Below are 144,179 nucleotides of genomic sequence, written 5' to 3'. Positions count from 1 at the left end.
AGGAGAGGCTGAGGGACCTGGGACTTCTTAGTTAGGAGAAAAGAAGACTGAGAGGGAATTTAATAAATGTTTATAAACATCTGAGGGCTGGTCAGAAGGGGACAGGCTCTGCTCACTTGCTCCCTGTGATAGGACAAGGAGCAATTGGTGTAAATTGCAGCAAAAGAGGTTCCACCTCAACACAAGGGGGAACTTCTTTACTGTAAGGGTCCCAGAGCACTGGCACAGGCTCCCCAGAGAGTTTGCGGAGTCTCCTTTTCTGGAGACTTTCAAGGTCTGTCTGGATGTGTTCCTCTGTGATCTGTGTTAGATAGGATTGTCCAGCTCTGGCAGGGGGGTTGGACTCAATCATCTCTTTGGGTCCCTTCCAATCCCTAATATCCTGTGAGCCTGTGACTTCAAAGCTCATCCATTTCCAACCTCTCGCCATAGGCAGGGACACCTCCCACTAGAACAGGTTGCTCAAGGCCTCATCCAACCTGGCCCTGAACATCTCCAAGGAGGGAGCAGCCACAACCTCCTTGGGCAACCTGTGCCAGTGTCTCACCACCCTCACTGGAAAGAACCCTTTCCTAATATCTACTTTGAATCTCCCCTCTACCAGTTCAAACCCATTATCTCTTGCCCTCTCGCTACAAGACCTTGTCAATAGTCTCTCCCCAGCCTTCCTGTAAGTCCCCTTCAGATACTGGAAGGCCATTCCAAGGTCTCCTTGAAGCCTTCTCCTCTCCCAGCTGTGGAGTCCCAACTCTCATAGCCTGTTTTCACAGCAGAGCAGATGCAGCCCTCTGAGCATCCTTGTGGCCTCCCCTGGACTCGCTCCAACAGTTCCATGTCCTTCATGTGCTGGGGGCTCCAGAACTGCACACAGTACTTCAGGTGGTGTCTGATGAGAGCAGAGTAAAGGGGCAGAATCCCCTCCCTTGCCCTGCTGGCCACACTGCTCTTCCTGCAGCCCAGCACACAGTTGCTGTCTGGACTGCACTCACACTGCCAGTTCATGTTGAGCTTTTCATCACCCTAGACCCCCAGACCCTTTCCCTCAAAGCTGCTCTCAGCCATTCACCACCCAGCCTGTATTTGTGCTTGGGATTGCAATCACAAGAAGTAGTTGGATGTCTGAGAACTGGGCACATCCTATTTCTTAGCTTCATACTTATTGGCTGGATCTGGTATTTCCTACCACTAAAAAAACCAGCTCACCATCTACCAATAACTTTTCCTGGAAACTCCCAAGACACAAATGGCTCAATAAAGACAAGAAACTATCTGATTAAAATAAGGGAGTATGCACCCCTTTCCTAGTATGGCATAGCAGTTGGCAAGTGGTAGAGACACAGTTGCCAGCATGAATTCCTTCCAGTAACTTATTGCCTATTGCTAGGCAAGCCATGACCTGTTATTTGAATCATACTACAGATGGCAAATACAAATATCTCCATGGGCAGGTGCCAAAAGCCCCCAGATCACTTTAACATGAGTGTTTTAGAATCCTGAACTCATCAGGCAGGAGAACAGCACCAAGCAGTTCTCGCTTGTTCATGTCACAGAACTGTAATGCACTCTGCTCCATCCAAGTGACTGATGCAGGAAAAAGGAGGAATAGAACTAGAACTGGAGGAGCTGTTGCAGGCTAGAACTAGAACATGCAGCAGGAAGGAAGAGTGAAATTTACAGACCACCAGTTTAGCTAGCTTCTGTAGCCATCATTTCCTCAGTTCTGTATTCAAGATCAAATTAATGAACTTGTGAAACAAAACTAAAGCTCTGTCAGTGGATCAAGCTGAACTATTGCAGTCACAGCTGCAGGACTGATACTGCACTAGACCATCTGTTGAGATCTCTGGCTCAGGCACCAAAACCTCATATTGTTTATCTCTGGGCAGCTCCCAGACACTGTCGTATATTTGTGTTCCATAGATTAACTGTGCACACTGACTCTGCAGATGGTATCTGTTAAATAAGTACCTCAGAATCCAGCCTTAGCCACTGATCAGTAGCACGGGACTGGCAATGTATTTCTTACTGGGGAACGTAACTAACATTGGAGATGCATCTCAGCTGTTGATTTTCAGCTTGCAGTGCTCTAAAGCATTTGTGTATCCACCACAGTGATACGTTTGGGGACTGCAAAATGCCATGTTGTGTTAACAGGCCATGCATATGGAACAGAAAGAGACTAACTGTAATCACATAAGTGCAGCTAACCTTCCATCCCATCAGGAATTTTACTCTTCCTCTACTACCTCTCTGGGACAGCTTTGTGTTAGATGTCTTAGAAAACTGAACATATCTGTTAAAAAGATACCAAATCAAATACCTGGGCCTCTGCTCAGCCCTTATCATACTGCCTTGCTTTAGGTGCTAATAGAGTTGCACTATTTATGATGCTATAATAATGCTGCAAAAATAATAATGGTGGGTGGGGGTTGGTCTCTTCTCCCAGGCAAGCAGCAACAGAACAAGGGGACACAGTCTCAAGTTGTGCTGGGGGAAGTATAAGCTGTATGTTAGGAGGAAGTTCTTCACAGAGAGAGTGATTTGCCATTGGAATGGGCTGCCCAGGGAGGTGGAGTCACTGTCCCTGGTGGTGTTCAAGAAAAGACTGGATGAGGCACTTGGTCAACTAGACCATAGCACAAGATAGGGCTGGGTGATAGGTTGAACTAGATGATCTTGGAGGTCTCTTCCAACCTGGTTGATTCTATGATTCAATCTGTACAAGTCCACTAGGAAATGCAGGATGATATCAAGCAGCTGCACTTTCATTGCTGTAACTTATTCCAGGTAGGATAAAGCTACCATATATAACCATTCTATGTAGTAGCTTCAAAGCCCTGTGAATTACCTCTGCAAATGGCACAGCTTGGGGATGTTGACCTGCTTCTGCACAACTCTAATCTCAAGATGGCTAAGAAAAGCTAGGACATGTACAAATCCAAACAAGCTGAAGTTGCTGCTGTGTGACAGTTACAGATGGAACTGTCATGGAGGGAGGAACACGTGGAGTTGCCAACTCCTGCCCAGGTGCAAAGACCATTAGCCTGTTCTCTGTACATTAAGAAGGAAAGTAGTTTTGATCTAACTACCTAACTAGTTTTAGCTTTCAGCCTTTCTCCACTCTAGAAATCAGTAAGGAATAGAAATATTTTCCAAAATCAATCATATTTCTCCACATAATTGCAGTTCAAAAGCCCTATAATACTTCACAGTTCTCCATACCTTAGCAGGTTCAGCATGTGCTTCTTTCCAGCGCTAGCAAGAGTCACGGGTAACTGTTCCCTCCCCATGCAGATCACGCTGTTTGAAGGCAGGCAAGGCTTTATCAAGGAGTCCCAGTAAGTCCAGTGAAGACCTGCTTCCTACCTGCTGCTAGGTCCAAGAATCAACATGCAGAGCTTTGCACTGGCCACATTGTGCTTCAGGGCACATTGTGAACTACAAGCTTATGGAAGCATCTCTGCATGCTTACGGATAGCTGGACAAGCTGAGTCACCTGGAAACAAGCACATCCATTCCTGCTCAGATTTCAGAAGAGCATGTTCATCACTGTGACAAAACTACCACAGAATCCTCAGCTGTTAACTTGACATAGAGTATGTAGTTCCCCCAGGACATTTGTCATGCAATCCCTATCTCCAGCTTTTGCAGGAGGTAGTTTGTTTGGTTTGTCTTCTTTGTCACTTCCATTTTACTCAGATCATGAGGCCTTGTCACTGTATTCTTAATTCTTCCTTCTGAAGTCCAGCAGATACTGCACTTGCTGAATGCGAAGCACAAAGCAACAGACAAAATTACATTGGTGACCCACAGCTGGCCACTCAGACTTGTCATGTAGACTTTTAGAAAGAGATAAGATCTAGGCCAAGGCTGCTGCAATTGCCAGAAAACAGAATGTTCACTAACAGATGTAGACAGATACAAACTTGGCTACTCAAAACTTTTAACCTCAGTCCCAAAACTTGAAAGTTTCTAAAGCTTTCTTCACCACCTTGAATCGAGGCAATTATTTCACCCAGAGAGCCAGAGGCATTGATTCTTTCTTTGAGATACTCCAGGGCACTTGTTTGCTCACTCTTTTAAAGAATGTAGAATAAGATATATGTTCACTGGTTTGTTCTGCTATCAACACATTTAACAACCTGTCCAGAAGAGCCAAAATGCCTGGGAGAATTGGAAAAGGACACCATAGGCAGGTAAACTACCACCTCTGTTCTTTGAACTGAGCAGCTATATAAAAACAATGGATTGCAGCATAGCTGGGGGCCGGGGGGGGGGGGGGGGGGGTTGGGGAAATGAACACAGTAACAGTGACATAACTTTTTAAAAAACAGAGTCCTTGTGATTGAAAAGCTCAGAAGTAACTCAGGGGAAAAGTTTAGAACAAGTAGGACAAGGGAAGTTATTATTCCCCTGTACTCAGCACTGCTCAGGCCACATCTTGAGTACTGTGTCCAGTTCTGGGCTCCTCAATTCAATAATTGCATTGTAGTTCCAAGATCTTCTCCTAGAAATTTTGGATGACAGAAAAAGGAAAATCTGAGAAAATACATCAGTGAGAAAGTAAAATAGTTCTGACTTTCTCCAGAGCGGAACACTGAATTAGGACAATCAAGCAATGGGAAAAATTAGACACTCAAATGAACTCTCACTCACTGGGCTGTTTTGGCTGTACAACCCAAAGAACTCAGAAAGCAATGCCAAAAAAAAAAAATCAGTGATGAGATTCTCTGGCTAAATACTCTGAACAGCAACACTTTGATACAAAAAATATGGGCAATTTGGCAAATCTGTGTTCTAAAATGGGCCACATGAAGATTCGCTGTATTTTAGTTTTGCCAAACACTGCTGTTGAAGGTTTGAGACTCTTTTGAGAGTTCAAGCTATAAGGAAAAGAAATTCTACCACATTATCCCATGAAGAATAGTTTAAGAATGGGTCACCTTTTATACAGTGTATATGTAAGACAATGTGAATTTTTTGGCTTGCCCTTGCCTACGCACTAACACAGTGCTATGTACTTGCAAGTCCAAGCTTGTATAAACCTATCTGTAAGTACTAAGCCTGCTTTGATCATTACTTCTGCTCCCATCCACTGCATCAGGCCTGTCTTGCAGAAGTAACCTGCAAAAATCTCCTTCCAATCACTAGTAAAAGCAGGGAAGATGGAGAAAATCGAGAATGCTGTTCGAAAAAATGCAGTTCATGCAAGAAATAGAAACGTTTCAAAATGGGAATATGTCACTGCACCTCAGGCTTCATGCTGTATGTGTACATCTGGCACTAGTAATTGGACTGAGAGCCAACTTTGTTGTCTCTGATTTAGCAGTAAATCAAGGTAGAACATGAAATTTCCTTCTGAGTCATTAAGGGCTAGCTATCAGTTTAACAGCATGCCAGATGCTCCCTTTGGCCTGCCATGTGTGAAGGATGAAACACCATGAAAGCAGTTCTTTCCTACAAAGTGTGCTACAGACTAAACAAAGGTTCCAAGAAAACACTTAATGTGATTGCAGAAGAGATCAGATCAGAAGACCTGATTTTCTCAGGCTGTCAGCTATACACCAAACCATGCCGGAAACAGCTCTCTTCTGCCTTACCGGGCATGCCATTCCTTATGTCCTGTTTAATCACTGGGCTTCAAATCACACATACTAAAGCTCAGGTGAGTCACTAACATCAAGAAAAACAAGATGAAGCCTGTCATATTCCATATGCTCCATGCACACAAAACCAGTTGCACTGCTCGAGGACAGTGAAAGCCATGCTGTGTCACAGAAAGAAGCCAACCTCCTCCTTCCCATATTCTCCATTTGCATCTTTTCTTCAATGCAAATTAATGTTAACAGTAATTTCTCATTTTTTCCTCACATAGGCAATGTGCTGCTTATTAGGAAAATCTCACCCCAACTGTGTTTTCTACAAATAGAAGTTCACTTTAGTTTACGCTTGCTAGGACAGTGTTGATATCTCAGGACAGCAGCATATTGCTTCATGTCCTGACAACACTATGCCAGCTATTAAAATAGTAATACTTAAAACTCTTCTACCAAGTATTGTGCTGTACAGTATAATAAAGGCTTTCATAAAGATGAAGTAAGCTTTTCAAGATTAAATTAATTCTAGATGCTTCCACTTCAAACTGCAAAAACTGATTCTGATTGGCCAACTGACCAATGCTGTACATCCACCTAGAAAAACGTCCACTAACTGCTTCATTAGAGTAAATGCTTTCCAATCATCTAATGCTGGGACCCCTTCCTCAAGTGAACTAATCCATGTTAGTTGTGGACAACATTCCACTTGCTCTGAACCTGCTATTTTGTTTGAAATCTTCAAGCAACTACATCTCACAGTATCACACAGTATCTCAGTATCAACAAGGTTGGAAGAGACCTCATAGATCATCAAGTCCAACCCTTTACCACAATTCTCAAGGCTAGACCATGGCACCAAGTGCCACGTCCAATCCTGCCTTGAACAGCTCCAGGGACGGCAACTCCACCACCTCCCCAGGCAGCCCATTCCAGTGTCCAATGACTCTCTCAGGGAAGAACTTTCTCCTCACCTCCAGCCTAAATCTCCCCTGGTGCAGCTTGAGGCTGTGTCCTCTTGTTCTGGTGCTGGCCACCTGAGAGAAGAGAGCAACCTCCTCCTGGCCACAACCACCCCTCAGGTAGTTGTAGACAGCAATAAGGTCTCCCCTGAGCCTCCTCTTCTCCAGGCTAAACAATCCCAGCTCCCTCAGCCTCTCCTCGTAGGGCTGTGCTCAAGGTCTCTCACCAGCCTCGTCGCCCTTCTCTGGACACGCTCAAGCATCTCAGTGTCCTTCCTAAACTGGGGGGCCCAGAACTGAACACAGGACTCAAGGTGTGGTCTAACCAGTGCAGAGTACAGGGGCAGAATGACCTCCCTGCTCCTGCTGGCCACACCATTCCTGATGCAGGCCAGGATGCCACTGGCTCTCTTGGCCACCTGGGCACACTGCTGGCTCATGTTCAGGTGGGTATCAATCAGCACCCCCAGATCCCTCTCTGTCTGGCTGCTCTCCACTTACACAACACCTCAGCACACCTATCTTCTAAGGAAGACAACAATAGCAGAGGAGTCAGTACTGTACATTCATTTTTATGTCAGCAACCACAGCACAGCTTTTTAGAAGGCTTTTTAGTCACCTACCAATTGGTAGTCGCCTACCAATAGTTTAAACCACAAGACCAATTTGCTTCCATTCTAATTCCATACAAAACCTGAGTAATAGGACTTGTACTTCTACTTCCAGGAATCCCAGATTTTGTAGGTAAGAGTGACTTCAGCAATGACTAAGAAAATGAAGACCAAAAAACAACTTAACTTCCTCCACCTTTATATATCACATAAGCATATGTGGTACATCTCAGCTTTGAGATATTACTAGAAGACCATGCCTCTAATTTTCTGCAAGTCAGAGTTAGGCTCAGTAATGTTACAACTGGAGAATGTGCTGCAGGCTTCGTGTGCTGTGAAATGCTTAGATAATTTGGAGACGTGTGGGTCAGAGGAAATCAAAGTTTAATCTGACTAGTGAATATTGGATTATTTCCTGAGCTGAAGTCATAGAATTTGAAGTGCAACAGTGAATTGTGTTAACTTAGATAAAAAATACTTAAGAAATAGAATAACTGTAATCAGCTGAATTCCAGCTTCCCATTGTGTTGTCATTTGCACATTTGCATGCCGCATTACTTGGTAAAGTTAGTTGCAGGATTGCAGTAGTAAAGTCTGCAGTGAATCTCATCCCAGCGTATCTGTGGAGACCAACTGCTGTTTGAAATAAATGTGGGAAAAAGCTGATTTTTCATTCTAAAACATGTAGCTACAATTAGCACCTGCAACCATTCCATGGTTCGTAGAAAACCAGTAACACTTCCAAGCAGAATACGTGCCTCATTTTTGGGAACCTTCCTTAAGGGAGATTGTGTGGAGCTGGTCTTAAAAATTGCCTACAGGTGGCTTGAAAATACCTACTTAGCTCTTCCTGAAGTACTTTGTTCTCTAAACACTGTGGAGCTTGGGAGGTAAAAGCAGGGGGCAGTGAAAAACAGTGAGGGCTTTTCCCTGTTAGTGGACTATGGCTATTGACTCATCATACTTATGCTGTTTTCTCACATGACAAGCCTTGACTATGGAACTTTTCAGCATAAAACATGCTGCTAAAGAGTATGTAAATATTTTATTTGAAGGTGGGGGGATATGCATGTCTCAGTACTTTAAAAAGGACCAGACATCTGCAGTACCATGAAGACATCAGTATTTTGAGGAAAGCAGGACTGAGTAAAACTGGTAGAGGTTTAAACAAAGGTTAGTAGTACTCATGCTTAGAACTTTCTACATGATGTGCAGTTTTCACCAGGTGCCATCTCATCCTCCATTCTTGAGAAATATCAAAAAGTGATTTTGAGCTGAAAGGATTCTTGATGCTGTTTGCAAGATCTGAGCTTGCTTGTAAGCCAACACCTTCCAGATCACCTAAAGAAAATGAGTTGAAGCTGCTCAGCTTCTGAAACACTGAGGTCCTCATCTTCCCAGACACTTGCTATAACTTTTCCAACAGGAAAGGTTACAAGGGCCAAGTGCAAGATCCTACACCTGGGTCAGGCAACCCCAAGCTCAAATACAGGCTGGGCAAGAAAGGGCTCAAGAACAGTGCTGAGGAGGACTTGGAGGTGTCAGCTGATTGAAAACTCAGCATAAGCTGGAAATGGGCACTTAGGGCCCAGAAGGCAGCTGTGAGCTAGGATGCACCAACAGCGTGACAAGCCGGACAAAGAAGATGAGTCTCCCCTTCTACTCTGCTCTCATGTGACCCCGCCTGGAGTACTGCATCCAATTCTGGTGCCCCCAAAGCAAAGACATCAAACTTCTGAAGCAGGTCCAGAGGTGGACACAAAGATGATCAGAAGGCTGGAGTACTTCTATGGGGACAGGCTGAAAGAGCTAGAGCTGTTCAGTCTGGAGAAAAGAAGGTGCTGGGAAGACCTTACAATGGCCTTCTAGCACCTGAAAGGGGCCTACAAGAAAGCTGGGGAGGGACTTTTTACAAGGATTTGTAGTGGTAGGATGTGAGAGAAGGGAACGAAGCTTGAGGAGGGCAGATTAAGACTGGATATGACGAAGAAATTCTTTACAGTGAGTGTGGTGAGACACTGGAACAGGTTGCTCAGGGAGGTTGTGGATGCTGCCTCCCTGGAGGTGTTCAAGACCAAGTAGGATGAAGCCTGAGGCAATTTGGTCTAGTGGAAGGTGTCCCTGCCAATGCCAGGGGCTTGGAACTAGATATTCTTTAAGGTGTCTTCCAACTCCAGTCATTCTATGAAAATCCTTTCATGGGATCTTCAGCTCCCATGCTAAAAGTAAACAGAAATGACTTGATTATGTGAAAAAAACCCCACACTTTCATGACTGGTTGTAAGTAGGCAACTCGCTTTCAGCTAGAAGCCTTTTATAACTGGTTTCACATACACGTAAGCTTGTTTGTCTACTTTATTTCCCAGAGAGCAAGCAGAAACATTTAATATCCAGGATGTCTGAAGAAAGGTGTTCTCTCAGACAGGGCCTCTATGAAACCAGTTTTACCATTCTGTCTTTTCAAAGCTAAATACATAAGGGGTGTTGTCTGATGCTCTTGTTAGGAGAACACAAGAAGAGGAATACATTTACGCGTCTGCAGCACAAAATTCCAGAGTTTGACAGAACCACATTCAAGTACAGATACAATCCTTTGACTGCTCCTCCCCAGTCAGACCAATTTGCCTTATACCATGAGTCAGTTTTAGTTAGAGAGAAAACAAGTAATTGTGAACTCCTCAGTGGGCAAGCTTGGGAAGGAAGAGAACTCAGCAGAAAGGAGCTTCACTGACCAGATGCTTTTACAGTTCTACTTGCATAGTCACTTGCATTGACATTTTGTTTACTGTAAAGTTCATTTATTTCAAAAGAGAAGAACAATATATAGGTTGTTTTTTTAAGTTTCTTCTGTAGAGAGACTAAATCTCAGATTATATGCCCTACTTTTGGCAGCTGACAAAAATCAGATTAGTTGAAGCAGGAAAGAGCCACATGTGAAAACTGAGGTACTTTGGGAAGAATGGAGTTGTAATCAGTAAGAAACAGAGAGGATACAAAATGATAGACACTAGAACAAGCTTTTAAGGAGAGTGATCATGTGAAAAGACAGAGCATATCACAGCTATTCCTCCCTCCTTCCACCTCCACAGTCCTAACAAGTGAAGAGTAATGTTCTCTTCTGACCTTCCTCATTTCAGCTAATCTTTTGTTATATCACATAGAGTAGAACAGTTTCAACGAAAAGGCACAAGAACACTCTTACCACAAATCAGTTCAACACAGGGTTAAGCTATGAGGAGCAAGAATGCTCTTCCACAGAGTGAGAAACATGAGGCTTATCCCTCTAAGGGAGGAATGAACTAAATCTAAGTACTCTGGGTCCTGATTGGGCATTCTAACTAATAAGCTATTGTATAGAAAGTGAAACTCCATCACTTGGTGGGTGTCTCATTGCATGCAAAGCCCAAACCCATACAACTGTTGACAAGATAAAGCACCTGAGGCAAGATGAAGAGAAGAATTTACAAATCCCATTATATACTGAGGAACTGGAGAACCATCAAGCAATTTCAGGTACAGAGTAACTGAGCAGAAGTACCAAGTATTTGTATCTTGGATTCAAGTATTTATTCCTACCTAAGACTTCTGGATATAGCATCTGGCCTCTATATTTCCAGTTCATCAGCTTTTCCCCAAGGGTAACTGTGCCCCCTAAATTGTAATAATGGAACAGCTGCCATCCCTGGAGGTGTTCAAGAAAAGATTGGATGAGGCACTTAGTGCCGTGGTCTAGTTGACTGGACAGGTCTGGGTGATAGGTTGGATTGGATGATCTTGGAGGTCTCTTCCAACCTGTTTGATTCTATTCTATGATTCAACAGCAAACAGAAAGAATGCAAGACAGTCACGTCCCATGGCAGTGAAGGCACACAAATTATACAGAGAGGTGTAAAGACGCTGGAAGCATTATTAACCTTCATAAAATAGGTCTACAGAATACTAGCATCAAGCAGGGCTCCAGGTACAAGGTCTCAGACATTGACTTACCCAAGATCAACTCTGTTTAATACAAGAAAAGCACATGACCACACACACACATACAGTACTCTGAGCTTTTGAGCTCTAGTTACTGCACATACATTGAACACAATTGCAGGAAGGGCTGAACACCTTTAGCTTGCACTATCTTCAGAAAAACCATTAAATAACATTCATATTGTGTATGATATTTAGTGTACTGTCATAGTAAAAAAATCATAATTCAATACATAACATAAGAAGAATGAGTGAATTTGCAATTGTCACTTGTCATTGTCAGAGCTTGGTAGAACGACTATGCCATAAAACCAGCTTTCCACTCAAGGATGTTCCTGAAATTTCTTTAAAGACAGCAAGCTGACACCTGATAAGAATCATGCTGGAACAGATCTTTTTTTCCTGAACATTTTCTTGTGATGTCCAAATACTCATGCTTAAAGAAGCCAGAATTTGTTTTGAACTGGCGGAACACAGAAGATTAATTACAGTTCCTAGCAGATACAAAGAGCCCTTCTGACTACACCATGAATGAAAACATATTCCCACATCAAACAGGAACATTAACTCTGCACCTGGATGTGGAGCTGCCTCTTCTCAGTACTTTCTTCCGTTTCTCTGACAGTTCTTACAGTGCTTCCTTGGCACTCCCGCACAGAGATACAGAAAGCAAGGGGAAACAAAATCTATCAGACATTTGAGGAACAAGTAGTCATCAGTGCTATCACTTTCAGATTTTCTGACCACGAAGGGGGAAAAAATACACACAAAATAGAGTTAACTAAACATCATTCTGTTTGCAAAATCAAACCCTCAGACATTAAGAATCACCAGAATGAAGATTAGTTGTGTGACTGTAAAGCGTTTCCTTATATATTTGAGTAGTCTTTAGTTGCATAAGACAAAGGGGTTTTCACAAGTTTTATGCCCCACTTGACACAGGAATGGACAATTCTCACCTGTTACCTGGCTTTTTCACTGGGGTACAAAGAAAAGGGAATAAGCAGCTGCATCAGACACCAAAACAGCCTTGTGTGCTATGAAGAACTGAGGGTATGCTGATGAAGAGGAGTGCAGCTCATGCTTGCTTGCCAGCAGTCAGCCCTTGCATAGGCTGTGGCTTCCTTTGGGTATCACTATAGATTTTCAGGAGAGAAGTTTCTGCTGTTTAGAGCTCTAGCAAATCACATGAATTAATTTCCTCACTAGTGCAAGCAGTCTTCTGCATGCCTCAGAGGTTAACTGATCCTTCTCTTATCTTCTTATCTACTCTTCCCATATCCTATCTGTCCTCAGCTTGTGGTCATCTGGAGATAATGTTGCTATCCACTCTCTGCCATGTTTGTCCTGATCATCAGACAGCAGCTACACAAACCAAGAGGGATCAGGGGCATGTGAAGTTGCCACGTCAAGAATTAGGGCTGAGCTGGCCACGAAACGAATGACAGATATCCTCTATTAACCCTTCACAGAAGAGGAAGGGAAAGAGAATAAGGGAGAGAGCCTTAAAGACTGGGGGAGATGGGGAGGAACCTAAACCAGTCTTAATGAAACAGTAAAAATAAAAATACAATAATCACAAAATAATGAAATCTATGCCAAATCTATACCAAACTTCCCCAGAGTCCACACTGAACTCAGTGGCAGAGGGGAACTGGATTCAGGATCTCACACCTTGGGATGAAAGGCAGAACAGGTGGAGTACTTCCCGAAACCCAGCCATTGAAGAAGAGAATTCGACCCTTGTGGTCTCTCCACTTTACACTGAATATGACATACATGGAAATGGAATTCCTTGTGGGCCAAGTTTGGGTCACCTGAATTGTCTGCTCCTCCTTGCAAGTGCAACATTTTTACTTACTTAGAACCCTTCCATTTGAAGCACTCCAATGTGGCACACAAGATTTAGCAGTGACTTTGGTCTCTAAAGGAGCAAGTATAAGCAAGAGCACCTCTGCATGTCAACCCTTGGTACTAACTAACCATCAATGTTATCACTGCTAGAAGCAGACACTGTCTGTGAAAACATGTTGTTAGCTGCAGAAAGTGCTATCACTGAGCAGAAACTGATCTGAGAAGTCAAATCACTGAATGGAGAATTGGTTCTGTTCTAGCTCAACCAAGGACAACATGAAAAGGCAGCAACAAGTGGGAAAATGCCTTGAGCTCTGAGATTACATAACCTCTGAATTAAAACTGGGAATAACCACAAATCTCTCTCCCCAGAGAAACTACTACTGTGCATATGTCCCCGTCTCACTGGAACAGAAACCTAGGTCATCTATGGTATGCAGGCTGTCAGCAGTTTGGAATCAGCCAGGAGCTTACACTGGAAGGGGCAAAAGTCAGGGCAGCTGACCTGAGTTGGCATGCAGGTGTATCCCAGACTGTAAGTGTCACCCTTGATAGAAAGGGGGAAGCTTGCTGAAGACAGGCTTTCCTCCTGTTGTTCCTTTTCCCCCTCTCCATTCCTGGAGGGACTTGCTTACCAGTCTGCTTCTGAAGACTGCTTTCCTGTTTGTTGTGACCACTATACATTCCCCAAGCCTGAGTACAGTTTTGTATACTTTATACTGACATTAGTAGCAATGTTAGTTTTGATGTCTGTTTTCATTTCAACCTCTCTTCATTTGAATCTCCCTTCCCAGCAGTGGAGAATTCACTGGGTGAAGAGCAACTGCTATAGCTTAGCCCCAAATACGGGCTAAATATAGCCAACCAAAAAGGAAAAGTAAAGTGAAAGGAACTGTACAAGAGAGAAGATGAAAAGCAAGAAACAATTAGCCTGAACTTAGTTACTATGAGGTGGTCAAAGCTGCTACTTGTCTGAAAAACACTGTATCTCTTGTCTCAGCCTCGGGTGACTTTCTGAACCTTATAACAGTAAACGTAGTTTCAGAACTACAGGGATATGCTACCACAGATGGATCCCAAGTCTTAGAGATGATTTCTTATCAGACCATTATTTTATCACAAGGAAGGGCAAAATGGACTGAGGGAATGAGACAGATAAACTCGCGGAGCCAGGCACTGCGGAGCCCCCTGGCGGAGGAAGGAGACCTAAGAAACAGAGGAGGAGGAGTTTGCTGGGGATATGAAACTGGGAAGGGCAGCTGACACACCTGAAGCTTGTGCTGCCATCCAGCGAGATTTGGACATGCTGGAGAGCCGAGCAAAGGCAAACCTCATGACGTTCAATAAGGGCAAGTCCTGCACCTGGGGAGAAATAATATCAGACCAGTAGGTCCAGGGAAGTTCTCCTCCCCTTGTACTCTGCCCTGGTGAGACCACATCTGAAATACTGTATCCAGTTTTGGGCTCCCCCCTTCAAGAAAGACAGTGATCTACTGAAGAGAGTCCAATGAAGAGCTATGAGGATGCTTAGGGGATTTGAACATGTCTCCTAAGCAGAAAGACTGAGAGAACAGGGACGGTTTAGTCTGGAGAACTTTGGGCTGCCCAGGGAGGTGGTGCAGTCACCATCCCTGCAGGTGTTCAAGAAAAGCCTGGATGAGGCACTTAGTGCCATGGTCTGGTTGACTGGATAGGGCTGGGGGATAGGTTTGACTGAATGATCTTGGTAGTGTCCTCCAAGCTGGTTGATTCTATAATTCTATGAGAAGAGAAGGCTGAGAGGGGAACTTATTAATGTCTGTAAATATCTGAGAGGTGGGTGTCAAGAGGAAGGGGACAGGCTCTTTTCAGAAGCACCTGGTAACAGGACAAGGAACAATGGGTATAAACTAGAACATAGGAAGTTCCACCTCAACATGAGGAGACACTTTTTTTACCATGAGGGTGATGGAGCCATGGAGCTGGCTGCCCAGATAGCTTCTCTGGAGACTTTCAAGGCCAACCTGGACATGTTCCTGTGTGGTCTGTCCTAGGTGCTCCTGCTTTAGCAGGGGAGTTGAACCAAATAATCTCTGGAGGTGTCCCTTCCAACCCCTAGCATTCTGCACTTTAATCTACAACTGCATCAGAAAGCAGCTGCCACTTATTTTTGCTTGTGATCCTACAACAGTTTTTCACCATAGGCTTTTTATCTCTAGACACCAAAGGGGCTCCATACTATTCACAAAGGGAGCACACACACTGCAGAGTTCTCTGTAAACAGCTGCAGATTTCCTCTGTTCTTCCCACCTTAGCCTGCAAAAAGCATGCCAAATCTGCCATGAATGATGCTTAGGAATAAACTGATGGCAATCACATCTTTCTGACACGTTCCTGGATTGTTAAAGGTTAGCCTTTTGGTAATTCAGGAACACAATTAATTGTACTGTGTCTAGCTCAGATTACAGCTGAGGATGGATCTTGTGGGCTACTGGGGTAAAGCACTGCATTGCTTTTATTGTGGGAAGCATTCCCTAAGCCAATGGAGATGGCTGGAAGGGATTGCACCTGGTTAGGAAGGAAATTACAACCATAATTATTAGCATCAAATTAGTTGCTGCCTCATCTTGAGCCAGGCAAGTGCAACACATTCCTTTTACCAGCTGCCCCCTGCTGGAAGAAGGTTCTGCAGAATAGCCACAGGCAGGAAAACCTTGGTTCTGGTGGTGTAGTGAGTGGCACAGGTGGCTTCTATATTTCTCCTTTATTTCACTGGTCAGCCCTGCCTCTCCACCTCCCTGGAGGTCACACTTCATATGATCTTTCCCTCCGGGGAAACACTCAAGAGGTTGGTGGGAATTATGTGTCTGGTGTTTGCTGCTGCAAAGCAGAAGGGGGAAAAACAGTGACACTTTCTGTTGATCTGTCACAGCATGTGCCTCCAGTCTTGGTTCTTCAGCCAGCCTGTGTCAGAGAGCACTGTAAGCCTCCAGGAATGGGAACGGTCTCAGGCTTTTCCAGTGTGGAGCTGTCACCTCAGTGTCCCACAATGGTACCAAAGGTGGTGTGCTCCTGGAGAAATTGCTAGGAATAAGATCTGAACAGGTTTTGATGCCTGAGGCTGCTGTGTAGCATCACAACTCCCATCCTGTATCCTAGTAGTGTTATGCCCTGTACCACCACAAAGCATGAGAGTGTTCTAGGAACTGGTGTCCTGCACCCACTTACACATCTACACCAGAAAGGTATCAAAGTAGCACTGCATCTGCCCCCTGTATGAATGGTGTGGAGCCACTTTGCAGTAAAGACATAAGAAGCCTTTGGTGAAAAATTGTGGATCAGAAGTGAAAAAGTAGGAGAGTGCTCATATAGTACCACACAACTGGACAGGCAGAACTGCATGAAGCCACGAGGTCAGGCAACAAGTGGGGAGTGTGAGAGGGAGGGTCAGATGTGGGCTGCAGTAACCTCTGTGTTCTTGGCCACCCTCCAGTCTCTTCCCACCACACACATTTGTGTGCATGGTGAGTATTCTCACAGTCTTTGAATGCAGGCCAGATAACGAGTTCAAAACTCTTCATTAAAACATAAACTGTTCCTTGACTGCCCCAATCACACACAGACATATCCCTGGGCTAACTGATTGCCCTTCCTGTCCAGACAGAGTTAATAACAGTCTACAAGAGCCAATTCCCCTTGGAAGGAGCCTCTTTGTATTGCACATGTTGGGGATCAGCAGGGACACTCTCTGCACTTGGCCTAATTAGCTTTAATGGAGGGGGAGAGCAAAATCTTAACCCTGTGCTTGGGCCTTCCTCTGAATTTAATACAAACAGTTTCAGACTGACCTGCTGACCTCTCCACCCAAAAGCACTGATGTCTAACAGTCTCTGGATCTTGTAATAGTTCCCTGGGTCCTTTCACATGCCTCTCCCCAAACACATGAATCCTGGTTGGCGGGGGTGTAGGTAGGGCTTTGTTTTCTTTCCCAATGGTTTTACAGGGCTGCTTTTCTTCACACCCTGCATTTGGAGGCACTGGGCATCCCTGGGGTTGTGAGTGTCTTGAGAATTTCAATGAGAGAGATTTATCACAGAGATAAAGCAATAGTCTTTCACATCACAGACTCTGATGATGTTTTTTCAGCAGTAATTTCTCCATGTTTTAAACTGTATTGGAATACTTTTCATAGAAAGTGGATTTCTAGTACATTTTTTTCCTAAGGGATTTTGGTAAACCTCTCTTGAGATTTTAAACACATACAAAGTACATCAGGGAAAAAGCAAACCTGTACCTGTCTTCCAACCTTTCTACATGCCTAAAAGTGGGACAAGAATGTTCATATTTGGTTCTTTTGAGAGCTTTACAACTATATTAAAATGTGAAAAAGGCACTTTGTGGTTTGCCTTATTTCAGTCTTTCATGTTGGAAACGTTTTAAGTAAGCTGACCCCAGGTATTGGCACAACACTTTTAAAACCACACACATAATTCTGTAGCTGTTTGTAAATACCTGTAACATAATTCTGTAACTATCAACAAAATTCCCTGGTACATAAAGACCACAAACATGGCAAGAGTGCTGAGAAAGGAAAGCACATTTTTCACCACACATGCACCAAAGGGCATGACTCAGTTTCCCTTCAGTCTCTGGGAGAACAAAGAAGCCTGGCTTGCAATCGGAGCAATAAAATAGACTCAAGTCCCACACTCACAGCACCACCACAATGAGCCCTTCATTAGCTAGTACTTCCCATCAGACTGTTAAAGGGGACACAGGTTTACCAAGCAGCTAATCCTCCATAATGAAAAGTTCCCAACAAAGCAATCTTTCCAGGGAGTCTGGGCACTTCCACATTACCAAGAAGTGAATAGACAAAGTAGTTCAGGAAATGTGCCAAACTGTAGCTCATGCATTGAAACACAAAGCCCTGCAGTCTTCAGCGAGCCAAAGCAAAAACACAGTACTGTTTTGAGTTGTTTCTTGTCATCATAGATACTTTCTTCTCACTTCCTTTCATGTTATTTCATGAATGGTCTTCTAACTATAAAACATACACACATTTGTCTTTTAAATTTCACTTGCAAATATAAATCAGTCTCTGCACTGCCTTATCCCATTCTCCATATGAGACAGAGATTTCCTTTCTCTGCTGTGGGCCTCCCCTGGACATATGCCACTTTTTTTACTATCAGTCCCTAAGTGACTGTAACACTACTTATTGCTACCCCTTCATTTCCCCAGGAGTTTGGTTTATTTTGGTATTTAACAGGCCAACAATTGGATCTTTTCCTTTTGGGGTCTACTTTAAGAAGGCTTTGTTTAATCAGATGTAATTAAGCATTTTAAGATCTGAGATAAGCATTTTTCCTTTAGAATTGTAAAAGCAATTTATATAATCTGGTGTGGGTAAAGAATGCCAGGATTAGCATGAAAACATGAAATGTAAGGGCTATGGAAACAGCTTTTCTTTTTGAAAGGAGGACACAGTAAAACAAATTCAGGGAGACTGAAGAGCCAGTTCACAAGGACAGCGAAGCTGTAGGTGGGTAGGTTTGAGTCTGGAAGCATAATAAGGTGTGTAGAATCCTTAGCACAAAATGGAGCTCTTGTTCACCACCCTTGCTCACCGTTCTTGCAACTAGTGAAGGAAGCAGGAGGAGGGCATAGCAAGTGTTGTACCTTCTCCCAAAAGAGAGCAACACACTTCAGGATACCAAAAGCACTTCTGGCTATTCCTGGATTATCCATCTACCCCTTTGTTTTTCTTCAGTCCAAGGGAGTATTAAGATACTCTGAACTTCACTGAGAGCACCTGGCCTTAGGTACCAAAGGTCTGTGATCTCAATATGACACACGAGAGGCTTCTTTGCTGAGCATTCATCTAAAACATGGTGCTGGAGGTGCCAGGAATCACAGATACTTTGCCAAAAAAGCTCCAGCTTGTGAGGAAGTCTTCTGTAGCAGTCTATCGACCTCTAGACTGAAACTGACCCATCATCTTGAGGAATACTTCCTAGCATGCCTGTGTGCATACAGGCACTGTCTTGCAGCTTGCTGCACTATCCCCACAGTGAGGATGGCCAGGAGAGTGCTCTATAGCATCCAACCTGCCACCTTGGAGGTGCTCGACCAGAGCACTCTTGTGTTCATGGGAATCTACTATGTCCACCACTAATGGCTAGAGTTGACCTTACCACACTGACAATAAATACAAAGGCATGTCTGTTTCTAGTCTGTCCACCTCTTCCAGAGCCTTATCAACTCAGATGAGATTCACAAACCCAAGTGAAGCACAGAGGAGTACTGAACTCTTTCCTTCTGGCCTCTCTGCAAAGTGCCTGGGACTCATGGGAAAACAGCCAGCACTTTTCAGCCCCATATCCCTCACTTCCACCCATGGGTACAGATCATCAGTTTTCAAATATCTGGGACATCTCTGCCTCTTGACAGAGATATACAAAACTGCACTAGCACTTTGACTAAACTTAATACAGCAGAGTTAAGTAAACCAAGTATCTCATACTGGTTGAAAACAACCCACAGTGCAATCCATCTTTGCCTTAGAAGTCCAAGGCAAATAAGCAAGACTTGGTCTCAATTCTTCTACAAGATTCTCTGTTTAAGAAAGAAGAATGCATATAAATAACTTTGAAGATCTAAAGACTGTGGGCAAATAATGTAAAATAAGCCTTACCATCAGAGCAGTATGATTCCTGCAGCCTTTAAAGCTATGTGAATTTGAACAGTTGCCATTTGGGGCTCCTCTCCTTGTTTATTTGTCACAATAAACTAACTGAACAAAAGACTTTATATCTTTTTCTCTTTGGGACTAAATGAATGGCCAATCCTCATTTGCATTTGGCAGCCTCACACAGACTATTCACTGGTCTTGACAGATATTGCATATAATGGTCTCTTTTTGTTCAGCTCCACTGTCCAAATGTTGAAAAAAGTCTTTGCACATTGTACTCTGTTACTAAAGTTAAAAAGCTGAACTTAAACTTATCTTCTGCACTACACAGTATCTCTACTCTGCTGAACCACAGATCACTCCCCAAGTGGCAGAACTGATGAAGCCTGGTTTTCTGCAGACTTTCATGCCTTAATTTATCCTCCACTCCCCAAATTAGCTTTGTTCCCACCCATACTCCTTACACATTGCCCTTTAAACACGAACGTTGACTGTCTAGATGGTGCTTATCAACAAACACACCATAAGAGCACTAATTTGAGCAACTACTAAACTAACAGTACTCATGTAACTTCCAGGAAGCTGTAATACTTATACATCTCTTATAAATTTGGGTTTAAACTGTCACTAGTCTCAAAAGTTACATGCAGGGAAACAGGCAGCTGTAGATATGCTTTGCCTTATTCCTTTAGGAATTAGTTTAAAAACTCACTAAAAGGTGATTCTTGAGTTCCTCAGGACTGCAAAAAAGCTGCCATTTTAGATGTTATGAATGTTTACTCTGATACAAGGTACAATTGTATTTCCTCATTGCTCATTTTGGGGTAGTTAGGATTCCCAATGACCTTTCCTTGCTTCCCCAAATGAAAGCTATAGACCAGTTTTAATTTCACTTTGAAGTGAGAGTGACACTGACAATCTTCAGTCATTGGGGCAAGAGATAGAATTTGTAGCATCCATGTGCAGTGCAGCCATACTCCTCAGCAGCCTGACCTGCAATGAACCTTGCCACCTAAGTCTAAAACTAGTGAACAAATTTTGGTCTGAAATCATGCTGGGTCAAGGAAAACACTTGATGGGGGCACAAATTCCCCAGAGGCCTGTTCACTTTGCGTCCTGGAAGAAGGCAAGAACTAAGCTCAGGAAACAAGAATTAAAAGACTCCTGAGTTTGTACAGCATTGAGGGGATGAGAGATGTCTCTAAACCATGACTTGGTCCTCACTAAAGGATGGAAAGATGAACAATTTGGCCCTCCATACTGTAGAACAACCTCCAGAGAGTGAGAAAACCACCACCAGAAGCAGCTATCTCCAATGAAGGACATATCTTTATAAGCATCTCTTTATATAGTGCTTAGCACAGGCACAGAGATGTCAACACTAGTGTAAAATGGAGATACTAAAATGCACTTTACCTCCAAGCTGAGCTAGGAAGAGTGAAGCCACATTCACCCTGAACAGAAGTTACTGTTCACATAACCTGCAACATGAAATGTTTCAGAACGACTGAAGAAGGCCAGAGCACCAATACACAAAGGAAGTACCTTGTGCTCTCCTTAGGCTAACTTCTTGTCCACAAGCTCAGAGGTTTACAAGCTAGCATCTATAGGAAGTGATGCTCTGCCCCAGGCAGGAAAAGAAGACGCTGAACAGAAACTGCTACAACAGAAAAACAAGAGGTTACAGCGCTGGAAGCTATCAGGCTGTAAACAGAGGCTTACTGTTAAATACAGCTGTGTTACACTTACTGCTTTGAATGGATGCCAAGGATAACCCTCAGTTTGAGTCAAACTCAGCTGAAAGTCATAGGAACTAACACTGTGGCTTGATTTCAAATTTTGTGATTCGTTCCCAGAACAAAGAAGGACAGGCATTATATAAGTGCTATTTATTTGCAGTAAGTTCCTTGCTCTGTCTCAGAGTTTCTGAATGAACTTAAGCAAAAAATTCACAGTATCCACCCCTCAGCCTCTTTTTCACTACACCATGAAAGATACTGGAATACTCGTGGATGAGGCACTTAGACACCATGGTGATAAATTCTACACACACACACAAAATTCAACACAAAAAAAAAACACTGCAGGCATAGAGGAAAAGATAATTCTGATTCTCTATAAATTATGTGTTCTTCTGAAAGAGTTCCTCCTCCAAGCACTTCTGTCTTTTGTTATTCACCATGAAAATATTTCACATTTGCAAAGTAACAAATACCTTTTTTATCATTTACTTCTTTTTTTATCATTTTACTTCTCCTTCTCCATGGCAGGGGGGTTGGAACTAGATGATCCTTGTGGTCACTTCCTACCCTAACTGATTTTATGATTCTTTGCAAAGGGTATAGTCATCCTCCAAGTACCTCCTTACAATAAAAGTTAACACAAGTTATCAGAAAGCTAATAGTGTATTTATCACACAGCAATGCCATGTTTAAATTGTTTGGCCAATGACAGAAACTCTTTCTCTTGACTGCAGAGCATATATCTGAGAAGTATAATCACTGTATGCAACAATGTCACCTGTCATGTACCAACACATACCACATGTACTCTTTCTACAGCAGCCTATGAAGTACCAAAATGAAAGCAAGTTGTAACTGCAGACAGATGAATCCAGATTCTATCTGTGCTTTCAGAGCTTGTACCAACAGCAAATAGAGAATAACCAACATGACACTTGATCAGTGCAGGAGAAAATACTTGGCACCAGTTCAACATGGAAGGCAAGAGAGATCTGTAGCACCTTCATAATCATGACATAGGTGACAAACACACAAAACAGATTACTTACCACACCTTTTTTACTGGTATTTAGTCAAAGACAAAAAAAAAAAAAGCCCAGAAGACAGTATTTGATGAAGCAGGGTAAAAGCACACCTCTAGCTAATAGAAATACCTTTCATTTCTAATGTGAAATGCTGTCTTTCGCACAAACATTTCTCCACAGTTCACTGCCTGGGGGCAAGCACTACAGAAAATATCTTCTGGGTGGTCATTTTCAAGGTAAGCACAAAGTCTGAAGTGGCTTACCTGCTACAGAAGGCTGCTGGACCTTCCATAGAGTTTTGGATACTGTAGTTTTATTACTTCCAGAGAGTATCAGACCACCCTGGACTTCTGCAGAGCTAACTTTGTGCTCTTCAGGGACATGCTTGCAGAAATCCCATGGGCTAAGGCTCCTGGAAGGTAAAGGAGCCCAAGAGAGTTGGTTAGTTTTTAAACACCACTTCCTCCAAGCCCAAGCTAGGTGTGCTCCCCTGAGAAAAAAAAAAATCAGACAGACATGCTAGGAGACCTACATGGTTGAATAAGGAGCTCCTGAAGGAAATCTCAGGGAAGAAAGAAACTTAAAATTCATGGAAGAGGAGATTGGTCACTTGGGAGAACTATAGAGAAGTAGTCAGGGCTTGCAGGAAGGCAACAAGGAAGGCCAAAGCCCTCTTGGAACTGAAGCTGGCAAAGGAAATAAAACAGAACAAGAAAGGCTTCTTCAAATACATCAGTAGGAAAAGTACTCCAGACCCTGGATGAAGGAGAGGAAGCCAAAAGTCTTCTTGATCTTTCCAAGTTTTATTCTATACTATTGAATTCCTAGAGATATTTCATTTACTACTATGCAAATATGAGAAGCCATGCTCTGCACCTGCCATTTGTGGAGGTCAGTCTTACAGTTATTTTGACTTCATGACCACACTGATATGAGATTTTACAAGTCTTTACACAGTTAATCTGTGTCCTTCTATGTTTGCTGCCAAAATAGAAACACATACCCTTTTTCCTCTAAAAAACATGCTTGAGACAAACTGAGATTTCCCTTATTCAATACAATATATACTCAGAACATCATAATTTATACAAGATTTCTTTTCTATTCCTTTAAATAGCATTGAACAGCTAGAAAGCATAATCTGCATAGTGAAAATCCAGAAGGAAAACCATGAACATACTCTGGTTAAATTTCACTTGCCAAACACATAAGATGGCTTTGGAAGTATTTAGCTTTGGAATTTTTTTCACAGTGTTTCACAAAAAGGTCACTGCTCCTTAACCCACTGGCTGTCACTGCACCCCTGAGGGGACTCTGCTTCCCTGAGAACTTACCATATCCCAACACACAAGTGCTACATACAATGAGAAAAAGAGATAGAGAGGAGACAGATTTGCTGGTCGTAAGTCACAACATACTAACTTACTTGACTCTATGTACTGCAACAGCTAAAACCACATTCAATCCAGTATTGCCCCTTGAGACTGCAAGGATGGAGTAACATCAATATAAGTAGGACAGGAAGAGTTCTGCTTAGCAGAGGAATGGGAACGGTGTACTCTCTGTTAATAATGCCTTTTTAATAGACTGATAGTATTCTCTGCCCGAGGCCTAATATTAGTCCTTAACCTCATCCTTTAGATACATCTCAGGTACGTTAAAGACAGACGAAAGCCAACCTGGATGTAAAGGATGTCTCTTCCAAGCTTACTGTATCTCAGGGATCCTCTCCCTTGAGTAGCAACAGAGTCTTCTGCAGAAAACAGCCACAGCACAAATTACTGCCAGTGGGCTGACAATTGGCACCAGAGAGGATGCACTTCCTGACAAACAGGATGGCATGTGGAGTCCCTCTTCTCCCATGCCAGGGACAGCTGCCTCTCTGTCAGCTGAAGAACTGTCTCCCCATTGTCCACTTTAACTCTTGATTGACACTTTAGCAAACTTTCTCTGGCAGTCAGACAGATAGATCCATTGTATCACACATCTCAGTGGGGAAGACAGGAGCTGAAAGGAAACTCCCTTGGTTAAACAAACCCCAGATAATGCCAGCTTGCCATTTTTTACATCTCTGTCATCATCACTCCAGTATGTACTAACGAGTGAACAAGATCAAATCGCTGGCAATGGTCCCAGAGTTGGCTCTTGAACTAGCCCTTAGAGACACAAGCTAAATCATCAGCACCTGGCAAAACACAGCCCACTATGTGAGCTGAAGCAAGGTACACCAATACAAGGTGCTAACATCTCCTTCCGTCAGCTGTGAATACTGCCGTGCACTACAGCACTCCCACAGCATTAATGCATTCTCTGGCTTTCCATTTCCTACTACCATAGCACTTTGTGCAAAATCAGAAGCAGATGGCAAGTCTGCTCTCCATGCAGCACTAGCTCCTCCATCAGTGTTTAGGGCAGGAGAAGAAACAATGCTCACCTTCACTGAGTTAATAACTTCCACTGTGCTCCGCTCCCATTCAGACAGAAGCATCAGGCATGTGAGTGGAACTGACTGGCAATCTTCTGGGACAATTTTAATTAAAAAATGCTTATTTAGAGCTAAAATGTGGAAGGACTTGGTATTGCTATTCTGCTGGTTCAAAGTTGGTTTTATACATTAAAAAGTAAGCTTAAATTACTTCTGTCCATCAGAATTAAATTTATACCAAGAGACAAAAAGTTACAAATGTTCTACTTGACCCAAACTTTCACTTATCCTCTTAATTCTGCTGGTTTGAAAAAATAAGAAAATTATCATGCTTTTTAATGACAATCTTAAGACCTGGGAAGTTCTCAGAGAATGTGTTGCCTGGAGAGGTGGTGGAGTCATCAACCCTGGATGTGTTCAGAGGTCATTCAGATGTGGTGCTTGGGGATATGGTTTAGAGTAGGGTTCTGGGTTGGACTTGCTGATCATGGGGGTCTTTTCCAACCTGAGTGTTTCTGTGATCTAGCTTGAATTTAGTGATGCCTTAAATCCAAACCACAAAGAGACAAGCAGGATAAAGCTTGAGTGCTGTTGACTCTTAATCCCTTTATCATGAAAAAAAAACCTGGACACTTGATTCTGGCAATGAAGGCAATCCGTAAGGTAGCACTGCCATTGGGAGAGGACACTAACTTGAACTGAGCAGTGTAGTAGAGATAAATATTGTATTCTATGCCAAGTGCCTTTCTTCTACCCATCTGCGTCCCAGATCCAGCTGCCTGCTCCCATCCTTTGAACCCTCAGACCTTGCCTTTTTGCTGTGACTGTTAATGCTGTACTTACAGTTAAAATAATGAAAGCAAACTAACCAAAGCAATTGCTTTAGTAAGTCTTTTTTATCAGCTTATGTATCTGGCAGCTGCTCTACCACTGGTAATAAATGCTGAGTGGTTAGACTTGCATATTTATCTTGCACTATTGATGACTAAATACACACTTAAAAGAAGAATTCACATTTAAAAGGAGAGACTTTGTTATGATTTTTGCCAAACTGACTTAACTGTAATGGGCAGGTTTTGTCCCACATAAACCTCACTGGCCCCTCTTCTTGTGTTAGAAGAATTGAGTGCGTACTGTGTGGGTACACTGTGAGCATGGCAGCCAGCTCATGAGGGCTTGCAAAATGTTTTAACTTCTTGAGCTTCTCGATTCATTTGCTTGTGAATAGCACAGAGTATGACACCATGGCTTTCTGTTTCTGTGAAAGAGGTCAGACAGGTCAGCTACAACTGGTAAAAATGTGAGATTTTTTCCTTAGGTCACAGGAGACCAAAAGAAAGTTGGTATTGCATCTAGTTACTTGCATCACTGTAACTAATGCAACCTGCCTGAATCAAACACTTCAAGTGCCAGTTGCAATAATTAGAAATATCCCAGAAATTAAAAGTAAAAACCTGGTATAAACAAAAAACTGGCAGTGGGAAAATCACTTTATTTCCCAAGGCTGTTTTGACATCTGATGACAAACTGTTGAGATCCTGAAAGGGAACCTCATTTCCATCCCAGTACTTTGTACATTTGAAAGCCTGAGACAGGGGGTGGAGGGGTGGTAAAGGGAAGTGACTGAAAAACAGCACACACAGGGGGAGTAACCTTCCAGAGGTAATCAATGGCTTCCTAATGAGCAGCCAGCTCTACAGAATATTGATTAGCTAGCGCTGGCAAGGCTCTGCTCTGAGGAGGTCAGCACTCATGCCAGCTGCCTTGTGCAAACACAATGGAGACCTCAGCAAAAGGCAAATTGTAAATGGCAGGTTTTATATGAGATGCACCATTCAGGCCACAACACTGGCAAGCACAAAGCATCCCCAGTCCTGCTAACGTTTGTTACTATACTCTATTCTTAAGCACAGTCGCAGGTTTGCCCTAATAAACTTCAAGATTGTCATCTGCAGATACGGATGAAACTATGAGCTGCTGCAGGTTCTTCTTCCCTACAGATCCAACAGATGTGAAATGGGGCACTGCCACAGACATCCACCCTTAGAAGCTTTGTCCAAATCTACACCTCAGTAAAGCAGGGTATGGATATACATTTCAAGGCGATGCTGTATTCTGATACCAACCTAGACCAGCTCTAAGCAGATGACAGGCAGATGAAGCAGCACAGCTCTCTTAGTGCACCACCCCTCCCACACTGTTCTCTGCTCCTACTGTCCCATTCAATAAATACGGTTTCAGGGGATTAGTATATTTCTTTTTTATATAAGTAGTTAGATACTAATTTTACTGCTACATGCATTGGCAAACGTGCACTGAACTTAAACTGCGAAGGAAATTAACTATTAGCGAGTAAAAGTTTATCCTACCTTTTTGGAAGCAGAGAGTTCTTTCTTTTAGGCTTTCCGAGGAAAGAGAAATTGTGACAGCCACGAAAAAGAGATCTGGAAACTGTGCTTTTTGAAAGGAAAAAAAAATACAAAGAAAAGAAAGAAGTTCCAGTTCCTGACTGGTGTAACTCATCTGACTTCAGTGGGACTGTCCCAGGGTAGATTCGTCCCCCTGTCTTTGCCAAAAAGAGAACAACAGGAGCCAGCCAAAGGCATCTGCTTTTGCATTTCCTCAGTGAATCCGGTCATTATACTCTCATGATAGAGAAGCCGTAAACAAAGGCACTTCATGATGTTGCTTTGTGCTATCCATAATTACACTGTATGTACTCCATCGGTATACATGCCTCAGGGCACATTGCAAAAGCTTTTTGTGTATTCACAACTCTTTCTGAGAGGGTGGGTTAAATGAAGAGAGGGAAAAGCAAACAGTTAAAACAGAAAAGGAAATTCTAACAGTTACTTAGAGAGGAGATCGGCACGAGAAGGAGGAGAGAAGGCTTTATACACACACACTGATCAAAAAAAAAGAAGACTGTAGCACGACTCCAGTCCAGCAGTAGCCCACTTAGTTTGTATGCTTTAACACTTTCCCATACCCTTTAAGATTGCAAGCCCTCTAAAACAGTAATCATGTTTAGAAAGTGCTACCACATGGCAGCCTCACTCTGGACGGAGACCTAGAGAACTTTGCCAAACAAAAAATTCCTTTTGGGAGCTCTCTGAGGCTAACTTTATATAAATGGTCCAACTGTGCTCTGACCTCAGAGTGATTTAAGTCAGGTGCAACTCCCTTATTTGGGAGCATCAGAAAATTCTAGGATCGATCACACCATAAATTAGTCCTAAATCCTTAACTGCCTAGCAAACAAGCTTAAAGGGACTGTCACAAAATCACAGAATCATTAAGGCTGGAAAAGACCTTCAAGATCATCAAATCCAACCATTAACCTTATTTTACCAAGTTCACCACTAAGCCATATCCCCAAGCACCACATCTACACAGCTTTTAAACACCAAGTCCTTTCGCTTTTGAGAAGACTTACAGGTTATCTTGCAAGCATTTACTGCTCCCACTAATATTGTCTTGGGTATAATGAAGTCCAGCAAGAATATTACACTTCTGCTGAGAGCTTTGCTTTCCAAGGTCCAGAATCTGCCATCAGAATATGCATAATCCACACCCTATTTAGAAGTATTTGTGTTTGAAAAGAACATGGAAAGTCCTCACTTATCCAACACCCAGATGGGCAGGGGAGGCAGAGGGCTGAAAGCTGAGACTGGTCTGAAAAGAGAAGCACCTGTATGCACATTTCCTTTTCTATATGTCTAAGGAATTCTCCCAACTCATGAACTTCACAGAAACTATGATGTGTAAGATGAGGAAGAAGATCCCCAGCTACAGAAACATTGTAGGCTATGCATAATTCTTTAACTCATAGCATTCAAATCCTTCCATGCCAATAGCCTTTAAGTAACGACAACAGCACATTCTTAAAGATTTTCCAAGGCTAGATGAAAAGTTGCCTTCTATTTTTAAGACCTCTGAAGATTGATCATGGTCCTGCCAGTGGTAGCAATTCCAATTTTAAATTCACAGACCACATTATGTGCCTTTATTTATTAGTCTGGTATATATTATCTATAACCCTTTGCTACTCACCACAAATGATGGTGCTGTTGAACACTCCCAGCAGCAAGTGCCCCACTGTTTCCTTGGATGAGTTCATGATCTCCTCAATGAGGTACTTCCCAGCAAACCAACCTGACTCTTTCTGTGCTGCTTGTGGGACTGAGCTCTGAAACATGGTTCTTCAGGTGGAAATTAACTGGGACAACCTAATGGTTTTCAGATGTGCACTCTTTGACTCATGACACACACAGTGCATCTCACTAAAAGCTCTGCTGCTACAGGTGTGTGCACGGCAGGAAGAAATAGAATCACAAACAAGCAGTTATGGGTTGGAACTGCTCAAGGCATGAGCACCACCAAAATAAGTGTTTAAAAGCCAAAAACAGTTGCAAAATCTTCCCAGCAATTTTTACCTACTATTTTTACCATACAGCTCCAAAAATAGTCTGAAAACTCAAATCTTCCATTAACTTTAGAACGGTCTGGGTTGGACAGGACCTCCAAAGGGCACCAAGCCCAACTCCTTCTGCAGTAAATAGGTGCAACCTCAATTAGATCAGGTTGCCCAGAGCTCAATTGATGCTTTTTAATTTGTGAGTTGGAGATGTTACTCAAATTTCAGTTCTTCTTTCCTGCTAACAAGCAGGCCTTCTGCTCCTCAGTCTGCACTTTGTAATGCAGAGATACCTACAGGCCACTTCCCAAATTGGAGACTTGCTATAAAAACTATACAGCCATATACTCTCTCCCAAAGAGCTGTGTTCTTTCTAGTGGGAGTAAGCAAGTATTCCCTTAAGATGAAGTGATGCAGAGGTGAAGCAGTTTATCGAAGTGCCTACTGGTATCATCAAGCAGAACACAGACCTTCAGAGCCTTCACACACGGTTGTACACATTTCTTAGTCTGAAAGGGATGAAATCTTCTACACTGAAATGCAGAGCTGGTTTGCACACATATAAAACGACAGTGTTGTTGGAATGTACATCAACCCAAAGCAGAGGTTGCTGGAGATGAGGGTTTTCAGAAACATTTGCTGCATGCAGGCTGCTGTTCCCCTGAGGATACATATTAGTGGTGTCCAACACAAGTAAACACTCCACAGCAGATTTCTGAACATAATATAAACAAGCCAGAAGTGTCATTCTCTTAGGGCTGGCATTCTCTTAGGGCTTGGAAGTAAATAGGATGATAAAGCACACATGCTGATGAAAGCAAAGGTGTATACTGAGCCTTGATTTCAGTAAGACTGGAAGCAGAAGAAGATCACATTTAGATTATTTTTATTATGGCTACCATGTGTTTCCATCCTCACCTCTCTAACAGAGGTTGTCAAGCAAGATATGACACTTTCTAAAGTGCACTGATGTGCTGCAACAAACAGCTGCAATTCAACAAACCATTCTCTTAGCAGAGAGGCAAAGCAAGCTTTTCTGGACAGTGTGAAACATTTCACCATTTATGACCACTAAAGGTCCCAAGTGGTCTTGTATGCAGATTTGGGAGCTTTTCACTGCTTAGTACAGCTAAAACACAGGGGGTTAGTTTTTTTCTTGCTGATGTCAGTCCCCTTGCACTCTCTGTCTGCTGGTATTCTGGCTGGTTATTTGTGTGGGATGTGAAATGAAAGCCTGCACTTTTCAGATGAATACTTCTACACTCATGCCATTTTGAATTTTTATTTGGACTAAGCAGCTATTATAATCAGTGAGTTCATCCAAGCTCTAAAATGCTTGTGAGATGATGGACAGTTACAAAGATGAAAGATTAATTGTTTGAAACCTTTCCACTGCAAATTGATTTTTCGCATCAGAGCCTTGAGCAGTCACGTGCCTCCAGGAGCTGGGACTTTAAGGGGGAAAAAAAATCAAATCTGAAAGCTTCAACTGCCCACTTTAAGAAATCTCTTCTGTATTACTTGGTTTTTGTTTTGTTTTGTTTTGATTTGGGGTTTTTTGCTAGTGAATTCAGAGATTGCATTCAAATTCACAGATTGCATTGGGTTGGAAGGAATCCTCAAAGATCATCTTGTCTAGCCCCTTTGTAGTGAGCAGGAGCACCTTGACCTGGATTAGGCTTCCTAGAACCACATCAAATCTGATCTTGAATGTCACCAGGGATGGGGCCTGAACCACTTCCCTGGGCAGCCTCTGTTCCAGTATTTCACCGTTCTGATTGTGAATCATAGAACCAACCAGGTTAGAAGAGACCTCCAAGATCATCCAGCCCAACCTATCATCCAGCCCTGTCCAATTAACTAGACCATGGCACTAAGTGCCCCATCCAGTCTTTTCTTGAATGCCTCCAGGGACAGTGACTCCACCACCTCCCTGGGCAGCCCATTCCAATGCCAATCAACTCTCTCTGGCAACAACTTCCTCCTAATATCCAGCTTAGATCTCCCCTGGCACATCTTGAGACTGTGTCCCCTTGTTCTGTTGCTGGTTGCCCGGCAGAAGAGACCAATCCTAACTGGTTACAGCCTCTCTTCAGGTAGTTGGAGACAGCAATGAGGTCACCCCTGAGCCTCCTCTTCTCCAGGCTGCACACCTCAGCTCTCTCAGCCTCTCCTCATAGGGCTTGTGTTCTTTTCTCCTGAGCACTGATATTAATATTTATTCCACATTCTAGTATATGACACACCTGCTTCTCACCACACCTTAAGCAAGGAAAGACTGCCTACCACACTGTACTAGGGTTGGCCATTTTGCTAATAGGATTATAGCAAATACTACCAAGCTCCTACTTATTCATATGGAAACAACATTAATCCCTTCTACCTGCCCCACCTCATAACTTTCTGTCTGAACACAAAAGGTATCTGTCTGCTTTGGCAACAGAGAAACACTGAAAAATGTTTCCAAATACTAAGAGGGATTTTCCCCCACTATTCTTTTCAATTGGCTCTGCAGGAAAACACAAAGTATAACAAAGACTACGACATTCTCTCTCATGTAATTAATACAGGGCATTTAGAGTGCTTTCTGGGGAATAACATCTAATAAAATTACCAGGAAAAGACAGAGAAAATACAAACTCATATAAATACACAACTGTTTTGGCTGGAAGGGGCTATAGAGCTGCACTTTTTATGCTCTTATTTTTGTTTCTCATACAATGCCATCACAGTGTGTTAATAATCAGTATGTAGGATTTCAGTAACTAACTTTCCAACACAATTTACCAATCAAGTTTTCCAAGTGATGTCTAAAGAATAGGTTCACATCATCTGTGCAATGTAACACTGACCTTGTCTGACTTGTACCAGAAAAAAATATCTGCTGATAGATTGTGGAGAGAAGAACTTGTAGTGGTAAACCTGAACAGCTTTTCCTTAAAATCTGTTTTGAACTTAGGAACTGTGTCTGAGCTCAAAGCTTGCACAAAAATTACGGCACACAATTCCATCTTGATTCTCTATTCACAGAATCATAGAATCAACCCAGTTGGAAGAGACCTCCAAGTTCATCCAGTCCAACCTCACACCCAGCCCTAGCCAGTCAACTAGACCAGGGAACCAAGTGCCTCATCCAGGCTTTTCTTCACAGTATCACCAAGGTTGGAAGAGACCTCACAGATCATCAAGTCCAACCCTTTACCACAGTGCCCAAGGCTAGACCATGGCACCAAGTGCCACATCCAACCTTGCCTTGAACTGCCCCAGGGACGACGACTCCACCACCTCCCCAGGCAGCCCATTCCAGTGTCCAATGACTCTCTCAGGGAAGAACTTTCTCCTCACCTCGAGCCGAAATTTCCCCTGGCGCAGCCTGAGGCTGTGTCCTCTTGTTCTGGAGCTGGCCACCTGAGAGAAGAGAGCAACCTCCTCCTGGCCACAGCCTCCCTTCAGGTAGTTGGAAACAGCAATGAGGTCACCCCTGAGCCTCCTCTTCTCCAGGCTGCACACCCCCAGCTCCCTCAACCTCTCCTCACAGGGCTGTGCTCCAGGCCCCTCACCAGCTTCATTGCCCTTCTCTGGACACACTCCAGTATCTCAACATCTCTCTTGAATTGAGGAGCCCAGAACTGGACACAGTGCTCAAGGTGTGGCCTGACCAGTGCTGAATAACCTTCCTTGTCCTGCAGGCCACACTGTTTCTGATCCAGGCCAGGATGCCATTGGCTCTCCTGGCCATCTGGGCACACTGCTGGGAAAAGATGCTGGGAAAACTGCAATTCCTGATTTTTGGGTTGGAGGAAGGAGAAAGTGCAACTCTTTGGCACATGCTGAATGATTTATATTGCTCTTAAAGAACTGAATCTCTGTCCAGATAGCAAAACCACTCTGAACCAAGTTCAGTGTCAAGTTCAATATTCCCTCCACTGTTTTCCATTCCCATTGCTCTGCCTCTACAGCACTAGGTCCTACCCAGCTATTCCAGTATAAAACAGGATCTTCTAATTTTTCTGGCCTAAATGAATCTCTAAAATTTGGGAATGAACTAAAGGAAAATCAAATCAGAAATATTTCCCCTGAACAAAATTAGCATCACAGAACACCTTATGATGTTCTAGGAGTTAGGAGCATGTCTAATCAGGCTGCTCATTCTAGCAGCTTGAGCCTAAATAAAATACTGGCAAGTTCTACCAAATAAGTGAAAGGAGACTGAGGACTGAGTATCCTGGCTGACACACCTGACACAGCTTAAAACAAGATCAGTATTCCTAGGAGAGGGAATGTTTACAGCTTCCTGAAAAACATCCTTCTTTAGATGTCTCACATTGCATCTTGGCTTTAACTCTGAGGGCTGAAGGCTAACAGAAAGCTTCAGAGGAGTTCCATTAGCAGCCAAATGAAAAGCACTTAACTGAGAAAATACGTATTTCTGCAAGCAGTTGCACCAATATAGTCCTGTTTCCTGTAGTTCTCCAGTGTGGAAGTGGAAACATTTTACAATGTTTCTGTTGTTTAACAAAGGATAAATTCATGCAGGAGCCTTTCCCTTAGGAGGGCCGTGAGATAAATGTATTTCCACTCCCTGATTACCTAGCTTCTGACTCCCTGATGTGAACTGCCTAACTTCTACCTCACTCAAATTTTGCTGAGATTGGTCAGAATGATCAAAGATATTTAGGGAGGAGTTGTTGAACATGGATTAGTATCGTGCATGTTTATTAAGTAACTAAAATAAATCTTGTCATTTCCAACAAATATTTATGTTCAGGTAGCTGTAAGAGAACTATGAAGGGATCAAACCAGTTCCTATTGCAGTATTTCCATTTTTTTATACCGCTGCCACATACCAGGACAGTACAGGCAGGATGATCCACTGCTTAAGGCTGTGCTTCACATTGGATATGAAGCTTCAGCTCCTTCCTCTGCCAAAATCTTTCTGTGGTCATAGTAAGTTATGCTTGGAACAAGCTGGGAAAAAAAGAGAGATAGGAATCTCTGAAGTGTGCACAAAGACAAGAAACTAGATTACAGACCTGCCTCACAATCATTTTGTCTTTTGTATGGTTTTTAGACTCTTAAAGAGTATCAGGTGAGCTGACAGGAAATGCTTAAGGTATAAGAGGAAAATTACAGGCATTTGCCAAAGGCATATGTGTACAGGAGCAAAAAGGTGAATTTGTTCACAGACCTCTATAAAGAAGGGCCTCACAGTCCTTTCTCTGCAATTCTCTAATTTCATAAATGGGGCTTGAAGAGAAGAACTGCCTGAAAGGCATGTGGAACTTTGAGAAAGATTAAGTTTTCCCTCTCATCTGGACAGTTTACAGTGACAACCAAGAACTGAAGTCTGCCCCAAGACAGTAGTGACTGGTTTCCCAAATGGTATGGATGGAAGACTGAGTGGGCTTTGTGGCACTTATGGAAGAACATGTAACTCTATTTCCCCTTTGAGGGTAGCATGGATAAGGAGTCACAGAGATGCCCTGATATTTTCCAAGTCCTAAGAACATGGAGCTCTATCCATAGTCAAGAGCTAGAATAATCCTAGTGTATAGGAGATGTACATAGGCTGTACAAAGGGCACCACTGTAAGACAGCAGCACCATTTCAATGCTGAAGGCTTGCTCTCCCTTCCCAGTAGGACAGGCTTGCTAGGTTATGCCAAGCTGCAGAACCTGAGAAAAAAAACAACACTGTGCTGCTTTTGTTCTTGTGTAGGGGAAGGAGGGAAAAAATTGCACTTTTTTAATGGATTAGGGCTCAGAAGAGGCTTAAGCCATGGAAGAGTGTCAGGAAATAAGAAAACAAGGTCTCAAATCTGAAGAGTCTTTAAGAAGGCTTGGCAAGAAAGAAGCATTAATAAATTAGAGGTTTGATTATCCTCTCAGCTTAGCCAGGGCACTATGAGGTTCTCAGAAAGCTTTCTGAAGAAACGTGTGATGTTGACAGAAGCTGCATTACTTCTCTTCACCCTGCTTTCATACAGCATGACTTGTTCTTCCCAACTCGAAGGACTTACATGCACTGCATAAATATAATGCTATATACAAGCAAAAGCTTATACATTTTAGTAACTCCTCCTGTCATTTAAGAAATAACAACCACACAGAAATAGAGCAACCACAGCACTCTCCAGACATAAACCCCTGAATAAAGTTTTGAATGATTCTGTGTGATTTACAGCTTAGCCCACATGGAGCCCATGTAGATACGTGTGTACCTGGAGACGGAGCTCACTGATCATGAGGTCTGTGTTACACACTGCCAGTTTCTGCTTCCTTGCATGGCTATGACATGACACTTTTCCCCTTGCATCAAGCTGTAGCCTCTTTGTAACACATCAGCCCGAAATATTTTGTTTGTCACTTGCCTAGTTTAAAACAAACCCACATTGATTGTAAAGGATAACCTGTGCAGAAGACCATTGTGTGCATGGCACTCAGTGCTCCTTGCACACATCACAATCAACTCAAGAAAAATCTAAGCGTTGGCAGTGAGACCAAGATATTGAATTTGTCACACACCCTCAGACCAGTTACTAGATGTACACCCACTAGCTCTAGCTCATTCTATAACATGGGTACAGCCCTTAAAACCTACAAATCCAATAGCTGAAAACAGGTCAAACCACAACAAAAGGAATCAAACCAGTCAGAAACTAGACAAAGCACAATCTTCCCCATCCTGGATCAGCACTCTGCAAAACCATCAATTAGTATGTCTTGCACAGCACTGTTCCTCACATGATGGCTCTGAGTTGTTGTCCTAGGACTCTACTCACTCCACACAGCCATATGGATTCCTGCCCCTTTCATTCAACCTCACAAAAGATGCCTGCAGTGAACAAACAGAACAATGACAAGGAAAATTAACATGAAAGAAAGTGTCTATATCAGCCTCTGAATGAAAGGATAGAGCCAACCCACAGCTACAGGCAAAGGCATTACAAATGTGGAATATATATGGAAACGAAGTTCACTAACAATCCAACAGATGAAACTGTTAGTATAGTTCAGTTTACATTTGTGTAGTTTTGCATAGTTATGTTTGCAAAAACCCAGTGGAGTTACTGCCACAAAACTGCTACACATGTAGAGGTGCTTCAAGGAGAGGGCTTATTGCTTCTGAGGCATCACCTGGCCTCACTCCCATGGTGTTCTTCCCCTCATCATCATAACTACATAAACAGTGTGCAGAGACAAGCTGCCTAGTAATTACCAACGTATTGCCTTGCGTTAGTGTTATTATTGCTCCATTATTAGTAGTGTTCTTGCTTCGTTAGTGGCTGCTGCAAGTCTTACCTTTTTGGATCACCTGTTTCTGGTTACACTGTCAATATTCACAATAATCCAAGATGACTGTATGATACTTAGCATCTATTTATCAAATGCTTCAGGAGAGCCATTGATCAGTTTGGACTGATTTGTCTTTTAAGCACATAGGAAGTTAACTAACAATCTCACATATCTGTACTAAAATCTTTTAGCTGTCAGAGCTGCAGTAACAGCCAGCTAACCAGCCAAACAGGTCAGGGTAGAGTTGTACCAAATCCAGCTCCTCATGGAGAACACCACTTCCAGCATTGCTAATTGCTAATATCTTCCCTACCCTCTTGTTTTCCTTCTTCCTCTTCTGCTGATACCCTCAAACATCTGGTTTGTTTTTTTTTTCCCATTCTCCATAAAGCCCTGATCCTTGCAGAGACAACTCAGGAAAGTCTTATTTCATAGCAGTAATGATATTGCCCAATCCTCCAGAAGTATATAATCTAACCTGAAAGTTTAGACTACGGTAGAACAAACTTTAACTAAATTGGCTCTTTGCCTTTCCTTTATTGAACAACCTCCTGCAAATGTGCATACAGCTGCAATATAAATATAACACTGGTTAGCCTTGTCATACAGCACAAGAATACTTCTACAGTTGCCAAGAATGAGAAAGACTCTGTTTATTTAAAGAGCAAGTCCTCATCATCACTACTTCCTTGCTCATTTGAGGGTGGGAGGGGAAGCACAAAAAATATATATATTTGAAAACTTTCTGTTTCTTTGCTCTGCCAATTGTGCTTCCTCAGAACAAACCCAAATTCTGTAAAATACCCAAGACATTATGTTCTTACAGCAGAGGAGGGCTTTCTTAATTCCAGAGACTTGCAGCTGCAGTAATTCCTTGTCTGTGATACTATAGATGCCAACCTTGTGAAGGCTATGGATTTCACAGTATCACAGAATCATCAGGGTTGGAAGAGACCTCATAGATCATCAAGTCCAACCCTTTACCACAGAGCTCAAGGCCAGACCATGGCACCAAGTGCCACGTCCAACCGTGCCTTGAACAGCTCCAGGGACGGCGACTCCACCACCTCCCCGGGCAGCCCATTCCAGTGTCTAATTACTCCTTTCAAAAGGATAAATGAGGTCTTGCAGACAGACAAGAGCCAAGACATTTTGAAATAACAAACAGCCCTTCCATAGGCAAAAAACATGAAGAAAATATATAAGAGACTAACTAAGAAGTTTTTAAGTAAACATTAAGCAGCTCATCTGTCCCTTGTGACAGATGAGTACATTAAGAACAGTTTCAAAGATCTTCTTCCTGCTCTTAGTCACAAAAGAGACAGAAAGGTTGAGGTTCAATTGGGTCAGTGATGAGAACTCAAAGCATCAACAACTAAAATACATAATTTAAATCAATACAATTAACTTTACTTGTAACTTCACTGTGGCCGTTTGAGCTGATTCTCTAGCTCAGACATAGGGAAAGACGAACACTCTAGGGATAGGCCACATAATGGCAACAATAGATAAATTAATATAATTTAATTGGAGCATCAAGAGCTTAATGTCTAGAAGAACAGCTTGTTCTCCCCTTTCTTCTGCTGGCTGCTGCTGCTTGAGCTACACCTGCCTATCTTCCCCGGCTGCTGTTTTGGCTGCTGCTGCTTCGCCGCCGCTTGACCCCTCCCCCATCTCCCTTAAGGTTATTGTATTGTTTTTTTCTTTCCTTCTCTAGTTGTTATTTTTCTTTACACTGTTATACTTATACTATAAGAAAAACAATTTCATCTTTCCCTGACTTTCAAAAACTCTGTGTTGTGGTGAGTTTATTTTCTCCCCGGGGGAGGGATCTGCCCTAAGCCGGGACACTTCATGAAGAAAATTGTGCTTTCCTCAAACTATTTCCACCACCACAGGTAAGATATTCAAGTAAAGAAAAAGATCCCTGTGGTTTGCTGAACAACTAATCAAAAGCTCCACTATCCTGGAACATTGCCTTTTTTAACATATGGAGGATCTAATACCCAAGCATTCTATTATCTTGCACCAGCCTTAAGCATCAGACATGGCAGTTATTCATTAAATGCCCAAGTTTCAATGTTATGCTCTTTACTCACATTAAACACCACCTTGACCTAATCTCAATAATTTTTATAGGACTACCTGTGAGATATGTATTTTATTGCTAAAATGTCTGTATGAGAATATAAAAGGTAAATACAAAGCTATTATACATCCAGATACAGGCTGTGCATAACAAGTGACATATAAAACACAGAACACCTAACACATTTCATTTGTCTGATATAGTTTGCAAGATGTCTGGCTCACCTGGTTCCTCTGATAGGTACAGCTGCCACTACTGCCCTCTCTTTTCATGCTCACACAAATTTGAGAAAGAGAAAAAGCAATAAATTCCCACACCAAACCTTCTCGTTACAGCTTGCTGCAATAATGCAGAATGTAATTTCTATTCCTGCAGGCAATCCAGAGTACAGATGTTGAAGGAAAGCTGGCTATTGCAAAGGAACTGGATAGCATCCCAGCATTCACTCCTCCCAGTCATATCCTTCTACTGCCAACAACACATGCTTGCAATTCCCACATGACGCAGCAGCCCCTACCTCTTTCCACCTGCAGATGGGCAGCACTTTGAGAGCTTCAACTGTCAGCAGGCAGCTACCTCAGCCTTTGTGTAGTGTTCTTCTCTTCACAGGGGTGTAATGGAAAATATCAATTAAGGCGAGATGGCATCCAAAGTTAATATTGTGCATTAATTTTGATATTCAGGACTCTTGCTCCCTGCCCAGTAATTTTTAATAGCAATTAGGTTCTTTGCAATGGTCATGAGAGGATAAAGAGAATCCAGAACACTGAAGAACTAACTAGCAATAATACAAATGTTACATTTAATTGAACTGGAGGAGAGGTTCTTGTGGTCGATGTACTGTTTGCTCACTAGATGGACTCAGGAAGCTCCTTTCTGCTTTAAAACAGAAGGCACTTGCATTCACTTACAGAGTTTTGCTGAAGATTTGCTAAAGAGGCTTGGAGTATTTACTCACAATATACTGTTTCCCGACTGGCAGGGCTAACTACAGTTTCCAGACAGTACTCAAACATTTGCAGGGAGTTCTGTCGCTGTCCTGTCAGCCACTGAGGCTTCTGATCTTCCTAGGCTCTTAAGTGGGGGTGCTGGGAGAGAAGTAAACCACCTCTGACCTGGTCCCAGTTCCTTCTGGACAATCTGTCCCTTCCAGGACTCCTCATCCTGGCAGAAGATTTGCAGACAGGATGTCTTGCAGATGTGCAATCTTAGCACAATGTCACACTGGCTAAGCAAGCCTATCGTGTGGAGGCATTTGAGGCCTATTCCTGGTAAACTCAAAACAGTTTCCAGGCAGAAAAGAGCAAAGTATCAGCAGAGGTAGCTTACACCTTACAGACATAATGCTGCAGAATATGGCAGGATGCAACAGCTCTGAGGCAATGGCAGAATCAATGGCAGCAGCAGCACATTGTCTCTACCTGCTCATCTCTTTTTATCTATGTAGCCCAAGTCTACTGGACCTTTGGACACAGATTAGCCAATCAGAAAGGCAGTTATCCAAGCTTAACCATATTAGGTGAAGTCAGGGCTTGCTTTTACCTTTTAGGGCAAAACAGAAACAAGTGCATGAACATGTGCAGCTACCCTATAAACAAATTTGAACAGACAGGGAGGCACCAGGCCCTTTTGTCTTCCTTCACTTTTGCAGGCAGAGAGCTTTAATGACTAAGTTGTAGAGTGCCTATTTTGGAATTTAAAAGGCAACCTCAGAGCATTAGGGTTCTCTTGAATATGCACACTATGGACTGAAACTACCTAAAGCCTTTAAACAAGTGTAAGTTTTGAATTGCTTTCCAATTGTCATTATCTTTTAGAAAATCTAAAACCCCTTTACTCCTCATAGTAATTTCTTGTTGCCCTAAATGGTGATAATATCACTTCTCTAGTGTACTCTATATACTTACACTATTTGCATATAGCTGACATAAGCAGGTTCCAGATGAGTAATACATGGTCACAAGTTCAATTAATGATCAGTCAGAAGACCCACTAAAATGACAATAAACAGCATCTGAAAGCCTTAGAAACTGTTCAGAATCTGTGTGCTACTCTGAGCCTAGCTAGAATGTTTTGGTGAGAAGAGTTAGATTACAGGCTGTGAAAAGGAAACAGTGGTGATGACTACTGCACTCATAGGCTTGCTGAGATGCATAAGAACAAGAACATAAATACAGATAACAGAGTCACTCTCTGGGCTTTGTGAGCTGCACCTCTCTCTCTAACCTAACCTACCATCTGTGTGACTAATCCATCTGTTTCCTAACCCCCCGGCCGACCCTCAAAACTACCGTAAACATAAGGCAAGATCTAGAGTAAGGTAGAGGGGTGGAAGGTGGAAGGGTGGTTGAGAGCCCCTCCTGGGAACTCAGGTTTCTGGAAGGGGTGTTGTGTTTCTGCATTGCTTTTCAACTTGTATATTTCTGTATATATTGGTATATATTGTAAATATCTGCTTGTCTATTGTGCTAAGCTGTCAATACAAACCTTCATTCCATTTCCAGAGCCACTAAGCCTAGTCTGGGTGATTTTCCAAAGTGGGGAGGGAGGAGGCAACACCCAAACCACCACAATCTGTATAAATACAATCTTCAAATAGGGTATATCCCACCTCAGTCCTCACCATAATCTCCATACTCCTTTTATCTGACTTAGCTCTAGCAACAAAAGGAGCAATCAGACACTCTGAAGCTGGCATCTAGAATGTTTGTAAGAACATTGCACCACCTCTCAGTGCAAGCTATTCCATCACTTGCACAACCAAAGTTTTTTTACTTACCTTTTTTTTTTTTTTTTTTGGTTAAACTGGAAGAACTTTCACTGGTAGCATCACAGAAATATCCAGGTTGGAAAAGAGCCTCAGGATCACCAAGTCCAATCTATAACCCTACTCTACAAGATTCACCTGAAACCATACCCCGAAGCACCACATCCAAATGACCCTTAAACACAACCACCTCCCAGGGCAGCTCATTCTGACCACTCTTCTCCATGAAAAACTTTTTCCTAATGTCTAATCTAAACCTCCCCAGTCTCAGCTTGAGGCCATTCCCCCTTGTTCTGTCCCCAGTTACCTGAGAGAAGAGATCAGCAGCAGCCACTCCACAATGTCCTTTCAGGTAGCTGTAGACAGCAATGAAGTCTCCTCTTTTTCAAAGTAACCATCCCCAGCTCCCTCAGTCACTCCTCATAAGATTTATTCTCCAGGCCCTTCACCAGCTTTGTTGTCCTTCTCTGGACCAGCTCCAGCATCTCCACATCTCTCTTGTATTGTAGAGCCCAAAACTGAACACAGTACTCAAGATGTAGGCCCACCAAAGTCGAGTCCAAGGGGAAAGTCATCTCCCTGCTCCTGCTGGCCACAATGTTTTTAATACAAACCAGGGTGCCACTGGCCTTCTTGGCCTCCTGGGCACACTGCTGGCTCATATTCAGCTGCATGTCTATTACAATCCGCAGATCCCTTTCTGCCAGGCAGCATGGCATATGGTGTAGTATAGGGGAAAGACTGTCCCATTCAGGATGAGACAGCTCAGGGCATGAAAAACAACATCAACACAGGTCGTCTCTTACTGGTGGATGCTTTACAGAGGACTGCCCTTTCCTGTTCACAGTCAGTGAGCAGCCCCAAAGACACAGTGACCACAATCCAAGCTTCAGAATTGTGAGAGTAACACTTTCTCTCTCACTGCCAGAAGGGAGTTTCTTGAATCCTTATTTCAGAGTACTTTATGTTTACTCCCAAGATTTCCTCCATAACCACAGCGGTTAGAAATCCCTTTAAAATGACAGCCCTGGCTCCTCATAAGCTGACTCTAGATAGGGAGGCATTAAAACAGGCAAAGTTGCTTGGGCATATGAGTTTCATTATGAGTGAGGAGCACTGCTCCTCCACACTCCTTCCAGTACTTCTGTGGCTAGGAAGTACTGTCTCATGACTCTCCTGAGATTTGAGGAGCTGTGGTCCTCCAGTCTTGCCATACTCCTACATTCCCTTTCATTAAGGAAACAGGACAGAGCTAGCCTACTGGAAATCTGCTGTCTTCCTTGCCCTTCTCACTGCTTTTGCTAAAAGAATACAGTTTTCCTTTGTTACAGCTGTCTTACTCAAAACTCTGTTGAGCACAACAAATAGCATCTTGGCAATCAGAAATCTTAAAAGGAGTCACAGGATCCTCAGCAGAATTCTTTCACTCTCTGAGAAATCTGTCCAAATAAACCAGGCCATGTAAAATTTCTGATTGGGTTGAATCTGTTGGCAATCCTACATTAGTGCACAGAGATTAATTCAGCATCTAAGAAAACAGAAAAGTCTCCCTGGTTTTGTGGGGTTTTTTTGTGTGTTTTGTTTGTTTTGTTTTTTGTTTGGGGGGGAAGTTGTGTTTTGGGTTTTGGGTTTGATGAGCTGTTTCCATCTAACTAGACTATTTCCCAGCATTCTGCTCTGAGCTTTGCAGCAATTCATACTTATTCACAAATGCACTGCAGTATTAAGAGACATTTCTTGGCTGATTTAGCAATTGCTGGAAAGCCATTTGTTAACACGTCCACTGGGATACAAACAGCAGGCAGACGTCTGCACTAGAGCCAAAGGTGTGACTATGCACACATAAATGCACCCAAGCCACTGCTAGCTAACTCACCAGCGTGCCAAGAGCAGTAAAGCTACAGACTGCAGCTCAGGCTGTGCAAAACCACCACAGAGCTTTGGAATTAAAATGTCAGCCAGGGTGCATGGAGATGTGTCACTGAGATGAGTGAGAGGAAAGCCAGGATAGGCAGATCTCTGCCCATTATGCACTGAGTGATATGCAGCCTCTCTGCATGCTGAAGCAGCATTGTGCCTCTCATTAAGCGAAGAAAGTGGATCACGTGGAAAGTATGAGGCTTTCTCATGAGAGGCCTATACATGAACAGATTCAGAGCTCTGGTTTAGCTAAATGCAGGTGGCAAAAAAAGTCTTTATGTGAACCACACAGACCACGAGCCTCAAAGAGAAGCCAAAGCAGGAAATCTTTGAGAGAAAACTGCTTGGGACTGGGTCAGCAGTGCCCCAAGCACTGGAGTCCATTTTGTTCTCCTATGCGTGGTTCTTGCCCCAGCCAGCTTAGGGAGGTGTGAAAATGAAAACTGGCTGTGTTAAAAGCTGAAAGGCTCCTCTGACCATCAAGGAAGTTCAGCCCAGGTTCCGACCAGCAGCTTGTGGTTTGGCATGAAAGGGACTATCCCAGTTCACAGCAGATGGAAACACCCTGTGCGAGCATTACTCTTCCTTGGGAGACCTCTGGCCACCTGCTTGAGCACTCATCCTAGGTCCTGGCCTACTAGAAGTGCTCTGGGATTTAATGAGGAGGTGTGGCAATAAAGACACATTTTGTTCTCTGTTTTGGGTAGCCTTGAAATCCTTGCTACATAGGAGAGAGGAAAAGCCAGCAGGCTTTCACACGCTGCCCACACTATGCCAAACAGCCTCACGCCATTTTGCCTCAGGCCTGCTCCGCTCCAAGCTGCACCACGCAGCCCTCAAGCCCCAACACTGAGCACACCACCAGGGCCCCGCAGCTCGTTGGCAGGTCCCTGAGGACAGGTGCCCCCACTGATGCATCCAGAGAGCCTTACCCCAGGTCGGCAGTTTGTCCCTCGCGGGGCCTTCCAGAACAATCCTGCTCTGCCGTGCTCGGGGACCTCCTCGCACCTTCCCGGAAGGCTGTGCGCAGTGAAGTGCACTCCCGTAGCAGAGCGCAGGCGCCCACCGCCAGCGCCACCTGCGCCAGGCCGCTCTGGCCTCTGCCCTGAGGAGGGCGCCAGAGCGCGCAGCTCCGCTGCCGGCGCAGGGCTGTCCGCCTCCCTCCAGCGCTGGGCGGGAAAGGCAGCGCAGCGCCCGCAGGCCCTCGGCGTTAAGCTTCAAGCTCTACTCTGTACTCTTACGCAGATCCAACTATTAATTCACTTCTGTTATTTCTTTAGATAGTTCAGACTTCCAAAGCTGAGACAGTTGAAGCTGTGCCTGGAAATGAATGCGTTCTTCCAGGAGCTGACGCACATCACAACAGACAGGAACGAGCTTGTGTTAAACAGACACACGGGGACTGACTCCTCAGAGGGGACAGAACTTCCCTTCCTAAACACGGCCAAACGCAAGCGCTGCAGCAGCACTTGTCAGGCCGGCACAGGAACTTGCACTATCCATAGGCTTACTGTGGTTTATTTTCCTTGTCTGAGGTTGTCTTTCCATGGTTAAAGAGACAGATGAAGCAGTCTGCCCTCTCTAGCACTGTGCGGTGCAACGTGGAAGCTGTTGGAGCGTAGGCAGAGCCCAGTGAGGTGGCACAGGATTCCCACCAGGAGGAGAGGCAATAGGAGTGCCAGCGGAGCTCTGACACCTGGAGGCTTTGCAGACTCTGGGTGTAGAGTTTCCGTAGAGCTCTGCTGTAGCAGCCTCAGGCAGGGGGTCCTTGCTGCAGTATCTGAGGTAGTAGATGTGTTTCCATAGTTGTGTCCCGAATCAAGGCCAGCTCAACTGCAGGGAGGAGTTGATCTGGGTCGTTTCTAAGACACTTTGCTAACAAGTGCAGTTCCTTTGCCATGCCCCACGTTGCTTGCCAAAAAGGAGAGGTTTGATACCTGAAAAATCCCCACATCACCCAACTGTTGGCAGGCTCCTTAAAAAAAACAAGGTTTAGCAAATGATACAAAAAGCTACTGCAGGCAAAGGCCTTCTTGAGCTGTTTGGCCTCTGTGATGCTCCTGCTGTGAGCAAACACTGCAAAGCCCTGTCATCACCCCAGCAAAATAAATGCCATCTCCATTTTACAGCGAGGTCAGCAAAAGACTCATGGTGGTGATCTGCTCTTTCAGAATACTACTTATCAGCATCTGAGTTGATAAGAGAGAAGTCCTTAATTTGCATCCCCTGCTCTGGGCCCCAGGACATGCTTCTGGACAGCCCAGAGGACAAGGTCAGGACACAATACAACAGCTCTGGTAACAGGGATGAGCAACAGCCACATCCAGTGCTGAGAAGTGAGATTTTGGTGTGACAATCTGAATGCCCATAAACTCCAGGCTCTGCCTGTAGTCACTGAGAAATCTGAAAGTATCTGTGAGCATCTTGGCCTTTACAAGAATCCAGAGAGAATTTGGAGAGTAGAGCATTCCAGGACCCCTCTGTCCTGCTTTACCCATGTCCTCTGGCAGAGACTGCCATCTACATTAGTGTGGTTACCCAAAGCTGAAGCCAGGAGGACTTGTAACGTTTGTATTCCTTGTACAGTTTGGTGCAGCAGAGCGTTGCCAGCTGGTGAGCACAAGGTAGAGCAGCACAGGAGTAACCCATTGGTTGAACAAGATGGGGCACAGCAGGGCACTCCCAGGGGCAGTACGTGCTGAAGAGGCCAGGCTAGGGCTAAGCACCCTGTACTGCTGCTCCCTCTGCAGCTGCGGAAGAAGGAGGATGAAGCTGCACCTGCAGAGGCTCTAGAACAGGTGCTGTGGCTCCTGGCACTTGCCTGTTTCACCCCAGATCTGGACAAAGCCCCAGAGGCAGTGACACAGAATAATAGAATCATAGAAGCAACCAGGTTGGAAGAGACCCCCTGGGCTCTGTGCTTCCAGCGAGGACAGAGCAGCTGAGCAGAGAGATTCTTTCTTTCCTTGCTATCTGCCCATGCCAACTGCAGAACATCAAGGAAACTCATTCTGGTAGAAGCTTGCCCATCGTTGCCAAACACTGTTTTGTGTCTTCCTTATTCAGTGCTCTGCCACCTCTAGAAGATAAGAATGAAGAAGCGCCATGGAAAAAAACAAAAGTCAGGTATTGCCCATGACAGGAGTATTTTATCTGGCCGATTTTCCTTAGGTTTCATGTCCTTCAGCACTAAGCCTGTGGGTTTTCAAGACTTTCCCTGCCAGCAGGAGGAACCCGAGATCCCTCTCTGCCTATCAGCAGGAAGGAGAGCTGAAATCCCACGTCTCTGCTCCCTGCTCTCTCTGTACTTACGATGTATTTTTGCCCGCTCAAAAGGTCTATTTATCTTAGGAGAAAATCACTTGAATCCAGGCTGTGACAGAAGGTACCTTCGAAGTGACAGCAGGAAAGAAAAATACTGTGAGCCAGTGGCTTTTCTCTTGCTTCTTCAGAGCCAGAGCATGTTCCCAAAAGCAAGGTGGTTTTGCACCTCTGGCTGGCTAACTCATGGGTCAGTCTTGGAGCTACAGCTCTGAAACACTGCTCAGTGAGACGACAAATACAGAACCCAAGAACTGCTGTGAGAAGGAATCAGGTCTGTTGCTTCAGGTGGGATTACGGAAGCGAGATGTAAATAGACATCCTCCCCCCTTTCAAATCATGGTCTTCTAGGGCCTGTCCTTGCTTATCAGGTGACACTGTCACCTCCGACCATGAAGAGGTGGAAGTTTGTGTTATGGAAAGAGCATGCTATGCCACCAGCTCTCAGGGGAGCCTGGTCCTGTGCTCCAGCACCCTTAAATTTTCTCCTCATATTTAGATGGAACTTTTGTATGTTCAAATTTGTTCCCTGTCCTGCCCCTGGGCACCACTGACACCTACCCTTGAAGTATTTATACCCATTTTGAGATTTCCCCCCTCAAATCTCCCCTTTTCTAGACTAAGAAGATCCACTTCTCTTACTTTCCTCCTAAGAGAGATGTTCTACTCTCCTAATCATCTTTGTAGCCCTGGACATTCAAGACTGCCTTTTGGCCAGGAGTCTTCTCCAGCACAGAAGGATAAAACCTTTAAATCCTTAGTAAGAAGAGAGCAGTTGGACATGCTTGAGTGTGAACTCATGACAAATAAGCTGTGAAGAGAGTAAACCAGCAAACCACTGCATGGAAGGCAAACGGAATGTATGCAGCAACAGCAAGGACAACAGAAGACAAGAGTCACATGCAGCTGTATAAAGTTGATGCTGTGCCATTGGGAAGACACAATACTATCTTTTAAGTCTCTACATTACTTTTAGTATTGTAACAGCTTCCATTTTATTAACTAATGCTCCTTCCACAATGAAGTGGAAGAATTTGCTACACAGCTGTCAACTCTGCTTACCTAATACAAGTTGTTTTGTAGCTGACTTACTTTTGGAAGAGACAAACGTTTTAAGACATCCACGCTGCTGGAGAAGGGGCAGAGAGCTCCTGAGTTAATGTTAACTAGGTCATGAAGTTGCTCCTTCTACAATTTCATGTCTAGCTTTAACTCCCATCACTGTTTTCTCAATGAGATGACAGTTTTTACCCATGAAAGCACACTGCCAAAGATTGCTTCAGGAATCCAAAACTACCTCTCACGAAGTAATTCATGCACAAAGTAAATCCCACTGTGATCTCCACTAACTGTTAGCTTCTTGCTACCTGGTGTTACGGACACGTAGGATCTGTCACAACTCACGATCAGGTGTCCCACAGCTGTCAAAACCAAGAAGGTTTTACTGACACTTTGTCATGGGTTGAGGTGAATCTGCTTCTGAAACTCAGTGCCATGCTGCCATCATGCCAGCCTCAAAATGAAAGTGGTGGCTGGAGCCAAGCATCATGGGTCTTCAGTTCAGGTTGTAACATGAAAGGCTTCCTCTTCCAGTTGCTGCTTCCGATTTCTGGGTTTGGGGTGTTTCTGCTGAGGGTTGCAGTTGGGTGGTGAAAGGTCACTGACTTCTGCATTCTGCTGCACTTTCCTGCAAATAGGCTACTGTAAGTATGCATTCTGGCATCTTACTGAACTCTCTCAACCCACTGCTTTTTACATTACTTCCTCTCCCATCCATGATGGGGGAGAGAGGGGTTGTGAGTAGACTGTTAGCCCAGGACACAACTGGAATGCAAGATGGTCTCACAAAAAAAGCCATCTGATGGCAGTTATGTTACAAAATCCTGGTTTCTATAGCTACATGTCTGAAACTGCTGAGGCTGCAGATGAATCAGCAAGACAAGGAGACTAAGACTGCCATATGCCCTTGGGGACACTGCTGGATTTCTGCAGCGGAACCATGTCTTGTTGCTGAGAAGTGTGGAGAGCATGGTATGCATGAAGGAGGCTTTTTTGTCCTCTGACATGGATAAAAGTAACATCTAGAACTGTAGGCTATTTGCATTAGTTAATTAGCTGAATTTAAATGGCATCGGTGAAGCAATAAGCACTGTTGGTTTAGTGACAAATGATAGTGCAGAGTGAGAGCCACTCATAAAGCATAATCATGGTTCACAGCTGAAGCAGACTTGCCTTTTCCAGGTATCACTTTGATAGTGTTTGATCAACCTTGAGGTATTCTTTTGGTCAGAGGCAAAGCCTAAGGCCAGTTGTTTTGACTGAGGTACAAACTTACTTGTATGTGCTTTTCCAAGTCCTGAAAAAGCTGACCAACCAATGAAATTGTCCCCCCCTTCCAACCTCTTTTATTCTAATGCATCTCAAAGATTCCCCCTCCACCCACCATTCTGTCAACAGCTTTAGCTATGGAAAAGGTATTTTGGCTTGAGGAAGGAATATGCACATTTAAAACAAGGTATTATCCTAGAGGCTCAGGAAGACCTTCATTTCCTGTTAAGAGAGCCCTCTGCAAAGGTACAGGCTTCTCAGATGATGGGAACCAGTATCACACAACTGTAGATAGACTGCTGAAAACAGGCCCAGAAACCACAGATAACAGATCTGTCTCCAACAGTGGTCAGAAAAAAGAAGGCACAAGTGATGCAGTCACTCTGCCCCTGATGACCCACCTTCTCAGCAGAGGGCAGCTGAATATAACACAAAATATAAAGGTATGGTTGAAAGGAAAGAAGAATCCAGGCAGTTCAGTTAAGTAAGCAGTCTGTATGTGAACATCTGATAAAGTTTGGCAATGGGCATGGGGATTTCACACATACTTGGAATTCTTGTACACCATAATTTAGTAATTTATGTCAGATATGACACTACTTAAAAGTTCCCTACACAAATGAAGATTTCTGTGTAAAGCAAACATCTAACACCACCAACACAATAAACTAATAAACCCCAAACCATTGCACAAGTTCAGTAGCAGCCGTCAATGCCTGGGTGATACTTCCTTCCACAAATGATTTTTTGCTCATGTTCATTAAGGACATAAATCTCACCCAAAGTAGTAACTGATGGCAGGTGTTCTCCAAAAATTACCATTAAAAATCAAGAATAATCCTGCATTTTCACAAGTTAAAATTCTTGTACCTACTACCATACCTTCTAAAGATCTATGAAGCAGTTCAATACTAGGACAACTACACGTTCTTCTGAGGGCCACACAGCCCTCAACATCTGCACACACCTATGATTTATTTAAGTGAGCTTCTCCCTTAATCCAAAGTTCTTGAGAAGGAGGAATCTCTGACATCTTTTCCCAACCCTCCACTTGTTCTCAGCTCCTCTCACATACATTTCTGTTTGCAGGAAAACATTGCACTCATGGGAACTGTGACTCTTCAGTTTATTCTTATCATTTCCTATCTTTACCTCTTCAGATAGACTGCTCTTCTAACACACTGAGAATTGCCCTGGTAGGGGAGAAAAGAAAAAAGTGTTACCCAAAAAAACTCACTTTTCAGGCCAACTACATCTATTGTCTGTACTGAAGATACCAGCCAGTACAACAAAAATTATGGCTACAAGGTACTCATTTGCATCCCCTCCTTTTTAAAACAGGCGACCAACAACTGATTTTCCCACTGAAACAGTTATATCATAGCTGTAATATCAAATCTGAAAGCTCCTCAAAATGTCTAGATTCTAGAGGGAGACAACATGGGTGAAAAAAAATATCAGTACACGTTGTTTTAATACAAAATATTAGCTTTTTTTTTTACAAGTCAGTTTCTTTGAAAATATAGAACCTTAAAAAATGAACAAATTTCTATCCACATACTATAAACACTTTTTTTTTTTGTGCTCAGATTGATCAAGTTATCAGAACAATTTAAACACCAGTCCATAGTTTAAATACTGCCTTGAAGTTTTATGAAAACTATGCCGCACTGTGCACTACCTTTATTATATGTACAGTGTGAAGCATCTTCTTTCAGTTCTAATACTGTAGTAGAAACTGTTCTGTTACCAGGTTCTTTGTGCAAGGACTTCACATTCTACTCATGCTCATGACAGATTTGCATTACATTCCAGTGGCACTGGTATGAGCAACCACATGTAATATTCTGTGAATGTTCACTGGAAGAATGTCCATTACATATTCTGGAAGTACAAATTCTTCTGCTGGATAAAAGAAAGCTTGTTAGTTGAGGGGAAATACTAGCCTAATTAGCCAGAATGTAACAATTTCTAAGCACTGAAATGAATTTTGATTTCTCAAAGTTGAATAAAAATAATTAACTATCACATTTCCATAGAGATGAACATCTCAGGAAGATTTGTAATTGCCTGTTTTTTGAACCCATAGAAAGGAAAAAAAATTCCCTCTGAGATGGAGGCCTTAAAAGGTCTTGTTTTAGTAGTAAATCATCCACAAGTTGCAGGCTGTTAGCCAAGTAGATATAGGATGATTTACTTGCATTACAGTAATTTACACAATTGAACTTTATGCATACAGTACAAAACTATGAACAAAAAGGTGAAGCAAAGGTTTTTTATTTATATTCAGGTAAAAACATTAACCTGATGAAGTAAATTATTGCAGATTTGAGAAATCAGCACATGAAACAGTTGGACAGAGCATTGCTTACAGGTGCTTTATCTGTGTCAAAAGACAAAGGCTGAACTGTTTTTTTTGTTCAAAGCTAGCACTAAGGGCAGGGAGGGAGGAAGAGAAAAAACTACAAAAGTAACCAGGAACTGTTTACTTAAACAGGGAATGAAACAACTAATTTGTCTTTTAAAAAACTTTACATTGATTCAAAATGCTCTGGCCTTACCACAATACACAATGGCCAGCCCAAGCTGTTGGACTTCAACTACATCAAAGAAAGAATTCTTCCTAGCCTCCAGCGAGAGGCTTTTTGCTGCCTGAATCACTGTGTAAACAGCTCTAGAGCATCGACTGGTAAAGACTGTCGCAATTATATCCTACCACTACAGTAAAACTATGCTATAAGAAAGGTTCTACCTAGTTACAAAGGCTGAATTATATTGACAATATATATTTTATTTCAGTAAAATTTAAATTATCTTAATCAGAGAAAGAGGCATGGAGCAGTTAAATGCCCACGCTAACCAAAACATAACATTTGTTGAATGTTGCACACAAAAAGAACCAAGTGAATTGCACATCAGACAATACATGAGGATGGGTAAAATTAGAGGCAGGTGAGCGTACACAGAACTAGTCTACTAAACTAGGTTTGTCAAATACATGGTGTATTTTAATTTCTGTACTTATGTACAAAAGTTGTCTTTGGAGGAAAAACTTCAGACTTAGCTAGATGGATACACACAGCCCGGTATTAAACTGCACAGCGACATTTATTGTTCCAGCCTGGAAAAAACATCCCTTTTTAAATTTCACACAGCAAAGCAAGTTAAAAACTTCACTCATCAAATAAATGATAATTTAAACAAGAACTTGCTAAAGAAACCTTGTCACAACAACTTTTAGGGCCTGATCACTTTAAGTCCATAAGGGCCTTTAATGAATATCAACCAAGTGTCTTTGTTTATAATCTGCAAGCCGTTTTTCTACAACAAGAAGGCGTAACACGTTTCCTTGACTCAGGTGATATATTTAGAAAAGAATCATGAGTTTCTCTTTTGCTGTAACAGGCAGACATTGCATTTTTCATTGTGATCAGGAAAGATGGAATGACTGCTGCCCTTCTCTTGCAGCTATCAAGAGTTTTTCACGCATTATCTCAATAGTTGAATAGTCCGGCAATTTGAGATAGTTCACACAAGTCATGACTGAGGGTAAGAAATCATCTGGGTTCTCTGTAGACTCGAATGTCTTGCGTACAATTGTCAAGGGAGGATTCAAACTTCGGAAGCCTATCAGCGAGGAAAAAGGAACATACATAGTGAGGTTGTTCTCTTGAGAACCTGGTTAACACCTTAGACTCTATCTGTGACAGATACATGCCTCTCAACTACCCCATCTTCATTAACAAGCCTTAAGAATATGACTTCATAAGACCATGTAGCGAGCCTGCTTTTCAATTCTGTGATCTCTAATAGGTTATATACAATGTTAGTACTTTTTTTAAAAGAGTTTGTTGGTTTCATACTAAAACTCTCAAAAGTTTCCCAACTAGTATATTATTTTCGTTCCTACAAAGCAGTTTTACAATCCTAATCCTCACTCCTCTCTGTGCCATCTCTCCCCAAAAGAGCTCTAAAATACTTTAAAACAAAACCCACACAACTCTTTCCCCCAGACCCTAAAGAACCTCTGTGGTGGAACAGATGCGTCCTTAAGTTTTCACGTGCAAAACATTCAGCTGATAATACAGTGAAATATGTATTCTATAATTGTCCCTAGCAAAGGCAGCAAATTCTTCAGTTTTCCTCACTGCTTCTCATCTAAATTCTGAAATTCAAAAGGGGGAGAAATTAAAGTTTATTACCGCACTATTATTGTCTACTTCCTAGAAAAAAGGTTATTGTTTCCAGATAGCAACGCATCATTTTGTTTTGTCATAACTTAATACTGCATTTCTAAGGTAGAGGTGCATTAAGTTTTCAATTCTGCTTAAAATCTGAAGCATTTTTTGCCCTCTGTCAGGTTATCTGGTAGCAGAAATGAAGCCTGTAGGGAGCAGATGGAATTGTCAATTGGCACAACACCAAAGTTGGAGAATTCTACATGAAGTCTACCCAGCCACTTCTAAACCCAGAACTGTCAAACAAGAATGTTACTTCTAAAATACAGAGTGAAGTAACTTTTGCACCACACTGAAAGAACTTCTGAAATGCATTAATAACAACAATCTCAGACGTAGCACTACATAACAAAACCTACCTCCTACAGGCAGTCTGGGGCTACCCGTCACAAACTGAAGAAACAGTCTTTGCTGCTCACTATCGAAGCTACTGAGGATCTCAAACAGATACTTCACTGCTCGACTAAGGGGGGGGAAAGTAAAGGTTATCAGCATTTTATTCAGAGTTGAAATAAGTGCACCAGATTTATAATCAGTATAGCATAAGTATTTTCAAACAACTATAAATCCAGTTCCTTTACCCAGAATAGTAGTATCAAAATATGTATACATTGCTACTATTGCTGTGTTTTTAACAGCCCACCACCACATTACCTGTCATGTGTATAACCGTGATCTGGCCTGCAACACTCCATTAAAGTCTTTGCATCCCAAGTGTCTGTTTTACTGCCACACAAGAGCTGCTCCAACTATAAAGGCAAAAAAGAAAGAAGTAAGTTTTCCCCTTCAGCACATGAGGCAGAACAAGTATTGTCTACGCTAAACAGCTTCTGCTTTCCAGAATGCCTTACTGCAGAACCACCTCAGCCACTCCAAGCAATCCCCCCACAGACTTTGCAACAGCTTCATCCTAGCGTCAGCCTCAACTGTTGAATCTGCCTTTACATACATCCAGCATCTCGTCTGGATTATATCTATATCTTCATAAGCAATTTACACTGGAGAATCTTTTAACTTTTTGGAAAACTCACCAAACCTAAGGGAACAGGAAAAATAGTGTTTACATTTGGTTTTCTGAAGCCTGAGCTCTTCTTTGAAAGAAAAAAAAAGTCATTAGACAGAGATGGATCTGCCAAATAGCAGTTTTGTACGTGAATTATTTTTCTTGTTCTTTCTATGCACCTAGGCAAGCAGAGATGACAGGCTACAGCCAAAACATGAAAAGCTTCACAGGGTGCATGAGGAGCTGTGAAGCCTCAGCCTCAATAAAATCAGGTCTGACAGCTGACAGAAGAATTTTACAAGTTCTTCAGGATAGTTTACAAATGGTTTGTTAAAAGGTTGAAATGTCTGGAGAGCTATCAGCAACAGAACATGAGATTACATGTATATGCCATCGATACACATATTCTATCTCATGCTACTCCTAGGCTTCATTTTGCTCAACCATGTTAGCAGATGAGCAACAAAGCAGTGTCCACATTTTAAAGTTTCCATGCAGAAGCAAGTATCAAGCCAAGCCAAACAAGACAAAATGACAGTATCACATATACCATAAAGTTTCACAGGAAAATGGTAAGAGTGCATGGTGAGAACAAAGCAAAACTATCTTTATTCTTTACCCTTTCATCTGAATCTCCCCTTACTGTTTACAGCTTTTGTCAAAGAGCATCCAGGTAGCATCCATATCTATATCTACATGAACATCTTAGAGGTGTTCAAGGACAGGCTGGATGAGGCTTGGAACAAGCTGGTTTAGTGGAAGGTGTCCCTGCCCATGGTGGGGTAGAGGATTGGAACTAGATGAAACTTTCCAACCCAAACCATTCTATGAATATATAAATCTATAGGTACTAAGAGAAACTGCAACACAAGAAATGGAAGTATCCACACCAGTACAGATAACCTACGTACCTAAATTTAAGTACTTCTCAAAAAGATATATATTTTTGATTTTAACAAAAATGGTGCTATTAATAAGAGCATCAAATAACCAAACATAGAAATCTTAACTGTGCAGTTCGATGGACACCAAGTTTTACAAACTTGCACCAGAAATGTAATCACACTCTCACAAATGCAGCATCCAGTGCATATCTAGGCTCAGATTCTCCACAAATAAGGTTACAAAAGCATCACGACAAACTCATTTACCAACCTCCTCAGGATAAAAGTATTGAAGATGACTGAGGGGAAACACAGATTCAAATCCATCTCTGAATGAGTCAAACTGCCTGGCAACACCTTCGTTCAGTGCCCAGAAAATAACCAACTGCAAGAAAGAAAGAAAAAAGCCATGTGAACAGAAAGCAGCACAGAATGATCACTACTGTACAAGAGACTACAGCTGGCAGAAGTAACCTCTACAAAAAACTAGCTATACACTTACTGTAGTTATGCACAGTTAACTGACTAGGAGAGATGCTTTACAGCACTGATTTTAAAAGCCCATCCTACTGCATGTAAACATAATGCTGCTGCAATACAATAGACTTAAAATTAACTGGGTTGGGGTTTTTTTTCGTTTGATTTGGAATCTTTCATTGTTCCTGGTGTTTTTTTTTTCCTTGACAGCTTTCTCCTGTGGTTTGGTCAATGAATATTAGCAAAAGTAGTCTCAAGTTCAACCAACCACAGATTTTTAGGACACCCTATACAGAAACCATACAGAATTTGAACTACTTGTTTGCCCTCCCCTTTTTTTTGTTAAATAAAACAAGGTCAAATACATGGAATTGATAGTATATGGTTAAAATAAACTCATTCACAAAATACTTTAAAACAAATCCTCACTTCATGTTACTGAGGACTTGGTCGAGAATCATAAGGCAAAAGATAGTAGCTGGGGCTTTTTTGTGTGCAGTTCCTGTGGGGTTTTAAGTTTGTTTTTTCTCAATCTTTATGTGTAGCTTTTTCTTTCTTTGTTTCATGTTGCAGGTTTTTTTGGGAAGGGGAGAGAGTTGTTTTAGTTTCAGGGTTCTTTTTGTCTTTTATTATTGCTCTTTTTGTGTGGTTTTGTTGGTTTGCTTAATCTGCAGTTTTCACCTTCTGAAATGGATAGCACATACTGAAACAATAATCACTGCTGGGGGAGGAAACAGACATGACACAAATGACCAAATTTCTAACACATCTCCTGCAGCCAGTGTTTCTCCACTACATTAAGAAATAGGTCATACATGGCAGGCTGCCAAGTTCAGCTTCTTTTGTCAGATGGTTACACTTCTCTTAAACACCCTCACATCTAACAGGAAACAAAGGCTGGTTATAAAAGATGTGCTCTCAACACAGTTATTGTATTTTTTCATGTGTTACAAGTTCTGACCTGGAATGCTGGGATAAACTTGAAAGACATTTAAAGATGCATCACAAAGATGCTCAGAGGGCTGGAGCACCTCCTATATGGGGACAGGTTGTCAAGAGTTGGGGGGGGTCATCCTGGAGAAGAGAAGGCTCTGGGGAAATTTTAAAGAAGGCTTCCAGTACTTGAAGCTGGGGAAGGACTTTTTACAAGGCCTTTGTAGTGACAGGATGAGGGGGAATGAATTGAAGCTGGAAGAGTCTTGATGGATTAAGACTGAATATTAGGAAGAAATTCTTTACTGTGAGGGCAGTGAGACACTGCAACAGGTTGCCCAGTGATGTTGTGGAACATACTCCCCAGAGATGTTCAAGACCAGGTTGGACAAGGCCTTGAGCAACCATGTCTAGCAGAAGGGCTCTCTGCTCGTGATCGAGGAGCTAGAACTAGATAACTTTAAAGGTCATTTCCAGCCCAAACCATTCTATGAACTGAATCACTATCTCACTGATACTGCTGGAATCTTGAGGCAAGTATTTAACCCTTTCCCAATAATTGATGAGTATCTGTTCCAGAAAGCTACTGGAAAGCCTATTAGCATCCTATAGTCTTCCTATAAGAGTCAAACAGTGAACTTCAGCTAAGATACATACCCTTACACTTTCACACAACAGGCTGTAAAACTAAAAAGGAAATTACAGCATCAGAGCTGCTTAGAAATGTGACTCCAAAAATTCACTATTATTACAGCAGCTCCAAGTCCACTGAAGTGAGGAGAGCAGGTGCTAAACCACTATCACAAACAAATTATCACCCCCAGGTCTGGGAATTTAAGAGTCCAAAAGTCCACAGCTCAAATTACTCCATCTACACCTTTTATCAAAAAACAAACAACCCCAAAACAACAGACCACCAACAACACAGAAACAATGAAACAAGCAGAACAAAGAACAAGCCAATCAACCAAACAAAACCCCAAACCCACCAAAACCCACACCAACTCCCAAAAAACAAACCAAAAAGCACCCACAGAGCACTTCTGATGAGTTCATAATGTATAAACCAAACTTTTTTGTACTATGAAAAACCTCCTGTTGGGTGTGCTGACTAGGATTCAAATAGTTTCTGGAGCAATAAACTGGTACAGAAGAGAAGCAATCAGTGGGAAAATTATTGCTGTGCACCAGTTCACAAGAATGAAGCAAAATATATACGGAAGCAAACTACTTGGGAAGCAGATGAGGAAGAATAAAGACATTTTTAGTCCTAACTTTGCTTTTACATACTCTGAGGTACTCCTCTAAGTTGTGGATGGTAACTGGTGTATCTTTCCCCCCTTTTTTCAGTTCTATATTAGGAAAACCAGGAAGTGTGAAGTCCAGCCCTAAATCTTCCACTGAACAGCCATTCATAGTCAGAGCCTCCAATGCATACTGTAGACTTTCTTTGGTCTAAAAAAATTGGAAATAAGAACAATTCATTCATGTTAACTTATCCAATAGTTAAGCCTTCTAAAGCAGTTTTGACACAGCAAACATGTCCATAAGAATATTGCTATTAATACTATTACCACAGTCCTTGCTTTCCTTCTATGTTTTTCATACATAACAGTAAACCAAGACAAACCAAATGAACTTTCTTAATAGATAAACCTGAAGGACACTAACAATACACTACTTTTTTCTAGCAATTTTGGAATTACTTCTTGCATATTCAGAAAATACTACTGCAAGACAAAGAGATGTAAAATAGTCTTAAGGCTCTTAGGCTATATTTTTTTTTCCTTAGAATACTTAATGGCATTCATATTTGCATGCATACTGACATTTTTCAGCTCTCATCCACCAGGTTTCAGGTTTTTCAAACTCTTGTTGGAAAATTAAAAGCCGTGATCAAGGAGAGAGAGTGAGACAGTGAGGTGAAGAGGAACAAAGGTCCACAAGCTTGCAATAACTTGGCTAGTAACAAAGCAGATGTATTAAGAGTATAAATTAGGTTATTGCCACCTACCATTTATTAACATTGGATGCTAGAAAGCATGCATGCCAAAGACCCCTTAACACTACTCTGCAACAGTGAATGGTACTAAGTTCAGTGAAGAGCAGACAGCCATGAAAAATTCAGACTCTCCTGTATCTACAAAAGAATCTGTGCTCACATAGGAAGCCAGTTCACACCAGTTCTGCATACAGCTCATCAGTGCCCACTAAAGGCACTTCCATGAAAACCTGAATTGACAAAAACAATTAGGAAGAAAGCCAAGTCTTTTGAACGTTCAGAAATCAAGGTTGAATTTCTTTTTCCTCTCATATTAAGCCTGGTTAAGTGTTTTTGAAGAGAACCTAAAGGAGCGTCTAGTTCAAGCCAGCATCTGGCAGCTTTAGCCACTTCTAGCCTACATTTCAATTGCATAAAAGAACCCATTTCTAATATTGTAGTCTACATTACAGAAAGAGCATGTTATAATTACTAGCCATTGATTTAGTAACAGAATTCTAATAAAAGGAATAGTTTTTGAAGTCATCATCACTATAAGGCATTATCAGACACTCTCAATCACAGGTACTTCACAAAATCCAACCGTGTGAAGATGCACTCTTCCATTCTTAGGGTTACTTTCCCACCTGTGTTTTGTCCTGTTCAAGTCTTTTCTTTTGTCTTACAATATCCTCAAGGTGATATATTGATTTGGCTACTACTGGATCAATACTGAACAAGTCATGGGATGTCAGGGAAGTTTCCTGTCTTAGCATCCATTTATAAAAAGGAAGTCCAAGAGGGAGGTCCACCTGGAAATCAAAAATATTGAGCGTTAACTGTCTTTCAAAAGGATATTCCTTTGCTATTTTATCTCTTGATTGCATCTAAATACTATTTACAAATTTATAGTTCTGGCACAAAGTACTGTGTGTGTCCGTTTTCACTTGAGACATTTACAGTCAAGAATACATAACTCTACCTAGTACATATACATTACAATAAGCAGTAATCTAGCAGCTAGAATCATAGGTCCAAACTGATCTTGAAGACTGGAAAGAGACTGCAATACATGGCAGGCAATTGCCTTTTCTTCTTTCACTGTGGTCTCAACAGCCACTATAAAGGTCTTCAATGTACAGTGTCTTTCTCCCACAAAAAATTCTGTTGCTTCCTTCTCTCCCATCCTCACCCAAATGCTAAAGATGAAAACCATTCCATGCAACTCTTAACACTATTTTTAACCCAAATAGCCAGAAGCTGAGTTTTCATGTAACCCTTCAGAATCACATTTTCCACTTTATTCTCACCAGCCTAAAATCCATGATTGCCTTGGCCATTAGTTTCCCCAGAAAGCGGAACTTCATTTTCACTTTTGCAATGTGAGCTGGCTTGGCTGTTCTACCAAAAGGAAGTGCAAAAAGGCCTTGGAGGTTATGGATGTACTTGGTACCTTCCTGGCTTCCTGTTGAGGAAAAGGAAAACACAAAAACAGAAGTCAAAACCTCATGTTTGACACACTCACTACTAGTTTCATTACACACCCAAGTCTATACAAGGTTGAAAGCAGCTATCAGAGAACCATAACCTAAAGCTTCTTACAACACTGGCAAAACCCACAAAGATAACTGCACACTAAGGCATAGTATCTGCACACAGACTAAAGTACTCTCGCAATCAAAGCCATTCACATAGTTCAAGTCAGCTCAGAATCGACTCACCAGTATATCAATATTGACACTAGAGGTAATAAAACATTTACCTTTTGGATTGGCTAAAGTCACTTCTTCCCCTCTCCAAAGGCCTAAGTCTGCTCTCTGTAGTTCCTGAGATACAAGTGCATAGAACTCTAGCGTGGGGCCTAGGCCTGTGCCAACCTTCAGTGGGGAGTGGAAAGGAAGTGAGATAGATAAATGAGTCCATTAGGTCAGATGGAGAATCAAAATCTTTACTTAGTCTTAGAAATACAGTATATTATTGGCTACAAAGACACTGCAAAAACCATCTACAGAATCTAAATGCAACATTTACATGACAGACAGCTTGGAAAGACCACACAGTAGAGGGAATAACGGTGGGATAAAAAAAGTATTAACTACCTAATGATATTATAGAGGAAATACACAAAGCTGTTTGGAGTTACAAAAGAAATTGTGCTCTGGAAAATAAGACTCACGAAGTTTAGTAGACAAAGTTACTTCCAGCAACTAAAAATCACAACCAAGTGGCTTAGGGATAATTAATGGACAGAATTTTGTGGCACCAGTAATGGGAAGGTTCAAGAGTCTGACAAGTCACTAAGAAATTCATAGCTTTCTTGTATTAATCTTCAGTTAAAAAAGGGTTACATTAGACTGCATTGATGTTACTTACTTCATTCTCATACTGGATTTCCAACATGGCTCTTGAACTGCCTAGATCCTGCATCACAGATTCTGCCTGTTTCAACAGCTCATCTCTGTTCACAGTGCGCTACACATTAGAGAAGTTTTAAGTAGTGAAATTATGTCTGTAAGTCCCAGCTCCCCAAGGCAGTTACAACAGGAAAAAAAATAATCAGTTAAGCAAGTTCTTCCACCCCATGCTACTAGTTCCACAGTTCAGTAACTTCTAAGCTTATACTTTGATAAAGCAAATCTTACTTCTACGTGAAAGCCAACTAGCAGTAAAGTGTTAAGATATAAAATGAAAAACCAATGCTTTACTATCTATACTTATACTATCAGTGTAACTAACATACACTACACTCTTGCCAAGAATACAACAGCAGGACTATAACACAGCAAGGAAGTGTTGTCATGGGATGTTACATACCTTAAACTAGTAGCAGGAGAGGAAAACACAGAACAAAGATACCAAAATCCAGCAACTTAAAAGGAATACTCTTATACCCTGCCCCTGAGGATTCTCTAGCATGGAAAGTTGCAGGTTTCAAAGAACAGAACAAATCAAACATCCAACCAAAAAACCAAACCAGACCAAAGAAACAACACACTGTAAAAGCCTACAACAGCACTGGGATTGCTATATTCTAGTTGGAACTAAATTATCCCGTTTCTTTTCTTTTTCCCCAGAGGTATTCAAGACCCTACAACAGGCTTACATTGTACAGCAAAACCCAATTAAAATAACAGCTCTCCAGGCTCAAGTCAGACACTTAAAAAACAGTTGCATATTAGTTTTATCATGTGAAAGGATGTTTAATACTCTCCTAGAACACAAGGATCATGGCTTTGTTCACTCAGGTAACAGTAATTCTTCTGGAATTCTATGTGGAGAAAACTAGCAGTTTACAAGCTAACATAGTGAAATATCACTAACAGAGCTAGAATTTCAAGTTCATTCTTGGAGTATAGTTTCAGAAGTTACATAGAGACTCCAGAAATCAAGCAGGATGTGAGAAAGCAGTGCAGCATAACCTAGACCCTTCTGCCACCTACTGACTGACACCTAGAAGACATTGGGCTTCCTACTTGAGGGTTCTTAAATGAATAAAAAGAAACCTCCCCTTCATGGGTACAAATCAGTCTTGCCAACAAGAATGTTCTTAAAGACAATATAAAAATTAAGGGATAATTCATTCCATTTTTAACAAGATATACCTACTTTTTTCCTGTCCAGTCGTGGTGCCACTCTGCTATCCTGAGAATCTGACTGATTGATTTCTGGATTAGTATCCAGTAGTCTTTGCATGGCTCGATCACGATCAAAAGCAGTTACATAAAACAGCATTTGACGGGTATCAAACGGAAAGAAAAATGGGCTGTAAAGAGCATTGCATTAGTTAGCTGGGTTCCAACACTCCCCTTCTAGTTACTATGCTTATGAGCAAGAGTCTGGAATTTAATATATGAAGGAAGTATAAAAAAGAATTCCAGAAACTTCTAACATTTCCAGAAAAATAACTGGTTTAAACTATGCAACAGAGGTGTAAACATTATTCCAAGTGTCACTGTGCAAATAGCAAGACTTCTGTGACTACCTTTTACTCTCCCCCAGCATTTCCAAATGCCTTCTAACACATGATGCACCTTAGCTTCCTATCCAAGCAATAGAACAGCTATACAGCAGGTCATTCATACCATGTTTTGCCAAGTTCTGTCAGCCAAGTTGGTATATTTCCTGTCATAATCACCAAAGGATCCTGAAGCTGCCTGTTTGCTTTTGCTGTCAGTTTACTGTTGATAAATTCTGAGGTTGGAATTATCTCCTTGCAGATTGCATTCTGTGTGTTAAATAAAAACAATATACTTCTAGTTAAAGAAATATCAAGTCTTTGTTAAGGAGGTTTTTCTGTGCTTCCAATCACCATAAGAAGAAAAATCCCCAAACTTTCAATACTACTTTGGTCATACAGACTAGCCATAAAGAATACCAAGCACATTATTAACATTCATTTTCTTTTCAGGACTAATATTTCTATTTGAACTTAAAAGGAAGATGATAGTATTCATGTTACTCTGAATGAGGAGTTGACAGTGGAAGAAGGCTACTTTAAAGGACAGAGTTGCCTGTATCAAGTATGAGAATTAAATAGAAGACTACTCACATCATACAAGTAATACCAGTATCGACTGATAGCATGTAAAACTCTCAAAAGAAGAATAACATCTAATGAGGGATCTTCAAATGTTATGTTTTCAGGTGGAGTAGAGATGAGGTAAACTTCTAGAGGATTTAATACCGAAGGGCATACACCATCTAGGGGTGGAAAAAAGTTACTAATTAGAAGTCATCCCAAAATTAGGAGCCTAGGTAGTATTAAGTCACAGCACTTACCTGTAACAGCTAAGACAATTCAGTAAGTAACATAGTTTTAATACACACCTTAATGTACATTTACTTTTCTTACACAATACTTGCTTTAAAAGAAACACTGTGGTGTCTTCAAACACTCTTCCTCTCCATCCTTTCAAAGATTTCACACATCTAACATATTAGCAAGGAAATACACTCACCATGCCACAACTCATCATGCTTTTTAGAATTTCTAGGAGATGTTTTCGTGGGAGCAGTTTGTGCTCTTCCTCTTTTACCACCAACACAGTCCTTATTACCATCTTCATCCTCTCTCACAGGTTTGTACCTATAGAAGTAAAAGTTAAAGACACATTTGTGAAATATTAACTTACATAGAAACAAAAGTATTTAACAGGATGGTCAGTTTTGGTTACCAGCATGACAGTTAAAAGTGAAAAGACAAGAACAATGCAGTTGGATAAGATCCAGCCTTTGAAACTAGGCTCTCAGAACCAAAATGTCATATAAGGGAGAAAAAATGGCAATGCTCTGGTTCCACGAATTGGAAAAGAAGCAGAAGGTATATAAACAACAAATATGAAGTGGTTTGAGGGTTTTTTTGTATGATGGGTTGCTTTTAAGTAATACTTTTTAGCATTAAAAAGAGACACTGCTGAACGTTAAAATGTTTGGTATAACCACAGATCAATACCACTCCTTGCAAAGTATGGTCAAAGGATACATATACCTGCACAGCAACTGTGGAAGTCAGTATGAAGCAGACTATCATTTGCAGGCTGCAGATACATTGTCTACTGCTTGTGGTTAGTTACTTAACAGTAAGAATGATTTCCTCTCCTTTTAGCATCAAATATTTAAGATTCTCTGGGTTTTGTTCATTAGCTTTACCCATGAGCTAGAAAGAATGTCAGTAGCTAACAATGAATTCTTCCTAAGATTGAAATACCTCAAGCAGATTTGGCAATGCAAAGCTTCTTTATGCTTACAGATCTAGGAAACTGGAAATGTTGTCCCCTGTTTTCTCTAGCCAACTTACCAAATGGTGTGTGTTTTTGTCCAAATCCCAGCTCTTCCTAGCGGGTTGCTTTCGTCGTCTGTAGATTCTCTCTCCTCCTCAGCTTGCAAACTGTACTGCCTGACTGCTTGATACACAGTCATATTGTATGGCAGCAAGTGATCTCCAATGTAAAATTGCAGTCTGTGTCTCACATTCCCTGAATTTAAGAATTGAGCAGCCTGAACAACAACAAAAACACACCACCACAGAAGTTAGGAAGCGTTGCTAGCTCTTCTTTCCCCATCCTTAACCCCTGAGCAAAAGCTTACCAAGGATTCATCTATTTCTTCATCTGACCCGTCATCATCACTATCTTCATCATCTTCTCTAACCCTTCCATAGCCTGAGGCAAGAGGAAAGTAAGAGATCCTCCTTTGTTTTCACACAAAATATAGCAATGCATTTGTACCAACCTTCACAACTCCTTTGTTTAAAATAGTAATAAAACAGTTCAGACAATTGTCAAGTATCAAACAAATTTAAGCATCAAAAATGCCAAGTTACAGCCAATCTGACAGTCAACCAGATTATGTATCTGTTAGTGTTTAAACTGTTTGCAGGAGAAATATTTGTCCCAGAAAAGAAAGGCTTTCCTCAGTGCTAGTCTCCTTCCCTGTCAACAAGTTAATTTCTGGGTATCTCTCATTTGTCTTCAGTACAAACCTGACATGTGATTGCATAATATCTATACATACCTCTCACTACAAGGTATCTTTCAATGGCTTGTACCAAAGCCAAAGGATCAATCTTGACAGGACCACCTTTCCACTGCTTCACATTAGCACAGTCTGGATGTCTTTGCAGCTGGCATTTCAATTGATGGGTATTGAAGAATTTTAAAGCTTGGGATCCTCTGTTAAGAGAAAAACTCAAAATAATTTGTGAAAAAAAGTTGCTACACAAAGAATCTAATATATGGTTGTAATTAAAGAAAAAAAAAAGGCATTAAAGCAGGCCCATACATGCATCTGCAAGTTCATGTCTTCAAAGTATCATTTTTCCAAAAATAAGGTATTAAGGAGATGGAAAACTTTGCTCTGCAAGAACACCAGAATCCAAGTTGGATTTTCAATAAATTAAGAGCAAATCTGCTCTAAGGTCTAATTACAGTATGGCCTATACTGACCATCTCTGAAGTTGAGTAGCAAGTTGATGCCATGTGATATTTAGAGCTATGCTTACCTGCAGTACAATAAGGATCACAATTGAGGGTGGAAAACCCAAGTGTCCATTCACTTACTTTTTTAATGAGGATGTGAACAGACAACCTGAAAGCTGTTCTGTTATTTTTTCCCAGGCATGCTTCACATACATGCTCCATCTCACTATACAATCCAGTTTTATACACAAACTTCTTATATTATAGCATTGAATCGATCAGGGTTGGAAGGGACCACAAAGATTATCTAGTTCTAACCTCCCTGCCATGGACACGGACACCCTACCCTAGATCAGCCTGGCCAGAGCCTCATCGAGTCTGGCCTTAAACACCTCCAGCCATGGGGCCTCAACCACCTCCCTGGGTAACCCATTCCTGGCTCTCACCACTCTCATGCTCAACCACCTCCTCCTCATGTCCAATCTGAATCTCCCCACCGCCAGCTTTGCTCTATTCCCCCTAGTCCTGTCACTACCTGAGAGCCTAAAAAGTCCCTCCTCAGCTTTTTTGTAGCCCTCTCAGATACTGGAAAGCCACAAGGTGGTCACCTCAGAGCCTCCTCTTCTCCAGGTCTCTATTAACCTGCCTCAATTTCCAGTGAAAGACTACCAAATATTAACGCCTCGAAATCCTCACTGGCACAATCCACAGTAAGATTAGCAGTCAAACAATACTGCAGTAGTCTGATTTCTCATCCTTAATTTTCCTATTAAAAAAAAAGAGTAATTTTGCTTCCACAATTAGCAGCTTTCAAACTTCTGTAGTTCTCAGTTTTTACAGAGAGCACATACTAGGAAGCACTGGAAGATTACAGAGTATATGCTATTTGCAAAAGCCAGTATCTAGACAATTAACTCCTTCAAGTATTAGGAATCTGCATGTTGCATTCATTGCCATGGATTTTAACAGTTCCACAAAAAAAAAAGTACTGCAGTCCAACATGAATTAGATTAATGCCATAGCATGAGGCTCTAATACTATAATGGATGTTCTAATACTATAATGGATGTTGTGTCACAATTAGCAACAAAAGTCCACACCACTTCACTGAGAGACAGAAGACTTTTGGCATTTCAAACTTAAAAGAACAGTTTTCAGAAACTCATTTTCAATGCCCCTCTCCTCTTCATGCCTATCTAGTCACAAGAGTATGTCTATAATCAAGCTGGGCTTTTGGTGGGCACCACAAAACACTTTCAAAAGATATCTAGATATGCAACTTATACTGGAACAGATTTGCTAAGTGCTATGCACTGGAAAATGTTGATTTATTAAAATACAAAAAAAATGTAGAAATAGATCTTCAGTCACTCAGATTTGTTACTGAAAAATAAGACAGATTACATTTGCAATCCAACTTATGACAAAAGCTAGGTGAACAGTTATTTTGGACTATGCTGATAGCCAACAGCTCTCAATCCACTACTAAAGAACAGAATTCATGTGAATAACAAAGTTAAGCAGACTAATACAAACTCTCAGCAGTTTAATTACTTCACTACAAAAATATCAGTGTCTCAGCAGTAAGCACATTATTTCTTGCCAGCATTTACATGAGGACAAGGATCACAGCAGTTTTTAGAGCTCAAACTTCAGAGATTGCATTTAAAATGACACATCCAACCTCAGTCTAAGTGACAGACATTTCAAAATGGTAATCAAGTATTTGGTTAAATCATAGAATCAACCAAGTTGGAAGAGACTTCCAAGATCATCCAGTCCAACCTAGCACCCAGCCCTAGCCAACCAACCAGACCATGGCACTAAGTGCCTCAGCCAGGCTTTTCTTGAACACCTCCAGGCACAGTGACTCCACCACCTCCCCTGGGCAGCCCATTCCAATGCCAATCACTCTCTCTGACAACAACTTCCTCCTAACATCCAGCCTAGACCTTCCCTGGCACAACTTGAGACTGTGTCCCCTTGTTCTATTGCTGGGAGAAAAGACCAACCCCCACCTGGCTACAACCTCCCTTCAGGTAGTTATAGACAGCAGTGAGGTCACCCCTGAGCCTCCTCTTCTCCAGGCTAAACAACCCCAGCTCCCTCAGCCTCTCCTCATAGGGTTTGTGTTCCAGGCCTCTCACCAACTTTGTCACCCTTCTCTAGGCACGTTCCAGCACCTCAACATCTCTCTTGAATTGAGGAGCCCAAATGGTTGTACTTATCTGGATATTGTTAAACTGTAATTGCTTTTGTCTTCAGTAGGGTCAAAAGTTTCCACTACCTCTTGGAACCTTTAGCAGTGAAAAAAAGTTTTGAAAAAAAAACAAGTTCCAAATCAATCTGTTACCTGAGCATTAATCCTTACCTGCTCCCTGTTCCATTTCCACTAGGAAAGTCATGCACTTTGACAGGAAACTGTTCCATCTGACTGAGGCAATTGTTCATTTTATGGACTAATGCCAACAAAGGTGCGTTTTCTAATGGCTCTAATCTTCCAAGTGGTTCTTCTCCAGGAAGCTGAAATACATTCCAGTTGTTTAGTTATGTGTCCAAATTAATCTATTTTATACAATTTATACCACAAGTTGTTGTTTCTCTGTTTAAGTAAAACATCCCCAAACCAAACCTTAAAACTTAAAAAAGAGGCACTGAAAGAAAAAGAAATTAAGAATCACTGCTCTTAACATAACAGCAGCATTTAGAATAACCAGCTGAATAATGACACACAAGTCTATGAAAGGCTTGTCTCTCCTGGTTTCAACTTAACAGCCCAGATTTTAAGCATTCCCTCCTTAAACATGAGCAGTAAGCTTCATGAAAGATTGTGCTAGTAGGTTTTGGTGAGAGAAAGTAGATAATTTAGCTGTCAAAAGGAAAACAATTGTGAGGTCAACTTCTCTCACAGTCTCGCTGAGAAGTATGGGAACAAGAAGGGTAAACATTAGATAACATTCTCCATTTTGCTCTCACTCTGCTTTTGGCTTCAGACTCAGCTACATCTCCTTAACCTCACTGCCACTAACCTTGCTCCTTAACCTCTTGGCTGCACCTCTTTTCCTTCTCAGGATTGGGGTAAGGTTGAGAGGGGCAGGGGGAGGTGCAGGGGTGGTTGAGAGCCCCTCCTGGGGACTCAGGTTTCTGGGAGGGGAGTTGTGCTTCTGTATTGTTTTTACCTTGTATATTTCTGTATTTAACTGTATATATTGAACATATTTGCTTGTATATTGTGCTAGCTGTAAATAAATAGCTCCATTTATATTCCCAGAGCCCCTCTGAGTTAGCTGAGTGTTTATAAAAAGGTGGGGGGGCAGGATAGAAGCCAAACCACCACAAAGATGCTATTATCTACTGTCCTCTCTTCCACTTTTAATTTCTTCCTTTAAGAACAGGACAATCAAGCTTCTTGCAGTATTTGAGACTAAAGAGCAAGTGATAAGATTACTACCCAAACTCTTTCCACATAAATTTAAGTCAGGAATAACTTCTAAGTTGTTGAAGACTCAAACAATTGAGTTTGAACTTTTTCTTTCCACTGTTATGTGGAATTTCCCACAATTAAAAAATCCTGTAAAGAATTCATGACCTGTAATGATACAAAATGAAGCTAAAGGTGCAGTGTTATACCTCTTAGGCATAAACCCAACATTCCCTCCATAGTTGAGGTCACTGCTGAACCTCTTCATTAAATACAATCTGAGTGATAGAAAACCAAGAATGACAAAACAATAAAGAAGAAAACTTACTGGAGAAGAAAAAAATACATGAAGAAATCTCTTCAATCTGATATCCCTGCTTACAGCATCTTTCTCACTTTTAGATGTCAAGTAAAGTAGCAGTTGTTTAACAAACCCACTATGCTGGATTTCAAATGACGAGACGTCAGACTCCGAGACAATGCTACGGATTTCTACAAGGCACTCTGTTCCACCATCCACCTGAAATACAGGAAGGCAGTATTGTACTGTGCAGGTATTAAGGGATTAAAGAAATACTCTACTCCCTCCTACAGCCCTAAAAGTAATATCAACCCAGAAATTGTGGAGTGTCTAGTAACGTGATACAAGCAATGACAGAGCAAATAACGTGAGCATATCCTAAGCACCTTCTCTACTCGAGGGGATGCATTACAGACAATTCCTACATCCTTCTCTGCTGGAAGAGAAATACAAAGTCACGTTTCTGTTTTATGCAATATAAAGATGAACTCCAAACAGAGCATTTAGAATGTAACAATATACCAAACCACCACACAAGAGCCCCCCACTCAACTCAGACTGGTATGTATTTTATGCAGCTTCTGTGGGAAAGAGATACGAAAGTTTCACGGTTTAATGTCCTGCGCTTAGATTTAAGCGCAGGACAACACTTAGTTCTCTAGCTACTTTGAACATTTACAAGTTTAAACAATCTATGAAAGAATCACAACTGCTTAAGAAGCCAGTCTCAAGTTCTCAAGATGCTGTAAATTTGGCCCATTCTGTATTTCTTATCTTTCAGCAAAATGTTATTCCCTTCTTGTTCTCCCACACCAAAGGTAATTACAAACTGTGTTCTTCTGTAAGTATAAAGTCAACCCTTAACAATTAACTATAGAATTCTTCCATTTTAAATGAAATGCTATGTTAGTGATATGTTGCTAGGAATAAAGCACACCCTTGTTACTAGTCCTTTATCATCAGTTGGGTCACTTCTACATAAATTCTTCAAAACCCCAACCCAAACAACACACCAAGCGAAGCAGTCCTAGTTCAGAAACACTGTATCATCATTTTGAGATACCAAAAACTGTGCTTTAGATATTGACCACGGTGTCTGAAAAAGTTAAGCTTTTCTCTAGCTGCCTTTTAAACACTTCTAGTGCTTTCAATCCCACCTGAGTCCCAAGAAAGTTTATTATTTCAAACCTGGAGGTTGAGTTGTTCAGTTGCAGTGCAAAGTCTCTGTAATACATTTAGTGCTGGATTGCTTCCATCCATGTTTTCAGAACTAAAATAACGTTCTACAAATTTATGAGCTTGCTCCTTAATCCAGCCCTTAATTTTTTCTCTGGAAAGAAGCACACAAGACATTTGGTCACATTTAACATTCACATGTTCCGATATTACAAGTAAACACAGCCAGATCATTTTCCCCTTTATTTAATAGCACCAACAAAACCCCTTCCCCTCTTACTCCAACACTGTAAAGGTCTATTCTCTACAGATTATTTCCTGCATTCTTCTTCCTAATTCTCCAATTTCCTCAACTATGCTACTTTATGAAGAGGTTATTTTCTCTACCTTAATTTCTTGATTCTTCTTTTAGAGTTACATTAACAGCTGTGTGCTAGTTTGAAGCAAGCTAGAATGTTTTGGTAAAAGAACTAGATAGTGGGTAGTGAAATGAAAACAATTGTGTCTCCTTCTCTCACAGTCACGCTGAGAATTCTGGGAAGAAGAAGGAAACATTCTCCATTTTGTCTTTCATTCTGCCTTTGCCTTCAGACCTAGTCACATCTCATTAACCTTGCTCCTACTAACCTTGCTCCCTAACCTCTTGGCTGCACCTCTTTTCTTCCTGAGAACTGGGGTAAGGTTGAGAGGGCAAGGGGAGGTGTTGAGGTGGTTTGAGAGCCCCTCCTGGGGACTCAGGTTTCTGGGAGGGGAGTTGTGCTTCTGTATTATTTATCCTTTGTATACTTCTGTATATAACTGTATATACTGTAAATAGCTGCTTGTATATCTGCTGCTGTACAATAAATAGCTTCATTTATATTCCCAGAGGCCGTCTGAGTTAGCTGGGGCAATTCCAAAAGTGTGTGGGGGGGGGGGGGGCGGGTAAGAGCCCAAACCATCACAAGCTGTTAAGCTCGAACTTCTTTGATAGGTGCTACTAAATCACATGATGGCTTACCCTAAGAAAGCAGCTGCACCTCCACATCATCACCATATTACAAGGAGTTTGTGTGTGTACATGTACCTGTTATTGGAAATGGTATCCTTGGAGGCAGCCCTTGCAAGACCACTTACTCCTGCAGTTCGTGCTGGTTCAATGTTATTACTGTTGGACTGTGTGCTTAATCTTCCCCACGTTTTAGGATTTAAACTCGCCAAGAAAGAAGATTTAGGAGACTGAGTAGCTGTAGGGCTTTTAGCTGGTGGAAAGCAAATCACAAAATTAAGAGAATCGACAGGTTTATTTCAGCTAGCGCTTCTGACAGCTTCTAAGCTTATTTTTAACAGGAGATAAGAGTGTCATACTTTAAGAATTATTTACCTTGATTGTCTACTTTGTCATCATCTCTTGGAGGAGAGTATTTTGGTCTCCTTGGCCCTCGTTTTGGCAGTCTTTTTCTCTTTAGAACATCACTCAGTCGTCTGTCCAAATTCAAAAGTGACATGTTTCCATTCACCACATTCATACACATACCTGCATACCCACCCCTCAGTTTAAGATGCATCTACCAGCTGTTTCCTCAAGAATTCAAAAAAGGTTTCATCCCATAATAAGGTGGGTACAAGGGAAGAGTCTGGGGAGAAGAGGCCTTAACTCTCTTAATTGGAAGGACAAAGTGACTCCTCCACCCACAAAGAAGGGGCTTTGCTTGCTGTCATCTTTCTACAATAGGCAGCCAAATAGAGTCAGCAGTGCCACTAAATAAAGGTTTCTCTTAATTTCTATTTATGTAGCCATCTGGTTAGACATTTAATACACTTAAAACAGAAACACATCCTCCCCCCAAACCAAATCCTTACTAAATATCAAAAGGCACTGAATATTTGACCTGCCGCCCCCATTAAAGCATAGAAAACACTTCTTCAGTAATTCATGGAACTTCTACTCAACATACCCCACACTTTCCAAGTTCACATTTCAATTTTGGTTAAAATTAATTTCCTTACTAGGCCAACACATTAAAACACATCAGTCTAAAATAAAGGCAAACTGCCTAAACACTAAACTTATTTCTACAGGTGTTTTTAATTTTACAAGGGTTCAAAATAGTTGCATGCAAACATAATACCTTGACTTTTTTGCTCTAGTCCTCATCAGAAAGGAACTATGCACCACAGCTATCATTTCTCCCAATCACTGCCCTCAACAGTTCCATGAGACTACAGCTGCTGCTTCTGACATTCTCTAGCGTCCCTCCCAAACAGCAGATTGTTTCATACCATTACATCATAACTATCAAGTCAGTAGTCTTTTCTTTTTGGTAACACTTAATGTAAAACTACCCAGTGACAGCTCCACCACCACCCTCCAGTTAGTTGCCCTTAGAGGGAAGTACCACAGGAAAATACAGATGATGCTGTAGCAGTCTGGATCAGGGAAGATTTTAGAAAATAATCACCACCAAAACAAGCTAAAACGCACCAAAAAACCCCCAAACCCCACAACACGAAAACCACACACACCAAACCCAAATCAAACAAACCTACCACCCCTACAGATTGGCTTTCTCACCACAAAATACAGGTCCACCTACCCCTGAGGGCTGAGGTCCAAAGAATCCTCCCTGCTGTGCTGCAAGCTAGGAGAACCCAAATCGGCCGCCGCGTTACTGGCAGCAGTGGCTGTGCCAGTACTTATAGTTGTAGTGGTACCCAGCATTCCTGATCCATTAGTGCATACTTTCGGTGGGCTTGTCAGCAAAGCCTCCGACTCTGCTAAGTTCTTCACTTGGTGCATCACCCCTTTGCAAAAAAAGAAGCCTTTGGTTGTGGGAGATTTTTGGTGGGGGACAATGCAGGGACAAAGACTTGAAACAGTACAAGTGTGTAATTTGAACCTCTGCCTTGATTATGGCAGCACTGCCTCAGCCCACTCATCTACACTGAGTTTTAAAAAGAGTTCAACCTTTCATCAAGGAAAGAATTAACCTACATCGTTGTTTGCTTGGGTTTACAATTAATAAAAGACAACAGCACTAACAGTACCTAAAAGAAAATCTCCAAATCCCCAGAGGCTTAGAAGACTTACTGCCAAGTTTCATCAGTTTTGCCCAGTAAGACCACTCATGCGAGTTCAACAAGCTATCTTCAACCTAAACTTAAGGTCACTAACATCTAGTAAGTCTGTGCAAACTCGTTTCAGCTTCCAAATAAACAAACCTGACTCCTCCAGACTGTGTCAGCTCTTCCCTAGACATATGAGGATAGCTTGCATGGAATAGCCTTTAATATTCAAAAGCAACATTAACTTTTTATAACTTGGGGGAAGAAATCAAGCAAGGGGTAGAGGATATGCTTTTAAAATACTAAATATGAAGGTGTGCTGGTTTGAGGCTAATTAGAATATTTTAATGAGAAAAATTATGTTATAGGCTGTGAAAACAGAACAATGGTGATGCCTATTCTACTCACAGGTTTTTATACATCTCAGCAAACAAGAACACAAATATATATAAGTTAGTGTCTTCTCCCTGGTTTCTGTCATAATAGCTGCTTCTAGCTGCATCTGTGTAACCCAAACAGTCGTTCTGCTTCTAACTCCCCTGTCGATCATTCTAACTCACCTTGCACATAAGGCAGACTCTGGGATAAGAGAGGGGGGTGAAAAGAAGGTGGAAGGGTGGTTGGGAGCCCCTCCTGGGGACTCAGGTTTCTGGGAGGGCTGTTGTGTTTCTGTATTACTTTTAACTTGTATATCATAAATATCTGCTTGTATATCATGCTAAGCTGTGAATATAAAGCCTCATTCCTTAACTTCCAGCTGGCTGAGTCTAGTCTGGGTGCATTCATTGGGGGGAGGAGGAGGGACAGAGGGGTAGGTAACTCCCAAAATCACTACAGAAGGTTAAGAGGAAAAAAAATAGTATGACTTACCTTCTCTTCTGAAGTAAACACTAAAAATGTCAGGCAACTTTTGCATTAAAATCTCTGCCATTTGCAGGGCTCCAACTACTATCTTGAGGTCTTGACTCGACAGCATGGAAGCAATATGACTGAAACAGAATTTATTAGAATTAGGTTTATCTTTTCATTTTTTGTATTCAAAAACAAGCCAATTTATCTTGCATACCTAAGTACTGGAAACAGAAAGCAAACATATTTGGGTGCTTTTGTAAAATCTGTAAGTACAAGGACTAGAAAGACAACCTCTTCTCATTTAAGTGGCTTTTAACAAGTCTTAAATACTTAAGAGAATCTTCTTCCACATCACCATGTTCTTCAAAGGATACTGCCTTTGAAAATGAAGTCAGTTTATATTGTAATTGCATCCTTTTATCCAGATCCCAACTTTATGGTACAACAAGCGGAAGAGGTTTCACTAATAGAACTTAGCAGCTGAAGGTCATGCAAGTGTTATTGTTCATATTGTAGTATGTCAAAAGTAATCTTGCCCTCAGAAAAGTTTACAGGCAAGTTTTAGAAGTAATGAAAGCAGTTAAGTGGCAATATAAACAAATAAATTGTCTAATAAGGCTATCTAGAATTGGCACTTACTGCAAAAATATTCCTGAGGAGTTGACAGCCTCAGCTTTTGATAAATAAATTACTGAGAATTGAGAAGTACAACTTTCCCCTGAAAGAGGTGACTCAAAGTCCAAGTTCTAATCTCAGAATTAGGTTGATTCACAAGTGTTAATGAACCCACCTTGAAACAGCATGGTTTTTCAGTACATCCTTCAGAAGCTCAGCATCAGCAAAATAAATTATCCTAAGAATTGCTCTAAGGCACTTGTGTCTAACTGCAGGTCCAGCTGAAGAACTATATACTTCATAAAGAACACCAAACAATGTTTTGATAAAGGATTTTGCCAATTCTGGGTCCTCTTTCATTAGTTGTGCTCGAGCATCATCCTTCTTCAACTCTGAATGTCCACCTGTGAGAACATGTGCAGTAAGTCACTACATAGTACTCTGCAGATCTACTCTGTTGATTACTTGTGTTAAAGCTGAATTCATTTAGCTCTTGAATTGAAAGATACAATCTAAGAAGTAGAAATCAAACTGATGGCAGTAGTGTAGGCACAGATTCTCCTGAGGTATTCAGAGCTCTTTTCTTCACTTTTCTTATATAGTATATTTTATATATATCTTATATAGTGGACTTGATGATCTTAAAGGTCTTTTTCAACCTTTGTGATTCTGTGATTCTAAGTACTGTAGAATAGTTAAGTAGTCCTCACCCACTCTTCATTAAATAAAGAGCTGTATGAATGAAACTGTTCCAGAAAATTCCAAGCCAGGAATGTCCCAAACTCCCTCATAATTTAAAGCATTTTCTGTTCCCATGAAAAGAGGTCACATCTTTAAAAGAATACATTTCAGCAGTTTGAGTTCTGTGGTAAAACTGTCTTCATTCAGAGAAATCAGAATAGGCAGATGTTCCACAGAAAGCAAAAGGAATATATTAGCTAGAACTGTTGCATAACCCAAAATCGGTTTGGGCTAAGTGACCTTTAAAAGGTACCTTCCAACTCAGAACATCAGGCAGAGCTGGAGACAGCAGGTACTCACTAGTGTTTGTATTGGCTAAAGGGTTTGGTTTTCGCTGAATGGCACGTGCTGTTCCAGTATCCTCATTGATTTGCTGCATAGAGTTAAAATCAATAGTATAGACACGCCCAAGCGTAGACAGGCTGATCTCATCCTCACCAACCTGATGAGCTGCCTAGAAACACCAAAGAGCCTAAAGTTAAAAAGTTCCCTAACAAACAGGAAAATACATGAAAGGTGAGAAAAGGGGCAACAGTAGGGAAACCAAACAAGTGACCGAAATAGAATAGTGATTAAGCAGTTCACCCACGAGTGACACCAAAGTAGTGCAGTAATACAGAAGGAGGGTTGAGAAAACTCATGTGTTTTGCTCAGAAAGGGTAAGACTGTGTGCTAGTTTGAAGCTAGCTAGAATGTTTTGGTGAGAAGGACTAGATCACAGGCTGTGAAATCAAAACGAGAGTGATGTCTACTGCACTCATAGGCTTGCTGAGATATATAAAAATATAAGTCAAAACATAGATAAGACATTCGGCACCACTCTCACTTGGGCTGCATCTCTCTAACCTCATCCTCCATTTTGGACTAATCCACTTTGCTTCCTAACCCCCTGGCCAAACCTCCATTCTTCCTTGGGACTGGGGTAAGGTTGAGAGGGGTAGGGGGAAGGTGAAGGGGTGGTTGGGAGCCCCTCCTAGGGACTAAGGTTTCTGGGAGGGGGAGTTGTGTTTCTGTATTATGTTTTTACCTTGTATATTTCTGTTTATAACTGTATATACTGTAAATATCTGCCTGCATATTGTGCCAGCTGTAAATATAAGCTTCATTCATATTTCCAGAGCCATCTGAGTCTAGTCTGGGCAGGGAACACCCAAACCATCAGAGACTGGTATCTTCAAAGCCATAAAGCACTCAAGTCCCTGCATGACCACATACATTAAAAAAATTCACAAAGATGTGCTATTCTTACCTCTATTATTCGACTATCAATCCTGTTATAGGGATGCCAAAGACCCCTGTCATCTCGCCATTGCCATATTGCACCATCTGTATTTTGTGCATTTCCTTTCTTCAGCATAGTATCAACAGCAAAGATTCCTTCTTTTGGCAGGCAAGGCATCAGTTCACTGTAAAGGACAGAAAAAACAGTATTTTACCACAACTATACTATATAGAATCAACCAGGTTGGAAGAGACCTCCAAGATCATCCAGGCCAACCAAGTACCCAGCCCTAGCCAATCCACTAGACCATGGCACTAAGTGCCCCATCCAGTCTTTTCTCGAAGACCTCCAGGGACAGTGACTCCACTATCTCCCTGGGCATCCCATTCCAATGCCAATCATTCTCTGGCAAGAACTTCCTCCTAACATCCAGCCTACACCTCTCCCAGCACAACTTGAGACTGTGTCCCTTTGCTCTGTTGCTGATTGCCTGGCAGAAGAGACCAACCCTCACCTGGCTACAGCCTCCCTTCAAGCCCCACCTACACTGAAAACCATATGCCTTCATTCTACAGATCCAAAAGTTTGGAATGCATAACTTACCAGATAAGCGAAGTAAGCTCATAAAGCTCTTGAGGACTTCGTGGAACAAGGTCAATTTGTTCCTGACAACTCCCATTTGAGGCTCCACAAAGGAGGAAGTGAAGTGTTTCTGCGATGTCTATAAAAAAAATCATGAAACTGCCTCTATCAGAGTATGAACTCCATTTTTTCTTGGACACTATACAAGAAGATAGTTGCCCAAAGCAAAAAGACAGTAGACAGTAAGACAAAAGCTTTGTGGGTTTCTTGTAATTTTGAGGTTTTCACCTTTAGGGATACCTAGAGCAGAAACATCACTCTATACATGGCACAGAAGAACACAAGGGAGTATATAGGGTACTTGAAATGACAAGTCAAAGTCAGTGAGATAAGATGATGTACAAAAACTAAGACGGCCGCACAGAAATCGCATTTCTTACTATTTTCTCTTAGGAAACCACATTTACCCCACCTGGTAAACATTACAAAAGAACTACTCAACTTGTGTTGGAATGAGAGCAACTTGGGCCACTAATACATACTCCAAACTAGGCAAGTGGAAAAATTCAGAAAACGAAAACCAACCAAACAACCACCAAAGGAGAGGAAAAAACCCACACTAAACTTTGCATCTCACGGGAAGCAGGAAAAAAAACAAACAAACCCCACAGTATTTATAATCAAGGGCACAGAATCTCACACAGAATGTAGGCATTAAGTTCCCCAGAACATGAAAAAAGTAAGAACTCACTTTGCTTCATTAGCTGGACTGCAAGAGTAGGGCAGTTGGAGCACATTAAGGAAAACATGCGCACCACCATGATGAACATTCCTGAGCTCAGGATAGGAGGCGTCACTACCAAAAGTTGCTGGATATTTGTTAACAAGTCCTTGGAAGCAACCTGCTGGAGCAAGTTCTTCAGGAGGGAACAACAAAATTGTAAACATTAGGCTGAATTCAAAAAGTAAGCTCACTGGAGAAACTGAAGGAGGACATAAAAATCCAGCCCCTCATTTCCCATAGCCTTACCTCCTCGTGCTGGAAGTTGTCTACTAGCCGTGCAAAACAGAGACAAGTGCTTTCAACAGACTTCTTGTCCTATTATAAGAGAAGTTAGGTATTTGTAAGCTAAAATACCTTAATTCAAACATCAGATTACCCTGTCATTTTGAGATTTTAGTAAAATATCTCCAGAAAAGGACAGTCAAATCACATTTTACAGAATATTACAGCTCCAAATTTTAAGTGCATAGATACAGTCTAAACTGACCTCCTGATATGGCTGTGCTCCTGCATATTTCCCTGGGAAACACCTCACACTTGCAACACAAATACCTTTATGGACTTTTAAAGATGAATAAATGGATCTATAATATTCCTTTTGGGTTCTACAAGGAGGAAAAAAAAAGGCAAGAGAGCTACAAAGCCAAAGGAAGAGGAGATATAGATAATAAGTAGGAGTGAATGCTGTTGTTCTACAAACTTCATTAAATCTGTGGTTTGTTTGCTTGGGTTATGATTTTGTTTGTTTGTTTGTTGGGGTTTTTTGTTGTTGTTTGTGGTTTTGTTTTTAATATTATACAGTGCAGTCAAGACAGAAAACTGCAAACACAACAACACAGTAATGACTGCTCCAAAATCAGCTCTATTTAAAACTTCTTTGAAACACTTAAAGTTCATCTAAATACAGTAAAACTGTCACAGTGGTTGAACAATAAAAGAGGTTGATCAGAGAGGTTAAGTGTTCATCCTTGGAGACACTGAAGAAAACCCAACTCAGCAACAACAACAAAAATAAAAGAGTCACCCCCCACCAAACAAACACATAAACTACCTCCAAAAAACCAAACCCACCCACACCAAAGAGATATAAACACACAAGACACCATCAGTCACCACACCAAAGAACACAAGCAACAATGAATCAGCTGGACATGGCCTGGGACAATTTGCTCCACCTGACCTTGCCTAAGCTGTGGGTTAGGACTAGACAGTTAAGAGAACAGGTCAGAAGAGACCTCTCAAAACCTAACTCATTTTTTTTGGCTTCAAAAATTCAACATTTCTTAAAATCTTACTTTAGTGGGCTTCTATTCAGAGAGCAGAAGTCAACATTTGTCCCTGCTACTGCTGAGAATTGCGCTTCCCATTTCAAAAGCACCATCTAAGGCTGACATCTGACTTCAGCGAAGCTGCCTCAGACTCAAGTAGTCTCTCAGCAAGGTAACATTGGCAAAATGAAGAATAGCACAAGAATATACAAAAAACATTACCTGGTAACTTCCACTTAGTTGTGTTTGTTAAAGAACATTTTTTCCCCTCTTTTTAACAGGTTGCCCAGTGAGGTCATTAATTGCCCCTCCCTGGAGATCTTCAATGTGAGGTTGGATGAGGCCCTGAGGGATCTGGTCTAGTGGAAGGTGTCTGGGCCCATGGCAGGGGGTTTAGAACTAGATGCCCTTTAAGGTCCCTTTCAACCAGAATCCATCTATGGATTTCCCAACCAAGCAGTAAGTCAAGCCTGGAGCAGAGGAAAATGAGTGGGAGACCTTATTGCTCTATACAGCTACCTGAAAGGAGATTGGAGTGAGGTGGATTTTGGTGTCTACTCCCTAGTAAGAAGTGATAGGACAAGAGGAAACAGCCTCCAGTTGCACAAGGGGAGGTTCGTATTGGACATTAGAAGAAAATTCCCCCTGAGAAGGGTTCTCAGACTAGAATAGGCTGCCCAGGGAAGTGGTGGAATCCCCAGCCCTGGCTATGTGCAAAAGACATAGATGTGATGCTAAGGGTCATGGCTTAGCAGAGTTAAATAACAGTTAGACCTTGTGATCTTAAAAAAGGTCTTTTCCAGCCAAAATGATTCCACAATTTTGAAAAAGAAGAGCATTATGAATCCTCACAGAACATTTACAAAAGACAAAACCTGAAAGCAGAAAAACGTGAAGGCAATTATCACATTGCAAAGGCAAAAACTACACAGTAAAGAACTAAGTATCTGCAGGTGTATTTATACTTCTTTCATGCCAAAAGTAAAAACTCCTCATTTTATCACAAGCTTCTTACCTGATGAGTTAACCTTTGCGTAAGCAGTGGCAAAGAGTCTGCCACAAAGTGAAACTCATCAGGTGTTATACTCTGGCAGCAGTTGGCCGCAATAGCTAGTGCATTCCTCTGTGCATTTATACTGAAGAACTCCAGATACAGCAAACAGTCTGCCAATCCACCCTGTAATAAAACAAACAAGTATTTTCACACTCAATCTTAATAAAAATCACAAACCTGTTCTCTTGTTTTCACCTTCATAAAAGATGATGAAGATGCAACACCAGCAGACTTTAAAACGCCTTTTCTTTTTGTCTCCACTTACCGCTTGCAGAATGGCTTTACTATGCCTGCGTGATAACATCTCCAGGGCTGTAAGCGCCTGCTCTGCCACATCAATGCACTGAATAACTTGCAGCTACAAGGAAACAAGAAAGCTCGCAGATCAATTTCTAAACCACTTTGTGAAAATAATTATCTTCATTAACACTTGAACTGTATTAGGACATAGGCCAGTACAGCAGCACTGTTAGCTGAAATCAAGCTAGATCAGCTACAGAGCTACTCCAGTTTGTCCAAATACACAGTAGCTTTGCAACACCAGTCAGAGATCACAGTCTCAGTGGATCAGACTGCTTTTCAGTAAGAGTGTGAAGAGGTATAAATCTGTTTTTCAAAGCTTCTCATGCATTTTATATTATCTAGTAAGCAACGAAAGGAAGTCTATCTTCATGGCATATCTTCAAGTTAAAACTCCCTCAGATTAGTTTAACAGTGTTTTGATTCCATTTTACCTTTTCCAAGAAGACAGGAATTGCATCTACCACTACAGCAGACGATCTGGGAAGTGCTTCCATCATATATGTTAAAGCCCGACATGCATGGTTCATCTATAAGACCAAATATCTATTTATTTAAAGCTCAGATGATACATTTGTACTGTTTAAGAGGGTTTTTTTAAATACAAAAAAATCACTTACAATGTCAAAGTTGTGCTCCATCTGCAACAGTGTTATCTGTTTTAAGAAAAGCTTTGTTAGTTCAGTAAAAATATCTAGGTACCAGCACTAAAGAAGACACAGATCAGTATCCTAAGTCTGACTGAGAACTCTGAATTTTGGTGGAAGTTTCTGAAGACCTATCTCTGAGCTATTCAAGATTTAATAAAACATGCCCTCAAAGCCAAATAATGAGATTAATAGATACACATATGCACACATGTAATTAAGAATCTATAATTTATATAAAGAATATTTAATTTAAGCAAGCTATTGAGTAAAATTATATCCTGCAATAGAAATATGAGATTTAATCTTTACCAAAGCTGGTACAACACTCTTGACTGGAAATCCTCCTAATGTTTCTTCATTCCCCATAACCAACAGCTGGCACATCTCTATCACTGCCTGTAGTTGCTGACTTTCATCAGTGGCTTGGAGGCCTTGTAACAGCTGTTGGGCTTTAGAACCTAGATAACCAGGAAAGAAAAAAAAAGATTAGGAAAGAAGTTATTAGAAAACCTAAGTGTTCAAGGGAACTGTTATGCTAGATTTCTGCCAGAGTGGAAGACCAGAGATAGCTTGTTTTCCTCTGCAACTGTAGCTTCACTTCCTTTCCCTGTCATAAAAAGGGGAGGATAGAAAAGGGAGACAAAAATCTCACTCGTGGATGTCTTTCCAGTGCACACTGATCAGCACAGGGAATCCACCACACTGCTCTTCATAGCCTTCTTGCCAACCTACAGCAGGTGCCAAAGCCCACACCATTCTGTCTATATAAAGCAAAGGACTTTTCAACACACCCCAGATAGTAGAGCACATGCAGTTCATCCTCTTGGCAGGCAGTGTAACAGGCTGCCTTTGGCTCTCATGGGAAGCCAAACTTGGACTAGAAGGTACCCATCATGTTCAGCTGCATAATGCAGATGTGGTGAAACAAAACTAAGGACCCATGTTCTCACTGACACTGTCTGAAGGAACTTTTTTGTCTGAAATCTAAACCAACTTTAGATAGTAAACATACCTTAGAACTGACATCTAATAGTTTTAAAGCTAGCTCAAACATTTTTTAATGCTAGCAAAAACCCAAAGGAGAGGTCTTCTGTTAAGCAGCCCATCATGCAAAAGAAAAAGGAAGGGGTAAAAAGGCAAGAACCCTCCCTTCCCCATCTAGAAGGGAACATTATGATACCCCATAAAAAGAAAAGAAAATAGAACTACAGCAAATTTCTCTTCCTTACAGGAAGACAAGGAAATTAATATTGTTGACCAGTGGTCTTGCACTACCATGACCTCCAACATATAAAATAATGTATTAAACTATGACACTAATACAAATAGTAGAATTTACTAGTGGCTGAATTCTACTAGTCTGGAAGTGGAAAGAATTAAGTCAAATTAGACAAACTTTGCTTACTAGCTCCACTTCCAATTGTCCTGTGGAAGAGCTGCGACATCCGAGGACCAAGAGGACCAAACAGGTGAGGAGGAAGACCCCTAGCCTCTAATAGAGCTAAAAGCAAACAGAGGATAACAGCCATTGTCAAAGCTTCTACACATATTTTTAAAAGCTTAAATTCCATGATGCTATAATTTAAGACTACTAGAATTTTGATACTTTGAGAAGAGTTAGGATTAGATGACTGCAGCTACCTCAGTTTCAAAAAAACCACAAAACAAAACAAAACCAGCACCAAAAAAAAATTGCATCACTACCAAAACACCCAAAACATTGCCCTACGGGAACAAATTACTCACTTTTGTACTCATTAGAGCATTAAAATCCTTGAAAAAGTCACCCAGAGCTTCCAGAGTTGTATTTCACAGAAGAAATCTGGTCTACTAAGTTGTTTTAAGTACAGCTCCACAGTAGCAAATATATCAGACTGTAATTTCAAATCTGAATTCAAACTAAATAAAATAGGTTAAGCTTAACATTTACAGGAGCTGAATGGCACTGCCAAGCCAAAAAAAAAAAAGGACACTGAAAACAGGCTCAGAGCTTAATTTGCTGATATGTTTGATGTTAAGATTTTTTTAGGCTTTGTTTTAAACACTTGTCATTAGTGTTACTTAAGCAAGACTAAGTGATTGATTTTTATGACAGGACTCATGACTACTGCTGATCGATACAATGATGACTAATAGTAAAGCAATTTGGCTCAATGTTCCTAAGGCTTACAGGGAGCACAAGTATGCAAGTGAACTGGTAGTGATATGGCATTCATTCCCACATGAAAGATCCACATTTACCTAAACCTGTCATTTGCAGGGAAGACCCTGATCTCAGAACTGCTTGCAGTACAGTGGCAAAAATCATTAAAACAGTTGCAGAAGATGCAAACTGAGTTTATACCTGACTGGACACTCAGAGACCTGAATCCTTTAGCCCAAGCACAAAAGCAAGCATTCAAATTGTACAATCAAAACTTAGAGCACCATATCAATGACAAGCACAGGAAAAAACAAACACGTTACCCAGAAGCAGGCAGAGTAACAGTAGAACTAACCTGGCCTGCCAACTGAAAACCTTCTTGCAAAGACATTTTCCTACTTGTACTTACATACTTAACAGGACCAAGTTCTCATTTCTCTCCCCTCTCCTGAAAAATCTTCTGTAGCCTTTATTACATACCATGTAAACTAGCATGGACACTGTGTCACCCCCTCCAGACAATGCATCTTTAGTGAAGGAAGGCTTTTAACTCCATACTTCAGAACTAAGCAAAGCAACACACTCTCACAGAGAAACAAAATACAGCCTTCTCACTATGTATAATGCAGAATTTGGGTAGGGAAGGCTGTTTATATGTTGGAAACAAATAAAAAAGGTACATCAACAGCTTTCATACCTTGTAGTCTTCCCATCTCAGAGTCATCTGACTCACTTTCTCCAGAAGTTGTCATACCTACAGCCCCAGCAACGGAACTAGAAGCTAAAGAAATAAAGAGAGAGGTTAACAGAAGTTGCAATGCTTTTAAAGCCACAAAATTCCTATCAATTCCTCTGTCAAGGAAAGTGTCCACACTATGAGAAGAGTGCTCTAGATTTAACATTGCAACCATCATACTTTTAAACACAGTATCACAGTATCATCAGGGTTGGAAGAGACCTCACAGATCATCAAGTCCAACCCTTTACCACAGAGCTCAAGGCTAGACCATGGCACCAAGTGCCACGTCCAATCCTGCCTTGAACAGCTCCAGGGACGGCGACTCCACCACCTCCCCAGGCAGCCCATTCCAGTGTCCAGACTACTCTCCAAAAAGCAGACAGACCAGTCTACTCTCCAAAAGCTAAGCAGAGAGGCTAAACTAAGACGAGAAAAAGATACCTGAAAAAAAACTCAGATCAGGAATTTACCTTTCAGACAGATTTACCTACATCCTTAGTAAATTTATACTTTACTTTGAGTATTCTGCTGCACTTAGGTTCTGTTAATTTTGACTTTCCTGGCGACATAACTAGCTTTAAGCAGAAAATGTTTAAGACAGCACAACTGACAGAAAATTCCTTTGAACTCACTCCTAATTGAGATAAGGTTGCCTTAAAAAAAGTCATCTTTTAATAGGGCCTTGCAACTAAGTGTTTAAGTTGATTACAAATTTCTCCAGTACAGACAGTGTGCAAGTTCAGAAAACACATAGAACTATGAGTAGGTACAGAAGAGCTTTTACATAGTAAATGCATGTCTTGTGTATTCTGAGCAATTTGGTGTGTATACTAAAAATGCCCCGGTTGGAATTTCTTCTTACTTTACCTGCAGCTCCTTGGGGAGTCTCATCTGTACGTGCAGCTGAGGAGTTAACTCCATCCTGGTTGTTGTCAGGATCAGCCATCTTCTCCTGTCGGCGAGCTTCAGCTGCTCCTCTTTTGCCCAGGCCAGAGCCTCGCCGACTAACAATTCAAAAAACAAAGTGTCTTAAGCTCATAAAAGGTGAATTTATAAATGTGAGACTACTCAAAACCACATCACATTTAGGTAGATCACTACCACAAAGTTGCACAAGCTAACAGATCCCTGCAAGAATAGATCTTCACAATTATCTGCTCTTCTTTACCCTCCTTATGCTGAACCATGGCAGTGATTTGTTTATACTGACGCATTACAGCTAGGTTCTTACATTAAATCCTTCAAGACAAGCCAGTCTACTAAAAGATAGTAATCAAAATGAGGAAGATGTGACTGTTAGTTACAAATCAGATACATGTTTAAGAAGTTTGATGACAGAGTATCTTCAAATTATGCTCCAAACTACTGAAAGCATGAAAGACTCCGATGTTCAGCTTCATCTTCAATGCTGAAACAAGTCTGAGTGTACAAGCCTTTTAAAATTTGCCTTTTAAAATACTGTCAGCACCACTATAAAGATATATATATGCCTATGAAGTAAACAGCCAAATTCAAATGCACACTTGATAAGGGAATCAGATTTCAGAAGCTTTTCTTTATGGCATGAAAGAGTGAAAATAAGTTGTGCTAGAACTGCTAAATGCAGTTTTGGTATAAGAACCTAAAGCTCATTAAGGCTTAAGTCTGGCTTCAGAAGAAGTGCAAAATTTTTTTGCATCACAAGACATATTTACTCTTCCCTCTCATTTAATCTAGCAGCTGATTGCAGTTACTAATCCAGAATACTTCTCTCCTTCATCAGAAAGCACACCATACTTTGATATTTGTAGTATTGCTCAGATGCAGCTAGTGACCAGCTGAGCCAGCTCCACAACTTACAATACTAAAACAGACTCCTCTGTGGTTCCATGAACTCTTAGTTTTTCAAAATAATATTATAACAGATAGCAGTTTAGCATTGTCTCTGTGTTTAGTATCTTTTTAAACAGCATTCCCCCTAAGAAAGGGATTACTTAAACTTGTGATATCGTCTTTAGATGTTCTTTTACCTCCTCTGTAGCTGAAGGACTTCAATCTGAGGTCTGATAAGTTACAAATTCTTCATAACAACGCTTAGTGACCCAGGAGGCCTGAAAAGTTACAGCTACTTCTACAATAGCAAACTAATAGTCAAGGCCAGTTTTCATAAATGAAAATGATATTAACATGAATCCACTGCAGTAATCACCTTTCATTATCTTAAGTCTCACCTGGTGCTAGCACAGGAGCCCGTGGTCTTTTGCCGTGTGCTCCGCCGCAAACTGGGGAGCTCAGCAGGAGGTGATTCACTGCGTTTCTTTGTTGATTTTCTTAGACCTATGCAAAGAGTCAAGCACAAATCAGTCTTGAAGATACACAGCAGCTCTACAAAGAAATGAAAGCTGTGTACAGGAAACTTCCATCTAAACCAGCTTATACACAGAGATTAAAATAATCCCATGTCAACTTTTCATTACCTGCTGTACCAGTAACAGAAAGGTAGAGATATTTACTTTTCCTCGTTATTTTAAGTAACAAAAAACTCTAAGCTGTCACCTAGGTATCTTTGCCTAACCCATAAACTATAGTTTTAGAAGAGCTTCCTCATCTCTCATGCTAAATAGATATATTATGGGATACAGATTCATTATTTCCACATGTTCGTGTTCAAGACATTTTGAAGAGAGAAAAAGAAATTATCTTAACAGGCAGGGCAGTGGTGACTTCCACCACCTCAGTAAATCTGAGCAGCATAAATTTAACCTTCTTCACTTGTTGAATCATTCATTCTTAGTCAATTTTATTCAAACTAGCACAGCTTAGGTAAAATCAAAACCAAGCAAGCACTGCCAGTGTCACGTGTATCATTTAAGTTCCTATTTGAATTTCATCCCTTCAATCTCTTTCACTGTCATTAAGGTCTTCCTTGCAGCAAATAACCAAGTACATCCTCACAACTTTGGAAAAGGAGTTCAAGTTTTCAATTCAGAAGTACTTGTACTGTTGAAAACTAGCCCAATTGATATTCATATGCTCTAGGTTATGAAGCTATTGTTCTGATGACAGATCCCACTGAGGAACCAGGTACACTGTGTGTCTTGTCTTCTCAAGACATTGTGTATGTCTCTCAAACACACACAAGAACTCAAGCAATACAACATTCCCAGATGATGATCAAGTTTACTATCCCAGGCTGAACAATGTCATAAGAGCTTCCAAACCTGAAGGCTGGTAATCAAAGGGATGAAAATTCAGAATACTTATCAGGCCCAGATTTACACTTCCATCCCCTCTGCCTCTACAATAAATACAGAACTCCTTAACATTCAACTCAGACATACTCTTACTAGAGGAAATGTAAATAACCCTGAGAAGATGAGAAAGTTTGATTACTACTCCCTCTTCTGGCAACAAAGCAGAAATAAAACACACTTCAGTGTGCTACAATGTTGAGCACAGTACCTACTAACTGGCACCTAACTCCTTAATGCCAAAACATCCCAGGCACTAAGAGATTAAATGATAACTATGCAGCTTCTGACTCTGTATTTAACAAAAAGGCAAAAAATTATCTGAAAAGCTACTGTGGATCTGGATGCATAGTCTGCTCTTTCACACACTATATTGACCCAGAAACAGTGCTGCACACACTTAAGTTCCACGTAGGTGAAGGCTAACCTGATATTTGTGTATTTACCATACACTTTGCTTACTAACTCGAGAAATTTAGCAATCTTAAGAAAAGAACTATGTTATTTAACAGCCACCAAGCACTGAACTGAAGCAGGCCAGCCATTTCAGTTTCCAGGTGATCTACACAGGTAGAACAAAATTATTTGCATTTTTTCAAATATTTAAAAAACCCACATTTTTTACTACATTTGTTTTCCAACAAAAAATATCTAAGTTGAATTTGCTAGAACTGAAACACACAATGACCTTCATTTTATTTGCATGCATTAAGTTACGGGGCATGGGGAGGGAGGTGGAGGAGTGTGTTACACAGGTACAAGACAAAAACAGTTTAAATCAGAGATGGCAAGACCCCATGGCGTAGCTATCTAAGCTTCTCAAGTACTACAAGTGCATAGATAAATTCCCCTCATAGCTGGTTATACCCTTTACAGGAGAAAATGCATGCTTTAACTAAGACAAGTGTATTAATCCACAGATAAAACTTGTTTACCACTCTGAATTCATATTACATATACAGAAAAGTAGGCCACTCAGTACAGTGAGTCAGTCATCAGCAAGTTTGCAGATGACACTAAGCTGGGGGCAGATGTGACTGAGTTGGGAAGGCAGAAGGGCTCTGCAGCGGGACCTTGACCGCCTGGACAGATGGGCAGAGGCCAATGGGATGGGGTTCAATAGCTCCAAGTGCAGGGTGCTGCACTTTGGCCACAACAACTCCATGCAGAGATACAGGCTGGGGTCAGAGTGGCTGGAGAGCAGCCAGACAGAGAGGGATCTGGGGGCGCTGATTGATACCCACCTGAACATGAGCCAGCAGTGTGCCCAGGTGACCAAGAGAGCCAGTGGCATCCTGGCCTGCATCAAGAATGGTGTGGCCAGCAGGAGCAGGGAGGTCATTCTGCCCCTGTACTCTGCACTGGTTAGACCACACCTCGAGGACTGTGTTCAGTTCTGGGCCCCCCAGTTTAGGAGGGACATTGAGATGCTTGAGTATGTCCAGAGAAGGGTGACGAGGCTGGGGAGAGGCCTTGAGCACAGCCCTACGAGGAGAGGCTGAGGGTGCTGGGATTGGTTAGCCTGGAGAAGAGGAGGCTCAGGGGTGACCTTATTGCTGTCTACAACTCCCTGAAGGGTGGTTGTGGCCAGGGGGAGGTTGCTCTCTTCTCTCAGGTGGCCAGTGCCAGAACAAGAGGACACAGCCTCAGGCTGCGCCAGGGGAGATTTAGGCTGGAGGTGAGGAGAAAGTTCTTCACTGAGAGAGTCATTGGACACTGGAATGGGCTGCCCGGAGAGGTGGTGGAGTCGCCGTCCCTGGAGCTGTTCAAGGCAAGATTGAATGTGGCACTTGGTGCCATGGTCTGGCCTTGATCTCTGTAGTAAAGGGTTGGACTTGATCTGTGAGGTCTCTTCCAACCTTGGTGATACGCTTTCACTTTACATTTAGAAGAATAAATTCATCACCTTGTTACAGTAGTAATCATTGGAAAAATAAAGAATTGAAATGTATTTGTGTATGCCAGCACACCACTTTCTATTTCAAGCAGGTAGATCTAAACACTAAGTAACTTGCTAACTGCTGAGCAAAAAGCTATCAATGAACCATGACTGTTAAGTGAAAACTGACTTGCATCAAAAGATTTCTGCTAAGAGCATAGGTTGCAGGAAACAGCAGGACTATCTTGATAGCTTATAGTTGTTTTAACAGTATAGTATACTCACCACAGATCTCACTGTCCCCAAACTAATCCCAAGGTACACAAAATACATACCTTATACACACTTCCTTGTTCTGTTAGCATTCTGTCAGTTTGGTGAGCTGCACTTAGTAAACATGGGTCAGATGAGCACTAACACCATGAAACAGTAAGGTAATGAGGCTGTGAAACAGGTTGTCCTTTACAACAAGGGGTATTAAATTAACTGAGCTATCACTTTAATACTCTCATACTGAGGTAGTTCAGTCTAAAGAATGCAGAGTCACCTGGGTAGTGCTCCAGAGAGGAGCTGCAGAACACATCACAGCCTAAGCACCCAGGAAAGTTTAGCTCATTTTCTCCTGCCACTCAGCAAGAATGCTCTACCTGTCAAATCTTTTTGCATGTTCCTCTTTTACTAAGTCTTTACTTATCTCTGATTCATCTACCAGGGCACATATGAGCTTCTACCTCTCTATATTAATTTCAAAGGCTAAAAAAGAAGCAAAGAAAGACTTCTCAGAGCTTGATCCCCTCCCACTATTCAGTGTTACTCTCTGCTCTTAAAGTTCACTCTTTAAGAAGGCTTCTTAAGTCTATCTTATCACCTCCACCTTCTGCAAATTCTTTGAGCCCTCTTAGTATCTTAAACTCAGGACTGCTAATTTGTACAGCATAGGACTGAACCTTCTTCCTTTCACTCTCACCAACATGACAAACTGCCAGCATGAGTTCCCAACAGCATTACTTCTGTATCAGGAAGAGCTACAGGAAGCTAACAGCACAATCAGCATTCCACAAGATGGGATTAGAGTTGTCCTGGGATGAAGAAACAGACCAGTCATACTGCCACAGACACTCAGTAAGGGCTTGCAGAGTAACTGGTTTGATGCTCATCTTGAGAAGTGATTTACCCAGCACTATTTCTGTAATACACAGATCTATCACAAAGAGCTCTCTCTCAAATAGCTAGTAAAAGTTACTACCAGAGATGAACTTTCAATAAACCAGAAGAAAATTTGGTTTTAGCAGTTCAGATTCAGTTCATAAACTTCAGAATTTAAGCAAAGGCACAGGTTTTCTTGCAGCAAACATATATGCTCATACCCTGACATCATCCTATTTACATGCCAAATACTCATGTTAATGACTCAGAAGGACAATAGACCCAAACAGGCTAAACTTGAAACAGCAGACTACCAGAAATCAAGAAGAAAAAGAAGCCCCACAAACAAACAAGAGAGAACATGCACACTTAAATTTGAAGACTAGTCAACATTTCTTTTGAAAGGCACCTTTTATTGCGTGAAAGTAAAGCTAGGGATGTAGCTGTCTGGTATTCACTTAAGTGTCTTAGCCATGTCAAAACAAAGCTAGTCAAACTTGCCCTTCATTTGCAGTACAGAAAGATAATCAGCAGAGTATTATTTGCTAGGAGTGGAAGTTTAGACTGCAAGCTCAGATCTTGTGTTGAGCTGCTTTCTGCCTCACACAATAAATATATGGTTAAAATAGCTGTGGTGGGGAAGGCAAGACAACCTTGTGTCATTCTAATGCTCCCCTCCCTCAGTACCAACACAGACACTTCCAGCTCTTGATTACAACCCCACACAGCCTATCACAGTTAAATCTAGGACTCCCAAAGATTTAGACAGCACTGTCACCCAGAATCCCAAATAAACTGAAGCCAGAGCTGTTTCCAGATTCTTTGCTTCCTTGCCTCTCAAAATTGTAAGTTAGGACACTGCTCTAGCTCTCTGTTCACCTTCTGTGGCTCTCCAGTGTATCCCAATAATCACTCCAGTCTCCCAAGTCTTAAAAGTAAGAGACAGAGGCTTTTCACCCAGGGACAGATAGCTATTCTATTTACCCTGTTGTTGGCATTGTTGCAGCCATCACAGCCAGCTTCTTCCTACTTAAGTGCCATACAAGACAACACACAAAAGACAGTAGAAATCTCCACTAATAATGGAGGCATAACTAAGCTTGCTTTTTACATTGTTACATAATCAGTGAGAGGACCTCATCTGCAACATTTAAAAAGCCCCTAAAAATATATAGGGCCTGAAAAGGTTGTGAAAACAGTCAACACCACATTTACTTCCCCAGCCCTCAAAAAAAATACAGCTCCAAAAATAGGTGAAAGAAAACTTAAGTCTAGCCTGGTTTTACTCTTCAAACATTCTCCTGCTATTATTCTGTGTGCTAGTTTGAAGCTAGCTATAATGTTTTGGTGAGAAGAACTAGATTACAGGCTGTGAAAGGGAAACAACAGTGATGTCTACTTCACTCATAGGCTTGCTGAGATGGGTAAGAACAAGAATCCAAACACAGAAAAGAGAGTTGCTCTGTCTGGGCTGCAGTTTAACCTAACCTGCCGTCTCTCTGATTAATCCACCTGCTTCCTAGCCCCTTGGCAACCCTCCATTCGTCCTTGGGCACAAGGCAATGTCTGGGGTAAGGTAGAGAGGGGTGGGAGAAGGTAGAAGGGTGGTTGAGAGCCCCTCCTGGGGACTCAGGTTTCTGGGAGGGCTGTTGTGTTTCTGTATTACCTTTTAACTTGTATATTTCTGTATATAACTGTATATACTGTAACTGCCTGCTTGTCTGCTGTGCTAAGCTGTAAATATAAAGCTTCATTCAATTTTCAGAGCTGCCTGAGTCTAGTCTGGGTGATTTCCAAAGCGGAGAGGGGAGGGCAGGTAACACCCAAACCATCACATTCTGTGATGTCACTGCTCAGTTACACAAGCCTGTGCAGCCTACTTTGGCTTCAATTAGCACCTCTTAACCACCCAGTAAGGAGTGGACAAGAACCCTCAGGGTATTCCCCTCCAACATGTCAAAAGCATCTCCAATGATCACAATCACATCTCTCCTCATTCTACTGAGAAAGCCAGCTCAGCTCTTACAGTTTTTCCTTCAAAAATAACAACTATCGCTCCTTCTTGTACCCCACAACTATCGCTCCTTCTTGTACCCCACAACTATCGCTCCTTCTTGTACCCCACAACTATCGCTCCTTCTTGTACCCCACAACTATCGCTCCTTCTTGTACCCCACAACTATCGCTCCTTCTTGTGCCCCACAACTATCGCTCCTTCTTGTGCCCCACAACTATCGCTCCTTCTTGTGCCCCACAACTATCGCTCCTTCTTGTGCCCCACAACTATCGCTCCTTCTTGTGCACCACAACTATCGCTCCTTCTTGTGCCCCACAACTATCGCTCCTTCTTGTGCCCCACAACTATCGCTCCTTCTTGTGCCCCACAACTATCGCTCCTTCTTGTGCCCCACAACTATCGCTCCTTCTTGTGCCCCACAACTATCGCTCCTTCTTGTACCCCACAACTATCGCTCCTTCTTGTACCCCACAACTATCGCTCCTTCTTGTACCCCACAACTAATTTACCCTCCCACCTTCTTCCAGTGCCATTATTTCTGAAGCTTTGCAGCTCCTTACAGAGTTATGTTTACATGCTTGATATTTATCTCACATCAGTTCTGAGGCCTATTTCAAACTTGTAACATCTATTTTGTATTACAACCCCATACAAGCCTACTGAGTGTTAGCTTTCTCTTTCTACACAAGATTACTATGACTTCTATTGAATGTTTCCAGGCTATGGTGTGGACATTATCATTTAATCTAGATCACCATTTACTTACAGCTTTAGAAAGCATTAGGAATGTCAGTATTTGTGTGGAAAATTGCCTGCTTTTGAACCCTGATCTTTGAAGGCTACTAGTGTGCTACAGAAAATGTTTCCATTCTTCCTTAAAAAAACTACACTGAAGGTTTCTTTAATGTTTTCTTGACACTTCTCAGCATTACCCAAAATATTTATTTTCTTAAAATACTCCAAATTTGTCACATTATTTTCACGTTAGTGAAATTGTGTAACAGACAAATTTTGTCTTTGTTCTTCTTATAAAGGGCTAAGCTACCAAGCTACTATTGATTACAATATCATTTCAATGTCTTGTCCAAGAACTCTAATGCTCTATTTGAAAGGCTGAGACTATTTGAAAGTAATCAGAGTTTAACACTTCAGTGTTGAGCTCTTGTCTTAGTGATACTATACAATAACCACTTACTGTCATCTACAGTAAAAGAAAGAGGCATTAGATATTTAGACTTCTGGAACCACCCATTAGCACTTGCTACTTCCAAACTTGGATGTCATCCAGGAAAAGCAAGTGTAACTTCTGTTAAGTGCAGAAACATCTCTCATCATGCTTTGTGCCTCTCGCCAGTGACTTTCTATATATACATACCTGTCGTCCATACACCTTGGTTTTGTGACATAGTTCATTTAAGTTTTTCTTCTTCCAAAAGATTACTTTCAGGTCATGGAACTGATAAAGCTAGCCAAGCTGGCTTTCTCAGTACATTCTTTGTGCAGACAGTTTAGGCTCACATTCTCAATGCTGCTTTTCAAGCTATTCAACACATCCCTTATTGTGGTGTTCCATTCTTCCTTTTATCATTCCTTACAGTTTTGTGAGCTCATACATGTTATCCTTTGCCTCCACATTCCCATTGTTCATGGGGAGAAGGAATATTCTTTCTCCTTCTTATTACTTTTCTTCATTGCTAAAAAGCTGCCAGTATTGAGGATAGACTTACCTAAAAACCTATGTCCAGTCCCATTTCTACTAGATTCCTATCAGCTTCCCCTTTACTCCAACTAGTGCAAATTCAGTTTTTATTCTGGAAGCCATCAACCATTAAGTTCTGAACCATGCAGCAGGTAGGTAACACTGCTATAAAGAACAAAACGTCTTCCTGCTTCCCCACTGCCACTCTTTGACAATTCAAAAACATGCCTGTTAAGTCAACCAAATCTATTTTGTTTATGAAAGGTAAGAAATTCCCTTTTGTCTTGTTTATTTCACACATCTCCTGCATTAGTATTAGCTACAGACATGTCCTCATTGGGACAGGCTACTTATGATCATGTCTAGGTAAAGCAACAACACGAAACAAGCTTAGAAATCAGAATTTCTGAAGTCAAGTTTTACAGAATACATGCTATAAGCAAATCATACAGCACAGAAAATCAGCATAGGGCTTTTCAAAGTATTTTGTTCAAGGCAACAACACTACAAGTGCATCTGCACACTAGAAAGCAAGTGCTCTGTTTGGAGACAGACTACCTTTCTTAGCAATCATGTTCAAAGAACATCTTAGCTACTAAGTATATGAGGTTTGAAAGATTATTGCTCTTGAAGTAACATGAGGGTAAAAAATTTACAAGTGAACACATGATTTCTTCAAGTTATCTACTTGTTTTCCAGCATTTGTAATTCCTGTTTCAGAACAGAAAGATTAAAGAAAAATCTTGCAGGAAGAATATCATCAGGATAATTTCATAGCACATATGTCCCCATCACAACATCCAACTATTTCTCACACTTTATTTTTCAAATTGGATTGCAAGACAGAGAAGCAACTTAAACTTTCAGAACACTCACTGCATTTGCTATAGCTGTAGGTAATTTCCACCAAAGCTTTACTTAAAAGCTCAGGAGAACACACTTGAATTAAATTCTCTAAGTAGAACCCAAAGACCCCAAAAACAATAGAAGTATTTGTTTAGAAGCCCAAAAGTGTTTCTATTTCCACAAAAGAACAACTTACTTGCTAGCTTAGCCTGTAATCCTGAAGGTCCAGGTTTTGATGTCTCCGACTTCGAGGAGCCTGGTAGAGACAGTTTTGTTTTAGGGAGACTGACTTTCGGGCTGAATCGAGCAGCCCAGTCAAACTTTGAAGAGCCACCTGATTTGCTTGTTTCTTTGTCCCTGCTACTCCTCCTTGGGCTGGGGCTGGATGCAGAACGGGAACGTCTAGCCTTATTCTGGTCCTTTCCCTGTTTCACTCTGGCACCCTGAGGAACAGCAGAAGAAGCAGAGGCAACAGCAGAAGATGAAGAGGATGTGGAAGCTGAAGAAGAAGAATCAGTGATGGTGCTACACCCAGCTTTGGCTGAGGTCACCGATTTTGAAGCCAGCTTGGAGAGTTTTGCTGACTTCTCTTCAGTGCCAGTTGATTCAACTACTGAACTATTCTTTATACAAGACAGATTCTCTGTCCTTTTCCTTTTCTGACTTCGGGAGCTACCAGCAGCTCCACCCTTTCTGGTGTGAGCCTTGCTTGTTGATGGCAATTGTGTAGACTTCGGCTGTTCTTGGTCTAAGTGTCTTCTCTTAGATTTAGTATGTGGCTTGTTAGTTTCCAAGGAAGTTTCAGTGTGTTGAAGTGCTTTGGGTTTTTTAGCAGAGCTAGGAGAATTGGTCCTCCTGTAATCTGGACTAGCACTGCGTTTAACTCCTCGGGAATTGTCTTTCTTAGGCACTTGCCCCGTTTTTTGCTTCTCTGAAGTACTGACTCTCTCTGGATCTTCTTGTTCTGGTATTGAAACAGCAGATGAACTACAGGCTCTGTAGAAGCAAGCAGAAACAGTATTAGCGTTGAACACGGGCAACCTCACAGCTGCAATAGTTCTGCAAGATAAATGTTAGCATTGTCTGGCAAGGGCAGGTAGAAACACTGTCGATTAAGTTTATGTTAAGAGAAAAAAAAACAACAACATGCCTGAATGAGAACAGCCCCACTGCACATCTATCATGGCAAGTAAATTGCAAAATTAAAGTACAGTGAATTGCTTTTAAAGGAGCAAGACATGAGGTAACCTTGATAGATTTTACTCTCTGATTTCAACAGATATGCCAAACTGATTTGAAAAAAATAATAATTCAAGCCATGAAGTGATTATCTGCATCTTTTAGAAGTTCTACAAGAGTAAGGAGTGTTGAGTAATGCATAACTAGTCACAACTGGATTCTAGTTTGAGAAAGGCTCTTAATGAAAGGATAGTTTCCCATGAATCTTGAAAACAAGGTAAAGAATCAGAAATTATCTTCTATGTCATAGAAAACTGTTCTGGTGTGTACATGTAGAAGCAGTGTATGAAGACTAGATATAACTGTGATAATTACCCTCAACACAGACATGCTTTAAATGTTTCACTTGATATTGTTCTGAACTGTTTGGGTAAACCTGCCCCAATATGAAGTGGAAAAAGGGGAGGAAAACCCATGCAAGTACTCCAGGACTAGTTATGCAGAAGTTATTTCCTGATGGAATGCTTTTAGCTGGTGAATTAGAAGAACAAAACACAACATGAAACATTGGAATATATCCACTGAACACAATACCTGGATTAGCTTAGAAAACCAAAACACACACACTCCATTTAGTCATGCATTCTTATGAGAACTCTACAGAACTGCATGGATCATACACAATTGTGAGCACAGATAACACTGGTTAATATATGGATATGAAGTGCAATTACCTTTTAGAAAAGTGTCCCTTGGACTGCTCAGAAGTAGTATTAGACTGCACTTTGGGCGTCTTTGAAATAGATTTTCTACTCTCAGGAGGGCTATGTGCCTTATGTTTTGCCTGCCCTAAATGTGACCTGTCAGCAGAAAGTCAAAACAGAAAGCTATCAGGATTCCAAGATATGGATAGAAACCTGTAGGTGGAATTATTTTTAATTTTGGACCATTTACAGATATTACTTTACAGCTTCCAACTTCCTTATATCAATACGTAACATTACGGCATTCTTCAAAAGGTCCACCTGTTGCAGTCAAATCACTATCAATGTCCAGAAAGCATGCAAATACTTACTACTTTTTAGAAGAATAAAACATCTTCTCTCTCCTGAGCTGTCCCAGTGAATCCCAAATTTTCTAGCATGTCTGTGTGTTTGAGGTTACTGGACTATTTATTTCAGTATAAAGCCAGCACATAAGGCACAAGACTACAGTACCTACCAAAGACATCTTCTCAAAAGTAGACAAATGCTCAACCTCAAGGCTTCATGTTCTAAGGCTTTAACTAGTTAGAATCATACAATCAACCAGGTTGGAAGAGACCTCCAAGATCATCCAGGCCAACCTAGCACCCAGCCCTAGCCAGTCAACTAGACCATGGCACTAAGTGCCTCATCCAGGCTTTTCCAGAACACCTCCAGGGACAGCGACTCCATCACCTCCCTGGGCAGCCCATTCCAATGCCAATCACTCTCTCTGACAAGAACTTCCTCCTAACATCCAGCCTAGACCTCCCCCAGCACAACTTGAGCTTGTGTCCCCTTGATCTATTGCTGGTTGCCTGGGAGAAGAGACCAACCCTCACCTGGCTACAACCTCCCTTCAGGTAGTTGTAGACAGCAATGAGGTCACCCCTGAGCCTCCTCCTCTCCAGGCTAAACAACCCCAGCTCCCTCAGCCTCTCCTCACAGGGTCTGTGTTCCAGGCCTTCCACCAGCTTCATCTCCCTTCTCTGGACACCTTCCAGCACCTCAACATCTCTCTTGAATTGAGGGGCCCAGAACTGGACACAGTACCCAAGCTGTGGCCTGACCAGTGCTGAGTACAGGGTAAGTGACTGGAAGTTTGTCTCTCCGCTCTTCAGTTTAAGAAAATCAAATACTCAGCATATGTATGCAGTTTCACTTGGAAGGAAAGCTCAACCTTGCCAGTTACATCCCAGCCACAAATCCACCAACTAAAATAATTGTGAGCAGTTTGGCAAAAGCTTGTAGAGGAATGAAGAAATGAAGGCAGTCGGATAAGAGCGAGAGGGGAAAGCTATGATGTCCGAAAGAGGAGCAAGTTCCGCATCGATAAGATAACAGTAAGTCTTCTGAGCAGCTTTCAGATGCACACAAGAAATAGCTTATTGTATGACCTCTGACTAGAGAGTGAAGATAATACTATACTATAGATAAAATCTTACAATCACAGAATCGTTTCAGTTGGAAAAGACATTTTAAGATTGAGTCCAGCACCAGGGTGGACACTAAACCGTGTCCCGAATGTCAGCAATTGTAAGACTTCTGCCAGATGCCTAAAGAATATTTTGTCTGTCTCTTCATCCTAATTAGGTAGTCTATAACACACTCCTGACAGGCTATCTGCCTTCTTGGCCTTCACCCTGATTCTTACCCATGAAACTATCACCACTACCAGTAACCTCAATACAATCAACACACTCCTTGAGACACAGGGCCACAACACCACCTCTTCTTCCCACGAATGCCACAGTCAATAGCTACAAACTCAAGCCACCCAATATACTCCACCATATTTCTGTGCTAGCCACTGCATCATTTCACAGAATGAACCAGGCTGGAAAAGACCTGTAGCATCATTGAGTCCAACCTATCACCTAACCCTTCTAATTAACTAAACCATGGCCTCATCCAGCCTTCTCTTAAAATACCTTCAGGGATGGTGACTCCACCACCTCTCTGGGTAGTCCATTCCAATGGGGGCAATCACTCTTTCCATGAAGAGCTTTTTCCTAACATCCAGCCTAAACCTGTCCTGGTGCAGTTTGAGACTGTGTCATCTTGCTCTGTCACAGGGTGCCTAGGAGAAGAGACCAATCCCACCTGACTACAACCTCCTTTCAGGTAGTTATAGAGAGCAATAAGGTCTCCCCTGAGCCTCCTCTTCTCCAGCTCTCCTGACACACAAAATTCCAAATAGCTTCTGCCAACAAAATGCCAGAAATCCCACACTAAAGGCAGAGCAAAGCCTGCTATTGACCAGAAAGTTTCATCAGACACCTGGAGATATTAACAACAACAACAACAAAAAAAATTACAAACCTGAGAAAAGTATCACACCAAGTTTAATCAACTAAGTGATAATCACATGATAATTTGCTTACAGTCATCATGGTAAAACTTCAGCAGTATGACTGTTTTTCTTGTTAACTTTCTTTTCTCTTTTCTTTTTTCTTGAGTGGCTAAATTTGCATTTAGCACATATTAAAAATATTTTGTTTTCTAAGAGCATAATAGTTTGAAAAGATTAATTCAACAACATCTTCTCCATACTAGCGTTTTTATTTCTCATACTAGAAGAAATAAGTTCTACTATCAAAAAATAAGTAGAATGTAGCTCTTTAACTCACAATAGCAAGCCTCATCAAGGTTAACTCAGGTTTGTTTTACCTAATCCTGAGCATCTGGACTTTCAAAAGAGATTAAAGGTGTGATGTGTAAATTTCCCTTTGAAATATTGTTATTATGGAAATAATAGAACTTATTACATAATTTGTACTTGGCAGCAACCTCATTTTTCTATGCAAGCTACAGTTGATTAGGGTTCATTTATTTTGAAGTATATTTTTAAAGCTGTTTCCTCTCTACTATTTTTGGTTTGCTTTCATTAGAACTGGACTTAACTTAGTGCTTTAAGCATTCACAGAACACAAATTAATAGAAGATCTTTTCAATTAAAATATGGCTGAAGCAATACATCACAATGTCATCTACTTAAACCATGCACTCGAGCATTTTCACTTGCTCCAGGCTTACCACCTTTCACCTTTAAACCCCTCAGGTTCTCCCAAGTTTTAAAAATTACTTCATGCCAATATCCAAGTTATGTGGACTAATAAAGCTACCCATATCCTGGGAGTTGTGAATAGTGCAGACTATTTGTATTTGCTTTATCTTCTTTATTCGTTGGACTATCAATAGTAATAATGTTGACAGCCAGAGCAGAAAATTATACTAGAAATGTAACAAACAAGACCAATGAGGACTTAATTTTTAAAGACCTACTGTGCTCTCACTTCTAAGTCAGTTTTAGCATTCACCTTGCAAGTGCTGCAAAGAGAAGGTATACAAGACAACAGGAACTGTACAGGCAGTAGTATGCCAAAAAGGAGCATGACATTAACTCTCCTTCTTCAATTTATATGATGGCAAGCAGACTGACAACGTGGAGAGACTGCAGGATTGAGTTAAAAACTTTAACTGTATAGCAAATAACAAAAACTGTCCTCATTCATATGAAGTATCAGAGTTGGCCTAAGGTCATAGTAAAAGTTAACCTACAGACACAGGCTAACAGACTAGACTGATGAGCTAGAAAAAGAGAGTAATACTTGGGGAATTGAGCACTATGAAAGTTACAAGGACAGCTGGCAGATTCATTCTTGTTCAAGGTTATTAGCAATCTGATACTTTTGCCCATAATTCATAGCTTTTCTCTTGTAACTTACCCAGTTACAAGCTCTGTATTGTACTTCATTAATGTATCATTCATTCAGAAGCTTCATTTAAAATATCTCTTGTTAGAATGCATTTTTCAGAAGCTAAGTTCCTCAATGATGAAAACCAATAAAGGCAAGAAGATAGGACCTCATGTTTGTCCATTTCCATGCACAGGGGCAGGTCTGGAAAGAGAGAGCATTTGCTGCACTCTCAAGTGGGTTTTGGGGGTTTTCGTGGGGTTGTGTTTGGGGTTTTTTTTGTGTGTTGTGGAGTTTTGGTTGGTGTTTTTTGGTTTGGTTGGCTGTTGTTGCTGCTGATGTTTGTTGGGTTTTTTGGTGGTTTGTTTGGTTTTTCTTTTTCATTACAACTCAAAGACAGCTTCATAACACACTCCAAGGCTTCCCTCAGCTGGGCAAGGCTTGCTAATACATTTAAATTAACAGCCTCCGAGTAACACAAACAGAAGTTGACAAGTGACCCACCATTTAGTTTGCAATATTTATCAACACTAGCTCATGGAAATTACCTTTACTCTTTCTTAGCAAAACCATAACAAAGAACTAGAACCTGTACTCAGAATTACACCATGCATATTTAAAAAACCCATACTTTCTTGTAGTTAATAAGCAGTGTTTCATCTAAGTCATATACCTCACTCTCAGCTTCTGAGAGTGTACAACTAAACAGGCTTTTTACTTCTGCCAAAAGTACAGATTAAGTCAATCACTTAAATGAAAACAGAAACACACAACACCCACAAAAAAACCCAACAAAAAACCCCAACCCAACACACATATACACACACACCCCCCACACACAACTCCATCTCTTCAGAAATATTCTGATACTCTACTTACTACCCAACTCAAACATTGAATTTAGTTTTTACAGGAACCTCAAGTAAGATGTTTACAGTTAATACATTATCAGCATATATTCAATATGTGAATATTAATAATGTTAGATTACTAGTTCTATCATTAATAGCATTTTATCAACTATTTTAGGTATTTTAATATTAATACAATCACAATATATATTATCAGGGTATACCCTGTTCAGAACAGAAGGTAATTTAAACAACACTTAGGCTTTAGTATTTATAAAAGGTCAGTCCAAAGTGTTCTCCCAAATCTGCTTTTAATAATGTGCACCTAACAAGGATCTCTTATTTTTCACTTAGCCTTCAATACCAAATGCATAATGGATATCTGGGTTAGAAACCTCACTTTTCTCCCAGTACCGTGCTTTTATACACAACTGCAACAATAGTAGTCATTTATGTCAAAATGATACTGCTGTTCCTAAAGACTTTAGAAGAGGGACAATACACAGAAGATAAGCACCGCTGCCATTTCATGCCACTAAAAAAATCTGCAGCACTAGTAAATAGCTCTATTACATAGGACCATTTCCATTACTCCATTCTAATATGCTGAAACATTGCTCATATCTGAAAGGAACAGTCAGCTGCACCACTCTCAGAAAAGACTGTATTGTGTCTCAGGATCACTTCCAAATTGCTCCCATTCCAAGCAAATACTACACCATGCGGGAGCTCAAGCCACAAGGACATGATTCTTCAACACTGATGGTAACAGTATAGAGTTAAGAAAGTGATAGTATCTTCCACCCCCTCCTGCCCCCATGAAAAGAACGCTGTCACTAATGTACCTGCCTCTCACTCCCCTTTGCTTCACTGCTGCAAAGGGAAGCTTTAGTTATCGTTATGGCTTCCTTACAAGCCTGCAGAGAGTCACTCTTCAAAGGAAAATAACAGAAGAGACTAGACAAGTCTACTTCCAAGACTGTTGCAACTATCTTTCTAGCTGTGAGCCTAGCATTAGTTTGTTAGGGATTTAAGTAACTAAGAATTAAACAATAGAACTATCAAATCACTTTGTGCAAAATACATAGTAAAACTCCAGCAGAAAATGCACCACAGGCTCCCTCAATCATTTTGACAAGTACTGATTGTTACTCAGGTGACATGAAACAAGCCCAGTTTAGAGGAAAATGCATGGCTTGCATTGCTGCTTCCAGGTTAAGCAAAATCTGCCAGTGTTAGATATCACAGCAAGAAGATTCTGCATTTGTTTCATATACTAGACCAGAAAAGAGTTTGGAATTTTCAAAGTCTTCATGCAAGTGAGCAATAGAGGCTCAACAAGTTAAATAAAATCTTAACAAAAGACTGTTTAGCTGCAAAGGGGTCAAAGACCATAGGACATCTATCAGCATTTCAGCCTGGAAGTGGTATCATGCTCCAGCCCCTCTCCTTTTTAACACCTTCCTCAACTGAAGTGTACAGTAGCATTCACTCCACTTACAGCATGAGACCAAGGCAAAGTTAAGGCTATCACAAAGCCATTTAGCTAATGCTACCGAAGGCTAAAGGGTAACTTCCTTACACTGGGCTTCACAAAGCCTGAGATTACAGTACGAGTGACAGCTACAAAAACTCCACAAGTTTCTTAGCTTTCACTTCATGTATATTTTGAAAATGCATGTACTTTGGCCACAAGAACGCTTTAAGGAAAAAAGCTGTTGCACTTCTCACATTCAGAAGGTATTTATACAGAGAAGTACAAGTATGCAAGTTTAGGCAGTATCAAAACTTGTCCTTGCTCAAAGAGTTATGACTGTATCTAGGACCAAAGTGAAGTAACCTTCTCCAACATTTTAGAAGATGTGGTCCTTAGGTTTACCTACAAACTTTGTGGCTAAACTTAGCCATGAAGCAACAATCCCCTAGAGTAACATTACTATTTAATTCCCTCTACAAGAGCAATTCCTTTATTGTGTGTGAGGTTTGGATTGCTTGTATGTTGGTTCTGGTTTGAGTTCTTTTTAAAGAAATGTGCATCTAACAGTAGCTCAATAAAATCTCACACTGTCTGTACAACTATCTCAAGTAGGGAAGACCAACAGAAGAAAATTTGTAGATCAAGGCAGTTGCAGTTGAAGACCAACAGCCACCATCTATGCAGTTCAGTCATTTATACTGCAGATCAGATTACAAGTAAAAGTGACTGGGATGCATGGAGTGCACTCCTGGAGCATAACTTCCAGTTGTTTCATCCAAAAAAATATTCCAGTTATATTGCTCCAAGACCATTCCTTGACTTTAGCCAAAGCACAGCGAGCATCACAGGTACACCTCAAAAGAACATTCCCAACTCTAAATAAGATACTGACATAGGACACATCCTAAATTCAGTTATTTTTATGATGTGAGCATTATTGAAACTGGTCTTTCCATGGTTTGCTCTATTTAAATGATTTTACAGCTGAAATTGAAGAGTTCAATTTCACAGATGAAAAATGCTAGAGGGACTGTAAATAAACTAGTGTCCCCAGAATACCTTTTTAAGAGAAGGCTGTAAGCAGCTTGTTTGCTTTTGTTTCCCATTTTGTTGTTGGTTTGTAATTTTGTTTCATTTCAGGCCATTGTGTTGTTTGGTTGGGCTGGTTTTCATTTCTGTAGCAGCCAAAGCAGCATGCCACCAAAGCACAGCAAGGCATAATACAGAAGGTGTATCAAGCTGTGAAGCCTAGACACTCTTATGTACTGTTCACAGCAATAGAACTAGAGCATACTATCCCACTACATGCATTGAAGGACAAGTCCTGAGGTTTGTGTCTTAGGACAGTCAATCAGAGAAAGCACGAATTATCTGAGATCCTGTCTCCATTTCAGCTAACAATTTTTGAAGGACCTGACAGATCTGTCTTACATTGTTCCTTGTATCATCGATATTTCTGCCTTCATCACCTTACTGAAGATGAGATAAAGGATACAAAAAGAAATACTGATGATGAAGTTTATAATAACCAACATGTTTCATCAAGGCCTTTTCACATGCATTGCCAGCTCAAAATGCTTGTTCAGAGATGGAAAGACAGGACAGGTCTTGTTTTAAAGAGCTCATGTTTTAAGATGCTGGTTAAACTTCCATTCTTTTTACTTCATCAGAACCCTTTACTGGAACCAAAACTAACATAGTTCAGGAGTGCAATACACACTTGCTGCTCACGGAAGGGAGATGGACAGATTTGGTGAGAGGTAGAATCGCTCCTGTAAATTAGGACAAGTTGCATTGAGAATCAGTGTGTGACAGCATAATAGATCACAATGCACCACAACACTTGATGAGTAACTTTCTTATAAGAAAACAGTGCTATCCCTAGAATTCTGATTCACTGTAGAGCTTCTTCTTGACATTCTGCTATAAAATCTGAATGAAGAGCAGATATCTGCAGAAGAATTTTCTACCTCGTGCCCAAACAACTTGCCTATAATTCTTTATTCTAGGGACAGGATTATTTACCTAGGTCAAGATTAGTATAAAAGAGTTGGTAGGCAGTATCTAACTTCACCATCAATCAATTCAGATAGAGATAACACAGAATGGAATGAAAGGTTTACCACACACCAGCTAAAGGAAGAGTATTCTCCAAAACAAATTCTCCCTTGCAAAATAACCAACTGCATAAAAGGCAGCAACTTCCCCTTCCTCATGCCACAGAGACCCAGGACAGCAGCCTTCTTGATTTGCACAGTAGGCACTAGGTTTAGAAAAACCAAACCTGCATTTTGCAGTTTAAATTGTTTCCCCAAGGATCCCTGGAAGAGCAGATAGTCTCCTTCACCCATTCAACAGTGACCTTGTTTTCAGTTTGACTTTATACTACACACCTTGTCTTCACAATGTTAGATTAGAGCCTTATTCCCTCGTAGTAAAAGACTACTTATTGCCATTGACTTGCAATACTTGAATACACTTGAACAACAAAACCAAGATACGCATAATCTAACAACTGCACTGTTATTACCTCCATAGAAGCAAAGCATAGACAGGTACTGCCTACCATAATACTATAAAATATTAGTCTAATGAAGAAAGGTTAACAAAATTAGAAGGCAGACTTACTCATATAGGCTTCGCTCACTCACAGACTCCGAATTACTTAAAGGCCAGAGCGCTAAAACACACAGTCAGTATCCACAGAAAAGTTTCAATCACCTCTGTTCTGCACTGTAGAGGCAACCCCTTACAGAACAAATACAACCTGGCCCACCTGTGATGGAAAGCCTTTTGTTTTTGAACTATTCAAATGCTGCACAGGATGAATATGCAGGGCACTGGAACAGAGAGGTGCTAATTATTCAATCCTCTATGACAAAGAGACAGATTTTCTTGGATTTCAAATATCTGGCCCCTGTATTTTTCATTATCCAAGAAGAAAAAGTGGGAAGAAATTTGTTACTCCCTGGGCCTCCTGGAATATAACTGAATGACAACTACACTTTCCCCCAAAGATCTACTACTGCCATTCTATCTGAACATACATAATAGTAAATTAATAATGTTTTCATGCCATGCAATAACAGTACAAATAGCATTTCTGGGCCAAAAATTTTTATGCAAGTTTCAGTGCTGGAATGGCAGGGTGGAGAACTTTATTTTCTAATTGAATCACATCAGTTTTGCTTGGATACATTAAAATATACTCATACATCTGCAACAGTCATACCTTCCTCCTACTGCGTCGTCTTGTGGCTGGGCCCCAGCAGTGTTCCTCTGTGAACGTCGCAGTGACCCCCCTGGATTGTTATTAGGCCGGTTGGACATTGGCACCTCTCTCCTGAAGGGACATACCCTTTCTAGACACTATCATTCACTGGAAGACAAGAAAGAGGGAGATATAAGACATTTGGCACAGAGACTCACAGTCATGCCTCAAGAGGCAAATGTAAAACTCTACTGTTTAAGCAAAAACTTGAGAAGGAAAACCTTTGGACAACTTTTAGTTAAAACACACAGATCAAGAGTATTTAGAACCCAAATACAAAGCAGCTACTTTTCAGTATATATAACATACAGATGACCTATTGGACTACATGATCTTTAAAGGTCCCCTCCAGCTCTCAGCTATGATGGTGCACTTCTTTTCTTCCAGACTTCTAAAATGTTAAAGAGACAGGACAAATGCAATGGAGGAAAATCTGTATTTGTCAATATTAAGGAAAAAACACACTAGTAGAAGTCAGTACCTGATAGGCAGCAAAAGCTTTTAAGTATTTTAACTCTAATTGTGGGAGATTCTATTCTGAGGAATAAGCCACAGTATCTACATGATTACAGAAGAAGCACAACTACTGTGACATCAAAACAGCTTCTTTCTTCTTTCTCTAGTCTGATTTATACAACTTCCATTTGCACATACACTTCATAGGCATATAGCAATACAAGCAAGAAGTTCTTGCTCAGGAGAGCTTAGTGGAAAAGAGAATCTGAGAGGAAAACTAACATGTCCACAATTACTAAGACAAAAACCCAAAAAGACAATACAAGAATAATGATGGCTTGGTATTACTGCTTTTGGAATTTCTTTGCCACAGATCTACTGCATGACCCCCTACTGACTGTATGAAGGGTATACTGCAGTAGGTTTCATTCTGCAAGCAGTGCTCACCTAGAGCTCCGCTAGGTCAGTCATGCTTTTCCACCTAGGGCCAGGATATGGTCCACCTCCACAAAACACTGTAAGATTTAAATGAAGAAAACAGCACATAGGCAAACCTGGTGCTCTCCAGCAAAACCTTAATGCTCATTTTTCTTGGATCAGCCAGCCACTTCAAGTAGCCTGTGCTCAGAAGTTATGCAGCACTGTGTTGTCATACATGTATTCTCAGCTGTGTAGAAGAGTGAAATAGCAGCTGCTTTATCCTGTAAGGCATCTGTCAAATCAAAATAATGTCCACAGCTAACTTCTGTATTGAAGCCTCTCAAATGAATGGTTTCTTATTGTGTGGTGTGTTGCCATACAACCCCCACATTGCCTTTAAATATAATTCTGCCTCATGATTTGTCTACAGCCTTCAACACCATTAATTTCAGTCTCACTACAACTAGCTGCAGCCACACAATACCGTGTGCTGAGTTAGCTCAGTAGTGATATTTCCAGGGGGTGGCAATTTTATCTCCTACATGCTATAACAGAGCCATGAGGTTCCTAAAGCTGAATTGTTCTTCTCCAGACTGTGGTGGTAGGCTTGATGGGTCAAACATGGGCTTATCCATGCCCAGACATGTCCCCCAGTCCCCCTCTCTTCCTGTGCTGGGGAAGCAACCTTGGGAGAGGAGGGCAAATGCCCTGGCTTTGCCTAACGTGGTGAGGCCTGGCAAAGTGCCATCCTGATTGGCTAATCTATGTCCAATGCCCCACTAGTCATGGGCTGGATATTGATAAAAAGGATGAGCAGGTAGCACAAGGCTGCTGCTCCCTCATTTTGCATCCTGAATTTGCCTGGAGAGGTTACCAGAACAGGCTCCAAATGCCTGCACGCGGTCAGCTTGTGTAGCCCCCAGCATGATGCTGTGCTGAGATTGTGCACACCTCAAGACATCCTGCCTGCCCCTGAACGTCTTCCTGCTAAGACTACAAGTCCTGGAGGTACACAGATAGTCCAGAGGAGCCGGGGACAAGGTATGGGATTGTCTGACTCCTTTCCCCAGAAGCCTGGGAGAAATCAAGTCCCAGTGGCCAATCGAACAGAGTTCCACCTGCTTTGGGTATTGTCTCATTTATAATTTTATGAGTAAATACTTAAAAGCCTCTTCCAGTATAATACTTGCATTTGCCACTTTAAGAAATAAGTGCTCTGGTTTTGCCTGTGCCCTGCCTGTATAAATTTCCAACCCATGTGTTTTTTTGAACCTGTGAATAAGTTTCTGGCAAGTTTTAATGTTAATAAACAGATTTCATAGTTACTAAGAATCATCCCCTAGTTATCAAAATACAGATTACTAATTTTGCATAATCCTTCACACAGGCTTGTCCCTTCACCTGTAAGCCTCACAGACAACACCTGGCTGCTTCTCCTTCTTTGAGTACCTAAAATTGAAGGAGATGTGCAACCCAGCAGATATGCTGAATGTGCCAGTGCAGTCTTTTCATATTTTAAGACTATTTCCTCAACTACACTGAGCATTCTCCACACACCCACAGTACAAAATGGCTACATCTGTACATCAGATCTCCACCCTTCAGTTGACAGGCTTTGCAATTTGAGAACATGTAGTTCAGGTCCTCTTCTACCATGAAGTTCTCTGCAAACAAGGCATTTTATAGTTAATGTTTTGTGACTCCATGTCCCTAGCTCTAGTGATGTCAAACCACTGGCCTGCAGAGCTTTCCTCACAAGCAGACTGACTTCTAAAAATCAGCATTTCAAATGAACCCACAGCCTATCTTCTGAAGACATCTAACAGCTCTGGTATGCAACTGTTGCTCTCCTGCATGGTATTCTTGAGTTTTAGTAAACACTGATTGCCATTAACAGTCATCTTTGTCACTGTACAGGAAAGCAACTAGAATTAATTTCTGCAGCTCTAGCTTACAGTAACAAACACTAAAGCTAAGACATAGTCAAGTGCATCCAGTTCTGGTGTGCCCACTGTAAGGGGACACAGATCTGCTCCAGCAAGTCCAGAGAAGGGCCACAAAGGTAGTCCGGGGGCTGGTGGAGTCACCATCCCTGGAGGTGTTCAAGAAAAGCCTGGATGAGACACTCCGTGCCATGGTCTGGTTGACTGGATAGGGCTGGGGGATAGGTTGGACTGGATGATCTTGGAGGTCTATTCCAACCTGGTTGATTCTATGATTCTACTTGGAGGTTCCACAGGAACACAAGATACAAGCAGCATCCATCAACTTGCACTTAAATCTTTACCTTCCTTCTCATGAAAAAGCCAACAGGAAGCAACTGACACTTTACCATATCTTTGCAAACAGAGGAAACTGACAACTACAGAACAAACCTGTACTGGCTTACACCCAAAAAAAAAAAAAATCACTCCCTGAACACAGCCTGAAGTACACTGTAAATTTATACTGTGAAGTAGGCTCCCAAGAGAAAATGAGCCTGCATAAAATGAAGCGTTTCCATAGGCTCTAGGTCTGCTAACAATGTAGCAATGCAAACAGGTAACAACCCCTTTAAAAATTAACTGAACCCTTTCTCAAGAAAATCTATTTGGATAAGCTCTAGAACTCAATTGGTTTGTTTTGGGGTTTTGTGGGTTTGGTTTCATTTGTTATTGCTGTTGGGTTTTGGTCAGTGTTTTAAGAAGTTTTCAGGCTCTGGCACTCCAGTTTCCTGAATATTTAAGGATACATCTGGCACCTCTACTGATAACACAGTAATACCTCTTACCAGCTCAGAGTTCTTACATTTTTTGGCATACTTTCTCTTCTGTACCTTGGCCCCAAAAAAACGGTGCCTTACTCAATGCTGCTGCAGCAATCCAGTTTCTCAAAGCTGCAGACATACTGCCCTGAAGTCAGTATTAGGCAAAAGGAGGGGGAGCAAGAGACTGGAGGATGTTTATATGCCTTTTAAGTTCAGAACATTTTCTTCCAGCAAGTTGCACATCTTGCTGTCCAGAACGTAGCGTTCAGTCTACTTATCAGAAAATGTTAAACCTTGTATTCTTTAAAGGTAGAAGTAACATTCTAAAAATAAAAGCATACAACACAACAAGAAATGGAGGTGTTAATTTCAACTAAACTGGAGAACTTACTGCACATGATTTAGTAACTGATTAATTATTTTGGACCTACACTACTTTGTTTTAAGCTCATCTCATAGTTGCACCTCATTTTTGCTCACATGCTCACAGGGTTCTCCTCCTTTGCCTATGCAAACATAAACACCATTTTCTCACCTTGCAAGCAAGCACTCATTCCATTACTTCTGCTTCACCAGTGTGGTGGAAGGTCCAAATTGTACCTAAAATACATATCCAAGACATGTCTCTGCATGTCCTAAACACCTACTTACATACCCAGGTCACCTCTCTCTTCACCTTCCCAGGATGGAAGAAGCGGGAAGAGCAGACAAAAGCCTTGGTGCCTCTCAGTCTGCCACAGAGAGGCCGTATTTGGTCTTGGTTTGCACCCTGCTTTGTTTGTTGGTAAACACAGGTCAGGGATGCTAGGCATGTGCATCTCCCCTTTTTGGAAAAATAGGCTAGGATTGGTTCTAGGTGCGGTTTAGATTTGTTGCTACTGGTCAAAGACATTTGCCAAACACACATAAATCTTAGTCAACTTGTTTGTTTACAGCTGTTGGTTTTGCTTGCTACTTGTCTTGTTTTTCCCACAAGAAGACGCTGACTCTGTCAGTCTCCCAAGCTGACTCAAGGGACTGGTACTGCTTGCCCCACTCTGGGATGTTGCCACCTACCTGAGCTCAGCCGAGCCCAAGTCGGTTTGACTCTGGCCAAGTCTAGTAAAGACCTAGCATTGAGATCTGCCGCTCCCGCCAAGGGCCGACTCTTCTGCTATACAGCACCCAGACTGTTGCAAACTGTAAGCCTGGATCTTGCTTCACCCAGGTGGTTGACTGCTCTGATAACTTCCAGAGAGCCACAAAGCACAAGCCTCGTGTCCGTGGATCTTCTCAGGCAACGTACTCAACTTAAACTACACAAGCAGCAAAACACCCCTACACTCCACACGCAGCCACCCACCCTGCACCATCGCCACATGCAAAAGTCACCACCTGGTCAGGAATATAGTTTCCTCGTTTACATACTTGCATATAGTTTTGGACTATCAGTATTGAGACTCTGGACAGTGGGTAAATTATCTCTCTTTGCTAAGGTTTGCAGAAGTTTATGCTTACACTTAGCCTTTAAGTGGCAGTTTGTGCTGTAGGACTCTCTCCAGTAGTTTGAATTTTCTGATACCTTTCCTTTCAATCTGATTGTATATATACATTCTGCAAAGATAGGTTTACCAACTGCATTAAAGAAGTGTGTGTGTGTTGGTTGTAAATAAGTTTGGGGATATTTTCTTTATAAAAATTATTAGTTTATTAAATATACATTGGCCTCATTATAATTCACATCTAACTCAGATTGAAATCCATCCTTAACAACCAGCTGACTCAAATCAAGAATTTAGTCCAGTTAGTTGCATTAAACTGAGTCTTAGGTGGCTGATTTTGACACAATCTCTTTTCTCATTATACTCTCTAAAATCAGTAGTTATCAACTCTGCCCAGATTTTACCCTGTAATCCTCAATGACAAACAGGAATTTCATGTCAAAGCCTCAAGCAGACAGAAGCATGTATTTTCAGTTTAGCAGCCTCTTGTCCCTTATGCTTGTAGAAGTACTTAACAGAATAATTTAGGGATTGATGATAGCAGCATACTGAATATTTCCTAGAACATCTCCCAAATGCTCATCATCACTCTTCTTCCTCGTAGCAAATTTATACACACAAACAAGGGGAAAAAAGATATTGCCCCATGAGCTGTAAGATGCTGTAAGGCACAGTAAGGTGTAGAGATGCTGGCTGCATTCATGTAAATCCTGCGTTACTCAGCTACATGAAAGCACTGAGCCTTAATGCATGGCAAGCTTTTCTTCTTCCAAGGTAAGAAGAGAAAGCTATCACACATTTTCTTATCTGCACCCATTTCTACCTTCACCTTATGAAGAGCCATTAATTGGCTATATGGCTGAAATATGCTAGAGTACACTAAGACTGTTGTACTGCACGTAACAAAATCTAGATGGTGACTTTATCATATTAACTTCTTTTTACAAAGAAACCACACAAGACTGCACTGAATCACACGTTAGGCTGGACTGTGATCTTTTTGTATTCTATGCCTCAAAATCTGAAGAAAAAAAAAAAGCAACACATGCACAACTTAGGCACTCCAAAATAAATGCAAAGAAGTTTCTTCTTAAAACAAGCAGTTAGGTAGCATGAAATTTCTACAGCTCTTCCAGCACAGAATTTCTACAAATTTAGTTCCATCAATTTTGTCAGTTTTCCTGGAAGACATTACTACAGATATTGACGGGAAGACAAGTGGAGTTAAACAGCATACAGAGGCAGTCACCTCTCCAGGCCTTTTTGACACAGAGTTTAAATGGAGTTAAGTTACAATCCTTAGAAAAGCATTGGCTAGAAAGGATGTCTTGAGATAATCTGGTTCAGCCTCCTGTTGAAAAGTAGGGCCCTGAGTTATGTTAAAGATCAGCTGTTCTGCTGAGAAGTGACAGTTTCCAACCACAATGACAAAACATATTCTGAGTTTCCAGAAAGCAAAAGGCAAATCATGAGAGAGCTACCATACCAATTATAAAGGCATGATGAGCAGATGCTAACAAACTGTCCAGAAATGCTACTTTCAGCAGGAGCATATGGTAGTACAAAGGCATGCAACAGATATCAGTTCAGGTAACTCAAGATCTCAGATCTACTTAGATGTACAGGTGTGTAAGGACACATCCCCATCCTTCATAGAGCCTCTCTGAGAGGGTAAGAAAACTTTGGCTCTGTTCCTCACTGCAACTACATATAGTTCAGAAAGCATTCCCCTTCCTTCAGTTCCAAAAAAAAGCCCCACAATCCAGTCAACTGGGCTAAGGTAAGGAAGTAAGCAAAATGAGCATGTACGCAACAAGTATCAAAGCAGCCCAGTTACTGAAGACTAGCCAGTGCTGGCTCATGTGGCCACTGTTACACTGGATAACTTCAGACAATACATAAGCTGTTAGAGACAGATTTTTCCAAACTGCTGACAAAAAAGAAAGCTTGAGTACAAAACAAGTTTTTTAATTCAACTATTCTGAAATCATTAGAACAGAAGCACTTCTTAAACATCAAAAATCCCCTACATATTAAAAGAGGTATAGGTATTGCAGAAACCTTCTCAAATACCACTAGGATTCAAGGCATGGACTCCACAAAAAAAGAACAAACAAACAAAACAAGTTATCCCTCTCTTAACAACTTTACAATACAGTCAAAAGGTTATGGTAACTTTTGGATTTTGCTGGATTCCCTAGCAGTCATTAGAACTTAGACTCTGCCTAGTCTTCTAGCTGAGATAGTGGCAACACAGAAGGCCAGCTTCATAAAAATCAGCAAAACTTGTTCCAAGCTTCAGAGGAGGTAATAATCAGGGTATGATTCTCTAGGTTGCATCTAAGTGTATGTTTCTATCATGACCTATAGATAAAAACTGGGAAGAGAAAGTCTTGGTGTGGAAGAAGGGAAAAGAACTGAAAATATCTTGATCTATTATCTCAGTTTGGAACTAGGGGTACCTATACTGCTAACTGGTGGTTAGAATATTCATTGCCTTAACCTGAAGATTTAAAAGTTTCCACAAGAGATCAAGACCACTGAAAATACCTCTCAAAGATGCACAGTATTGCTCACTAGAGGAATGCCTGAGTTGTTAGGACAGTGTGGTCCAACAGACTACACATGCCATGAACCCAAGCCAGCAAAGTGGCACCCTTACCTGCTGACTTCCGTCTGGTGAAAGGACTGGAAGCTATTCATGCAAAAGATACCACAAGCTTGAGAACACAGTCTGAGGAAGTCAGAGGTCGAGTATTGTTCAAAAAAAAAGGAAAAAAAAAATCTAAATGCATGCTACCACATGCTCCAGTGAGAACACATTCTGAATTGCAGAGCTGAAGAGCCACTCCTGCTTCAAGCAGGTCAGCTGAAGTCTGAGACTGCAGAGACCTTTTGCTGAGCCTCATACAAAATAAGAAAAAAATACTAACAGAAGAAAAAAATACTACCAGAACACCACACAACTGAAAACGTCCTTAGTGACCTGAATAAGTTTAAAACCTTGTTCTGTGAAGATTACTGGACCTGGCACACATTACTGGTTTGGAAATCATAAAACTGCCTGGTTGGGAAAGACCTCAAGTCTAACTATAACCTAACTGTTAGACCACATCACTAAGTTCCCCATCTAAATGTCTTTTAAATATCTTCAGGAATGGTGACTCCACCACTTCCCTGGGTAGCCACTGCTTAGTGACTCTTTTGGTGAAGATATTTTTCATAATATCCAACCTATATCTCCCCTGATGCAACTTGAGGCCATTTCCTCTTGTCCTGTCACCTGTTACCTGGAAGATGAGGCTGGCCCACACCTTGCTATAAAACCTCCTTTATGGGAGTCAGAGGGGAAGGTGGTCTCCCTCACTGGCCTCCTCTTCCCCTACATGCCACAGCCAAAACGTTAACCTCTGGGCTGTGGAAAAAACAAGCTGAAATAACAAATGCAGCACTACTCAAAACCATCAAGAAGCATAGGTACTGCTGGCAGATGGCTTTAACATCTGTCAACACTGCACTTCACTGTTCAAGAACTTAAACAGAAACAAGAGGAGTGGAGGGCCACAAAGCAGGTAAAAAAATTAAAATTAGAAACTTCACCTGTAGAAGTTACAGCAAAATATTCCTGTTACTCTGAAGGCTCAAACAGCTGCACATATTCTGTTTTGTAGATGGTTGTACAGAATACAAAGGTGACCTCAGGTGTGTCAGGTCAGTGTCCCCAGTTTGTGATACACAGAAACCCATAGCTTTATTTCACTACTGATGAAAGAATCACCACACCAGTACACTGAGAAATTAATCCAGGATTAAATCTTAACTGGATTCTTGTGAGCTCCTTAAGTGGTCTAGCTAATGTTAAGACTGTAAATGCCTTTACCTTCTATATTCCTTTCCTCTGAAACACCAGAATCTGCAGTCTGACAAGAGAAAGTAAAGGAAGTTATACAGAACAAATGTAGTGCTGTTTTGAGGGCATGGCTTTTCTGTTCTCTCACCTTACTGCTTTGTTTCTCTTATGCTCATAAAGAAGAAGTGTTATAAATTTTATCACTCCTCTTTGGACAGAAGTACACAAGCATCATTCAGATCCTAGATCCTCATCCAAACCAGGATTTAAGTAGAAAGCATTTCACTTTGTTCCTTTGTTTCTTTACAGTCTAACATTCTGCTGCTTTGAAAATTAAAGTGTTGTCTACAGCAACTACCTCTTGGTTTTAAAGAGCATCAGCAACAGTTTATTACAACAACAATCTCCTATGTACAAAGATAGATCACATCTTCATTCGAAAAATGCACCCCTGTAAAAAAATGAAAAACCCAAATAATTAAGTTCTTCCCCAAATAAATCAAGTTTGTTAACTTTCTGTGCCACCATTTATGGCAAGTCCAAACTACTTCAGTATAAAAGTTCTCCAACAGTGAACTACTGGACTTCAATTCATTAACGGAAGAAAATGCTCCATGGTACAGTGACATGACTTAACCCTTAAAAGAAAGTATTTTCATGTTTACAGCACCTCTAGTTTCTAGGTCTTCAATGCTCTATTTGGCTTGCTTGTTTTTTTTTTAAACCAGCTAAACATTAAATTGCACCACTGAACTTAAAATCAATTCTGCAGCAGTTGCATTTTTTCTGCACACAAATATAAAGATTATCGACAACATGAGAACCCAGAAAGTTCCGGATTAATCTGTATTTACTAAAATGATGGCTGCAAGTCAGCTAATGACAGCTCATCTTAATAAGTCCAAAGGGGATATTGAAGAGTCTCAGTAACAGGAAAGATTTGTTTTCCCACATAGAGAACAGAGACATGTAAAACATGAAACCTTAGCTGCGGAATACCGAACCAGTTTTTGTCTCCGTTGACAGATCTTCCTACCTCTTAGCACAACAACAGAAAAGAGTAAGAAAAAGCAACTGGTGTTCAGAGTTTATTCTTCTGTACAGTTGCATCATACCAAAATTCCTCTGCTACATCACATTTTATCGTAGCAGACTGACTTCATCTCTACAGAAACTTTGTAATTACTGGCACTTACTGGCAAGCTGCTAAACAGAGAACTTTATGCTACAAGAGACTCAGTATACAGTTTTGCTACCTGGTGCCAATACAAGCAAAGCAAATAAAATATTGTGTCCTTCATTTTCAGGTTCTCTAAAAATCCTTGTGTAGCAAGTGTCATAATTCATTGTGCAGTAGCTCATAGTTTCACTAATATTTAAAAAAACAAACAACAAAACCAACATGCTGCCTGGCAAGCCTGAGGGAGAACATTCTCTTCAGAAGAGAAGAACAAATTTGAATGAGGAAGAGCTTTTTACCTTTTGTGAGACAACATAAGCAAGAGCACAGAATTCTCTATGAAGTACACTGGTCAGTAACACTGCCAGACAAGCTAGAGGCAAGTGGTCAAGTTTAGACCAAGTAAACAGATGTGGCAAAGCTAGAACAGGGAGCATTTATTGCCAGTGAAGAGTGAAGTCATTTGAGCAATTACTGAAAATTTCAGTGAAGCAGCTTGATTTCAGCCTCCCTATTCTAACCCCGTAGACCAGATGGCGCTTATTTACAGACTGTCATTCACTTGCACCTGCCATATACAGCCCTCCAGTAAAATCAAGTGCAATAGCACAAGACAAATGCAGATATGGTCCTTATCTATGTCCTACCTGCAGAGCCTGTTAGACGATACATGTGCTGAGTTGCAGCACAGAAGGTTGTCTGAGCCCTGCCAAATTTATCACCAGCTTCTGCCACATTGTCTTAAATTACGAAGAGCTAGCGAGCTCAGTGGCTAGCAAAACACAGCTTGGCCACCCACAGCCTGAAGTACCATAATATGATCTCTGCAGTCTTCTGGACAACCAAAAGGAGAGAGGCAAACAAACTAGGAAAAAACCTAGCTTTAGCCGCTAGAATGAAGAAATCCAGAGACTGGGTCTTAACACACATCATGGCTGGATGAAGGGACACAAAAAGCAGTTGGCTTGTACAGGCACATTAGACAAGTGCCACAGCTAACCCCAAGATTACAAATCTAAGAGCATTACCTAGATGTACCTTGAAAACACAGTAAAAATGGGATGAGACTAGATATTCACTTACAAGGACAGACTGATGCAGCTGGATTTCTTTAGCTTGGATACTGCCAGGTGACCTCATTGATGTTTAGAAATACATATTAGGTGAGTACCAATAGGATGGAGTCAGGCTCTGCTCAGTGATGCCCAATGACAGGACAAGGGGCAATGGGTGGAAGCTGAGGCATAGGAAGTCCTGTGTAAACACAAGGCAAAATTTACTCACTGTGAGAGTGACTTAACACTGGAAAAGGCTGCCTGGAGGGTTATGGAGTCTCTCTCTCTTGAGATACTCAAGATCCACCTGGATGAGTTCCTGTGTGATCGGGCGTAGGTGATCCCACTCTGCAAGGAGGTTGGACTAGATCTTTTGCAGGTCCCTTCCAGCCCCTAACATTCTGATTCTGTGATAATACTCAGCTTCATCCTGAAACTAGTTCACATACAAAAATGTCAAAACTTTAGGACCCTGTTCCCTCATACCACATTGTCTTCAAGAGAAGCACTTCACAGATCAAAAATACAGACCAAAAAAAGTTTAAATCACCTTTGTTTCCAGAGAAAGGGGGAGCACTCAGTTTGCTAGTTCAAAACAGCACTTAGAAAAGTTCTGGAAAAAAAAATCAGGAGGATCTCAGGAGTCTTCCCTTTGTTTTTCTAATCACTGATGCACTGACTCAAGCTGATGGAGTGTTTCAGGCAGGTTACACTAGCCTCCTGAACAAAGACTTCTACCCAACTCCTACATAGAAAAAGTCACAGGCCAAAAGCACAGCAAGATTCCTATACCACATGATACAATCTGGGTAATGGTTTAATTGTAGCTGTTGAGGAGGAAATCCAATTCAAACAGGTTAGGTTTCCTGCTTCTGCAGCACTGGATCTTTAGCTGTCACAAGGACACTGCAACAACAAAAGTATTAAAAGACATTTAACATTTCTGAACTGCGTAGTGCTCGAACCAGAGGCACCTTGGTATGATATGCCACAGGGGCATCCTCTCAAAGAAAATCCATTTCCATATTTACATTGTAACTCGAAGCAATGTACTTAAGAGACAGCCCTAATACACATAATAAATTACTGACACAGGCACAGTTAAAGACCTTTACCTCGTAGGAAACCATGAACCAAACTATTCACCAAATGTGCAGAGAGAAACACAAGCTAAACAAAAGGAAGTCACACCAATAAACACCTATTAAGCACTACAGATTAAACTGTCTTTAAGCTGAGCATCTGAGGGAGGTGGAGTTGTTCAGTCTGCAATGAGAAGGCTAAGGGGAGTCCTCATCACTCTCAACAACTACCTGAAGGGAGACTGGGGCGAGGAGGAGGCAGCCTCCTCTCCTCGATGAGAAGTGACAGGACTAGAGAAAATGGCTACAAGCTGCACCAGGAAGTTTAGTCTTGATATTAGGAAACACCTCCTCACTGAAAGGGTTAAACTGCCTGGGGCAGGGGAGTGTTACTGGGGGTGTTCCAGCAGCATGTGGACGTGGAACTAATGGATATGGTTCAGTGTTGACCCTTCAGTGCTGGGTTGAGGGTTGGACCAGATGACCTTTGAGGTCTCTTCCAACTAGATATATTCTGTGCAATTCTGCATCTCTGTGAAATTCCATCAGCTTCTCTTCCACTCTCCCACCACAAGTGCTACTTCAGTCTATGCAAGTATAAATAACAAAGCAGCTCACATGATAGGCAGTCACAGACACATGTTTTTAAATTATTCTCACCTCAAACCTCAGCAACTAACATTCCTAATCTCCAACAACACAGAAAACACACACCAAGAACACTTGCAACTTCAGTGTGTTACTATTACTTGAAATGGTATTTAGAAATTATCCTGAAATTGGATGCACCTTCATGTTAACTAAACTTAAACATTTAAAATCACTACAGTCTACTACAATCTGATCTGCTTCTAGCTGCTACAGGTCTGGACTTGAACTAGCCATCTTCTATTTTGGTATTGTCAACAGAAAGACCAAACCCTTCTGAAGTAGGCTTGACAAGCTGGATAACACATGTGGAGCAAAGATAAGAGTTTTCAAGGCCCAACTCAGCTATGTCTCTCACAAGCTGAGTATCAGAAGAGACAAAGGTGATATTCAGCAATCTCTGAGCAACCTTCACGAATGGTCAATGGGCACTCAACTCTGGGTCTTGGATTCTTTGTCTCACCTGTTGAAAGCTATAGCATGGTGGGTTAGCATCTTCAAAACACCTTCCCTTAAGGCAACTAAGTATAGAGTTCCCCGTGGGAACAAGCTTATGACAATACTGCTGGAGCCAGTGGTATAAACATTGCACACCTATGCATGCTTTTGTGCTTTGCTTTATTTTTATTTCTCCTCTTAGCCTTTAACTAGCAACTAGATATTCTAGGATAAAATTCAGGCATTGGAAGTATTCCAGATTAATGTAGTACACAAACATATTAAGGAAGAAGTGTCCGTTTGCTTTAAAAAGACAAAACAAACTGCTATTTATAAAGTGATCTCCTTAGTCTTGATAATATTCCCAGGAATATGCTCACTCCTTTTGTAAGAAAAGATTTTAGACTGGTTCTTTCAAAAACTTTTCACAGAAGAGGCTACTTTCATTATATTAGCTGTACCATGAAACTGTATTTGTTTATTCTATGGTGTATGTAGATGGTCTGGGTGAGTACAAGTAGTGTTTGAGGAGGACTATTAAACTGCAGCTTTCCACTTCTGACAGTTTCAAAGCTATGTTGCAACAAATACACCAGAGCAATAATATTTTTGTCTAAAGTAAGTCATAGCTGGACTTAAAATACTCACAATTACTGCAAACATGCCAAGTTCCAATGTTGAGAAAAAGATGAAAATATTTTCTGTAAGGTGTGGATGCTTAAATATTTCCAACACTTGAGGGCAGGGAATAAAATCTTGAAATCCTCATTCAGTAATGACAAGACACTAGTAGATCCCAGAAGTGAAAGATTTTTCTGACAGAACTCAGGACAGTTGCTTAGAGAACAGGCAATTCATTATTTCTGTTCTGTTAAATCCAGAACTATTTAAACAACCAATTCCTGTTAAGTAACATCCAAACATAATACATCATCCTGTGAGTTTATCAGATATTATAAAAAGACTGTTATCTATAGAATTCAACTCTAAGATAAAAACGTTCTTATTGTTACAGCCTAGCTTACTTCAGTGGAACTACTCAGGTGATACAGTTATCTAAAGTCAAAGTTGCTCCCTCAAAACTCCCATCATAGAATCAACCAGGTTGAAAGAGACCTCCAAGATCATCCAGGCCTACCTAGCACCCAGCCCTAGCCAATCAACTAGACCGTGGCATTAAGTGCCTCATCCAGACTTGAACACCTCCAGGGACAGTGACTCCACCACCTCCCTGGGCAGCCCATTCCAATGCCAATCACTCTCTCTGCCAACAGCTTCCTCCTAACATCCAGCCTAGACCTCCCCCAGCACAACTTGAGACTGTGTCCCCTTGTTCTGTTGCTGGTTACCTCAGAGAGGAGACCAACCCCATCTGGCTACACCCTCCCTTCAGGTAGATGTAGACAGCAATGAGGTCAGCCCCTGAGCCTCCTCCTCTTCAGGCTGCAAACCAAACCACAGCTCCCTCAGCCTCTCCTCACAGGACTGTGTTTCAGGCCAATTTCATCGCCCTTCTCTGGAAACACTGCAGTACCTCAACATCTCTCTTGAATTGAGGACCCCAGAACTGAACACAGTACTCAAGGTGTGGCCTGACCAGTGCTGAGTACAAGGGAAGAATAACTATCAAAACTCTAAAAACCCTACCACACTTTGAACACTGATTTACTCTAATGAGGCACTTGCAATGCTACAAAGTAAAAGAATATCAAGCAGTGCAGACTATCCTGTAACTCAGTACCAAACCTAAGAAATGTTGCTATAAGATCTGTCAGTTCTTGAAAGTATTAGTAACTACACGGTCCAGCTACTCAGAGTGATACTGTGAGGGGAATGGAGAGTGGGGTGTAGAAAAGGAACTAATGCATAGGTGTCTGTATATACACACACACCCCCATTACATAGTAATTGAAAAATCTTCAGGGCTTTTGTTTGGTTTTTTTTCAGAAAGTATTTATCTGAAATCCTCTATGCCATCACAGCTGGCCTTAGTCAAGAGAAATAAATCCAGCTGAAAGAAAAGTGTTCTTACAGGAGGTTACTAATAAAGACTGTATTATTTACCCTGGCAACAAGAAGGTTATAAATGCTTTTTGTAAGTGCAAAGTGTAAAACACCACAATAAGAAAATTAAAGTGAGAGGATTGCATCAATACAGACAGCAAGCAAAACAGTTATGAGAAGCTTTCAGGCTGGAAATCAGAGGATCCTAAATGTCAAGAAGCAACACATTGAAGTGATCTCCCAGGAGGACTGAAGAATTAAACCAACAAATACAAAAATAAAACTAGCACATGCACTTCGGTGCATTTTAGATGACTGCAAGGTAGAGATTTAAGTAATATATCAGAAGTATTAGGAGATTACGCTTCCAACACTATGAGGTCTCCTGCTTAGCTTACTACTGAACTGTAGTATTTCACTGTACTTACAGACTACTGACAAATACATTTTGCTGTCCTACAAGGCCAACCAGCAGAGATAAGATGCTCAAGGCTGAGACACTCACGTACAGGAAGTACTTTCTGTTCCTAGAACAGACTATTACAGCCACTTGATCTTTTTGCTAAAGGAGTAACTGGAACATCATTCTTACTATCATAACACCCAGTACTTTTCAGAATGTAAAAAGTCTTAAGACACTTCAAAAGAAGCAAACCTATATTATCTGAAGTCTGGGAAGCTTCCTATCCCGTGGTAACTACCAGTGAAACTCTGTTATGACTGAAGAATGAAAACTTGTTCCCATACCTTCTGCTGGGAAAAAGACAAAACAGAAGACAGATCTCCACAAAACAGTGTACTGCAATAAGCAGTGAGTTCCAGGATTTAAAAATACAAGGGAAACCTCAAACCATAGCCTACATTTTGATAGGGTTATTCTATGCAGACAGAGGTTGTTTATCCAGCTGTGTCTACTGCTGTGTCACTCTGTGTCCATATGTTCATGTTTGATATCTCACAAATGGGGGGGAGGTGTGGGGGATGGGTATCTGCCAGAATTAATACATTCAGAAAAATCAAACCAGCTACTGAATGTATTTTTTTAAGATATATATGTAGGACAAAAAAAACCAAAACACATAGGAACATGCTATTTTGTAGCCAAGTTATTAACAGCAATCAACAGATAGTTCAAAATGGGTTACAGAACTGAGGAAGCCAGAACACTCATTTAACACTGCTCTTACATCAAAATGACCTGTTACCTAGTTTAGATTTGAGAGCTTACTGAGCTGCCTTTGAAACTAGCCTATCATTACTTACTTGATGGAACACAACACTGAAAAATCTAAACATCTGCAAAGCAAGAAAACATTTTCATGAGAAACAGCTTTTAGACAAAACCGCATTAAGCAATATTGCAATGTACAATGTACCTCATTTGCCTTAATTCTAATTAAGTTCTTTTTAATGCACCACCACCACTAAAGATTGAAATTAATTGCATTAATAGCACAAGTGAGATCTAATAGGGTTTCCAGCAATTTCAAGTGGTCTTCAAGACTGCAAGAATAAACAGGTACTGCAGACAAGAGCAATGCCAGTTTACAACAATCAGACCCCCAAAAACAGGCTGAGGGATTTGACAAAGTGTTTCTGGTGACACTACAGATTTTGCCACTAGGAAGTACAGTTAAAATTTAAGTGCAAGATATCCATCTGACAGAAACTCACATGAAGTCTTGGACAAAATGCATCAAGTGTTTTGGAAAATAGGTGATACAACAACATTACATTTATCCATTGACTTAAGTTACATAATAGGATTCTACTTACAACTACAAAAGCATTTTTAACAGCTTTTGACTAAGTTTGTGACAGTGTAAAAAAGCCTGATGCATCCACAGAATGTAAGGATAACCAGGAAATGCATTCATAGCAGTGTATTTTGAAAGTCGTATTATTTTGTTAAGCTTTACGTTCATCTTAACTGTGCTTTCAAAAATCAACTCATCACATTTGCATTTACTTCTAATTTTTGAATATATAGTTCTGAGGTCCTAGCTTACTTGAGTTTATATGCATAGGCAAGAAAGCCAGAATCTTCAGTGCCCATTCTGCTGTAAATCCAGTTTGGCTTCAGCAGTATATCAAGAATCCCCTAGCTAATTAGGAAAAAAAAACCACCAAAACCAACAATAACAACAAAAAAAACCCACCCCACACCTCATCCTCACCCCTATGCCCATAGTGCTCAAGTACTTAAATACTAATGGAGGGCATTTAAGCAGTACCATTCCATTCCACAACATTTTTTCTTTCCTCTTCAGTCAATCTGAAGAGCACTCAGTTTCCACTCCCTCCATGAAGTACTTATATCTACATCATTTCTCTTTAAACTGCTTCTTCAAACTCTACCTATGAAATACTGATACAAGTTTTAGCTAGAGTCCTGCTGCCAAGAGTTTAGCATAAAACATAGCTACATTAAACTGCAAGTCCACAAAACACTTGAGGTAAATGAGAAATAGGAAGTAAGTAGAACTGTATGAAAAGTTGTCCTACAAGAAATCTGAAGAAAACAGATTTGCTATCTTATTTTGAGAATTTTTTTTTCTGAGAAAGAGTGTTCAGGCATTGGAATGGGCTGCCCAAGGTGGTGGTCAAGTTGTCTGAACATGGTTCTTAGGAATATGGTTTAGAGTGAACCTCAGAGTAGGGATAACATTTTGACTTGGTGCTCCTGGGGGTCTTTTCCAACCAGAGTGTTTGTGTGACTGTGATTATGTTTAGCAAAGGAGTAAGTTTGTTATCCTGTTGAGCATTTTGTACTTAGTAAGGGAATGAAACTAACTACTTTAATCCCTAATCTTACTGTACAAGGCAGGTCTTCAATTTTATTACCAGTGTTATAATGGTATAAGGTGAACTGTCAAATAAATCAGGCAGACTATTGCCAGAGTAAGATATGGTAGCATGGGTATGAAAAAACATTGTGGATCAGAGTGTAGATCTTTAAAGTCCAACTTTTAACACTTGGAATCCTGGCTTAAAGTCAGCCAGTGTCATGCAGCTTCCATCACTTTCTTCAAAAGAGATTCACTTGAAATAGTGTTTTCCCCAGAAATCTTTGAATTAACTTTAAATCAAGTTGCCTTTTTATGCACACCAATTGTATTCCTGCCCCTTCCGCTACTTGAATACATTTACTTGGACTACTAGCATTACTTAAAGGTCTGAAGGCAAGCTACTTGGCTAGTCAGCTTCTTAGGTGCTATCCAATCTGTCTCTGTGCCTCTCTCCAAGTTAGTGATTTCCCACCAGTGGATGAGTTCATCAAGTTTGTCAAGTCATTATAGCTGAAACAACTGCAAAGGTCAAAATGAGCAAAGTTTTCAAGAGAAACAACAGTTCCCAGTCAGTAACTTAATCATAATGGAGTATAACCTCAAAATAAAGAGCAAGAGTATGTTCACTCTAAGAAATGTAGGGTTCCACATTTGTATTCAGCATACAGCCTCTTTAAATGCAAAGCAATATCTCAACTGTGATCAGAAGGTTCAGTTACATTACACACACCTTCCAGGAAGGGAGACTTTCTATACTGAATAAGCTAATTACGTAAGGGACTTGACATTAAAAAGACACAGAACGTCATTAACATGGATACGATGCCATCTTCTATCCCTGATGTTAAAGACATCTTACAATATTTCCTGTCCAAAACCAAGCATCTACCACAAATTCATATTACACAAATATATGATGTTAAAATAGCTTCTCACTAACTCCAGGAACAAAAGTAAGCATCTAATCATTACATCAGCATAAAGGACTATTTAATGCAAGTCCCTTGATTGGGGAAGGGTGTGAGGCTGTGAATTCATGTGTGTTTTTCCTTTTCTTTCAGGTGGGGACAGAGATGTACATGGGGATGTTGAAGTCCACCATCACTAGCATTACTTACACATTGTTCATATATTTCCTTTTTTTGGTGCATCAACTCATTTATATTGCTCCTAGAAAACCCCACATTTCCATCCTTGAAAATACAACATGTAAGTGTATTTCTGATTTCCACACTTGTTTACTGGTACTTCAGCTTTTAAATCTTTGCAGTCTTGAACCGAGAGAGGAGGTACAGGACAGGCTTCAAGCATATAAAATCCTACAGACCACTTCTCCTACATGGAGTGGCTAAGACAAATCACAACAAGAAAATTGCAAGGCAATTAATACTGAAGCTAGACAGAAGGATGAGGGAGAATGAAACAGAACATCCACTTTCTAAAAGCAAAAATAACATAAGATAAGACATAGTTATGTTGGAGGACAAGAATCTACCAGATGACTTATGAAGCTTTGTCCCAGGCCTATTTTTCCTATTGGTTTTACTTTTAGGAACTAACCCTAAAAAGTCAGAAATCTTCATTAGAGTTTCTGCTCTGCATTACTAAAACCTGGCATTAACCATGTTTTAAATACACAAGAATAGTCAGCTACAAACATAAACAAGATGCACATTGCTAGTATTGGTTCTAAAGCCTGTCTGACAATTAAAAAGTCTTCTGAAAGTTTTAACACCGTCATCTCCAAGTAACAACATGCACATGATAAAAGAAAGAACACTTCTCTTCCATTTCCACCTTTACAAAACTTTGTCAAGTAGTTGCCTTTCTCTATACTGTTTACTTTTTATTGCATAGCATCCAAAGAAGTTATTTTGAAAGCAGAATAAGCATGAAATATACCTTGCCTTTCACATCTTAAAAATGCCTACTTGTTTCACAAGTACCAGAGAACTCAGCTTCCATTTTGAAATACCAAATTGCTCCCTACAACCAAAGGTTAACATTCTGAGAGATGACTCAGACCCTTTCATACTTTAAGGAGGTCAAATCTTTTCTGTTCAACACAGATTATTGTGGACATCATCACAGAGAATACTACATTCAGAAAACACAGAAGTTGCCACTACTCCATGAGACAGCACTGTACTGTTACAAAGTGTAAAATCCTTCCAGTTTTCTCTCTACACACACTCCCGTGGGTTTGTTGGTTTTTTTCCCTGCCTTATCACTCAAGAAGATAGAGCTATTTCATCAGTAGTTAGCAATGAGAAACTATTTAAGAGCAGATAAAAGCAAGTGATGAGGAGGGCCAAGTGACCTCCGGAGGTCCTTTCCAAACTGGCTTACTCTATGAATCATGCCAAGGGATGCTTTTCTGGGACAACTGAGGGCAGTCACAGCTTGAACATCACAACCAGCACTTCTCCTGTGTCTTTAGTACAGAAATCCAGTATTAGATCACCGCAATTAACTGATACACACCCAACTTTTCCAGTTTTTTTCTACAGAGAAGTCTTGATTTCAAAAGCTATTGCTCTTATACATGGCAGTGTTCTGCCATATTTGTATTGAGTATGCTCACGAGTCAAGAAAGACTGGCAACAGGCAGTACACTGCAAGACAAGCCTTATTATAGACAGCAAGAGTAAACAGATTGGCTGTGTGCTCAAACTCTGGCTGTCAGACAGAATTGAAGGAGAATATGACTGCATATTTACAGTTAGATTCTACCAACTTGCAAAGGAAAACTATCACACAGCAGGATCATGAGAACAACTGCTCCTCAAAACTAAACATCAGTGGCATCTGAAAGCACACAGCAGAAAAGCTAGTTGACTTAGCACTGTCACACTGACTTGATATAATGTTATTTTTTTTAAACAGAGGATTGCTAAACTTGTTTTGAAGTTAGCCATTTTGTTCAAAAAGACATTTTGAAACAAGAAGCTACATACCTTCATTTTGTCATGCTTGATCACCATAAAGAAGTGTGAAAAGTTTTGCTCCTTGAAAAACATTTTATCATGTAAATTGAGGGGGAAAAAAAAAGGAAAAAAACAGAGTTCATGTGGCTTTGGTTTTCAGTTACTAACCTCACGTCCCAAAATAAAACTTAGCAATGAAAACATTCAACAAGAAGTTAGTTAATATTACAGCATAAATCTGCTGAGACTATAAATAGATTAAAATATTAAGAGCAAATCCAAACCATTACTTCTGAAAAATAAACCCACTGACCCAAAGGTAATCTGCCAAAGAATTTAGATGTACCACTGCCTTCAGAGTCAGTACTGAATGGGGTAGTGGCAGCATGATGAAATGTTTCCACCATTAAGAACATCACAGAGTACACAAACTGCTTTACTAATTAGTCTTACTAATTTGGCAGGTGATAAACAGGACACAGATCATCCACCAGGCCAGTGGGAGAACTCAGAAACATCCCAGGTTAAGTTTTTCACAACATACACCATGTTGCGCAACTTAAAGAGATTTGATGATACTTCAAAAGAGATCATCACAGTAATTTAGACTCCATATGATAGGAGACAGACCTGTGATCAGATGTGTTCCATGTGTTTATTAGAAAATATAACGTGGCCTATAAATATACAAGATTAACACAGATAGTTCTGAAATCCACTTATACTGTAAATTAAGTGCAAGCACAGGTTAGTCAAAGAATAACTTCCCTATTTATGTTTCAGATTCACTGCTTAGAAAAGGAATTTAGTCAGGTTATCTACTTGGACTGTCTCAAAGTAAGTAACTGTACTTATTAACATAAGGACCTACACAGAAGCTTTTCATGTCCTCATTCATGACATTAAGTCAACTGCATTACATTGCTGATAAACTGTTGCAGAAGAAATACAGTGTCTTTGTGACCTAGAGGTTTGGGCCTCAAATTCAGGAATGATTTTATTAGGACGAATGTTCATTACATTTTTTCCCAACAACATTCACATTCTGGGTTTGAAGACAGTCAAAATTCAATATAAAGAAATGAAAATTAAAACCACAGAACAAATGTTAACGACTTGTTCATGCTTTCTGATTGACAGTTCTGATTATTCATTTGCTGAGAAGACACAGGTTGTTTCCCTAATGGTCACCTTGGCCTGAAGAACTTCTGCAAGACATCAAAAGACTCCATTTTCATAAGCCTCTTACTCAACAGGTTGGCACTCCTGATGAAGCAGATCTGCTATACTTATAAGGAGTAACATCACACTGTGGATGACCTGCAATTTTTCTACTAACATCTAGTAGATGTTTAGGATCCTATCTATGAAAGGATCTGAAGACAGAAGAATATTCAGACTAAGTTGTCAGTTCAAGCTTACTATTCCACGTTTTTTTTTTCAGACAGACTCCAGGAACAGAGAGGAAACATCCATTACCTATATGTCTAACACAACAAGAAGATACACACAAAAATACCCTATCCTTGTAAACTTAAAGTGCATATAATAAAACAGTTATTTACAATCACCTACACTTTAGAAATATTGAAACTATTATAACTTTAACAATGTCAGTTTCTGAAAACTTAAGCATTATTTACAGTATTTACTCACCAGAGCTTTCAAACCCCTCAGCCCATATATAAACACTGTGAAATTATTAATTGTAGAAACTGAAGTACTAATGTTTTTATAAATTCCATCCCTGTGTTTATTAAATAGGCTGCCAAACAGTAAAGAGATATGCAGTTATTATTCCAACACTGTTTTCATGTTCACTGCATATTTTTTTACATTTTAAAACTTTTAGCATAAGGCAGAACTTCAAAATCTTACCAATTTGAGCAGAAATCAAGTACCAAAAACTACCCCTGTAAAATGAGAAGTCTAGTCTTGGGAGCTGGAGAAAAAGAGAGAACTGGAGAAGAGGAGAATATACCAGATATAAATGTAAGTAATCACACCAAAACATCCAGTGATAGCTTTCCTATGAAAAGCTCATAACATTCATTTAAATTTAAAGTAATTAGAATTCCTCTTCTTTCTCATGATGATGAATGCACTTCATATTTGCCAGGTGGTACCTACTCAACTCTTTCCCATAACCTTTAAAGCAGCAGGAAGCCAAATATTTGTAATGAACACAATACATAAACTGTGGAAGCTATCCTTTTGTGAGTGAGTTTTGTTTTACCTCTAGAGCAATACTCTTTCTGCTGAACAAAGCAGGAAGGAAAAAAAACCCACAACACTCAATAGTCTTTTTTGGGGGAAAATAAAATCAAATTTAAAATATTTTTTTGATTGCTAAATATAATAAAGCCATCCTCAAAACGAACTGCACACGCTCTAAAAATGTCCCCAAGTTGCATGCCAGACTTAAACAATAAATTTAGGCCAGTACCAAGCACTCATTTCTTCCCTGTGTATAAATGCGACACAATCAGGCCTCACATGCAGGCCTCTCTCTCCAATACAGGCAGGACCTTTGTTCCATACGTCGATGTTTTTCCCTTAAAGCCCTTGACATAACTTTCCATTCTTTCCCCTATTATTTTCCGGTGCACAGTCTAGACTTTCAGGCTCCCGTTCTATGAAAAACCCTGGCTGCCGAGAAAGCCAGTCCACTAGGAAGGGGGGGAAGGGGGAACAATAAAAAAGTTGAACAGCAGGAAGATGGGCCTGCAGGTCTGGCCAAAGCCCCGGTATCAGTTGGTTTCCCAGCCCCAAGACTCCCAGAGCAGGAGCCAGAAGGCGACTGGCGTCAGCACTACCAACACCTCCAAACTTCTCCCACTCCCCAGCCCCCCCAGCCCGTCAGGGAAGGGGAAGGAGGAAGAGACAGGCAGGAAAGGCAGAACCCAGCGTTTGATCAGCCTCCAAGAACGACGCATTATGCAAGCAAAGGCGAGGACCAAGCAACTTGCTTCTCGACTGAAAGCAACAAAAACACCAGCTCTGAAATATTAACTGCAAAAATAACCCCTCTTTTGGGGAGCCGGCACTGCAACTCCGACCCTACAGGCGCCTCCATTCTCTTCCCACCTTCTGCCTCCCCCATCAAAAGCTTGTGAAATATGGACGTCGGCCGATTATTTAGCATTTCTATCGAGCCGGGCAGGGGGGGAAGGAAAGAGTTGCTATTTTTTCCCTTAAGATATTCGATAGCTCCTTCAGAAAAAAAAAAAAGGGGGGGGGAAGAAAGGAAATTTTTAAAAAGGAGAAGAAAAAAAAAGGAGGGGGGGGCGGCAACTATTAGGGAAAAGGGGGACAACGGGAGTGGGGGAGGGAGAAGACGGGGAAGGGCATACAAATCGGTACGGACGACAGCGTCAACACTGACACTGCCTTTTTGTATCAAGCAGCTACACAGGGCCCGGAGATGGGAGGCCGCGTTGCCCCCACACATAGGGCAGCCCGGGCGAGGCAAAACGACGGGCAGCAGCCCTGCCCGGTGCCAGGAGGAGAGGAAATACTCTTAGAGCGGACTCCAGTGACTGCCTGGCCATTTTGTCGGCTCCGTTTCCACCCCTTCCCCTCTCAGCGAGGGCCCATTACACACCTCTGGGCCCACACACTCACCAACGCGGCGTCATGTCGTCCCCGTCTCCCCCCCTCCTCGGCAACAATGCTCCGGGATGGCGCTACTCCCTTCCCCTGGGCCGCCGAGAAGGGCAGCTCAGCTAAACGCCGGGGATGACACAACAGGCCCAGCTACCCGGCCCAGAAGCTGTCGAGGGGCCCAGCGCCACGCTGCCCCGCGCCCGCCTCCCCGGCGCCCCCTAAAAGAGCGGAGGGGCCCCGAGTACCTAGTTTGTCCCGATGCGGCCTCCGCAGACGCTCCGTATCTCCCCTCCTCCCAACAGCAGCCGCCTCTCTTCCCTTCAATTATCAGCTGAAGCCGCAGCACCGAGCAGCGCCGCCGCCGCCTCCTCCGCCGCCGAACCCCTTCCAGCGGCGAGAGGAGGAAGCTGGAGGACTACTTTCTGCCGGTGGCCGGGCTCCGACGGGGCCTGCGCGCCCCCTGGGACAACGGGCGGGCACGGCCCCTGCCCCGGCTAACGCCTCCCCACCCCCCCCCCCCCCCCCCCCCAGGGCAGCCCCCGCCGCCGCTGCCGCCGTGTGCGCGTTCCGCTGCCTGCGCTCGGCGAGGTCGGCGCTCGGCGGTCAGTATCCCTCCGCTGGGGTCGTCACCCCTAGGTACGCGGGAGGGTCTCCCCCCAGCTGAGAACTGGAGGGAGAGAGTGGGATGCAAAAATGAGCTCAAGCTACGCCGCGGAGCCGGGCCTCCGCCACAGCAGAGACAGAGACCCTTGCCCGGCCACCGAGTTATTACCGGCCCTGCTCCTTTAAGAGGGGGATGGGCTGCCGGTGACCCCGCTCCGTGCCCGCCTCTTCCTGGTTGCCATAGTCACCGCCTTCTGGCGTCCCAAAATGGCGCTGCCGCCGGGGAGGAGGCGGCCGGGACACGCGCCAGGCCCCGGCCCCCGCCGAGGACTGCTGCTGCCTGCCTGGCACCCGCGGCAGCGGCGCCGGCCCCTGCCTTCTCTTCCACTCACCTCGGGGTCGCCGCTTCTTCCTCCGCCCGCGAAAACAGAGCAATTGGGGCCTGCCCCGGCTCCTGAGACAGCAGCGGCTTCAGCGCAGGCCTGGCCTTGAGGAACGGCCAGTGAGGAGCGGAGAGGCTCACAGCGCCATGGCGGGGAGGGTCGATCGTCGCCTGGTAATGCCGCCAGGTAGCGACTCGGCAGGCGTCACAGGCAGGGCTGCTCATGTCACGCCCCGAGGGTTGGAAAGGTCTTCCTGCAGCCTCGGAATGTGGTGACGGTAAGCAGCTGAGGAGCAAGTAAAGCGTTTCCTTCCAAAAAGGTTTACTTCCTAGCATAGGTGAAAGTCTCTCCTTATGTGAGAAGTTCATATCCCAAGCCTGTGGAAAGGAGCTCCATGTGGTGGGGGGAGAAGGATAGGTTCTTCAAACCGGCGAGTCAGTAACCTCGCAAAGAGGTATGTACACGTCTGTGATGTTGTAATCTTGAAACAGATTTAAGCTTGCTTTCAGAAATCTCTCATCAAAAAAAACCGAGATACTAATGCGGGGAGGTGGCAGGGAGCCCCCTCCCTGGAGATACTCAAAGTGAGACTCGACAGGGCTCTGGGCAGCCTGATCTAGTTGAGGGTACTTCTGCTTACTGCATACGACCTTTTGAGGTCCCTTCCAACCCAGATCGTTCTATGATTCTATGATTTAAATAAATCCTGAAATAATATTACAGTATTTCTCCTCAGGAAACATCAACTTCATTATCTAAGAAGCTGGTCATAGAGGGTTTACTTATTTCTTGGTGAGGGTATTGCTCAGCAAAGCACAGAGGAATTATTCAAGCTGAGAAATAAACAAATAAAGCACAGGATGAGAGCCAGAAAGGTAGTGCCAGAGTAAGGCTGAAACCACAAAAATGAAGAACTTGTCACATGGCAGTGTTCCACAACACATTCACTCCCTCAGGGGCAGGTTCACTGAGTCATTTTTAAGTCTGTTTGGTGCAGATCATGGAAATTTACTACAAGCCTTACATTCTCATCACCGTAACAGCACCAGGCACATGACTGGACTCAGAGTAGAGGCAAGTCGGAAGAAATGATAGTCTTAAACTCTCATTCCAGGAAAAAGTTTGAATTAAACTGTCCATCTGGGAATGGCAAGACTGTGTATATGTTCCATGTGGTGTCATTTCCATGGTACTCAAAGGTGTTGAGGGGTCCTGCCTTATGGCTGTGTATATAACAGGTCTCCCAAACACAAAACAATGGTAAATATCCTGGGAAATATTTTTTTGATTTTTTTTTTTAATATATATGCTGAAAAATTAATACTTTGTAGAATAATCTAATAATGATCATCGATAAGGAGTGTTTGACAGCAAATGAATGAGATTTTGTAACTTCGATTAGGACTTTATCATGTTATTGAATAAAAAATGCAAATCTTCACAAGTTTGGTTTCATTTTTACCTAGTTTTGTCTGAGTTGACTTTCTGCATATAGGAAATTAACCTAGGTACTTGTGTCAGGCTGGACATACTGATTTAGAAGTGTGAGGTTTCAGAACTTTTTCAGAGAAAGTTTTTTTTTTGGTAGGTCTCACTGTAGCAAAAAACAACATATTTTGAAGCCAGGAGGAGGTTCTTGTTTTGTTTTCCCAAAGTAATCCAAAACAGTGAACATACTTTGTTCAAAGAGTGAAGGAATTATCAGCTTTGTAACTGAGACAGAGAAGTGACAAACTGAAGTTCAGAGACAATTCCAAACAATCTGTGTTCTATATATTACAGGTTCCTTCTTTTGGCCTCTCCAGTGTTGAAGATAGAAGTCATAGAATCAACCAGGTTGGAAGAGACCTCCAAGATCATCCAGTCTAACCTAGCACCCAGCCCTGTCCAATCAATTAGACCATGGCACTAAGTGCCTCATCCAGGCTTTTCTTGAACACCCCCAGGGATGGTGACTCCACCACCTCCCTGGGCAGCCCATTCCCATGGCAAATCACTCTCTCTGTGAAGAAACCACCAGTGTCAATTTCATCGGGAGTTTTGGGTTCATTCTCCTAAAAAATAAAACCCATTAAAGTAGAACTGACATGGCAACCTTTGTGAGCCCTGAGTTCAATCAGAACTGAGAGTATTTGCAGTGCTGCATGATAGCTAGGGAATACACTCTTTTCTATAGCCTTGCCTTGTCATAAGTCTCCCTAATGGGAATCAGTGTTGTGCTTGTTCATGGACATGTAACTAAGCATTACAGGGATTTTACCATTTATTTGTACAGTCAGATAATAAAAATAAAATGTTCCTTATTATTATCTTTTTTTTAATTATTATTCACACGTTGGTTTCCTGTCAAGCACTTAAGATACCTATTTTTGGGTTTGTTTTCAGCTCTCTAGATAGATCCTTAAACCAAAGTCAATTAACGTAAACTGTGCAAAGAGGTTGGTAACTGTCAGTGGAAGTCAGTTAAAATTATTCTGTAAGAGTTTATTTTACAAAAGCATTGCTAGGCAGTTAGTGTCACTGAAAAAGAACTGGTACAGATGATTTGAAAAACTTTGTTTGGGCTTTATGACAGTATGATGATTTGAGTATGACACAGTGAACACACCTATTTAAATATCACTGTATCCTGGGAAGCTGGAGCCTGGAGAAGAGGAGGCTCAGGGCTGACATCATTGCTGTCTACAACTACCTGAAGGGAGGTTGTAGCCAGGTGGGGTTGGTCTCTTTTCTCAGACAACCAGCAACAGAACAAGGGGACACAGTCTCAAGTTGTGCCAGCGGAAGTGTAGGCTGGATGTTACCAGGAAGTTCTTCACAGAGAGAGTGATTGGCATTGGAATGGGCTGTCCAGGGAGGTGGTGGAGTCACCCTCCCTGGGGGTGTTCAAGAAAAGCCTGGATGAGGCACTTAATGCCATGGTGTAATTGACTGGACCAGGTTGATTCTATGATTCTGATTCTAAGCTGACATATCTGATTCCAGCAAAACTTCCCACTTCCATCACATTTGAAGTCGCTATTGCTGAAAACTAACTTCACATAATCTCTGTACAAGTAAAACTTCTGGATGCTAGTTAGCCTTTCTGCAGGCTACAACATCTCTTATTATTAAGATCTTATTATTAACATCTCTGACAAAATAAGAACTGCAGATGTATGCATCACTGACAGGCCAAACAAAAGGAGTACCTGAGTGTGAGACCACAGGAACACACATCCTCAGGTGTAAACATGTGAATTATTTTGTTATTTTATTTTACTGCAAAAAAAACCACATTGGAAAATATCTATTTATTACTTCCAGTACTGTCAATTGTGTTAATAACAAGATGTACATCAGCCATCTTGTTTAGGCTGGAGGTGAGGAGAAAGTTCTTCACTGAGAGAGTCATTGGGCACTGGAATGGGCTGCCTGGGGAGGTGGTGGAGTCGTCGTCCCTGGGGCAGTTCAAGGCAAGGTTGGATGTGGCACTTGGTGCCATGGTCTAGCCTTGGGCACTGTGGTAAAGGGTTGGACTTGATGATCTGTGAGGTCTCTTCCAACCTTGGTGATACTGTGATACTGTGATACTGTGAACTCAAATCACAGGATCACAGGATATTAGGGATTGGAAGGGACCCAAGGAGATCACTGAGTCCAATCCCCCTGCCAGAGCAGGACCACACAATCTAGCACAGATCACAAAAGAACACATCCAGGCAGGCCTTGAAAGTCTCCAGAGAAGGAGACTCCACAACCTCTCTGGGGAGCCTGTGCCAGTGCTCTGTGACCCTTACAGTAAAGAAGTTCCCTCTTGTGTTGAGGTGGAACCTCTTGTGCTGCAACTTACACCCATTGCTCCTTGTCCTATCCCAGGGAGCAGTGAGCAGAGCCTGTCCCCCCACTCTTGACCTGCCCTCAGATATTTATAGACATTTATTAAATCCTCTCTCTGTGGGAAGCTTTCTCCTGCAGCGGAGCATGAAATGTAAACATCAGGCCCTGTGATGGGAAGTGTCCTTGGGTCTTACTGATTCCCAGGGGCCTAAGCTGGCAACCATGAGCAACCCACGCACAGCTGTCGGGGTGGAATCTGCCGGCCCCCGGGGCGGACGCAGCCCCAAGGGGGGCTGACCCTGGCCAGCCCCCCTGGGTGGTACTCACAGGTTGTTTACCACAGGTAACCTATCTCTGCCTTACACATAACTTGGGGCCAATCTGTACTGTCCACTTCTGCCAGCCCCAGGCTGGCTGGAAACACCTCCTCTGAGCACTATATAAGACACTGCACTACCCTAATAAAGTGGTACTGATGTACTGATGCACAGATGCCTAGAAGCTGCTGTCTCGAGTCGTCAGTACCCCGATCTCGCCTCTCGCCAGCCTCCGTACCCCGACATCTCTCAGTCTTCTCTTCTCCAGGCTAAAAAGTCACAGGTCCCTCAGCCTCTCCTCATCAGGCAGTGCCCTCCAGTCTCCTAATCATCCTTACAGCCCTCTGCTGGACCCTCTTCAGCAGATCCCTGTCCCTCTTAAACTGGGAAGCCCAAAACTGAACACAGTATTCAAGATGAGGTCTCCTCAGGGCAGAGTAGAGGAAAAGGAGAACCTCCCTTGATCTGCTGGACACACTCTTTTTAATACACCCCAGGATCCCATTGGCCTTCTTGGCCACAAGGGCACATTGCTGTGCCATGGGTAACCTGTTATCCACCAGGACCAAACAGAGACAAACTGGAGTTCCTGGGGAAAAGGAAGCAGGGTGTGCTGCAGGTAAACATTGGAAGCATACAAAAATAAAGCATAGCTTGAACTCTTCAAACCAGTCAAATGCAACAGCAGTGAATACAGCTAGAAATACTCTCACTTGCCTCACAGAACGATCTGGGTTGGAAGGGACCTCAAAAGGTCATCTAGTCCAACTCCCTCTGCAGTAAGCAGGGGCATCCTCAAATAGATTCAGGTTGCCCAGAGCCCTGTTGTGCCTCACTTTGAATATTTCCAGGAATGGGGCCCCATCCACATCCGCAGGCAACCTGGTGTCTTTCAAAATAAAATCGCTTTTATATTTCATACCAGATGAGAAAACTGCAAGAGGGAAATCGAGATGGTTGTAGCCAGGTAGGGTTGGTCTCTTCTCCCAGGCAATCAGCAACAGAACAAGGAGATGCAGTCTCAAGTTGTGCCAGGGGAGGTATAGGCTTGATATTCTGATGATTCCCTTTCACAGCCTATAGTCTAATTCTTCTCACCAAAATATTCCAGCTAGCTTCAAACTAGCACAACATTAGAAGGAAGTTTTTCCCAGGGAGCGTGATTGCCATTGGAATGGGCTGCCCAGGGAAGTGGTGGAGTCACTGTCCCTGGAGGTGTTCAAGAAAAGACTGGATGAGGCACTTAGTGCCATGGTTGATTGGACCAGGCTGGGTGCTAGGTTGGACTGGATGATCTTGGAGGTCTCTTCCAACCTGCTTGATTCTATGGTTCTATGATAGTGTAGAAAAGTTGCTTGTCTTGGACAAAGACTAAGACCCCACACGTGGCAGGGGGAGAAAGGAAGAAAAAATAAAACATATATATGCTTGGTGCTTTATCTTCCTTCAGGACAGGCTGATAACTAGAAAGATCAGGATGGTAGCAACAGAAACATAATGGGGAAATGATCCACTCAACATGTAATTAATACTAGCATATCTGTTACCATTTATTGATTGCTGCATTCATTTTGTCATGTTAGGAAAGTGTTGGACTACTTAACCATAAAAAAGGCAGGCATCTCACATATACCAAACTAATGTCTGCTCTGCTCATGCAGCAGTCAGGATAACTGAAGTTTATCCAATATGTGGCTGCAGAATTGTATGCTCAGTCAGAGCTCAGCAGCCAGATTCTCTAATATCTGCATAAGCAAATAATGTAATCAATAGGCAAACCATTCTGATGGCTGTGCTTGTACTTTACCCATCCTTGCTCCTGTTGCTTAGTGTTTACTTCTAGATCTCAAATCAGTTTCTGATTAAACCAGTATATTCTGAGCATAGATACTTTTTTACTTGCAAGAAGATATTCTGAACCTACAGCACTTAAAAAAATACTTCAACAAAAATTTCTTTTTCACTAGTTGATTAGACAGGGCTGGCTGATAGGTTGGACTGGATGATCTTAGGAGGTCTCTTCCAACCTGGTTGATTCTATGATTCCATGAATTAACAATCTGATTCCATATAAACTCTAATTAAAAAAACAACAACAGAAAAATCCCACACAAACAAACAAACAAACACCCCACCCCACACATTAAAAACCAAACAAATAAACAAACAAAAACCACTTAGCATTTTCAATACAATCTCAATTGTAGGATACTTTAAGTCCATTGGAATGGGCTGCCCAGGGAGGTGGTGGAGGCACTGTCCCTGGACGTCTTCAAGAAGAGACTGGATGAGGCACTTGGTGCCATGGTCTGGTTGACTGGATAGGGCTGGGGGATAGGTTGGACTGGATGATCTTGGAGGTCTCTTCCAACCTGGTTGATTCTATGATTCTAAGTGACTGAATACTGGTGTGAGCTGCTTGGTTTTTTTACATCCAGGCTCTACTGAAACCTGCAAGGGTAGTTCCTCCAGTTTGAAAAATGGTGCTATGAAATTAACTAAATGCCTTTGTATCTTGGTCTTGTTTTTAAGTCTTAATGATGACTCCTGATATATGTAACCAATTTGATTGACAGAAGATGCCATTTGAAGTGCTTAAGACAGATGGATGGGGGAGGGGGGGAAATGAACAGATGTTATGGCAGTAATTAAGCTGAAATTAATTTCATGTTGTACAAAAGATATGGGGGATTTTTGCAAGATAATCTGATTTTAAGTAAAGATCTGTGGGAGGGGAACCTTTTTTGAAGTCAGACTATTTTTTTTTTCAGTTAGAAACCTGATGGATCTGAAGGATAAAGTATCAGTTGTTGCCAAGCTGGACCAGTTCTCTTCCTTGACTTTTCAGAAGGAGAATTTGAGTTCTCAACAAACAAACAAGTGCGTAAATTTCTTTAAAGGGAGCTTAAAGAACTATAGTTCTGTCATGAGCTGTTGTCTCAGTTCTAGTGTGAATTTCCCAGAGACTTGAAAATAGGTAATAGAACCAATAACAATTTATAGGATGCCTTTTCCTCTTCCCCCCTTTTTTCCAAAGAAAGGGAATTAGATGTAAATAAATAGCGTCATTTTGATTTGCAAGTTAAAAGAGAACATTTTAACAATAAGTAAAAGGTATCTGAGGTAGGGGAGTTACAAAGAGGTATAAGGAAGGGAAAACAAGATACTATATATATACAAGCAGATTGATGGCAGTGTTTTTTCCACCCCGTGCACTGATGGCCAGGTGGTAAAGCAAAGAGCAGCAGGAATCAGGAAGATGGTGCTGGGAGGCAGGGCAAGAAGGCACAAAAGATGCAGTTCCTCTGTTTTTACAGGGGGCTGGACAGGAAGTGGGAGTGGGCTAAACACTACACCTGGAGTAAGGGTCAGACCCACCCCTGGGGAGGAGGCTGGAGGACCTGGGGTCAGGGTCAAGAGCACTCCCCCAAGAGGGTGAACCCTTTACAGCTGTTTATATAGAGGACATTAATTGCGTAAGACTAGAACATTTGTATTGTTGTGGTCTTAAAGCAGAATTGTTTCAAGAATAGCTTGATGACTTCAGAGAAGGAAGCTATTTTATTCCAGTTCAGAAAATGCTCCCTTGTGCCAAAAAAATGTGTTTCCAAAATAACTGAACACTTCATAATGGATCACACAGTATTAAGCAATTGTTATTAGGACAATGTTTGTGTAAGCCTAAAAAACATAGGGAAGCCTGCTTTGCTTTTTCTCAGTCCTTCTGTATGTCTCCTACAGCACTTTTTCTCCCTCTACATAGCCTACAAGAATCACCAGCAGGCCCAATTAAACATAATTAATTTCTGCACAATTTTTGTGTAGCCATCATTCAGTAACTTCTATGTGAGAGTGAGTGCCATTCTTGCTTTGTGCAGAGAAAGTGAAAAGATTATTAGAAAAACATTGTTGTGTACCTGCCAAGAACATGGTATGAATATTTGGTATCCTTCCCCTGTGCTCAGCACTGCTCAGGCCACACCTGTGTCCAGTTCTGGGTTCCTCAATTCAAGAGAGATGTTGAGGTGTTGGAAGGTGTCTAGAGAAGGGTGACAAAGCTGGTGAGGGGCCTGGAGCACATCCCTGTGAGGAGAGGCTGAGGCAGCTGGGGGTGTGCAGCCTGCAGAAGAGGAGGCTCAGGGCAGAGCTCATTGCTGTCTACAACTACCTGAAGGGAGGCTGTAGCCAGGTGGGGTTGGTCTCTTCTCTCAGGCAAGCAGCAACAGAACAAGGGGACACAGTCTCAAGTTGTGCTGGGGGAGATCTAGGCTGGATGTTAGGAGGAAGTTGTTGGCAGAGAGAGTGATTTGCATTGGAATGGGCTGCCCAGGGAGGTGGTGGAGTTGCCGTCCCTGGAGGTGTTCAAGAAAAGATTGAATGAGGCCATGGTCTGGTTGATTGGCCAGGGCTGGGTGCTAGGTTGGCCTGGATGATCTTGGAGGTCTCTTCCAACCTGGTTGGTTCTATGATTCTATGAATATCTCTGTAGCTATTGATTTCTTTTACTGTCTCACAACATGCTGTGAGATATCTGTATGTTGGTTGTTATGCTGTGTGTAGTCACAGTGGGAATATGTATTTAAGCAAAGGATATCTTCATTGCAAAGAATCTAACTGGTTTTGGAGGAAGGAGTCTTCAGTTCCACAAGATCTGCATTCTTGCTTTTAAGTTAATCACAATATGCCATTAGTGACCTTGTATGAAACAGTTGCCCATGTGTGTTACCATTCTTCAACAAATTATCCCAGAGGGGTGGAAGCAGCATTTCCTTTAACTGCATCAGCATCAATGCAGAAGGATAGCCTCACTCTAGCTCTTTATAAGAAGTTATGGAACTTTCCTTAATTCTTTTTCACAAACCTGTGCATGGTTGGTGCTATGTGCTTCCAGAGTTCAGATATTATACATTATTGCTTCTCCAGGGTCAAAGGAAGTGAAATTTTAAGGCACCTATTTTGTGTTTTGTAAAGTGACCTAGAAGCCTAAGCTTCATTCACTTGTAAAATGAGCATAGCTTTTCATAAACCTAAAGATTTCTATTGTCCTCTTCAGGTTGTCCTTTATGAATGAAGTGGTCAAACCTGTAGTATGAATGTAGCTGTAACTTCATGGAAGACTTTACAGTACCATAGTTTCAGCTTTTCAAATGCAGCTCTTTTAGTTAAGATGAGAGTAGAAAAAGCTATGACAGGAGGAGTGCCATTTTATAAGTAGCATTGCATCCACACTATGGAGTGTGGTGGAAAGGTGAGTGAAGCCGGTAAGCTGGTAGGTTTTACTGTGCTAACTTCAGAATTCTTTAAAAATGCTTATCTATGCTGTGTCTATATCTGTAGATAAGCTATGAGGACAGGCTACAAGAGTTGGGGCTCTTCAGCCTGGAGAAGGCTTCAAGGAGACGTTGAAGTAGCCTTTCAGTATCTGAAGGGGGACTATGTGAAGGCTGGGGAGGGACTATCAATAAGGTCTTGTGATGAGAGGATGAGGGGTAGTGAGTTTAAACTGGAAAAGGGGAAATTCAAACTAGATGTTGGGAAAGGAATCTTTACAATGAGGGTGATGAAACACTGGAACATTCTATGATCTAGTGAAGGCATTTCAATTCATGTCTTGGAAATTGAACTTAAGCTCACAAACTTAGGGAGCTGACTAGCTGATACTGGCTTAAAGCAATCAATTAACTGAAAGAGGCTTTAGAAAGATATGTTTCACAGTTACCTCCTTGAAGATGTTCCAGGAATGTTGACATTTATTCTGCTTCTACTTTGTCAAGATTTGTGTCAAGGTGAAATGGGTGATTTCCATACTAAAGTGCATGAAATTTCAGTGCTTAAAAAAATATCACAGTATCACAGTATTATTAGGATTGGAAGAGACCTCACAGATCATCAAGTCCAACCCTTTACCACAGAGCTCAAGCCTAGACCATGGCACCAAGTGCCACCTCCAATCTTGCCTTGAACAGCCCCAGGGACGGCGACTCCACCACCTCCCCGGGCAGCCCATTCCAGTGTCCAATGACTCTCTCAGTGAAGAATATTTATGTGAAATTACAGCAAAAAAGCAGTGATATTCTGCAAGAGAAAACTAGGTGAAATAAGGGACAGAGGCATTTGAATACTCCAATTTTAAATCAAATAGCAAGGCAACATAAACTGTTGTATATCCCCTCCAATCCACAAAACACAGCCAAGAGCAGAGACCTTTTTTCATTTTTTTTTTTCAGTCTGCAGAAAAGTAACAGAATATGGGATCAACCAGGCAGAGAGAAGGGGTTTAGTAAAATAATAGAGTAGAATCATAGAATCAACCAGGTTGGAAGAGACCTCCAAGATCATCCAGGCCAACCTAGCACCCAGCGCTATCCAGTCAACCAGACCATGGCACTAAGTGCCTCATCCAGGCTTTGCTTTAACACCTCCAGGGATGGCGACTCCACCACCTCCCTGGGCAGCCCATTCCAATGCCAGTCACTCTCTCTGCCAACAACTTCCTCCTAACATCCAGCCTAGACCTCCCCCAGCACAACTTGAGACTGTGTCCTCTTGTTCTGTTGCTGGCTGCCTGGCAGAAGAGACCAACCCCACCTGGCTACAGCCTCCCTTCGGGTACTTGTAGACAGCAATGAGGTCACCCCTGAGCCTCCTCTTCTGCAGGCTGCACACCCCCAGCTGCCTCAGCCTCTCCTCACAGGGCTGTGCTCCAGGCCCCTCACCAGCTTTGTCACCCTTCTCTGGACACCTTCCAGTATCTCAACCTCTCTCTTGAATTGAGGAGCCCAGAACTGGTCTAACTCACTAACTGAGAATGTGACTGTTTTTTCCAGTAGAAAACACAATGACTCCTTCACTACACAGGGGAGTGAGAGCTTGGACTGTAGTGAGAAATCCAAGGCCAAAAAGAAAGAGTTAGGCCATTCACCTAGGACAGAATAAAATATATGAATCTAGATTTCCTAAATCTCAGCAAGCACAATTTTCTAGATTCTGGAATCACCTTCCTCCTCCAGTGAATGTTTAACTATTTGAAGTTGAACATTTTAAGAGAAAAATAGAGTAACATAATCTCCAAATAACCAGTAAGCAGAGAAAGTGTATTTTGAGTTCCTAGTTTAAGCAAAACAGAAAGCTGGACCTGGAGAAGTTTGCACTCCTAAAAGCATACACCTGAGAAGGAAAGATGTGCTTTTATCAGAGGGCTTCACAAGTCAATAGAGTCAATAATCTCCAGAGGTCCCTTCCAAACCTTACCATTCTGTGATTCTATGCATATAACAACATAAAATCCTCACTTTTCTCAGTGAAATGGAAAGAAAGAAAACATTTAATATTAGTAATTTTACAAGATCTATTTTTTTAATCTTGCCTACAGCAGCACCTGAATCCTGCTTTTGGCTTGGAGTATGATCTTTGCTAACAACTTTGTGTTGTTAGCACTAAGTGTGAAGGAAGCACCACTAAAGAAGAGGTATGATTATGCCTTTCCTCTCCTGTAGACCTAGCTGGGAGAGCAACAAGCCAAAAGTCAGTATTAAAAGCTAAGACACTGTTAAAGCACAAATGTAATGTTTTAAGAGAGTCCTGGGAATACCTAGGGTCACTTGCTCCCTTTTATAGCTACATCATTTACTACTCATATTCAACTTTTCTCCCAGTTGCATACTTCTTAATGCAGACTTTCTTTACCTGACTCTGAAAACATGAGTTGAATGTGTACTTCTGAAGAGAATCTTCCAGAGTTTTCAGACTGTGTAAGTGCTGAGCTTTGAACAAAACTGTTAAATTGACAGTTTGTCTTCTAACAGCGTCGCTTTGGGATGCTTGAGCACATTTAACTGCATAGTTAATGCCTGATGAACTGTGTTCCTGCACCTAAATGAAAACCAAAAAGACAATGTTTAGCATTTGTGAGTTGAGAGGTTCTTACACATTTTACTTTCTAAGAACAATTTGCACACAGGAGTTGGGAACATTTTCTTTGTATGTTAAAACATTTCACACTTGTCTAGGTGCAT

General features: G+C 41.5%; 2 protein-coding genes across 7 annotated transcripts in view; one reads left to right on the top strand and one right to left on the bottom strand.

Moving 5' to 3' along the window:
- Positions 1 to 51,259: 51,259 nt before the first annotated feature.
- On the bottom strand, positions 51,260 to 131,453 carry TRIP12 (thyroid hormone receptor interactor 12). 6 transcript variants are annotated; one of them, XM_064165217.1, is made up of 42 exons: positions 131,288 to 131,453; positions 106,322 to 106,468; positions 97,055 to 97,180; positions 95,338 to 96,137; positions 86,535 to 86,640; positions 85,192 to 85,328; positions 84,283 to 84,366; positions 82,848 to 82,943; positions 81,752 to 81,900; positions 81,413 to 81,448; positions 81,227 to 81,322; positions 80,758 to 80,850; positions 80,454 to 80,615; positions 78,417 to 78,485; positions 78,138 to 78,303; positions 77,408 to 77,525; positions 76,832 to 76,988; positions 75,883 to 76,036; positions 75,017 to 75,245; positions 74,245 to 74,363; positions 72,906 to 73,113; positions 71,693 to 71,793; positions 71,396 to 71,570; positions 70,342 to 70,483; positions 69,181 to 69,372; positions 67,803 to 67,954; positions 65,028 to 65,200; positions 64,602 to 64,675; positions 64,312 to 64,511; positions 63,473 to 63,600; positions 63,064 to 63,215; positions 62,597 to 62,739; positions 62,121 to 62,277; positions 60,888 to 60,986; positions 60,277 to 60,391; positions 59,825 to 59,979; positions 59,162 to 59,326; positions 57,824 to 57,988; positions 55,395 to 55,508; positions 53,891 to 53,985; positions 53,596 to 53,699; positions 51,260 to 52,625 (listed from the first exon to the last, which is right to left on the bottom strand). In XM_064165217.1, the coding sequence occupies exons 2-42, from the start codon at positions 106,417 to 106,419 to the stop codon at positions 52,429 to 52,431; spliced, it is 6,201 nt and encodes a 2,066-aa protein (XP_064021287.1). In that variant the 5' UTR covers positions 106,420 to 106,468; positions 131,288 to 131,453; the 3' UTR covers positions 51,260 to 52,428. The 6 variants fall into 6 exon arrangements, with proteins under 6 accessions (XP_064021287.1, XP_064021289.1, XP_064021288.1 ...); XM_064165219.1 differs by having other exon boundaries at positions 65,028 to 65,185; XM_064165218.1 differs by lacking the exon at positions 131,288 to 131,453 and adding an exon at positions 131,061 to 131,140.
- Positions 131,454 to 143,543: 12,090 nt separating this feature from the next.
- Positions 143,544 to 144,179, top strand: part of FBXO36 (F-box protein 36) — a 4,407-nt gene continuing 3,771 nt past the window's right edge. Inside the window, exon 1 of the mRNA XM_064165224.1 lies at positions 143,544 to 143,632. The gene's annotated coding sequence lies outside the window, so the exon portion shown is untranslated. The remainder of the gene's footprint in view (positions 143,633 to 144,179) is intronic.

Source organism: Pogoniulus pusillus, chromosome 26 (assembly GCF_015220805.1).
Source record: "Pogoniulus pusillus isolate bPogPus1 chromosome 26, bPogPus1.pri, whole genome shotgun sequence".
NCBI classification, from domain to species: Eukaryota; Metazoa; Chordata; class Aves; order Piciformes; family Lybiidae; genus Pogoniulus; species Pogoniulus pusillus.
This window is presented reverse-complemented; position numbering and strand designations above follow the sequence as displayed.

Bases quoted from the DNA above. Each gene is read 5' to 3' on its own strand.
- TRIP12 (XM_064165217.1), bottom strand. From the start codon at position 106,419: ATGTCCAACCGGCCTAATAACAATCCAGGGGGGTCACTGCGACGTTCA. The intron at 67,955-69,180 runs GTAAGTTTTCTT...AATGTATTTCAG, and splicing joins ATGTATTTTTTTCTTCTCCA to CTTCCTGGAGAAGAACCACT. The intron at 63,601-64,311 runs GTAAGTTGGCTA...TTACTTCTATAG, and splicing joins ACAAAAACACACACCATTTG to GTACAAACCTGTGAGAGAGG.